This window comes from Callorhinchus milii, unplaced genomic scaffold (genome assembly GCF_018977255.1).
Source record: "Callorhinchus milii isolate IMCB2004 unplaced genomic scaffold, IMCB_Cmil_1.0 Scaffold2, whole genome shotgun sequence".
NCBI lineage: Eukaryota > Metazoa > Chordata > Chondrichthyes > Chimaeriformes > Callorhinchidae > Callorhinchus > Callorhinchus milii.
Genome location: NW_024704743.1, coordinates 111,308,722 through 111,452,900, shown reverse-complemented (window position 1 = coordinate 111,452,900; position 144,179 = coordinate 111,308,722). Strand labels below are relative to the sequence as shown.

Here is a 144,179-nt window from a genome sequence, read left to right as displayed (position 1 = left end):
CATAAACAGCTATGAAACGAATGACCAATTTTATTTTAAATAGTGATAATCGTAATTTACATAGTATTATGTTTTGATCTACCAGCGCCTTGGGACGTCCTCCCGACGTGAAAGGCACTCTATAAATGGAATCTTGTTGTTGTTGTACCAATAGATTTATGCTTTCTGGGACGCTACCCTGTGTGAGGAGCGCTATATAAATGCAAGTTGTTGTTGGATGTCTATTACTGAGGTGAACTAGTATGTCAAAATGCAACCAACTTTTAACACATAAGATGAGATTTTACAATTAACAGTAAATCAATGACATCCAATAAATAAAACCCATGCATTTATCCCCGGGCAAAGGGTTGAAAGTGCCTTAGCTCAGTCAGCAGAGCTAACTGTGTAAAATGTTGCTGTGAGGCAAAGCAGCCCTTTAAATTGACTTATACCATCACATAACTCACCAAAAAAAGTCACAAATCCTAGTATGGGGCTTGGACAGACACACAAAAGAACACCAGAACACAAGAGAGATGCTATACAGGCAAGTCACGTGGTACTTCCTAGTTAAATAAGGCTATATTTTCCAAACGTTTGTCTAACTAAATGAGTAATTATTGAGTTCTAATATTTCCCCTGCTCCATTATTGGATTATTTTGCAGTGTTGCCCTCAAGGGATCTGAGAAGTGATGACCCTCTCAGCAGCTTCTGTCAGAGCACATGTGGTCATTCCTGATTTAATCAAAGTCCCTGTCACAGGCACTCAGATGGGGGGAGTTCTCCACTTGAAGGTACATTTACTGACCATTAAGGGTTCCTAGATTTAAACACGCATTTATGGTGGGGGGTATTCCCCCAGAGGTTTTACCAGCTGAGAGTAAGCTTTGATTGAAGGAATTTATGTTAGCTTTAACTAGTAAAACAACATTTTGCATTTATGTTAGCTTTAACTACTAATAGCAACATTTTGCATTTATATCACGCCTTTCATGTCACAAAAGCATATCATAGTGCTTAGCTTCACACAGCCGACTGGGCACCCGAGCTGATGTGAAGTGCTGGTGGGGAGGAGTGTGTGTGGATGTGGGTGTGTGTTGGGGGGGGGTGTTGGAGACAAAAAGCACAATAAAAAAAAATAGGTCTTAAGCTGGGTTTTAAGGTGTGGAGGGAAGTCAGGGATGAGATGGAGGCAGATTCCATTGTAGTATTCAAGAGGGAAGTAGATAAGTATATGACAGGGATATGGAAATAAAGTGGGGCAGCAGGATTGAAACAAATCCTTGCTTTCTGAGAAGGTGCAGGCATGATGGGTCTTATGGCCTCCATCTGGGCTGTAGATTTCTATGTTTCTTCGTTTCTATAACTCCAGGATGGAGATCCAGACAGTGGGGTCTGAATGGCTGAAAGTTTGCTCACTGATGAGGAGCTTCAGGCAGGTGTAGGGGGAGGAGTGTGGGGGTTGGGCGTGAAGCTGGCCAGAGTTTGGTGATTCAAACTAATAGTGTTAGTTTGTTAGATGAACAAAACCAGGACTCATGAGTGCTGCTGGACTGGGCAGATTTGATGTTTGCATTGAAATGATATGTATTTGCCCAGGGCATGAGAGCAATGTTTAATTATAGACACAGCGCCCTGCAGAAAGAATACAGTATTATTTTCATTCTGTAGACTATATTCTGTAGTGTATGTGAGCCGAACTAAATTAGTGTCACTTAGTGCTGGATTCAGGCCAGCTCTGTATTGTGCGCTCCGCTGGGAGCTGGATTTTGATTGCCAGATTCACTCTGTTTATAACCTCCAGTTATCAGCTGTTAACTCACCTCCTATTTCCCTTCTGTTACATTCAGATTCTGGTACCAGAGGTGGAAGAATAGAGACCAAATTCTAATCAGTCCACATGTCCAAAATACTGGAACATTTAATTACATCTGTTGCAGCCCACATTGGTTCTGTTTAGTAAGCGATTCAGATCTGTGGATTTCAGTGCAAGCCTGGCCCAGCTAGACAAAAGGATACGGACAGCTGAAAAATCTGCTCCACACTGAATTCACCTAGAAGCCATGTAGCTGTGTGAATAGAATTTCACGAGACAGAGCAATCAATTTACAGACCTCATTTTTGCCCGTGAAAAGTATACTGGCACTGAAAAATCTCCACTGCATATTGTGTTGATTTTTTGCACATATCGTAAACATTATAGCAATAATTATAGTAGTAACAATAGACCTTGCATTTGATATAGCATCTCGTTCACATCATCGAAACATCTCCTAGTGCTTCACAGCATTTTACTGTGAAGTGTAGTGACTGTGTATTTTGTAGGGGAACACAGAAGACAGTGCTTCACAGCATTTTACTGTGAAGTGTAGTGACTGTGTATTTTGTAGGGGAACACAGTTCAACAGTGCCCCACAAATACACATTATAAGTGAATGACCAATTGTATTTGGGGTGGGGGGATTTTTGGCCTGGACATCAAGCGAAAACGTGAACAGCGCTATACCAAATGCAAAGATTATTATTATTGTAGAAACTTCTCTTTTCAAGTAGTGACGTGCAAACTTGAACATCCACCTGAACAGGCAGGCAGGCTGGAGTTATTAAGACATTCTTCTAAAGTGAAAGGCACTATATCAAAGGTAAGGATTATTATCAGTTAGTTAGTAGTTGGTAAATTTACCCTCATTGGCAAAGGAGCGTAGTGTCAAAAAAGTTCATCCATGTCCTCTGCTAGTTCAGCCAGTCTGACATGCAAACAGATGGTTTGACATTTTGTTGAGTAATCAGAGAGTGTTTTATTTTCCTTAAGTGAACCTTTGCATCAGTGAGCATACCTCAGCGACATGGGATTCATTTGTATAATAGAGTTTAGCTACCATCTTCCACATCTATTGACAGAGACAAATACTAAATGCTACATTTGTGGTTAGTTGACAGTTGATAAGATGTTAATTGTAACTGTTTTAGCACCAGATTGCATCAAATACTATTGACAGTGTACAGTATATATATAGGATGTAGTACCTGGCATTGTTATGTCTCGGTGTTAAATTTGTTTAGTTACCAAACATTTACTGTCAAAAGTACTTAAATGCAAATGGGTGAGATTGTATTCCTTTGTTTTAGCATTAATTTTCTCAGCAGGAACCAATCTATAAAAATTATTGTGGTGACGCTGTCATTACAATTAAATCATACTTCCCTCAGTTCAGATTTTATTTTGTTCAATGTTTGGCAAAATGAAGTCCGTAGAGCATATTGTTCAACACAAGATAACATTATTTTTGGCCAGAATAACAGGCAATTATATGCCTAACGTTCACAATTAAGCTGCAATCATGTGCCAACTTACAATGCAAGGACAACCGAACGGGTTTGGTTTGAGATCTATTACAGCCATTTAGAGGATAATTGTTTTTTACTTTATAACCACGGTTACAGTTGAATTGTTTTCAATTTGGATATTAATCATACATCCATTTGCATGACATGATAAGTCAAATTGTCTCTTTGTTTGAAATTCTGTACAAATTAACATAATTGTTTGGTATGATTATTGAACAGTGGTTAAATTGGGATCTTTGCTACCTTTGTGATGGCACAGAAACCCTTTGATATGTAAAATACCAATCTAACAACCAATTGGCAAAAATGTAACCAATTCACAGATCTATTCAGTCATTGAACAACACAGTGTTAGATGAACACTATATAGTGTATCTTAACATGACCTGAGTAAACATTGTATTGAGCTGTGTGGTTGGCACTTTGGTGCTCCTCCCGACGTGAAAGGCACTATTACAAATGTAGGTTGTTGTTGTTCATTGCTTACCTACAGAATAGTTTGGTGCTACAAATATCAATCATTCAGGCCAATAACTTTTAGTTTCTGCTCCTGTGACTAAGTGCCATAATACACCTGTCCTGGTGTCTGTAAGTCCTGTAGGATTCCTTGGCAAGACTAGACCACCTCTGGTGTCAATCAACTTGTTTAAATCTTAACAAAATAGAAATTAATGTATTGGGACATTTTCAGATCATTGTTAATCTGTATTGCTAATCTGATGGAAATGGTTCTGCCATTCGCCATTTCTCTGCTATTTCTAGCCTTTTTTTGGTGCAACCACTGCACCTAACCCATATATTAATATTTTCAAATAATATGTATTAGTAATTATTATTTTCCATAATAAAAATACAGTCAATCCACTCTGAAGTATATTCTGTGAAGAGCATTGAGACACCTGAACTATGCTACTACTACTAATAACAATAATCCTTGCATTTGATATAGCGCCTTATCACGTCTTCGAGACATATCAAAGCGCTTCACAGAATATACTGCAAAATGAATTAAAAATATATTTTGTGAGTGAAATGCATTAACAATTGTGTATTGTATAGTACAGTATTCCACAAACAGTTATGGACATAGACCAAATTATTACTTGGCTTCGGACTGCTCCGTGTTCCCCTCTCTGGCCCCCACCCCACTACCCCTACCCTTTGGAACTCTATCCTGCAATCCCTTTGCCTCCCTCCCTCCCTTGCCTTCTTCAAGCCACATCTTTGACCGTGCCTTGACATCCACGTGAACAGGCAAATGGTTTAACATATCAACTGAAGAATGGCATCTTTGACAATACCCAACACTCCCCAAATTGGCACCTGAAGCAGCCACAAATCCCCAAATTTGTCATATCTATCTTAAAAGCCTAGCCGCACATGGGAATCTTATATTTTTATAAATCTTAAGCACGATAGCTTTCTGCTATGAAGTGTAAGTTAACTCAGTTCTCTTTCCAAAATGTAAATATACCTCAAACTATACGAAGCCCCCCTCCCCACCGCCTACCCAAAAAGCTATTATATACAGTCACTTTTTTGTTTTCAAATGTAGCTCAAAAAACTATTAAAATTAAACTGCCTTCAGAGACCCTATCTCGAATGAAGGCCCTATGTAAATGCAAGTTGTTAATGTTGTCGTTGTTGATAATAAGCCTTACGTTTGGCACAGTGCCTTTCATGTCAGGACAACATCTCAAAGTGCTTCACAGGATATACTGTGTCTTTTGTACACAAACTACAACAAATCAATTTGGTTTGGATGAGTACTCCTGAGAGCCTACAAGCTCTTCCCTGCTATCATTGGAGGAGATACAGGAGGGTGTCTTGATGCAAAGGCATGGGGTAAGACTGGCTACTCCCGGCTACTCTTGGACTCAGCCTTTACTGATGTATTAAGGTGCGTCCTTTACACGATAAGATGGAGTCGTGCCCTGAAGTCAACTGTGCAGCTGATTGGGTGTCAGTGCAGTTTGTTAGGAAATGTGCCATTGATTGCAGAGAATGCCTGAGGCATTGCCCGAGTATACTTAGCAACAGACAATTGATTAAGCGTTTAAAATTGTTAATTGATAAATACGAGTGGGGAAGTGACCGTAGAGTCTTGAGGTAGATAAATGTTTTTGTTTCCCAATTGCACTGTAAGGTAAGCTTTGGTCTTGTGCAGTCATAGGATAAATGCCAGATTACATAGCACAGTACACTTTATCCTATGTATATTTACCAGAGGAGAGGCTAACATCAAAGGGCTACAGATGTATCACATTATCAGAATAAACGGTATAAAGCTCCATTCGTCTTTCTTTGATCTGCTTGTTTGAATAATCATCCTGGCTGCGAGCATAAATTTCGATGTAAGAATTTAAATAGTAATTCTGAACTTTCATACAGAAGCTGGATTAAAAAAAAGATTTTGCCGTTCTCAGAAAAGCTAAATTGAAATTCAAACTGCAACTTGCCAAATTTGATATTTAATACATGAACCTCATGTGTCGTATTAATTCATTGTCCATTTTCTCAATAACAGTGACTTTGCAGAAGCCCTTCATTAGAGCTTACAATGAGGCTTCTTTCATTTAACAAAAACGATATTGTCTGGTGATTAAAACAAAGTACAATAATGAACGTTTCACTTTTAAGGAATAATGAGCTAGGAAATGTGGATTAATACAAGGAATTATTGTAACCCAGGATTAGCCCTGATCTAAGGTGCTTGTGGAGTCCATTTAGAACCTATAATTGCCTATCGTGTGCACCTTCAAATCATTATAATGCCTTTGATCATGCACATCAATAGCAATAAATAATGTTTAATAATACAGTGTGCCATTAGTCCATTGCTGCACACTTTTACTAGCCAATCTCATCCAGAAAGCCATCATTTTCCATGAGATGTTCTTCCATTGCTACTAATCAAACTCCCCCATGCAAGACATATACGACTACTTAGAATTATGGCTGTAGTCAGGACTATATAAATAATCTACGTAAAATATATACAGCATTAACAGGAATTGGCAATTCCATGCTACAGGTATAACAATTGCTGCACATTTATCAGGAACCAAAATGTAAAGTTAAGTCTCATGTGTTACAATGGCATTTCTGAAATGTGTGCAAGGAATTGCTTTGTTGGAGGGAATATGCTATTGCATAATTTTATCACAACAAGCAGTGTTTAAAAGAATGAAATGTCTAGTTGGAGTGCTTTCTAATCAACGTGATTGAAAAGTAATGGATATAAATATATCCACCACCCGATATTCAATATCACACCTTCTCCAGCTTGATGGCAACCTGGCAAAGGGAGTTTCTCCCGGTGTCCTGGCCATCAATCCCCCCAAATAAAAAAATAGATCATTCACTTCATGGCTGTTTGTGTCACATTGCAATGTGCTCCGTTACATTTACCTACAAAAACACAGTCACCACACATTAGTTAAACTCCAGTATTAACCAAACACATGCTCTTGGGTCCCACGTCTCTGCTCTTGACAGCCATGTACTCTGTAGAATTAGATACGAAAGTTGCGTCCTTCCAGGGAGACAGTGTATATTCCATTCCATGGGGAAAAATCCATTTGGAGGTGGCGAACATATGTGAAATTCTCAGTTTGGTTTAGATACTCTTATGTATGGTGATGGGTTTCTGCATGTGTCTGACACCTAGCTGACAACCCTCTCCCCCAACCCCTCCCACTCACACACATTTTTATAAAATACAAACACATAGTTACTACACTCGACAAAAAGTACCTGTGAAATGCTTCAAGATGTTTAAAGGCATTGTGTTATTGAGTTGTGAAATGGTTAAGCTCTCATGATGGTCTTGCACTAATCCAACGTTATTTTTAAAAATAATAATAATAATCCTTCCATTTGATATAGTGGCTTACCGCGTCGTTGAGACATCTCAAAGCGCTTCACAGCATATCTTGTAAAGCAAACTCACTGTATTTTTTCTAGACTATATTTTGTGAGTGAAAAAAAAAGAAAACAAAATAGAAGATATACTGTATTACCAATTGCAAAAAGTAGGTAACCTTCGTGCAAGGTAAAGAAACGATCAATCTGGGATATGTAGTGCAAGCCCAGATAAGAAGCATTGTAATGACTCCACTCTTCATTTTACAAGGGTAAGCTAGTCAGATCCAGAGTCAGTTCCTGTCACATTTTGTTCTGTTTACTCAATGGATAAAGAGATCATTTTCCTTGTTATCCAGGTGCTCCCCTTCAGAGGCTATTGTATATTCCAAGAAACTGCCTTCATTGTATTAATGCTTTGCAAAATGATTGACACACGCTAAGACATGTTATACTCTGCCTCATTGCTGAAGATCAATAGCATTCTGCTTTTCTTCTAAGTACAAGGTTCTAGTTCAATTAAAGTCTTCTTCCCATTTCCTTTTTCATTAGGGCAATCTCATGACTCTGATTAACAATATTTTGCCACACATTCCAGGCCCCGAGCTGCAATCTCAATATCTCATTATGGCCGCAAGCTAGAAATATAATTGTGAACCAATATCATTTTAATTGTTTCTCTTATATCTTTTTTTAAATGATTCAGCAGTCATCAAAAAGATATGTGTTCTTGTACCCTGTAGGCTTAATCTGGGAGGACATTGGAAGGCGATGTAACAGAGGCTCACGGTAATGAAACCTTATGCACAGGGTAATGACAAAGCACTTATATTTCTCAAAAGATAAATGAAAACAGTAGATCTTCTTTCCTCCTGATTTTGACCATCATCTTGCTTCCCATTCCGATCGTAAGTCCATAGTAAAAGCGATTATTTTAAGAGCTGTGCTCATAAGGTGCTCTGAATTTCACCATAGATTTGACCCCCTCCCTAGCCATGAATGATGATGTGAACAAACTGCAAAAAAGTCCCCTTATTCATGAACTAAATTAAAAAAAAGCCTATTAAATTATTCCTAATCTCACCAGATAATTACAAGTAAAAACGTTCTTTTATATCTGCAATCTGCGCTTGTAATTCTGTCGGTTTCAAACAGGAATTTATTAAGCAAACAGCAGGTTGCAGTTTGGAGTTTACTGGTATTCCAATCTTCCACATACACAACACAAACAGCGTTGCTTAATGACATTAATTAAAGAAATAACTGCCCATTAAAGATTTGTGGGCTAGAATTACAGCACTTTGGGAACTCTGTGATTCAAGGCAGGCAATGTACCATGTGTGAATTGTGCTAACAGCAGCTGGTAGGCTGATGTGTCACACGTGTAATTTGTAACTGGTGCCTGGTTACTAATATACATTTTCACTAAATGTTATACTAAAACAAACCACAACAGCCTTCTTTATGTTAGTTTCAATGAATCTGAGGCTATTTACCACATAGCTCATTTCTTTTTTGCCCCTCAAGCCTTCTGTGCCTGCCTGAGCACTGACATCAATTGACTGCAATCCCACACAAAGGCAGTCTGTACAAAGCTAGGCTTTCGACCTTTGTGATATGATGGATGAGACCACCTCCGTCTATCAGCAGTAAGTAAAAATGAACCACTGACAAGCTGGATTGAATTTCTGGCGAAAAGCGCAGGTCACCGCTTTGCCTGTGAAATGTCACCTGGGAAGTGTAGCACTATATAACATGTTTCTGCGGCGATCGGTGTCTGACTGTGTGTTTCCAAATTGGTGGGGGAGGGGGGATGCGGTGGAAGGTAAAGCAAATAAGCCAGAGAATTCTGGCTCTAGGGCTGTCTAGAAGAAAATCGCATCTTAAAACATCCCGTGTTTCAGCAACGGAGGTAAACATTGTTTTCTTTGCTGATCGACATTTTGAAGATGGTTGTTGTTTTTCTGGAGGGAAGTGTGCAGTGGTGTCACCCAGGGGTCGGTATTGGGGCCGCTGCTGTTTTTGATCTATGTAAATGACCTGGACTTGGGACTAGGGAGTACAATTTTCAAGTTTACAGATTATATTAAACTCAGAAAAGTAGTAAACAGTGAGGAGGATAATAGCAGGCTGCAAGAGGACATAGACAGACTGGTAAAATAGGCAGACACGTGGCAGATGAAGTTTAATGCGGAGTGATGCATTTTGAGAGGAAGAATGAGGAGAGGCAATATAAGCTGATGGTACAATCTTAAAGGAGGTGAAGAAACAGAGAGACCTGGGCGTTCATATAAGTAAATCTTTCAATGTGGCAGGACAGGTAGATAAAGCTGTTCAAAAAGCATACAGGATACTAGGCGTCCTCCCGACGTGAAAAGCGCTATATCAAATGCAAGGATTATTATTATTATGAACCTTTAGAAAACACTGTTTAGGCCTCAGCTGGAGTACTGTGTTCAGTTCTGGGCACCACACTTTAGGAAGGTTGTCGGCATTGGAGAGGGTGCAAAGGAGATTTACCAGGCTACTATAATAATAATAATAATAATCATAATAATAATCATTGCATTTGAAATAGCACTTTTCACGTCTTCTAGAGATCTCAAAGCGCTTCACAGAATATGCTGTAAAGTGAATTGACTGTATATTTCTGGGCAAAACGTGGCAGCCAATTGCCCACAGCAATGTCCCACAAACAGTCGTGGATTGAAAATGATCAATTTATTATTGTTTATTACTACCAGGAATGAGGCACTTCATTTATCAGGAGAGGCTGGAGAAGCTAGGATTATTCTCCTTGGAGCAGAGAAGGTTAAGAGGAGACTTAATAGAAGTTTTCAACACAATGAGGAGATTCGATAGGGTGAACAAGGAGAAACTATTTCCACTGGTGGGTGGGTCGGTAGCCCAAGGACACCCTTTTAAAATAGTTGTTAAAAGAAACAGAGGGGAGGTGAGGAGAATTTTTTTCACACAGCAAGTTGTTCGGATCTGGAATGCATTGCCTGAAAGGGTGGTGGAAACCGATTCGGTAACAACTTTTAAGAGAAAAGTAGACAATTATTTGCAGAGGACAAGTTTGCAGCGCTATGGGGAGAGCACGGGGGAGTGGCATTGATTTAGATAGCTCTTTTCAAAGAGCCGGCACAGGCACGATGGGCCAAATGACCTCCTTCTGTGCTGTATAATTGTATGATTCAATGATGCATAGAATGTGACTTAACCAGCCGATGGGCTAGAAAACTCACCCGGGTTGAGATTTACTCTATTTATGTAGCATTTCAGAGCATCCTGAATTTGGCAAATTCTTAAACAAAGCCTTAATTTTGAAGCCTGTTTTCTCTAAGCTTCTGTTAAGAAACAGTTATAGATAACTATCTTCAAAGCTGAGACTGAATTCAAAAATTTGCCAAATTCCAGAAAATGACACCTAAATAGAGTGAACTTAGGTATGGTTGGAATTCATCCTTTGGATGAGACATTAAACCGAGGTCCTGTCTGCCTTTTCAGATGGATGATAAAGTGCACAAATTGGCTGTGGCATTCTGTGAAATGTCTTGAGGTGTCTCAATGATATGGAGTCCTGCAACATATTGGTTAGAGCACTCACCTCGCAAGCAGGGGACCCGGGTTCAATTCCCAGGTAGGGCGAAACCTTAGGCAAGTTTCCTTACTGCCTATGCCCACTAGCCGCAAGTAGGAACCCAATTGTTAATCGATTGGCGGATCACTTTTCCATGGGTAATAATTCCTTCCAAAATAAATACATAAATAATTTGGTCATTCAATCCATGACTGTTTGTGGGCATTGCTACGCGCAATGTGTTCTGTGAAATGCTTTGAGATGTCCCAACGATGTGATAAGGCACTATGTCAAATGCAAGGAATTTGTATCAAATGCAAATATTTTTATTATTATTATTATCATAAGCCCTGTCTTTATAGTGTCTGCTGCACACCGTCAAAATCGCAACTGTCAGTCAAGATGTGGAGTGCACCCTCTGAAAGGCTTGGGGGTTAGAAAGTAAAGCAATTCCATCTCCATCTGTAATCACGTTTTTAAAAATTTCAGAATTATAAATCTGTCACACCTCGTAGCAAAATTAGGCGTGAAATTTATATACCCACACTGAGGCATTCACTGCTACGCAATGCTAACCCAAACACAAATCAATGTGATCTCGATATTTCAACGTGAAATGACTTGGTTTCATGAGCTCACCATTCAATCTACTTGAAATAACAGGACATGGTACCCCATGTGCTAAATTAAGACTATATTTTGTGCCATAGAAATGCCATTGACTTGTAAGCAAAATTTCACCCTCCTCCCCAGAAGCAGGAAGTCTTTAAAATGACGTATGTAATCTATCCTCATCCTTTAGAGCTTGGACTTTTGAAAGGCTATAAGACTGTAGTTGTAAAACTAGCCTTGGGAATTCTCTCATAGTGTCATCAAGAAGGAATCCATCACTCAAGTAAAGATTAGAAGGCATTTGTGTACGGAAATCTGATGATACTCAATGGCTTGCAGTCCCTTCACCTCACAAGAAACGTAAAAAAAACAGAGAGGCTCTGTCGTTGAGTCCTGTAGCTCAGTGGTTAGAGCATTCGTTTTACAAGTGAGTGAGAGACCTAGACCAGAGAACAGAAACACATCTTGAGTGGATTTCAGACACTTTTAGAAGGTACTTACCTGGTCATTTCTCTCTTCCACCATAACAGACTAACTTTGCTGGTTAATAAATTTTATCTGCAGAGAATTAAGGTAACAAATGATATAATGGCACCAATGATCATAGTTAAACGTCACAATGAGCTAGAAATATAAAAACATAAGAAATAGGAGCAGAAGTAGGCCATTCGGCCCCTCGAGCCTGCCCCGCCATTTAATAAGGTCAAGACTGATCTTCTAACCTAATTCTATTTACCCGCCCTATCCCCATATCCCTTAATCCCTTTACTTTTTAAAAATCTATCGATCTCAGAATATGTTCCATGACTGAACATCCACAGCCTTCTGGGGTAAATATCCTTGACATCAAAGCGTCTCTTGAAGTCACTTTATTGAGCATGGATATCGCAACACTACACAGCTGGAATGAAATTGGTCATTCACTTCCATAGTTGCTTTTACAACATTGTTGTGTACAAATTTGCTGCCCCAATTGCTTACAAATACACAGTCACTATATTTTACGGTAAATCTTACAAAGTGCTTTGAGATTCCTCAATGACATGATGAAGGCTATAATCTACCGCTCCTGATTATATATTGTTGTAATTATTACCTGAATGATTAAATGTTGAATAAATTGATTTCTGATTCACTTATTCCTTCTGTGTGTCGATATAGGTAATCTCACTTTCTGAAAGAGACCGAGCTATCGAAGGAAGGACCGATCCTGAATCGTGTTAATTTTTCCCAGTTGGATTGCTAGGACAGTGGAAGCTTTTTAATAATAAAGATGGTTTTACCGTTTGTAAGCAAAGGGAATTTGAGTCTGCTGTGATGACATATTGTTGTTGGTGATTCACAGGATGACAAAAAGTATTTTCCAAAATAATAATTAGAAGTAGCCACAGTGAGAGAGAAAGTAATTCCTCAACCCATTCACATCCAAGAAGGTGCTTTGAATGAGATGTTAAACTGAGGACCTGACTGCCTGTTTAAGTGGACATCAAAGTTCCCAAGGCACTGTTTAAAAAGAGAAGTGAGTTGCTCCCAATGTCCTGGTCAACAATCCCCTAGATAAATTCATCATTTATTTCATGGCAGTTTGTAGGCACTAGTTTGCTGTGTACAAATTGGCTGCTGCATTTGCCCACAAAATACACAGGTACTGTGATATACAGTTTTCAGCAATTAGTTCTGAAGCGCTTTGACACATTTTGACATTAAAGGGGTTATATAAAATGCAATGATCATTTTGTAGCAGAATATATCAGAAGAATCGAGAAGCAGAGTCACAGTGATCAAATCTCTGTTCCAAGGGGAATGTTAGTGTACAATTTATTACATTTGCAAATCAGATTAATATATGATCATTAGGAATTATTTGCCTTATTAATTACTTTCAATTAACAGTGAAAGTTGCCTAACTTGTGATACTCACAAAACAGCTAATTGGCATTTCTGAAAACCAGCAAAGTGTGAAAAAGACAAGAGATCAATATGGTGCAACTGAGCGTTACTTTACTCTCCCTTGTGCATTTTGACAGCTAGAAAAAATTTAAATTAACCTTTTTACAAATATTGCAAATTAGACAACTTCAAATGTTTACGAACAAGATATAATTTTGTGACTTTTTCAGTGAAGAATGTAAAATGAACAGAGCTATGAGCAGAGCCTCTGTTTCGAGGTGAAAATCGCAGTTATCGATTTTTTTTAAAAAATAGTTTGAGGACTGCAGAGAAATGACTTCCAAATTAAGACTGAATTTTGGAAATTTCCAAAAATTCTATGCAATCTTAAATTTGAAGATAATGATCTTTAGGATAATATTATAACACTAATAATCCTTGCACTTGATATTGCGCCTCATCACATCTTTGAGACGTCTCTAAGCGCTTTACAGAGTATACTGTAAACTGAATTGACTGTATATTTTGTAGACAAATTGCAGCAGCCAATTGCACACAGCAGTGTCTCACAAACAGTCATAGATTGGGTGACCAAATTATTATTCTTTATTTAATTATTTTTAGAAGGCTTTATTATCCCCGGAAAAGTGATCTGCCAATCGACCAACCTACTTACTGCTAGGTAAACCGAAGCGTGTGGAGTAAGGAGACTTGCCTAACATTTCGCACTGCCTGAGAATCAAAACTAGCTCCTCTTGCTTCCAAGGCGAGTGCTCTAACTACTACGCTAAGGATTCCATAAAGAAATGTGTGAGACAGAATGAGAATGAGTAACCATGAGAAATTCTGAGGCTCAGCTGCTTCAGCAAGCTAGTGACTGCTGACTGCCAATACTCAGGTTATCCTGTGATACAATACAGTGCAAATTTATATTTATAAAGCTCCTGTCACGTCGGGTGAAAGGTTGCCCCCAAAGAGCTTAACATGCTGGGATGGGAACTGATGGTGGGGGGTGTGGGGAAGAGAAAGATGATCGAAAGCGCGGTCAAAGAGATAAGTTTTGAGACGTCCTTGAATAAGGTGGGGGAAGGAGCGAGTCGGAGGGACTCTAGAGTGAATAACTATTGCCACCAGATCACATTAATTTCTGGCTGCCGAAACTATTGCCATGTGCATGCCTAGCATCCTATGAAGCTCTCTCCCATAAGCCAAGAGTTTTCAATCAATTATACTCCTTTAATCGTCGGTGCTTCACTACAGTTACTAGTTGTCACAATGGAAAAAAGATGAAAATGCGGGCGATTATATTTTCTCTCACTTCACTGAGTGTGCAGCAAGCAGCTCCACACAGAACTGAGCCACTGCTCCATTTGGGGATCACAGTGCAACATCTCCACACACTGAGCTGCCAGCAGACTGCCGCAATGCTAACTCCCCACAGAATGGAGCCTTTATGATGTCTCAGTCTCTGCAACATCATTTAAATAAACTTAGAATATCAGTCAACCTTGATGTAAAGGGGAGATACTGTCACATTCTGAATGCCATAAACTAATATGAACTGTGTTGGGGGAAAATAAACATCTTTACTTAGAGCAAAATAAAGCGCAAACAAACAGTCTCTCCGGTGGGAAACGCTATGATGTAGTGGAGTAACATTGCTGTTTCAAACCTAATTCTCTGTACTCTTGGCCTGGATGTTGGTGAGCTGTCACTCACTACTCGACTCAGACCGAATTGACTTCCGCAAAACCTTTTAATCAGGTACATGTTTTAGACGGATGCGAGCCTCAGACAATCGTGTGGTTGTCTACTATTGATCCACATCATGCAATATATGTACTAAACCAGCAGCCACCAAGCGAATGTGCACGATTCCCAAGATTCCACTGCTTCCAGTTTCACTTGGTGATACACAATCATATACAACAAATAAATGCGTTCTCCACAGATCCGTTATTACTCCACCAAAGTCATTCCACAAGTGGTGCCAATATCCTTCTCTGCTAGAAACAGTATGTTTATTAAAAAGGTTAAAAAGTGGTATAAATAACAATAATCTTTATATTTGATATTGCACCTTATCACATTGTGGGGTCATCTCAAGATGTTTCATAAGATTTTACTGTGAAGTGTAGTGACTGTGTATTTGTAAGCAAACACGGCAGTCAATTTGTGCACGTTAGTAGTATTCATAGTGAGACATTCCCTTTAAGCCCTTACAGCTGTCTAAAAGCCATTTTCTGTTGAATATTTTACTTTGAGTAAACAATGTGTTGTTAACATGTAAATAGAGCACTTCTGACATTCATTATTGTACTGCTCACTGACCTCTTCACAAACAGTTCAAAACCAAACCCTGTACTAAACCTGTATTATTTTCTATAATAACACAATTTAGCCATTTGTGGACTAAAACCCAAATTGATATACACAGTGCAATATTGTGGTAAGAATACAGTACTATCCTCGGATGAAGCACTAGCTGTAGCCCTAAATCGTTCTGTAAGAAAGCGCAGTATTAAGTAGTCCCCACCAAAGCACTCTGACAACAGTAATAATAATCCTTGCATTTGATTAGAGAGTTGCGTGCATAGCTATTTAAACACGTTGTAAAGTAAGCTTGTTTTATAAAACATTCTCTGATCGGGCTTTTCGAATATTGAATTGAAATAGTCACCCAAATTCATACTCGTCTGAATAATTAAATCAATTCAATGTGATGCATATTTTTTGAGTGACAATTTAACAATGTAAATTTGTATATTAAATGCACAATTCCCATGAACTATTTTCCATGTATTTAAATGAATATAACTTGCACTCCATGATGTCTCTACTCTCGTCATATGTAAATGCATGTCAGTTAAATACATGCAAATTGCAATTGCAACTGAAAAAGATGCTTCCAAATAAATGTTTCGGAGGAAATTCTGTGACTTGTTTCATTTTTCGACATTTGTGGCTCACACAGTTGTTCATGTGACTCAGTACAAATTTGGGTTCGACAACACTGCCCCAGACCACACATCCCATTACAGCATGCTCCCGGATCACATTAACATACACTGAATAGGGTTCATCGCACAGCCCAAGAGATCCCTCTCATTCCTGCATGTCTGGGTGGCATGTTATTTGCAATGAGATTGGTTGAAATACAAGCTCTTCACCTTGGTGTATCTCACACTTTATTTTACTGCCCTATATGCTCAGGGAATGACTGGAAGATAGTAAAGGCTGTTTAAAAAGCAGCTAGATACTGTGATGAGAGGACAGTGGGGTGGTTGTTCCAGGGGGGATGAGATCACATGGGCTGAAGAGCCTTCTTCATCCAGACCAATCTTGTTATTTTGTGAACCCCTCACGCTTCCCTCCTAATAGTATGTTTCTTATGACCATCTGCCTTCAGGAAACTTTAGGCAGTTAGAGACTTCAGTGAAAACAGAAACATTATTAATGACACAAATCCATCCTTTGGATGAGAAGTTAAACCAAGGTGCTGTCTGCCTGTATTTGAAAACATGGAGGCAATCACCTCTAGCAACTTCATTGTATAGTTGAGCCCAAAGTCATCAGTAGATTGTTCCTGATTTTCCAAAAGCAACATTAACCCAGGTCCTCGCATTCAAATTGACTCTCTTCTATTCCAGAATAAAGCGAACTGGAAGGTACCTAATAATAATAATGAGACAGTGCTATAATGTCATGACTATCTTAAAGAGCTTCACAAACTTTTTGTGAAGCGTAGTGACTGTGTATTTGTAAGTGAACCATAATAAGTAATGCCAAAGACCAAGCCTGGATGGAGCCAGTATTGTGGGTGAGTGTATTTGTTACCAACAATTTCAGTTATGTTGTGGGTGTATATTTGTTACCAACAATTTCAGTAATTTTTAATGGGTTATTGACAAATTCCAGGACTGAATTTGTCAATAACCAGCTAAAATTGAAACATAGGTCTTTTTAATTCTTTGATCGGCATCAGATGAGCAAATAAATAAATCACAAGCATTTTTATGGCTCTTTAATAAGTCAATACATCTCAAAGCACCTCGAAAATAATTACCTCCAAGTGTAGTGACTGTTTTTTGTATGTGCACAGGGCAGCTGCTTGCGAACAGCAAGGTCCCACAAATACCCATGAGGTGAGGTGATTACCAATTAATTCAGAGGATTGTCAGCCAGAACACCAGGGAAACTTCCTCCTTGTTTCCCAGCAGGGCCTGTGGGATCTCAATGTCCACCTGAAGATCAAGCAGATGACACCTCGGTTTAACGGCTCAACTGAAGGACGGATTCCGGTGATTAATAATGCCTGTGTTTCCTTTGAAGTATCTAACAAGGAACAAGCCACAAGAGTGTGGGAGGTAGGCGTTGGATGAGAAAGGTATCACGGAGGACAAGAGAACCCAGCGCACATCTCATCAGCTAAACATGAGAATGTGCTTGAGTACAAAATCACAATCTGTTTGCCACAGGCTATGTTCCAGTGCTGCGTGTAATATGCTGTGCACGCATTTTTCATCCTTCTACTGAAAATTAAATGAGCTGCTCCCAACCAACACCTTGGTGCGGTTGTCATCATTGCCCAAACATTAGGCTCCGAGTCCTTGATGTTTCTGAGAGAATATGTAAAGGAGGAGGTTGTCTATGTCACATTTAAATTTAGCTTATTTACTGATATACTTGGAGTACGCTCCCTTTAATGTTACCCACAGGTGGGAATGAAGTACATGAATTTAAACTGACAGCCAAATCTGAAATGTCAAATATTAGCGTGAGCTCTTCCTTGCAACCAAAGCCCAGAGAAAACATATTCTATATCCTACCCCACCTCTCCACTTCCACCCCCCCACACACACATGCATACGCACACCACTCGCAAACTCACATACACACATCCCCATATGTATACACACACAAACACTTGCAAATACACACGCACACCATTTATCCTTCACCGCCCCTCCCCCACGCGTGTGCACACACACAGTCGCAAACTCACACACACAAACATCCCCACATGCAAACACACACGCACAAATACACTCACGCAAACATACACATGCAAACACATCCAGACAAACACACACAAACACCCTACTCACAAACACACTCACACAAACACACCCTAAACACACACACAAAGATTCCACTCACAAAGTCACACATACCCCAGGTGCAAACATACACAAAACCACACACACATACACACATACATATACACAAACATATGCATGCAAACATACACACACAAATAATCCTCCTCCATACACACACAAGCCCATACAATGCAGACACGCACAATGCACCTCTTTCACACCACCCCTCCACACACACACACACAAACAAACACAGTAGTTTAGGTGATCTGTAAAGCAAAAAGCCTCACAGTTTTTATAACTCTGTATGTTGTACATAGGTCAGTGAGTCTGCAGGGTTATTAATTCTGCACCAGACTACATTCTCTTTTGAAAAAAATTTTTTAGAATAAAATCCTAATTTAATACCACTGATGGTTTCCGAATTGTGGATCAGCTCAGTCTTGGGGGCGGGGCAACACGTTTGCTTTAAAAATAAATATTTTGCTCTCTGGCGAGGAGCCAGAAAACAGGAACCCATTTACACATGACAGCTTAGTTGTTAATTAATACATCACAATATGCCATTTGTCACCCCTTCAATTCTTCACTGGAGAGCACAGAGGCATTGGTCCTTGAGCCTATATAAGTGAGAAGATGCTGTTCTCCATGAGGATGAGATGTGTCCAAGCTAAAGTTTCAGTTTACACCATTTCTTACTTGCTCCCTCCCGCCCTCCCCTCTTTTTGTTCCCTTCCTTTCCCACAAAATATACAGTCAATTCACTTTACAGTATATTCGTGGAGTCCTGTAACTCAGTGGCTAGAGCACTCGCCTCGCATGCGAGAGACCTGGGTTTGATTCCCGGCAGGCAAAACGTTGGGCAAGTTTCCTCACTCCGCACCCCTCTGTTTACCTAGCAGTAAGTAGGAACCCGGCTGTTAGTTTTTCAAAAAAAAATTGGTCACTAAATTCATGACTGTTTGGGACACTGCTGTGTGCAACTGGCTGCCTCGTTTTGCTCACAAAATATACAATCAATTCACTTTACAGTATATTCCGTGAAGCGCTTTGAGACGTCTCGAAGACATGAAAAGCGCTATATCAAATGCAAGGATTATTATTATTATTTTCAAGGCACTTCTCGATACACACCTCTTTGACTGTACTTTTGGTCATCTTTCCCCCTCCTGACACACCCCCAGCTCCCATGCTCAGCTCCTTTTTTGGGGGTTACCCAGGTGTCTGACACATCACCTTACCTAAGAGTATCCAAACCAAACTGAGAATTCATCCCACCAATACATAGAGATCCCAGGGATAGATTGTCAAAATGGAATGTGGACTCTCTCCCTCAGTTCAGCTCTCTACTACCCAACCAGAATGGCAGGTGACCGTAAGCATGAGCGGAAATTAAGGTTTTCAGGCAGGAATTAAAAAATAGCAGGGTGGAGACAAGGCGGAGGGATTGAGGGAGAATGCTCCACAGTTTCAGGGCAACCTCTAATGGTGGAGTAGAGGGTTCGAGGGACAACTAGGAGGCCGGTGCCAGTCGAATGTAGGTGCGGGGTAGTGGATTGGGAAATGAGAAGTGAGGAGGTTGGTGAATGGATTTGAACCCGAGTGTGAGGACCTCGAAGTCGATTCATTCAGTGATGGGGAGCCAGTGGAGGCTGGCCAGAACTGTTGAGATGGGGGTACAGAGTTTGGTCCGGGTGCTTTGGGAGGTTGTTGTAGGGATTATGGCCAGGACACTGAATCAATGCACAGTTCTTTGTTGAGTTAAGATATTATTCCAAGAAATGTACTGCATTGGCAATCTCCACAGTCAGTAACAACAACAACAAGATTTCATTTATAGAGCGCCTTTCACGTCGGGAGGACATCCCAAGGCGCTGGACAGTTGGGTCAGGACCCGAGCAGGGGGAAATGGTCAGGTTGAGGGGAGGAAAGGGAGGGAGCGAGGAAGGGGTAGAGAGTCGAGAGGGGAGCTGAAGGCACGGTCAAAGAGAAAGGTCTTGAGACTGGCCTTGAAGGAGGAAAGGGAGGAAGCAAGGCGAAGGCACTGGGGAATGGAGTTCCAGAGAGACTGAGAGGCTGAAGGCCCGGCCACTGATGGTAGGGCGGTTGGGGCGGGGATGTGGAGCAGACCGGAGCCAAAGGAACTGTGGGTACGGGTAGGTACGTAGGGGGATAGAAGGTCGGAGAGGTAGGAGGGAGCAAGGCCGTGAATGACCTTGTAGGTGAGGATGAGGATCTTGAATTCGATCCTCTGGGGGATGGGGAGCCAGTGGAGGTGAGCGAGGGTGGGAGTGATGTGGTCCCGAAGCCTGGTGCGGGACAGTACACGAGCTGCAGAGTTCTGAATGACCTGCAGCTTGTGGAGGGAGGTGCCAGGAAGGCCGGCGAGGAGAGAGTTCCCATAGTCCAGCCTTGAGGTGATAAAGGCGTGGACCAGAGTTTCAGCAGCGTGAGGGGTGAGGTAGTGCCATAGTCTGGCGATGTTTCGGAGGTGATGGAAGGCGGTGCCAGTTGTGGCGCGGATATGGGGAAGAAAGGACAGCTCAGGGTCGAACAGAACGCTGAGGTTCCTGACTGACTTTGAGAGGTGGAGAGTGCAGCCTTGGATGCTGATGCTGTCAGCGCCTGAGGTGCGGAGGCGCTGACGCGAGCCAATCAGGAGGGCCTCAGTTTTGCGCACGTTGAGCTGAAGAAAGTTATAACTCCACAGCTGGGCATGAACTGGCTTCATATCCAACCATTATGTTTCAGTTGTGTGGATGAGAGTGGGGGTGAATGAAGCCACACCAAGGGTCAGTCTTGCTGTCACCTGGGTTCATTCACATCTTCTATTGATGATGTGATGATTATCACTGTATTAATCCCTGTTTGCTGTGCATGTGTGGGTGCCTGATATTATTTTACATTCTAGAATGAAAGTTTCCACTAAAGCAACAAGGACAACTTGTATTTATAGAGCGCCTTTCCCTTGGGATAACAACTCGCCCAGCTTCACAGGGGCGCTATTAGATGCCGAGCAAAGGAGAAAGAAGGGAACATGAGGGATAAAGCAAGTGATTGGTAACTGAGAATACTGTTCTTTTTACAGGCTGTATGTTTATCCCGTTGTGGTTTTGAGATCTGCACATGATCCAGCACTAGTTTAGCGTGTTCATGGTAGATTCTATTCGTTTAGTGGCTTATACTTGTCGAAATGATGGTTTTGTCCAGTGGTCTAATAGGGAAGGCAAGCTCATCTGTACCTTTGAGATTTATTAGGGGATGTCTCTGAGTCTCTGATGGTCGATTATATATCTGAGTTCTCTGGCAGCCTAGGGAGCCTCTTAGCTATTAATACACTGGTCGTTAATTGCATTAATCTGAATTCAACCCTCTGGGGTGATTCAGTGATTGTTGGTAAATTTACCAATTTCAGTTGGTAAGCTTATAATAGGATTTTCTTGTTTGTGTCAGCCTGGCTCAGTTGGTGGCACTCTTATCTCTGAGTCAGAAGGTTGTGGGTTCAAGCCCCACGTCAGCATTTTGAGGTCTCGCTGATACTCCAGTGCAGTGGGGGTGTTCTGCATTGTTTGGATGAGACTTTTATCCAGGTACTCTCAAGTGGATATTAAACATCCTGTATCACTATTTAAAATGTGAAAGGAGTTTTACTGGGTGCCCTGGCCACCATTCACCCAAATAAAATTAATCATTCACTTCATGGCTGTTTGTGTTACATTGCTGTGAGTATTGGCTGTTGCATTCTCCTACAAAATACAATCATTAAGCTACACTCAGAAAAGCCTGTGAAGCGCTTCGAGATGGCCTCTCGACATGAAAAAAAAGATAATTATTATTATTATGAATAAAAGTGACTACTGGTCTTTCAGATCTCCAATCCTTGTCACCTACACAGTATGAGGAACTTAGTTTGTCCGGTTCTTGAGAAACACAATTTTTATTTTTTTAAAAAAAAGGAACAGCATAATCCAGGGTGTCAAGATTCAGGCCACAATTGACCACTCATACATGCCATTGAGTTGGTACCATTAGAAGATCAAGAACTTCACTGCAGAGAGAGAGAGAGAGTGAGAGAGAGAAACAGAAAAAATAGAGGGGCATTTCCCCTCAGGCCCCGCTCATCTAACTAAAAACATTTTGATGTTAAAATGGGGCTGAGACAAAACAGATGCCCTCAGTATGGTAGAGCAGTGTGTGTTGCCTATTAGTATCATAGTGAAGGAAGCCATACTGTGAGCTCATCATGCACTCGCTGAATTAAATCTCGGTCTTGGGCAGGAATAGCTGTCATCAGCCTATAAGGAACTGTCCATCCTTGAGAATCTAGGTCACTGCAGAGAAAGTGGCCCACACTTCAAAAGAAAATAATTGTAATCATTACAGGACAAATAATCTTGGGTGCTGGAACAATTACACTCCTGCGAAGGGCACAGATATTTGGGTGGGTGGGGGGTGGGGTGGAAATGCTCAGTGTCTATCTGTAGATACAAAACTATGAATATTAGAGCTCAGTAGAACACAAGCCCCAGCCCCCTGCTCTTGCCATTTACATCACCTTCTAACTAGTGCCAGGGATTTTCTTCCAGAGCCTTATTGAAGACTTAAAACATCCCTACAAAGCCAGACCTCTTAAGTAACCCAAACCCAAATGTACTGCAAACCAATTATTTTGTTTGAAATAAATTACCTTAAAAAGACGGTATTCATTTTCAACACACACAACAACTGAATTCTGTGCTGTAGCATTCTATGATTCTATAATTTATCAGAATGTGTCTCAGTGTCAGATGGTAGGAGAAGGGAAGGCCATTCATCCCAACAAGCTCATTCTGTCACTTTATTGGATGATGCTAGATCTTTTAATGCCCTTTACTTGACAGCTATAAAAACTTAAACTTTGCCTACAAGCAAAACAGCCCCGTTCATCATTCAAATAAACCTCGTCTCAGCAGGCATGTGGCCATTTAAATATATAAATGGCTGCATCACAGCACAGAGCTGTTGTTTCTTAGCCCCCTTAATCATGGGCTTCCTTCTGCAGCACTGACAAAGCTGTCAGAGTATCTCGCAGTGCCTCTGCAGCTCCCTGGCAAGTCATCTCTGAGAGAAGAAGGAACGAAGAGTTACAGCTCGTTCATAACCCTTAATCTGCTAGCAATATACAGCAATAGCTGGCAGCTTTCGTGCTCATAATACCCTAATGTACAAGTGGTAAAGGTTATTGAGAGTGCGCACAATGATACCAAACTCAGACCTCCATTTACCAGGGATATTTACAAACTCTTTATAACCATTTTATTGGGATTCTACTATTAAAGTCTCGATTGCACACTGAGAACCAGCCCTTATCTTTACAGTCTGCTGGGAGGCTAAGATTTTAAAGTCTGAACAGGATAATCATTATCGATTGACACAGGCCAGTCAGGTAAGCTTTCAATGATGGTGATGACCCACACTTTTTGTCAAGGACTCCAGTCTAGATGCAAAGCTGACCGTGACTTTTCTGTTCATGAAATTTTTCACTTCAGGATACTTGGAGAGTTTGTTCACTATTGTGGAGTAGAAATAATCTATCTCACAACAACAACAACAATAACGACAAAATTACATTTATAGAGCACCTTTCACATCGGGAGGATGTCCCAGGTATATGAACTGGGAAAGATCTGTGACTGTAATGAATTTTTAACAACATATAATATTAATATTTATTTGAGATGTCTCAACAATGTAATAATGCGTTATATCAAATGCAAGGATTATTATTATTTGAAATATAAATGTAGTCATTTATTTCATGGCTGTTTGTAGGACAAATCGTTTGCCTACAGATACAGTCACTGCACTTCACAGTAAAATCCTACAAAGTCTTGACTGTGTGACGAGTTGCTATATCAAATGCAAGGATTATTATTATTATATATCTGCAGCGATTGGAGACAATAGAGAGAAGAGTGACATGACTGATCCCGAGAAGAGGTGTTAGTTCCAAGGAAAAACTAATGTTTAAGCATGAGATAAGTAAAGGAGAGGAAGAATTTAGTCTACTGTATGTTGTATTGCTCTCTTTAAATGGATCTGAGGTTTTCTGGCAGGAATCCAGGGCTTCCCTTGGTAAAGTAGAGTGAAATACACAGACATGAAGAGGAGGAACTTTGAAGCAGACTGGGAGGGAGAGAGAGAAGAGTTTGATGAGGTGGCTCATGTGGAAAGAAAAACATCAGTGCAGACTTAATAGACCAAATGGCCTGTTACTGTGTGGTAATGGTTTATGAATCCCATTAATGCTGCTTATTCTAAATTTAATCCAGAGAAGAGACCTCTGTAAGCCTCAAGGAAAACACAATATATACAATTTATACAGCACCTTTCACGTCAGGAGGATGTCTCAAAGCACTTTATATAGAGTCTGGGCATTTGAGCCGAGGGATGGGAGCTGGAGGAGATGGAGAGGGGGAAAGAGGTAAGTCTTGATTTGGACTTTAAGAATGGGGAGGGAGGAAGGGAGCGAGGGTAAATAATCCTCTTTACTGTGGCAGGAATGTAGACCTCTAGGTTGCACCTCAGGGAGACCCTAACCCCAGGTTCAGACTTCACCAGTGTTAGACTTCCCACAAATACCAGGGAGGAACAGATGGATTGAAGTCATACCAGTGTTACAACACTTAAAACAATCGTTTCTTGAAACAGCCTTGAGAGCAGCAACAGGAAAAAAATCAATTCAAGGGAATGGGCAACATGCTCTTATAGACTCTTATTGATATTTCTTACACCATGTTGTCTTTATTGAATGTGGGTTCACCCGATGATTGAATCAGTTGATCCATGATAAACTGAGGAGGCTGAATGTCCGGAATTAATGTCATAGTCACTTTAACCAGTTCAGACAAAGTTAAAATGCTTTATATAAAAGGTTAACAGGAAATCATTGACCAGGTTTCTACAGAAAACATCAACGTGCATTTTGGTTGTGATAACTAATGGTTGACGACCACATTCAATTCTTGGGAGAAGTAAGTAAATTTGTTTCGTTTCTCAGCTGTTTTAAACTGCTTTTAGTTTGCAGTATTTAGCAACCGAGCATTTTAGGGTTGTCATGTGGCTGTATATGAAACACTAAACAATAGGATGCTGTGTGCAATGTGACTGAAATCCAGTGAGCGCTGGAAATTTTGAAACACGCCAATGATTTTTTTTCACATGCCAAATGCATTCTCATTGGCCTCAAATGTCAGTGTGTCTCAGCTGCTATAAAGGTTAAATAGTGCATTAATTTTCTAATTGCCTTTGAATTGTCAGTTCAGTGAGCTTTAGCTCATCGCATTCTTGCTGACTGGAATTAAGAGCTGAAATAAATAATGCCTGGCCACAGCTTCTCTGAAATATCCGCTTCTTAAGGAAAGCCCTTAAATTATGCAATGTGCATTTATTTAAATTAGCTAATTAAAATTGTATTTCCACTTTAATTGAAATAATTTTTTCGCCCATTAGTTGGCAGATATGAAAATAAAGGTTTTTTAACATAATTGAAGAAAAATAACAATCACCAAAAGATATTTCTGGTCATACACACTCCATAGACAACACAGAGGTGTGTTACTAGGAGAGTCCACAGACCATGTCTCAATACAGAGTTGTGTCAGAATACTCAGAGTATTATCGCATGCTTTGAAATGCGTAGTTCAAAGGTGAGTTTAGCAGTGGTCGTCACGTGGCTAGCCCTTGTGCAACAAAGGAATATTACAATTCAGAAGAGGGATAACTAGCAAATTGTGAAAGTTTTTGGTGGCTAAGATATTGATGATAAAAAACATAAAAGGGAAAAAGGGTTACATATTACAGCTTGTCAATTTTACCATAGTTGATGAAATATATTCTTGTTAATAATCATGGGTTTAGGAAAGGGCAGCAAAATATAAGGGTATCTTCAATGAGACTATAACAACATATACAGAATTACAGGCAATATTACAGCAAGCAGGCAGTTCAGCACAACTGGTCCATCAGTGTTTGTAATTGACACAAGCCTCCTCTCCTCCTATCCAACCTCTTGTTTTAACCCTCTATTCCCATTTTCCTCATTTACAGTTTCCTGTTAAATATGAGACAGAAGATATCAGTTTATTGGGGGGGGGGGTTTATTGGATCACACAGAAGCCAGAGCTCAATGTGAAGCGAAGAGATTGGGAGCAATACACTCGTGCAGTTGTATTTAAATGTGTATTTTTCATTCCAGTTTCAATTAAAGTTTTAATTTTAAAATAAAAAATAATCCTTGCATCTTATTACGCGTTCAAATGTGTCAAAGTAACATACCACAATAAAAGTAATGCAATAAAAAAAAATGCTTGCATTTGATACGGCGCCTTTCATTCGGGAGGATGTCTCAAAGCGCTTCATAGGGCTTACTGTAAAGTGTAGTGATTGTTTATTTGTGCAACCAATTTGCACACAGCAGTGTCCCACAAAAGCCATGAAGTGAATGACCAGTTCTATTTGGGGGATTGTTGGCCAGGACATTGGGTGAAACGTTTACAAATTGAGCCTTCTTATCCTAGGTATTGATCTTGTAGGTAGGGATATGGAGCAAGTATTATTCCATCACAATTACCTTTATTATTCTTTACTTTCCTAATGTTAGTGTCTACCGAGCCAGACACCATGTGCCATCATTAAGAAACATCAGCGGAAGCTCACTGTACCCATTGTTATTTATCCCACGTAAACCCATCAAGAATTTCTTATTAAATGTAAATTCGCAAATCAGATTATTTGCACAGTGCAATAGCGCACCCTCGTGGTGATAATTTACTTTGTTATTCAGTGCTGAAACCGAATGTAGACCAGGTCTGCTCACAGCGTTATAATAAAAGCTTACTCTCTGCACCATCTTTAATTAAATCTAATATGAATAATACCAGATCACTGGGCGTATGTAACACCGGGTGAAGTATGCAGTTATTCAGCATGTTGTGAGCTAGCAACGTTTCAATAGTTTAACCTTTAGACAACTGCAGGTTTTTCTCTATCACCAGTTTTATACATTTTCAACACATACTGTAACACTCATAATCACACCAATCACTGTGATAATGACCATATACATACAGAACTCAAAGTACAATTAATTAATTTAAATAAAAAGTAAATATTAATTTTGTTGGCTCAACCATCATTTTTTCAATCTTTTTGCTCCATTCGTGTGTGTTGACGTACTGCTAGAGTTAAACCACCTAATACCACATAGCTTGCTATTGAGAGCATACCTGGCAACCCTCCTGCTGCTTGTCCAACTGGGACCACCCTACCTGGTCGGACTTTGGATTAACTGTAATCTTGTTGTTGTTGTTGCAGGGTTAAAAGGAGCCCAGGCTGGTGTCACCAATAGTGTGTTGGGACTCGCCTGGCTCAGAAAGCAGTCAACCGGGACCACCGCAGATGATTAACTTGATTCTGATAGTCCATTGATACCTTTGAGCCAGCTCAACCTAAGGAGACCCTGCTTATCTCCCCGCCCCCTCAAGAAGGATGGGCACAAGTTGGTAATCAGGCACCGGACAAGACTAGGTATGATGCTATGCCAGGTTACCGCCCTCCCTAACATTACAAGGCTGGGTGTGAAACTCAGTAATGTGGTATTAACAGGGCCCAGTGATGAATAACGTGGTATTAACAGGGCACAGAGATGGGTGGGGCTTGTTTTTTCCTGGTCACAAGCAAACATTATTGAATGATTAAATCCTTGAGAAGGTTTCTCAGCGGGACTCTGCTTGTTTGCTAACTTTCTAATTTAGTGCAGATGTCGAGAAAACAAAGAGAGATGGAGTTAATTGGATGCCTGCAATTTAAGAATATGTTTGTATAGTTTAATGGGATACTTAACCTCAAGATTTTCTCGGTCAAGTTGCCTGCAGTTGTGATAAAGGGTTATTGTGTTTGCTGTCGCACGATTCAAAGTTACTGTGATGTTTGTTTGGGCAGTTGGGTGTCGGACACATGAGGAAACCCATCACTATGCTTAAAGTATCCAAACTAGACCATGGAGGGAATGCTCCGCTGCTTACCTAATTCCGGAGTGTATTAGGCTCACACTGGCAAGAGACGAGGACTGAGATCCCCAGAGTGTACGTTGGAGTAACTGTTGGAGTTTAACCAGCCAAAACCACTTGGCTTGCCATTGAGAGCGCTGTCTTGCAAGCTTCTCGCTGTCCTAAGGATACCCTGTCTGATAGGGCTTTGACTTACAGAATTAACAGGAGCCGGGGTGGGAAGGATCCCTGCCCCCAATGAAAGTCACCGTTAAAGACATGTAACTAAAAGTAAAGCGGGTAAGGCAAAAAGAGCAAAACAAATACGGGGAAGAAAACACAGAAAACAACAGAAGTTTTGGATGATTTGCTGGATATGTATCTGCAGAGCAGGGACTGACGTTGAAGGAGAGGCCAAGTGACAAATCCAACGTTAAAGATATGGCAATTAAAGCAGCAACGTCCCAGCACACCAACCTGCCACGCTGGCAAGATGAAGAGACTGGTCTGCTTCTGTGCATCAGTCAGCCTGCCATGTGATCAGAGAGACTGCTCCGGTTTTATATTTGTATCATCCAACTTTTAGAAAGAATGTTAAAAACATGCAAATCATTTCTTTCTATACTGTTGGACTTTTACTTCATAAAGCGGGTAACGAAAAAGTAATTGGACCTCCCCCCACCACCCCCACAAACATACACCCATTTTTTTGTCCTTAACAGCTGTGTGGAATTGGCTGTTGCATTTCACTCACAAAATATACAGTCAATTCCCTTTATAGTATATTCTGTGAAGCGCTTTGAGACGTCTCGAAGACTTGGTAAGGCACTATATCAAATGCAAGGATTATTTATTATTTATTAATCATGTCAAAGTCTCCGAGAGCTTCACCATAATTCCTGTCAATAACAGTGACTTATTTTGTGGGCAAATGTGGCAGGCATTTTGTACATAACATGATCCCACCAGAACCAAAAGGGAAGTTGTATCAACTTTCATGCTTAAATAATAATAATAATCCTTGCATTTGATATAGCACCTTATCACAACGTTGAGACGTCTCAAAGTGCTTCACAGGATACACTGTAAAGTTAGGTCTATAGTACAGGTATATTCAGTTGCAAGTTTGCAATGTCTCAAAAACAGCCATGAAGTGAGTACCCAAGTTTATTTGGGGGATTTTATGACCAAGACACTGGGAGAAACTTCCTTCTCTTTTCAGATAGGACTGTGGGAGAATAAATCTTGTTTCAGATCTCCAGCATTTGCATTTTTTTTATTTCTGCCTCAAAGCAAATCATCAATTTCTTTAGTTGGTGAGTGACAATTAACTAATCCTTGAATGGCCTACTTTGCCTTGTACACTGAAGGTACCTGCCTACCCCACTCTACTCCAGCAATTGGAGGATAGAAACCACTTCTGCAGTCCACAGAAATACTGCATCTGAATGAGGCAGAGCGGTGATGGGTGAATCTGCCAAGGAACTCAGCTCAAACCTTGGCACTAACTTTATGAGGAATTGCCACTGTCAACAGATCTCAACACAAGCTATTACAGGAAGATCCCGCCTAGGATATCTGTCATGGCAGAGCTGAAGCAGTTCTAAATTAGTGTGGCAGTGGGAAAGACAGGCAACCCAGGCACAATCTGCTTTTCATCAAAACATTGTGAGACAATGTGATGATCTGCTTTCAGAAAATAATTGCTGTTTTGTCCCTTTGGGGTAAATATTCAGAGAGGGATAAAGAGTGCTTTGCCTCTAAAGGGACATTTTCTACATTATTATAACTGTCTGTTATTATACACAACACATACCCATCACGGCCCTTAATATAATTCTAATATTACTGCGATCTGGTTCACATCTGTATAATTAAAATGAAAATTTAATCTCTCAGGTTATTTTGTATTGACTTTCTTCAAAAATGCTCGATTTCTGCGGGTTGCTGGCATTTGCAGCTTGTAACAGTAATGCAGTCCATTTCTTTAATTATTCAGAGCCCCATTTGATACTTCCAGCTGGCTTCCATAAGCATCCCCTCATCACTATCTTGTGTGGGGATGTGTCGCTTAGCAAAACGATGTAATAGATGAATTGCAATGTTTTACAATAATTCTTTGACATTTGATTGTATGATGAATATTAATTCTACATAGATCTCCACATGGCTTGATTGCATTATAATATTAACAAAAGTTTTTTTTTCTATTTTGAATTTATTGTGCTCTTCCCAGCATACTCGAGCAAGAGACAATGAAGGAACACTGTGATTTACGCCTTGGTAGATATATATTAACCAATGGTTTAAATCAAAATCTTAGGTTTTGACACAAATGCAATATAAAACCTGTAATAATAATCAAGACACGGATTGTAAATTGATCTGCACTGTTCTGTCTCTTCGGACATAGGGAGGAACAAAATGAAAAAGAAAGAGAATAAGATAAAAATTGGATATCAGAAGCATGTTTTTTTTAATTGTTCAGGAGAATAGTGGATTATGGTATCATTATGTAAAATAAGATCGCATTTGCAGTAATGTAAAGCTATAAAATTGTATTTTTCTGCAAATAGCAAAGACACTACAATAATTATATCTTGTTAGTGTCTGCTTCCGTCTAGTTTTGATTTATGCACTGCTGCACAGATGACAAGTAAGCATGAAAAATTGACATACTGAGTGCTAATAAATGTGTCTAATACTGGAATCTGCCTGAAAATACCTTACACTCCAAAGTTAAATCAAAGCATTCATCACATTGGTTGTATAGTGCCACATATTTCAGTTTGAAATGGAAAGTGATTTGTTTTTCCAAAGTAAAAACCACAGTACAAAGGAAGTATTACTTTCTTTACTGAGCTGAATCGGCTAATGATAAGATTTCATTCCTCAGTAGAAGAGGTAGTTATCTCACAGTCTGCCTGCATGCCAAAATTATTACGGAAGGGTGAAGTGAAGGAAAATTATGTAATTCTTTGTAAAAAAAACTATTCTCAATAGTAATGTTTACTTTAGCTTGATTTATTCATTTATTAATTTTCTTATCATTTCTTATCTGGGTTTCATTAATAAAGGTGCAGAGGGTATTATATTCTCCTTCCTGACAAGATTTCTTCACCCCCCCACCCCCACCCCCACTGTCTACCTCTCCTTCCCCCACACAATCCTCTAACAGGTTTAAGCCTGAGTTGGTGGTGACACAGCTTTGCCACCAACCAATTCAAAGCACACTTTGCAGGACACGTTGGTTCTGGACAGTTCTGACAGCTAAGGTAAGAAAATGACAATTATCTTCCATCGAGCATAGCCTGCCAATGGATTCGTATTCAGACCCTCTAGATGGAAATATTGGAACTTCTATAATAAACCAGTCTGTGATAATATAATTAGGATATCTGTCTTATACAACATTCAGCATTAACCAAGCTACAGATACGGTCCTCAGAATGACCATATGGATGGCATTTCTCTTTAAAATTTTAATATTGTAAAGCAGTCTGGACAACCAGCTTCACCATTTGGCCAGAACCTATTTGTAAACACTGCAGACCTTACTGAGAAAGAGCAATTTTAAGGGGTGAGACCGTGTGTGCTTTGAGAAATTATATTTTTAATGGGAAAACCACATTAAATCTACATACCACAGTAGTAAAGTGCACTAAAAATAGAGAACGTCACCCAATGAAAATTAGAAATATGAGTGTTGAAAGTGAGTTGAGTGTTAGCCTCAAGTTAAATTGGTATAGAAGATTTCATTAACATTAAATGCAACATAAAATGTTGTCCCTTTTAAAGTCACTACAAAATATAAAACCACCATACACCATGGAAATATCTTGCTTTCCCTCCTGAAGGAGGTACTGTTTTGCTGCATCGTTTTCCTTTTCTAAGCATCAAACCCAACGTTTGGCTGTCCAAGATCCTCAAAGGAATTTGTAATCCTGATAGACTATCTACATTCAGTGCCAATCCCTTTCCTTATGCGTTACTCTCTGAGTCAATTCTAATCCAATACCAATTCACAATTCTATAGTGTCTTTCAATTTGGGAGGACAACCCAAAGCGCTTAACAGTACTGGCTGGGCAACCGAGCTGGTGGTGTGAGTGGGAGCCGAGTGGTGGGGAGGGGATAGATAACCAAATCAAAGCGGTAGGTCTTGAGATAGACAATCCACTATGTACGTATCCCTTGCATGTACTCAGTCCATATTCTGTACCTGACCTTACGTGTGAGTAGCTGACTGTAATATGCAACATGATTCAACCGGAGCCATGTGTTGATCTGGTTCTGATTAAAAAGAAAATTTACATTCAGAATATGCAGCATTACGATATTTGAAAAAAACTTTTATTCTGAAACCAATATTTATTTAATGTTACAATTCACATTTTCTTAACATCACTTTGCGGTCATATACATTTCATAACATTCTCACATGTGCCACTCACAAGATCACAAGACTGGTTCAGATGAAAAAAGCCCTCTGGCCCATCTGATCTCATCCCTCCAGAACACCCGCCCTCCCATCCATCAAGCTGTTTATTAAATGACTCCAGTATCCTAGTCCTAGTCTCAACCTCCCTTTCCTACCTTTCCCGTAATCACTGGAAAGATAATCAAGAAATGACCAAGTCATTTACAGCTAATCCAGCTAATAGCATTGATAACCATCTGACATGATCACGCCCTGTGCTCAACCAGAATATCAAGTTTTTTCTCCAGTATAATGTTACACTCATCACACCAACAAACGGACAAAAAGAGGCCTTGAAAGGGTATTGCAAGTCTGCTCTAATTGTGTGGGGGGTGGGTAAAGATAATCTTTTGATATGTAAAACACTTGAGAGTCATCTCCACCTGAAGAACCAGGAAAATGAGTTCTCAACCTTCAACATTGCAGTATTGCAGTATCAATTTCTTCAATATTGCACTGGTGTCAGTCTAACCCTTTGGGACTTTAATCCACAACCATCTGACCCAGAGGCATGAGTCCTATCAATTTGGTGGTGGTAAAAGACATTGATGCATCCACTAGTGACTCAGGGGAAGTCATCCTGGGCTACTCTTGTACAGCAAAATCAATTTGCATTTATAGCTCACCTTTCACGTCAGCAGGTCGTCTCAAAGCACTGCACCCAACAAGCTGGGAGACCGAACTGCGGGGGAGGAAGGGGGAGCCGAGGAGGGTTGGGGGCTAAAAGTTGCTCTAAAAAGCGTTCAAAAGGATAGGTCTTGTACACCTACAGGCAGACAAAAAGAGATACAAGCAGGTCTTGAGGGGGTATGCCTACTCAAATGGTGAGGGAGAGAATAATCCTTTGATACAAAAAACATTTCAATCTTCTCCATGTGCTGTAGTATCGCAGTGACAGAACTGTAACAAAATGAGCTCTAGTGTTCTATTCTGATGACAGATATAATAAACAATAGAATCTCATAAATAAGTCTAATATTTTAGATATTGCCTCCATATGGATGTTTGGAGACCTGGTTAATGTCAAGCACAAAGATCTCATACATTCCTCATTTAGATTTTCATGGCAGATCAGAAAGTATTACGCCTGTGGCTATTAACCCTTTACATCAAGGGGTTTAGCATTATAAGTGGGACCTGCCAGCTTTAAATTTATGAAATAAGCATTATTGTCATTCGTTTTATGCTGTTTTTAGTTAAATCTGAATATCTTTACGATGATAGCATGAAATAAAGTACAAACTATAACAATTCAATTATCTAAAAGCGTTGCGATGAGTTAGAATTCCTATTTATATATTATGTATCGGCTAATATAACCATAACATGATTTTGGAGGGCATTATGGTCATTACTGGCCCTGAGGGGATTATTACAGGCCTGAGTGAAGCAGAGATCGGTCATAAGAACCTCAGGCCGTGTATTGTGCAAATGCCTAAATACTTAATATCAATCTATGTACATTTTCTTTCCATTCACTAGGTTCGGTTCATTATTTTCTGTGCTCTCTAAGAACTTTCTTTATAAAGATCTTTCAATCATCCCGGGCTGTGATAGCAACTGCTATATTTTCATGGCATCTATTACTGCCTCGCTGAACCTCATCATGATCAGACATGTAGACCCACAGAGGTTCAACTGGCTGATTTAACCATGGTTTAAATCATTAGCCACAATTCTTCTTCCAATGCCAACTTAGATAAACAACAAACATTTGAGAAAAAATTGACATAAGCCCATCTCATTCAAATCCACGCTGGGGTCGAGTCAGTACATACTACGACATGCTTCAGAAAGCAATGCCTGTGAAAATGAGCTACCTTTCCAAGTCCATTATCTTCTATTTTACTTCACTCATCCATGTTATACTGTGTTCTTCAAAATCATCTAGCTTGGCCAGAACCAGGGGAGCCAACAGTGTCCAGATGTAGAGAGAAACACAGATCCAGCTGCAGGCAATCTTCACCCACACTGCAGTCCAAGTGCTGGATACGGTCTGAAAATCGGGACCATGACTGTGTGTGTAACGCAAGACATCTATTGTTAATCATCCCAAATCTGCTTGGTATTTGATCATAAAGTAAAAGGATTTTTATGATTCAACACATTCAAATCAAGAGTTTACAGTTCCCGTAACTTCCTTACAAGGTATTTTTTTCTGCAAACTTGAAAATAGTTGGGAGGAAAGAAATATTACCAGTTTTGGAATATGCCCACAGTGCAAGTGTGTAAGTACACAGCTTTTGCATTGTGCATACCCAGCCCATAAATAGCTTAACAATTTTCATTTCTAACTTTATAAAGGCAACATTAGACTGGGTGTCTGACAATTAGTGGCGTGAGCCATGCCTTAATGATAATAATAATAGCAATAATAATCCATACATTTGATACAGTGCCTTTCAGAGGACATCTCAAAAACAGGATATATTGTAAAGTGCAGTGACTGTGTAGTTTGTAGGCAAACACAGCAGTCAATTTGCACACATCAATGTGCCACAAACAGCCATGATGTGAATGATCAATTTCATTGTGGAAGGGGGATTGTTCGACCAGAAGCACTGAAACTCCCTTTTCTTTTCAAATGGAGACATGAGATCTTTAACATCCAAGTGAACAGGCAGACAGGGCCTCAGTTTAACGTCTCATCCAAAGGCCGGGGAATGCATATTCCTCTCCTCGTCACTGTTTACCTTCATCGCTGTCTGGAAATTCTGTTGAAGTTGTTGCAACATTTTTACTGGATAGTGGGTAAAATATAATAGTATTCAATACTAAAAACATTGATCAGCATTGTTAGGATAACTTCAGAAAGCCAGAAAGCCCTGTGTATTGCTTCCTTTTTTTTACTCTACACAACTACAAAATAATGTCTCTTGAGATTTTATAACTCATCACAATGAAGCTCACCCACAAGTTAATTGACACTGTTGTGACCACAAGGAAACCTGCAAAAAAAATGATCCACAATAAAGAAGAATCCCATTATCTTTTATTGAGTCCTCTGGCCCTGAACCTCACTTTTTATGGAACGTAGGACTGCACCAGCGGTAACAGATCATTGCATCGATCAAGCCGTGCCCAAACATCGGCAAAATATCATCTAATACTTTGTTTCCATATCCCTTTTTATTCCTTCTTTTGCCAAACAGATTAATCCTTTGCCATCTTAAACTTGCCATCATTCTCCAACTCCACCATTTCCTGGCAGTCTGTTCCATTATTCTCTGTAAATCAACATATATGCCTGTAAACTCTTGCTTGTAGTTTTTGTGAAAGCATGCATAACCAGTGAGCCTCAGATGTATTGTAGTCTATGCTCAGCTAGTTCAGTTCTGACTTTCATGGCTTTTAGCTTCCAAGCAGAGTTGCAGAGAGTGAACCGTGACACAACTGGGATTTGTTAGTTCTGAGTCCTTTTACAACTTCATAACAACAACTTGCATTCAAACGAGTAGCATCTCGGAGTTGTCTCCCACTGTCACAATCTATGATCAAAAGAACATGAAAAGAGAGGCAACTACCAAATCGTTTTTGATTGTGTAAGATATCCGCTCAGTCATTTCTCTGGTCAACATCACTGAGCATTGACTATGTCTCAGCATGGCTCTTGGGCCAGAAAGAAATGTGCTAACTGGATCAATCATAGATTTGCCTCTGATTCACTCAATCCAGTTTTGTTCACGACGTTATGAATTAATGGGATATGTGATAGTGTTCAGATAGACATAATAATAATAATAATAATAATATGTAAAGCACATGTAAACCAAAGCTCGAATAATATCTTCGATGTGGATTTTTGTAAAGATTTGCTGCGTATTTGATCTTGTGATTTTCCAAACCCTACATTTTGACTCCAGGTTTATTGGAAGAAAGTCTAAATCTGATGCCTTGACATTTGGGGGTTTGATTGGGAAGATTTGGAGGTACTCTCAGTTCTAGTTTCTAGTTTCCAGGTGTTGGCAAATCGAGATTCTCACATTAAATAATTTAACTGAGAACAAGCAAAGGGACAATAATCGGAAAGAGCTGCCTTATTGCAAATTGCAAAATCCAACTTTCTTTGCAAAGAAAAATAGTTTGGCAATTTAAAACACCTGGAATCCATTTACGAACACAAAATGTCAACTACGGAGGAATTTGAGACCTGTGTAAATAACCAAGGAGCACCTGGAGGCAGAGCCATGCAAGTTAATTACAACTTGCAAACCTCTATATAGTTGTCAGTGAGAAATGAAAGTCTGTCAATCATCAGTGATCAATACCTGAGCTTGCTTGGTGGTGATGTGAACATATTCAAGTCAGTCAGAGTTCATTCAATGAAAGCATACAAATGAACATTGTAAAATAGAGATTATAAAAATGCAAAGGAAAGTGTTTATATTAATATTTTTAAGGTCAGGTTATGCCTCAAGAAGGTTCTGTAAAAAATATTGGGGTGATTTTCCTCCCATCAATAACATTTAGACAGGACGGAAAACATAGTTTCAGCAGTGTGAACATTTCATCCATTTATATGCATTTATAAGTTGAAATTTTCCACTCAGTCCTTCCAGCTACAAATAGAGGTTACTAAATGCACAATGAAAAATAACAATTAAAGTGTGAAACTGATGCTGGATGTTAATTAAAGCAGGAAATCTACAAATGTCATGATATCTGAGGCTGTGCTAACATGGGGGTAACTATTTAATAATAATCTGAATGGGTAGTAATAAATAATAATAATAATAATCATCCTTACATCCGATGTAGCATCTTACACGTCGGGAGGATGTCTCAAAGCAATATACAGAATTTTACTGTAAAGTGTAGTGATGCAGTGCAAAATGAACCCAAGGCAAACACGATAGCCAATTTGTGCACAGCAGTGGCCCATAAACCATGAAGTGAATGACCAATTTTATTTGGGGAATTGTTTGGCCAGGACTCTGGAAAAAAATCTAGCACTCCCTCCAGCACTGCATTTGGAGTGTCAGCCTAGAGAGGGTGAGTTCAAAGTCCTGATGTGTAAATCATAAGACAAGCACTGTTTGTGTGTGAGTTTTTATTTACTGGGTACTGCAGGAATTCAGATTATTGATCTTTTGTTTTGATACAGATGATATTGAACATCAGAGCAAGGGTTTGGGGGCCTCGGCACCTGGGTTTCTCTTTCCAAACTTCATTTAGTGTCACATCTACAATTGTTATGCCAGATTCTTTACGATACCTTTTTTTAAACAAAATGCACGCTCCGTGAAAACAACATTCGTCTCTGTTTAAAAGCCTTTTCCAGAATATTGTCTTCCTACCTGGAAACATTTAGTTTAAAGCATACCCCAATAAACATATTGTGAAGCCAATGTGAGGCCGTAGAGTCCTGTAGCTCAGTGGTTAGAGCACTCGCCTCGCAAGCGAGAGGACCTGGGTTTGATTCTTGGCAGAGCGAAATGTTGGGCAAGTTTCTGTATTAGACACGCCTGTTTACCTAGCAGTAAGTAGGAACCCAGTTGTTAGTCGATTGGCAGATTGCTTTTCCAGCGGTATATTTCCTTAAAAAAGAATTGGTCATTTCAATCCAAGACCGTTTGTGGGACACTGCTGTGCGTAATTGGCTGCCACGTTTCACCCACAAAATATACAGTCAATTCACTTGCAGTATATTCTGTGAAGCGCTTTGAGATGTCTCGAAGACGTGATAAGGTGCTATATCAAATGCAAGGATTATTATTATTAAATTATGTATATTGCTGTTTGCTGGTTGTTATTTGATTGTATGAACTTCACAAAGCACAAAGCTGCTTAGAAAAAAACTTAAGCTCCATATCAGGACTTTGAACTCATAGTCTAGCTTGACATTTGCAGTGCTGGGGTGTACTGGATTGTTGGGGATGTTATCCTTTGGATTAAATGTTAACCCGAGACCCTCTCTGCCTGTTTAGGTGGATGTTAAAGATCTCATGGCATTATACAAAAAGAGAAGGGAGTTTCTCCTGGTGGCCTGGCCAGCAATTTCCCAAATAAAATTTATCACTCATTTTAGTGCTGTTTGTGGGACATTATTGGGCACAAATTGACTGCAATGTGTGCTTACAAATACAGTCACTGCACTTCACAGTAAATACCTGTAGTGCTCTTTGAGACGTCTTGATGATGTGATAAAGTGCTATGCCAAATGGAAGGGTTATTATTATAACCAGATTAATATCCCTCTCCCCAAATGTCTGCCTCTTACCTCTGCCAGTTGGTTAGTGTCATCAGAACATACAGGGAAGCCAGACACAATATGAAGTGAAAAAAGCAGTAGCTGTAATGAACCCCTTGCTTTTCGGTGTCCTGAAAGCGATGCACTTCTTCACAGCCTTCCTCTATTGATGTGCTGTCCAGAGAGCTGGCATCCAGGGCAGTGATGGACTGGCTCTGCTTGTGTGTGTATTGAGGCTTCCTAATGCTGAGCAAAACACACGGCAGAAACTAATTGAAAAAGTTAAAGTGCTAAAACAAGGTTAGGAGTATACTGACTGCACGGAAGATGCGTAACAGGCTTGTGTGAGCTGAGCGGAGGATACAATATATAAATTGCTTACTTTAGAAGTTTCATATTTGCACAGGACAAATATCATCAGCAGACTATTGTTTTTATTTTGTAAAATGACATGCAACAGCAAACAGTTGTGATTTACCTTAAGTATAACACACAGGTAAGGAAAAAGGGCAAAGCAACAACACTTAGACTTTCCCACTGCAGCCGTGAGCCTGAGATCTCAGGTATGTTCACAGTACTGTTGTTGAAGTCAGCGCTAGGAAATGTCTGATCAAAAACGTTTATGTTGGGATTGCACTCAGCGTCTGAAAGAAAAATCTCAATTAAGGTTTGCTAATTTCTTTAATTTATTGTACAATAAATTGCAACTCGGTCGTTCACTTCATAGCTGTTTGTGATTGACTGCTGTGCGCAAATTGGCTCCTGCATTCACCATCAAACTACGCAGTCACTGCAATTTACAGTACATTATTATTATTACATCCTCCTGACACAAAAGACGCTATGTTAAACTCGTGTTTCGTTCTTTAAATGCTTTTTTTCACAAACTTTCCTGTGAGCATGAATTTAATATGAAAGTTGTGCTGTAGTGAGGTGCATTTCCTGAATAAACTCTCCATTCTAGAAGCACAGCAAAATAATCTGACATTAATTTATATTCTGGCTCTGCAGCCAATTACGTGTAAAATACTCCTTCTAACAGCGAAGAAAGGATTTTTCAGTCTGCTGTTAACTTGCCTACATAAACTGTTTAGAATCACTGCAATTATCTTTTTTTTTAAAAATCCTTACATTTAGCACCTTTCACATCTCAAAAGAGCTTCACAGGATTTACTGTAACGTGTAATGACCGGTGTATTTGAGGACAAATGCAGCAGTTGGTTGGCAAACAGTAATATTGCACAAACAGCCATGAAGTGAATGTCCAATTTTAATGTAAATTTCACTGAACTCTCCCCTTTCCCTCTATTAGGACCAGTTAAGAGTGGAGTGCTGGGGCTGGGGGGAAATCAGTGCTACGGCGAGAGAGGATGATTTATTCGGAATGCAGAGCTGTTGTTTAGAATACTCCTTTACTTAGCCCCTTTAAGGTCAAATGAACTTTACCTATTAAGAGCAGTTAATGTGTAGCCATGAGAGATGATTGGATCCATCTGGTGTATTTTTCATGAAAGGGCAGCAGCAGGAGTTTACTCGGTGGGATGCTGAACACAAAGTTAAAAGGGTATTGTCAAGCAGAGGTGGTTCTTAAACCTCTGCTGAGAGTGCACAGTACTGATACCAGGGATTGTTTGCATTGAAAACAATCTTGCTGTAAAGTGCTGTGACTTTGACTATGTGCATTTATAAACATAGTTAATTAATAATAAAGGTTGTATTGTGAGGCCACATTGTGTTGCTACACTTGCCAGGAAGAGGAACCTTTCTCTTCTTTCTACTTGCATAGCTCACAAACAGCCGTGAAGTAAATTACTAAATTGGCTGCCGCTTTCACCCACAAAATACAAATAGCCACATCACTTTACTGTATGTGAAGAGTTTTGCAACGTTTCGATAACATAAGGCAATATATCAAAATGCAAGGATTAGTATTATTATTCTACCTTTTGCAGTAAATTTTCTTCAGTTTATTTTTCTCTCTCGCTATTTTCTCCCTCTCCCATTCAATTCCTTTCCCCTTCTATTGGGACACAATTCCACAACCTCTTGTTTTCCCTATCACTGATGTGTCAGTCTTCACACTGAGTGTTGGCAAAGTATTCAACCACAGGAGGGCATCGTGTTTGTGCTTTGATCCTTTTGTTCTTTTTGCATTCTAATAATAATAACAATCCTTACATTTGATATTGGACCTTTCATTTTGGGAGAGTGTCTCAAAGCATTTCACATGATATATTGTAAAATACACTGATTGTATATTTTTTAAGTTGAACGTGACAGCAAATTTGCACACAGCAATTCTCTGAAGTACTCTGAAGTGGCTGAACCCCCAGGTACTCTGAGACCCTCCTGGGGTATTGAAAGGTCTTTCAAGGTTTCAGAACAGGTAATGCATCTGACCAGTTAAAAGGGTGTAAAATAATACTTGAAGTTAATCCAGCACCTTATCGTTTCTCAAAGTGCTTTACACAACGAGTTACTTATTGTATACAAAGAGTAATAAATTGGTCACTTCAATCCATGACTGTTTGTGGAATGCTGCTGTGCGCAATTAGCTGCCACGTTTCGCCCACAAAATATACAGTCAATTCACTTTACAGTATATTCTGTGAAGCGATTTGAGACGTCTCGAAGACATGATAAGGCGCTATATCAAATGAAAGGATTAATTTGTTGTTGTTGTAGACAAATGGGGCAGCTAATCTGTGCTAGCCATGACAATCATCATTAAACCGGTGTTTTTGAATGCGAGAATATTAGCCACAGAACTTATGCGAGTTTTACTGTAGTTCATCATCCATCTCACAACAAAGTGAATGACAAAATTTATTTGGGAGATTGACCAGGGCACAAGCAGAAAGTCCCTTCTCTTTTCGAGTAGTGGCATGAGATATTTAACGTCCAGCTGAACTTGGGATTTAAGAACACCTGGGCTCTCAAAAGAGGTGAACATGTAACTAGTAGACTGCAATAGGCATAAGCTAAAGAAATTCTTGTTTTAAGGCTACATGCTTTCCTGATGCTTAGAATTCTATCCAATGAGGAGGAAGACTAAATTGAATTAAAACTGTGTTTGGGGTTAATTCTTCAACATGCACTGGAGTAAAGCAAAGTTTGGGTGTTAACATCAATGGTATGAAGCGCGTTATCATCACACATCACACCAGTGCTCCCAAAAGAGGTGATGGGCTGGTGAAACAACACTCACACACTGAAGGGAAGGTGCTTACCTGGCTCATTGCTTATTGCTGACCAGGTGAGGTACATAATATACAGCGTGATGATTGATGACTGGAGACCAGTGCAAGAATTACCTTCCTGAAATGATAACAAGCAGCCACAAACAGATATTCCTTATCAATGAACAATTATTTGATTATTCTTCTATATATTTATACGAGTACAGTATATACACGCACAAGATGAAAATAAGTTTGAATTAAGTCTTAGAAAGCAATTTATTTATGTGGTGTGCTTGATATTTAAAAAAAAATTGGGGGTCAGCAAGGGTGTGCAACATGTGCGGAAACCCATCACCATGCTCAAGCTGAGGTTTCCATGCATCCCATCTACACATGAAAATCTCAGAGATAGATTGTTGGAATGGAATGCACACTCTCTCCCTAGAGGAACGCATTCTGCTTACCTAATTCTGGAAAGTATTAGGTGCAGGTTGGCAAGAGCCAAGGCTTGGGGACCCCAGATGTGCGTAGGAGTACTACTGGAGTCTATCCAGCTAAAACCGCATAGTTTACCATTGATATTGCTGTCCAGGAAGTTTTCCCACTGCTTGTCCAGCAGGGATCACCCTAACCATTAGGGCTTTGGCTTGCAGGGTTAACAGGAACTGAGTGGGATGACTTCCTGCCTCAGTGACTTGTCTGCCCAGGTCTAGCCGATGAGGCTGGCTGTGTGGTAATCAGCAGTGCCCTGGAACACTGCAGACCCACCTGGCTCAGGTAAGGGAATACCGAGACTGCCACAGAGGGCTGGCTCGATTTCAACATTGCATTGCCAGACATGTCACCTTGGAGCCAGTTCGGGTCTCCAAGGAGACCCCACTTTTACGTGTGCTTGATCATGTATTCAACAACAATAACTTGCATCTGAATGGCACCCTATTCGTGGGGAAATGACTCTGGAGTAGTTTTCAATGACGGGGTCATTGTTGAGCAGGGGAGAGAGAAGGTGGAGGTGGCCATAGTTACATTCAAAGAGGGAATGATTTAAAGACCGATACAGACAGACAAACAGACAGACAAACAGAGGGAGGAAGGGAAATCTAGAGGTTAGAGGTGCAGGAACTGAAAGCTCAGCCACTGACAGTGGTGCAGAGAGGATGGGTGGACACACAGAAAGCCTGAGTTTGCCGAGCAGATAGGATGATCAGACGCATGGAGAGGTTTAGGATTAGGAGGTGCTGGGGCATAGAGGGATTTATTACTCTTTAAATATACTAAATACAGTCTTTGTGAATGGATAAGGTCATATAAAGAATGACCATACCCAGTTTTGCCCACACCTTAGATGCATGTGTTTGTATGTAATGTTTCTATCTTTGTAATTAACATCTTCTAAATAAAGTGAATAATAATAATCCTTACATTTGATATAGCACCTTATCACCTCGTCTTATCTCAAAGCGCTTCACAGGATACACTGTAAAGTGTAGTGACTGTATATGTTGTGGGTGAAACGCGGCAGCCAATTGTGCACAGCAGTGTCCCACAAATGTGGTTTTAGCTGGTTAAACTCCAGCATTACCCCAATGCACACTCTGGGTCCCCGAGCCTCGATTCTTGCCAACCTGCGCCTAATACTCTCCAAAATCAGGTGAACAGAATGTGTCCTTTCAGGCAGTGAGAGCACATTGCATTCCAGACACAGGGCATTCTCCATGTGTAGGTGACATACAGATGTGGAACTCTCAATCTGGTTTGGATACTCTTAAGCATGGTAATGGATTTCTGCATATTTCAGACACCTGGCTGATCAAAAATAAATAAATAAATTATATTTCAACAAAATTCTCCATAGCTGCGTGACATCAGGACTTTTCTTGCTCGAAGGACCATTGCGGAAATAAACCATCAATCTAAGTCAGCTCTTAAATATTCCCAGTGAACTCTCAGAAAAGATTAAAACATTGCTTGCAGCACTTTACTTAATTTCCTACAAAAATTGAATTGCTCTTCCCCCGAACTCCCTCCAAAGCTACAGTCTTGATGGAGATCACAGGGGAAATACAAACTTTGTAATCTGTAATCAGTTTACATCAAAATGCACTCAATCCACATCTACTGACGCACAGGTTGAAGAATGTTCAAACAAAATAACCACCAGAAAAAAAATGCTTAGCACTGAAAACTGAGTACTCTGGGGGAGTGAACATTGTGCCAGTTCATGAGACTAACATACAGCATCTTCCCTGCTGAACACCCAGTTTGTTTTGAGGCACTTTACTGGTGTTCACTCTGTTCCAGCATTAGCTTCCTGGTCTGCTGTGGTTTGTCCATCCCTCAAAGTGTATCTCTCAGTTTCTGGTATTTGCTAAAACGTTCCAACAATCTCTCAACCTGATCCTTGACCGAGAGGACAAAGCAGCTTTGCTTCAAGATACTCTAGGGTGTGTGAAATGTGGAACAGGCTTTGTGAACAGAATGCCTTGGGCAGTAAAACTTAATACAATACAAATTTACATTTAAGTGGCCCAAGGCACCTAACAATCTTAGTTTGGCACCTGAGCTGGGGGTGGGAGCTGGGGGTGGGAGCCAGGGGGACGGGGGATCCGAGGGGGACATGGGAGGGGAGGGGGAAGCCAAGGGGAGCAGGTGGGGAGCTGAGGGGAGGGGGGAAGAGCTGAAGAGAGGGGGTGGGAAGAAAGATGACCAAAAGCATTCCCCACTACCAACACCCAACCACCTCAAGAGCATTAAAATTACACCATTCAAGCGGGTTTGTTTTTAGCAAAATATCATCTAAGTACTTCACTCTCATGTGGATGGGCTGTTCATCACCGAGAAAAATCTGGATCAAGTGTGAGGCCCTCTCGGCGTTACTGGCCAGGTCTGGCCTTTGACCAGGAACAACGTCACTGCAGTCACCAGAGAAATTTTCCAGCTGATCTGAGGGTCAAAGATGGATCGCGTCCGCAGAGATACGATGCACAAAACCGCGGAAATGGGGGGGTGGAAAGGGGTCCCTAACGTAGCCCTGATCCTCATTGCCACCTTTGTGTGTAACTGCCTGAGGCTGTGCCTGGAGCCGCACTACACCAGGAACAAATGCTGCTACGTTCTGGGTTTCTACCTGTACCCAGTGCTAAAGGTAGGTCTGGCAGAACAGCCTCGAAACATTCCACACAGTTGAGCGTGCCCCGAATTACCTATCCTATGTTGAGAAATTCCTGAAGATCACCATCCCAGATCCCTGTGCAAATTACTGAGTGGTCCTCACGACAGGTAGTCCAAACAGTTTGAAAGGGGAACAGGGCACACCTGGTTGGGAGGTACCCTGCGAGAACAGACAGCTACATACAGCAACAACTTGGATTTATATAGCACCCTCCACGCCGGACGGGGTCTCAGAGAGCTTCACAGTAACGGATCCCGGGACCGAGCCAGGGGGATGGGGAGGAAGGTGACCAAAGTTGCGGTCAAAGAGAAAGGTCTTCAGCAGAGACCTGAAAATAGGAAGAGAGAGAGTGAGAAAGGGAATTCCAGAGCCTCGGGGCATAGTGGCTGAACGCACAGCCGCCGAGGGTGAAGTGGAGGACTCGAGGGACGAGGAGGAGGCCAGACCTGGAGGAACGAAGGCAACGGATACTGTTTTGAGGAAAGAGGAGGTCAGAGAGGTAGTGGGGTGCAGAGGAATGGAGGGATTTGAATACAAGGGTGAGGATCTTGAAGTTGATACATCTGCCAAAATGCCTCGTCACTGGCCCTGACCAACAATCATCAGGACATGGCTTGGCTGGCGATAAAAGGGGTCTCCCCCTCAGGGCTTTCATGCATGGTTGAGATCTAGGCCAGTCAGCACCTTGCCCTCAGGCCGGCTGCAGAGGCCAGGAGACCCTGGACCACCTCTTCCTGGAGTGTTGTTTCGCAAAGGCGGTTTGGAAAAAGATGGAATGGATTCTCTCGTGGTTCGTCCCTGGAGCCCCGCTGTCACAGCACTCGGTGCTGTATGGCCTGTTCCTGGGCACTCAGAGCGAAAACCACATTGAGTGTGCCTGGAGGATCATAAACTCGGTAAAGGAAGCCCTTTGGCACTCCCGAAACCAGGTGTTGTTCTGGCACAACGAGGGGACGTTGAGGGCCTGGCAGGATCAGGGACTATATACTGAGGGACAAGCTGAAGTTTGGTTCAACCACGGCAAAGGCCGGTTGGGGCCTGACCCCGGCAGGAGCCGCTCCGGCACAACCCACTCAGGGCGCACCCATCGGGCTCCCCACGAGCGCACCCAAAACTGACTGAAGGGTACAGAAAGACGCTCGAGATGTACCCGAAGAGTGTTCCAAAAATGTATGTACTGTAAACATGTGCGCGAACGGTGCACATCGGGCCGCCTTCCGAAAGCGGCAAGCGCGTCTTATCAGGATGTGCACGGGCGCACACATGGATGTGGTGAACACGGGGTGACTCCCGACTGTGTTAAAGGGAGCGTTCCAAAAAACGCGTGCAGAATCTAAGCGCGGTGAAGGAATGGACCGTAAACAATGGAATGCTTTTTGTATCAGGAGAAAAGGAAAAGATTGTAACAGAAGACGTTGTGTTTGTTGTGGATTTCTGTTGTACTAAATATTATATTTACAAATAAATATATCTTTTCCAAAGAAAAAGGACACGGGCTGTTCTGGTAAGAAACTGACTCTTATCCACATGGTGGTCGTTAAATGTTATCCGGTGCATCTGACATACAACTACCCTTATCTGTAAAGTGCACTAGAACTGCATCCTCCTGAGTCAACATCCCTTTGAACACAGTTGCTGCTTCAACTTCTAAAGGCGCAATCGGCTTCTTTTGTACTGTAAATTTCATATCATACCGTTATTCCAAACAGTAGGTTGATGTGTCAACAAAAGAGCCTCTGAGCTGCAGCTGCCAGGGCTCCCTCGCTGCACATTATCTACACTTGGAATATTGAGTCCCCAACAGGGAGTAAGAATGAGCTTCTACTTTTGCTTCTGGGGCCCTGTAAAGTTCAACAATCCTGACCGGAGCTGAGAACGATTGACCTTTCCAAACTGAGCATCTCGCAGAAGATTCGGGTGGTGGAAATGGAGATCTGGATAGGTCAACAATAATAGTAACACCAATATGTTCAACATTGAGTCACGAATCACATGCATAGCAGGAAAGGTGAAATTCAAAACCAAATCTATCTTGGTATTAAACTCATTAAAAAGCCCTTGAACATGAGGAAGATTTAAAGAACTTCCTTTTGGATCGTGCTTACGGTCGCCTCCCACTTCCTCACCCCCCCGGCTCGATGTCAGACTCCGCCAATGTCAAGCGCTCCAGGTCGTGAAGGGTGCTATATAAATCCAAGTTGTTGTTGTTGTCAAACCCTGCATCAGGACTTTGAGCTCATTGTGCAGACTGATGCCAATTTAGTGCTGGCAGAGTTCTGCATTGTATGAGGTGCCGCCCTTCAGGTGAGACATTAAACTAAAGTTTCAAGATTTCATGGCACTGTTCAAAAAAGAAGCAAGTTTCTCCCAATGTCCTGACCAACAAGCCCCAGAAAAAAAATAGTCACTTCATGGCTGTTTGTGGGATATTGCTGTATGTAAATTGGCTGCAGTGTTTGACAACAAATACGCAGTTATTATAGTTTACAGTATATCCTGTGAAGCGCTTTGAGGGCCTTGACGACGTGAGAAGATCCTACATCAAATGCAAGGATTATTATCATTTCCTGCCTGATCTTATCTTTAGTTCAAGATAATTTTGGCATTGTGCAAGGATAATTGACATTATTATTCTGTTAATAACAACAACAACTTGGATTTATGTAGCGCCTCCATGCCGGACGGCATCTCAGAGCGCTTCACAGTAACGGATCCTGGGGCCGAGCCAGGGGGAGGGGGAGGAAGGTGACCAAAGGGGCGGTCGAAAAGAAAGGTCTTCAGCCGAGACCTGAAAATAGGAAGAGGGGGAGAAGCGAAGGGAGTGAGGAAGGGAGTTCCAGAGCCTCGGGGCATAGTGGCTGAAAGCACGGCTGCCGAGGGTGGAGCGGAGGACTCGGGGGACAAGGAGGAGGCCAGACCTGGTGGAATGAAAGCAACGGGCACTGTTGTGAGGAGAGAGGAGGTCAGAGAGGTAGGAGGGTGCAGAGGAGTGGAGGGATTTGAAGACAAGGGTGAGGATCTTGAAGTCGATCCTCTCTGGGACAGGCAGACAGTGCAGTCTGGCAAGGACTGGGGTAATCGGGGAGCGGAGTTTGGTGAGGGTAAGAATGCAGGCGGCAGAGTTTTGTATGACCTGGATTTTATGGATGGTAGTGGAGAGGAGACCAGCGAGGAGGGCATTTGAATAGTCCACCAAGAGGTGACAAAGGCATGGACCAGGGTTTCAGCGGCTTTTGGAGTGAGGTATTGGCGGAGACGGGCGATGCGTCGGAGGTGGAAGAAAGCGGTGCTGGTGAGGGACCGGATGTGGGGGAGGAAGGATAATTGGGCGTTGAACTTGACGTCTAGGTTGCCTTTAGGTTCAAAGAGTTTTAGGGGAGGTCGGGTAGCTGGTGTGATTTTAGACAATTATTGAGGATTATTGTCATTATTCTGTTAATAATACAGATGACTCAGATATTGAAGAGACACCTGCCGCCATTGCTCATTGCCCTCTCCCGTAATCATTAATATCCATTATTAAACAAACATAGCAGGCAGCAAAAGTACTTGCCCATCTGAAACTAAAATGAATTACATTATAATTATTGTAATATTGTGAACGGTTTTAACAAGAGATATTACAAGATTTGTTTCGGTCATGCAATAAAAGCAACATAATAACTTGCTTACCTGGATTTTTGGAAGAGTTGATATTAAAGAAGCTAAAACACACAGCAGGATGTTGAAGCTGATGAAACATTTATTCTCAATGCAGCCGTCAGCCGTGGTGTAGAACACATAACAGGAGATTGCAATGGTTAATGACGTTCCATAATTCAGGCCTGTAACTGACAGCAGTGCTGTAAAAACACAAGAAATTGAGCTGTTGCTAGACTATTTCTTTAATCATCACTCCATCTTTTCTGCAGCCATCCTTAAAGCAAACCCTTATTAATTGACAAAATTCACAGCTATGAGCTAAATTCAGAATATACCCCTCAAAGCTATCCCAATCACTAGAAAAAAACTTGTATTTTTATTTAAGTTAAATTAACAGAGATGATTTAAGTACTGTAAGTTTGTAAGAAGTTACTTAGCTACGATGGGAGCAAATTGGGATTACAGACATTTTATATTTGAAGAGAAATGGGGAAAGAGCAAAGATTTGGGCTTGGAGTAGTTTGTCAGAGTGGAGGAGAAGCACCAGCACAGGGTTGATGGGCTCAGTGGATTCTTTCTGTGCCAGAATTTCTATGATCATCACTTTCAATGAGATCTTAAAGTAGAGTGCCCTGGCCAACAATCCCCCAGATAAAATTGGCCATAGCTGCTTGGGGACATTGCTGCATCCAAATTGGCTGTCGTGATCACCTATAAATACAGACACTACATTTCACAGTAAATCCTGTGAAGCACTTTGAGACATTCTTCTGACATGAAAGAAACTGTAGCAAATGCAAGGAGCATTTTTATTTTCTCACTAATTTTATGCCATTTCATTATCATTCCCAAAACAGCAGCACTCAATCAGTTTGAAATCTGTCCTTCATATTAAAGTAAGCAGATCTCTCACACGGAAGTACCTTGGGACATCCTCCGGACATGAAAGGCACTATATAAATGTAAATTTGTATTGTAATTTATTAAGAACAATTATCAAGAAAAATGTTTCAGTGCTGTAACAATCTATATAATTCTATTTACAGTTTATGTCGGTCGATCTCCAGGCGATATCTGTAAAGGACAGTGTTTTACACTTTACAATAAATCCTGTGATGCACTTTGGGACATTCTCCTGATGTGAAAGGCATAAAGTATTATTATTATTAGTTCATGTAAGTCTATGTAATTCTATGTCTCATCTATGTCCAGTCTTTATTCAGTCTGTGTAATACCATTATATATAAAATATGGTGTTTGCCTATTTTAAAGTATCTGAATGTAACCAAGGTCAACAAACCAATGTACTGGAATTTATGACAGATTTGCAAAAGGACTCCACAAATTTTGATCAGAAGATGAATGACATGATCCAGAGTTTATGGCATATCTTTTGTGGTGCTAATAGTCCCCAGTTTTCGTTTATATGCTGAACGTTGTGTGGGGTCATCTAGTGGCAATCAGTAGTAAGACAGCAGGTGAGAATCTTAATCTTAAAACAGTCTGGTTTTGTTTAGAGAATCTTAAAACAGTCTGGTTTTGTTAACCCTTATTGAGTAGATAGGTACCTTGCTCAGTTGGCAACACTGTCACCTCTGAGTCAGAATCATTGTGGGCTCAAGGCCCACTTTGAACCCATATATCTAAACTCACACTCCAATGCAGTGCTGGGGGGTGTTGTATTACGAGGGGTGAAACGTACATTGGATGAGACGTAACAGTAAATCCCATGACGTACTTTGAAACATTGCCCTGACATGAAAAGTACTATGTCAATGGGTAACTTTAGACCAGTTAGCCTGACATCGGTGGTAGGGAAAATTCTAGTGTCTGTAATTGGGGACGTCGTCGTGGGGCACTAAGAAAGTAATAATATGATTAGGCAGAGTCAACACGGTTTTATGAAAGGGAAATCGTGCTTTACAAATCTTTTAGAGTTTTTTGAAGATGTAACTAGCAGGTTAAATGGGGGGAACCAGTGGATATAGTGTACTTGGATTTTAGAAGGTATTCAACAAGGTGCCACATAAAAGGTTGTTACATAAGGTTAGGGCTCATGGAATTAAGGGTAATATATTAACATGGATCGAAGAGTGGTTAACAGGCAGAAAACAGAGAGTAGGGAAAAATGGGTCCTTCTCAGATTGGCAGGTTGTGACAAGTGGAGTGCCGTGAGGATCAGTACTTGGGCCTCAACTGTTTACAGTCTACATCAATGACTTAGATGAGGACGTAGAGCTTAATGTATCTAAACTCGCAGACGATACAAAGCTAGGTGGGAAAGTAAGCTGTGAGGAGGACACAAGGAGGATGCAAAGGGATATAGACAGGTTAAGTGAGTGGCAGATAGAGTATAATGTGGGGAAGTGTGAAGTTATTCACCTAGGTAGAAAAAATAGAAAAGCAGATTATTTTCTAGAGGGGAAGAGACTAGATCGTGTTAATATTCAGAGGGATTTAGGTGTTCTTGTTCACCAATCACAGAAAGTTAGTATGCAGGTACAGCAAGCAATTAGGAAGGCTAATAGCATGTTAGTATTTCTTGCAAAGGGGTTAGAGTACAAGAATAGCGAAGTCTTGCTGCAATTGTATAGGGCCTTTGTGAGACCTGGAACCGCACCTGGAATATTGTATGCAGTTTTGGTCTCCTTATCTAAGAAAGGATATACTCGCCTTAGAGGGGATGCAATATAGGTTCACTCGGTTGGTTCCTGGGATAAGGAGGTTGACCTATGAGGAGAGGTTGAGTAGACTACAACAACAAGATTACATTTGTATAGCACTTTTCACGTCGGGAGGACGTCCCAAGGCGCTGGACAGAGTACAGCATTTCAGACCCGAACTGGGGTCAGGGCATGAGAAGAGAGGGGAGGGGAAGGAGGTGGCCAATGGAATGGTCGAAAAGGAGGGTCTTGAGGTGGGATTTGAAGGAGGCTAAGGTGGGGGCGAGGCGGAGTGATTGGGGGATGGAATTCCAGACTTTGGGGGCAGAGTGGCTAAAGGCTCTCCCGCCAGTGGTGGGGCGGGTGGGTCGGGGGACGTAGAGCAGGCCAGAGCCGGCTGAGTGGAGGGAATGGGCAGGTTGGTAGGGGGTTAGGAGGTCGCAGAGGTAGGGTGGGGCAAGGCCATGGAGGGCTTTGTAGGTGAGGACCAGTGTCTTGAACTGGATCCTCTGAAAGATAGGGAGCCAATGGAGTCGGGCGAGAATGGGGGAGATGGGGTCACGGAGTTTGGTGCGGAAGAGGACACAGGCTGCAGAGTTCTGGATTATCTGCAGCCTGTGGATAGAGGAGTTGGGAAGATCGACAAGCAGGGCATTTGCATAGTCGAGCCTGGAGGTGATAAAGGCATGAACAAGAGTTTTAGACTAGGCTTATATTCTCTAGAATATAGAAGAATTAGAGGTGATCTTATAGAAACTTTCAGATTCTTAAGGGTCTTGACAGGCTAAATATTGTAAGACTGTTTCCCCTGGTTGGAGAATCTAAAACTAGGGGTCACAGTCTCAGGATTAAAGGTCAGCCCTTTAGAACTGAGTAGAGAAAACATTTCTTCACTAGTGAATTTATGGAATTCTCTACCCCAGAAGGCTGTGGATGCTCAGTCATTTAACATATTTAATACTGAGATCGATAGATTTTTAAAAACTAAAGGGATTAAGGGATATGGGGATAGGGTGGGTAAATGGAATTAGGTTACCCATGACTTATTAAATGGTGGGGCAGGCTTGAGGGGCCGAATAGCCTACGCCTGCTACTATTTCTTAAGTTCTTATGTTCTTATGATCAACAGGACTGCTCTCGCGAGTATTTCCAGCAGCTGATGCACAGAGATTATTGGCGCCAAATTCAGCAAGTCCTGAGGGAACACATTGTCCATGGGTTATACTTAAACCCACAGAGCTGCACCAAACCTGTACGCAATCAGAATTATTGACAGAATAAATTCTGAGTCTTTGGTTCAACCAGGACAAAAAAAAGGAGGAAATTTCTCACTGTGTTTATTTGAAAGTGCTGCTGAGATGCATGCAGCACCCTTATACTGCATATATACTTAAGTTGTTCTTGTTGTTGAAATGGTAAACGACTTTCACAAAGTGTTCTGAAATATTTGGTGTCAATTCATGAACACCAGCATTGGGATCTTTATTTCACCACAAGGTGGTGCTCAGCCCCACCTGTGACTTTGAAAGTACTTTAAATCTTAAAATACTGGGTAATCTAGGTTTCATCTATTTTCTTTTTCTGGTCAGCGGGGTGTCTGACACATGCAAAGACCCATCACCATGTTTACGAGTATCCAAACTAGACTGAGAGTTCCAAATTTGTATACCACCAAAACATGAGAATTTTCCTGCGCCTGAAATGGAATATGTACTCTCTCCCTGAAATGTCGGACCCTTCTTACCTAATTCCACAGAGTATTAGACTGGGTGATACTGTGGGTGATAGTGCAGATATGTCATCTCATATCTGCTTAGATTCAAAACCAGCCAAGTCAACCAAATGATATGTCTCTCTTTGCCAGTTATCAGGAACCCACAGGAATATAATAACAATCCTTGCATTTGATATAGCGGCTGAGCACGTTATCAAGACATATTAAAGCACTTCACAAGATGTACTGTATTAGAGTATAAGTATCAGTAGTAGCTAGGAGCATGAGAATATTAGCTTCATCTTCACACTGTAAGCAAATGCTAGAAATATTCACGTACCCCAGTACCAAACCCGGGATCCTCCTTCCTGTGACCTTCTCACCCAGGATTCATTCCAAGAATTGCCAAAGTCAACCAGCAGCACCAGCTCCGTGAGGAGGAAACAAAAGGCACCCACTGAACCAATCCCGAACGAGGCTGAAAAGAAGACAGTTTCTATGGGGTTTCTTAGGTTTATTCTCATCCCTCAACCCCTCCGCTCCACCATCGGCAGCTGTGCCATCAGCCCCTATGCCCTGAACCTCTGGAACTCCCTGCCTCAATCCTTCCGCCTAACCCCCTCTTTACCCATCTTTAAATCACACCTTTAAAAGACTTTACTCTTCAAACTGGAGTCCTGTAGCTCAGTGGTTAGAGCACTCGCCTTGCAAGCGAGACACCTGGGTTCAATTCCAGGCAGGGCGAAACCTTGGGCAAGTTTCCTTACTCCACAAGCCTAATAATAATCGATCCAAAAAAACAAAACAATAATAAATTGGTCATTTTCAATCCACGACTGTTTGTGGGACACTGCTGTGCACAATTGGCTGCCACGTTTCACCCACAAATATACGGTCAATTCACTTTACAGTCTATTCTGTGAAGCGCTTTGAGACATCGAGAAGACGTGAAAAGTGCTATATCAAATGCAAGGATTATTATTATTATTATAACTGTGCCTATGGTCACCTTCCCTTTCTTCCCAGCTCGACACCAAATTCTGCTGTTGTTCAGCGCTGCAAGACACTATCTCGCGTGAAGGGTATAAATGAAAGTCGTTGTTGTGTGAAACGAGAGTGAGAACACATCTTGTGTGACAGCAGTGTGCAGTGAGTCAATCAGTCAGTCAATCAGGATTTATTTTTGTGGCTCAGGTATCAGAACGCTGAATAAGATTAACTTATTTCTGAAATCTCTTTGGTAGGTTTGAGCAGCAAGGCTCCAGGAAGCAAGATTTTTAAGGAGGAACCAATTAGTGAAAGTTAAAGCTTTGTGACCTCTTTCATTGGCATATACAATTAACCATCATATTTAGTGTGTCTGGGACAGAAAGAATTTTAAGCTTGTCTTTTCTCCTGAATGTGGCTATAATTATGGCAATTGTAAAGAGGGCTAAGCTAAATAAGATACTAATGAGGGCTGGGTGACCCTGTGGGTGACAATGTAGTTCATCCTATATCTGCTTAGATTCAAAATCAACCAAGTCAATTGAATAAAAGGACTCCCTTTGCCAGTTATCAAGAACCTACATGAATATAATAATAATCCTTGCATTTGATATAGCGCCTTATCACATCATTGAGATGTCTCAAAGTGCTTCACAGGAAAGTGGTTTGACTGTATATCTGTATATTTTGTGGACAAAACGCTGGGCATTGTTGTGCACAGCAGTGTCTCACAATCAAGAGCTCGGTTTAATCTCTTCTCCGAAGGAAGGCAATGCAACACCCCATCCCCCAGCACTGCATTGGAGTATTAACTTAGACTGTGTGATTCCAAGTCCTGACGTGGGATTCAAACCCACAACCTTCTGACTCAGGTGAGAATGATACCACTGAGCCAAACTTAAAAATCTCAGTCCAGTTATAAGTTGGCACATTGCTTATAGAACTCTCCATAGTTTGGCATTGGCATTCTCTTGCAGGACGCAGTTTTCTTCTGCCCATATTTCTACAGTGTTTTCAATGCCCATAATAAGGAATCTAAGTTGCATATTAAATGGCACATCCTTCCAGTCCCTGGAGGTAAGCCATGCCAACCCACAGGATAACTCAGCTATGATGTAATAATAATAATTATAATTATAATAATCCTTGCATTTTGATATAGCACCTTATCACATCTTCGAGACATCTCAAAGCGCATCACAGAATATACTGTAATGTGAATTGATTGTGTATTTTGTGGGCGAAACGCGGCAGCCAACTACGTACAGCAGCATCCCACAAACAGTTGTGGATTGAGTGACTAAATATATTTTTTTTTGAAGAAATAATTATCCCTGGAAAAGCAATCCGCTAATTGACTAACAGCCAGGTTCCCTACTTACTGTGAGGTAAACCGAGGCATGTGGAGTAAGGAAACTTACCCAATGTTTTGCCTTGCTTGGAATTGAAATCTGGTCCTCTTGCTTGCGAGATGAGCGCTCTAATCACTGAGCTACAGGACAACAGTATATGAGCTGCCTAAAGCCTTAGGAGTCTATGGGAATTCCAATAAGATTCCTTATTGAATCCCTCAAATTGGACACTACCACATTTTAAATACATAAATATAAAAAATTAAGATTAATTGAAATATAAATCACTCTTAATTTTTCACAACTGGGACTTTGAGCTCACAGTACTGGCTGACACACCAATACACTCCGCTGCATTGTCAGAGTTGCCAACACCTCTGAGGAGATGTTAATTCTTCTGGCTGTTCAGGTAGACATTAAAGATCCATGACAATACTTGACAAGGGAAGGTAGTTTCTTGTGGTGTCCTGCTCAACAATCTTCCAGATCAAATTGGTCATTCACTTCATCGCTGTTTGTGAGACATTGCTGTGTGCAAATTGCCTGCCCTATTTGTCTGCAAACTAAACAGTCACTACACTTTACAGTAAATCTTGTGAAGCATTTGAAATGTCCTCCCAAAGTGAAAGGCACAATATCAAAGGCAACGATTTTTATCATGATGCTGTTGTAATTATAAAGACTCCTTTATGTCTGTGAAATATCAATTTCCAGTTATTGTAATGTAGACTCCATAGTACAAGTTTAGATATGTGATAGCATATCAATGTAAAACTATGTAGAATAGCATAGGTCACTAATTGAATGCTCATTTCTTTCCATTTGCACTCAGTGTTAAAACAGATCTGGTAATCTGAGAACACGCTATATTCCTTTCCAGCTCACATCAACATTTGTATTTAGCACATTCACTGGCACTGTTATTGAAGTGTTTCGGTATCAGTAATGTGCAAATTTGCCATTAAAAAAATGTAAGCAAATGGGTAATTCTTTATGCTAGTATTTACGGCCTATGTATTTAATATGTGCTGTATAAGCATTGGTAAAAATGTCAGGTACTATCTTTACAAAGGCTTCTCAAAGTAACACTTATACTGCAGGCAGTACTATATAACTGACATTGGTGAGGGGTGTATTTTACTGTGGTGAGGAAACTCTGGAACTTTCTCCCTCAATCCCTCCACCTTGCCCCCTCCCTCCCCACCTTCAAATCCCGCCTAAAGACCTTCCTTTTTGATCGTGCTTACGGTCACGTCCCCCTACCTCTCCCCCGGCTCGTTGTCAGACTCTGCCACCGTGAAGGGCTCTGAGTTTCTACCCCGCATGAAGGGCGCTATATAAATGTAAATTGTTGTTGCTGTTATTGTTGAATGTATCTTCTCACTAACTTAAAATGCTACAGGAGCTTCTAATCCCATCAAATAGGGAAAGTGGTTTCAAGGAAACTGAAAAGCCAACCCAACCACAGTCTTAATGTACTGAAGTCCTGTCTGTAGGTTCCCACAAGATTACAAAAGGTTCAAAGGAAGCTTTTTGAACCACACACATTACGTGTGGAATTCACTTCCCTCCATATTAACTTTCCCTAAAAAATAACTGTTGGAATGGGATACCATTCATAGTGCTGGCCTGAGCAACCTTTTCAGAGTGTTTGATTTCAGAGACCGAACTCACAGACATCCAGCTCACTTACCTCGAGTGAAGTGTCCTTCAGGGATATAAAACACGCCAACCATTATAGCCACAAGTGCTACGAATTTGAAGAACCAGAAGCTTTAGAAGAGAAAGATAATACCACCATGATTTTCCTAAACGCACCAAATTAAGAGTATAAGTAGGAACTGACTTCACTATTGCCATTGATTGAAATCCTGCCTGTAGACCTAGTATCCCTACAGATAGTGTCCATCCAAAAAACACATGAAATAATCCAGCATGTAACTTACGCATATGTAAAGAAATAATTTACTGTTTCAATGTTATAGAAAACGTTATAGTTAGTAGTAAAATTAATAAACAGATTGGTAGCCATAGGATAAATAACTTCTGTTAACAGAATCAAGTTAAACACTTAAGATCCTAAGTACTGGTTTTGAAGATGATAAGTTTTAAAAATAAAGTGTAATTAAAAGTAGTGTCTTTTTTAAAACAAGAAATCTTACTAAAGAGTTCCTAAAAGTTTGGTTTTAGTTTCAGCTTCAAAATTGCTCCCATTTTCACATGGACTCTTACCTGTTATGTACCATGGCCCTGGGACATTTGCTGTTTTTCACATTGATCATAAGCAGAGCCAGCAAGAAGAAGAACAATGCCATTCCAACGCAGATACGATACACTGACTTATAGCCAACTAACACTCTGCAATTCACAGCCTCGATATCTCCAGGCAACTGCTCATTAAGGCCAACCTCGCAGAATCCTGGAATCTATAATATTACATATTACAGTAATACAGTTTCTGGAGAAAAATAAATATGTTCAATAACATATCAATGCTTTTCATCCACAAAATACACAGTCACTAGACTTTACAGTATATTCTGTGAAGCACTTTGAGACATCTCGAAGACATGATAAGGCTCTATATCAAATGCAAGGATTATTATTATTACTAAAGCCAATGCTTTCTGACTGATTCATTCATGGGTCTGCACACTGCTCTTTAACTTTCTCGACCTGGACTTGATTCAGTCCAGGTTGATACAAAATATGTGTAAGATAACCAACCACAAGAGTAAACAAAGGAGGTGTTAGAAAAAAATCTTTATGTGGAGTGTGATTGGAAATGAGGAATTCTCTGCCACAAACCACTTCAGCGCTCCGAGACGCTACCCCGTGTGAAGAGAGCTACGTAAATACCCTTGGGAGAGAGGTAGTTCGTAGGCTGTCTTTAGGATTGGATTGAAAACTGTAACATTTTTTAAGAACAACAAGAACAAGTTGCATTTATATATGGTGGGAAGTCAAGCAAGGGATGGTGATAAAAGGAAGGTTTTAAGGGAGGTCTTAAAGACAGATAGGGTTAAGGGAGCTATCTAAATGCAAGTTGTTGTTGTTGATAGGGGGGGCGTAATACAGAAAGAGGGAGGGAATTCTGAACATTAGGGACACATCAATTCTGTTATGAAATGTACCATTTTTAGGCGTAGACAACTGAACTGCTGTTAAGTTCTAGAATATACCCCTTGGAATTCATCCACTCATACCTTTTTCAACTGATCTTCCAGTGGAGGTATAAGCATGATACCAGCAACGACTGTTCCAAGCAGTAAAACAGATGAATAGATCAATCGTGTCACTACAGAATTTTTACCAGTGGGGCAATAGGAGCACATCAGGCATGGAGCACTGCTGCACAGACATGGGAGCTGGAAATACAAGAGAGAGTGAACTGTTTACTGGGTTTGAAGGAGCTTTAATGGTATTGCACACGTTTCTGCTAATTGCTGCAGCAACAAAATATTCTGAAATAAAACTAACCTCAATATTATGCTATAGGTATCAGAGGAAAGTTGTGCAACTGTTATTAAAGCCCCTAGAACTTCTGGATCCACCGCACACTCATAACAACACATGTATGTATGCTGTCAAGTTTGTTCCACTCATATTCAAATGAAGCACTAGATAATACAGAACTAGCTATCCAATCCATAACACACAGCTAGATATTCAATCTATAAAACAGAACTAGATATCTAGTTATCTAGACCGGGTGTCCAGCTCTGTGCTACAGAGATAGACACCCAGTCTATGACACAGCTCTGCATATCAACAACAACAACTATATAGCTGGGTAGCGTCTCCGAGCGCTTAACAAGCCGAGCCTGACTCCGAGCCGGATGGAGTGGGGTGTGGTGTGGGGAGGTGGCCGTAAGCACAGTCGAAGAGGAAGATTTTCAGGCAGGACTTGAAAGAGGGGAGAGAGGGGGCAAGGCGGAAGGATTAAGGGAGAGTGTTCCAGAGTTTCGGAGCACAGTGGCTGAAAGTGCGACCTCTGATGGTGGGCCAAAGGGTGCGAGGGACGAGCAGGAGGCCGGTGCCAGTCGAGCAGAGAGGTAGGGAGGTGCCAAAGAGTGAAGGGATTTGAACACGAGTGTGAGGATCTTGAAGTCGATCTGGTCGGTGATGGGGAGCCAGTGGAGTCTGGCCAGAACTGGTGAATAATGGAGCTGGGGAGACCGGTGAGAAGTGTGTTTGAATAATCCAGATGGGAGGTGACAAATGCATGCAGAAGGGTTTTGGCTGCATTTGGGGTAAGATATGGTCGGAGGCGGGAAATGTGGCGGAGGAGGAAGAAGGCGGTTCCGGTCAGGGACTAGATGTGGGGGAGGAAGGACAGCTGGGGGTCGAACCAGATGCCTAGATTGTACTCTGGTTCAGTGAGTCTGAGGGAGAGCCCAGGGAGGTTGAGGAGTTCAGATCCGCAGGAGTGAAGACATTGATGGGAGCCAAGGAGTATGGCTTCCATCTTGTCCAAATTTAGCTGCAGGAAGTTTGCACTCATCCAGGCCCTGATTTCTGCCAGACAAGCTGATAGAACATCGGCGAACCTGGAGTTGGTACCGGAGGAGGCAAAGTAGATTTGTGTGTCATCCGCATAGATATGGAAGTTTACCCCGTGTCTGCTGATTACATCACCCAGAGGGAGCATATAGATAAGGAAAAGAAGAGGGCCAAGGATGGAGCTCTGGGGTTCCCAGCAAGTGACGGGCAGGGGCGGGAGAAGAAACTGTTTGCTGAGATGAAATGGAGGCGGTTGGTTAAGTAGGACTCAAACCATGCGAGTGTGGTCCCACTAAGGTAGATGAGGGAGGAGAGGCAACGGAGGAGGATGGCATGGTTCACTGTGCGGCAGAGAGATCCAGGAGAATGCGGAGGCAGAGGGAGCCCTGGTGATAGATAGAGAGAATGTCGTTTGTGACTTTGACAAGCGCTATCTCTGTGCTGTGGGCAGGGCGAAAACCAGACTGCAGGGGCTCGAGAAGGAAGTGGAGGGAGAGGTGTGACCGAAGCTGACCTGCAACAATGCGTTTGAGGAATTTGACAAGGAAGGGTAGGTTGGAAATGGGACAGTAGTGTGTGAGATTAGAGGGATCGAGGGTCGGTTTTTTGAGGTTAACAGCGGTTTCAGGGGGAGTGGAACAGAGCCTGAGGAGAGGGACTAGTTGACCGTGTTGGCCAGCAAGAGGTAGAGAAGGGGGAGTTGAGTGACCAGCTGCTGGGTGGGGAGAAGGTCAAGGCAGCAGGTGGTGAACTTCATCCGAGTGATTGTGGTTGAGAGGGAGGAGGGAGAAATCGGGGCCAGGGAGTGTAAGGAGGGGGGAGCGGCAGGAGCCATGGCGGAGGGAGGAGGTGGTGTGGATAGTCTGGGTGGGATGGACAGGGATATGGGTGGGGAGGAGGATGCAGGCAAGCAAATATTTTTATCTTTGAGGCGAAGAAGTCTAGGACCTCTTTGCACTTGGCGTTTGATGTGAGGATAGAGGGGACTTGAGGGGATGCACGGTGGAGGTGATGGACGGTGAAAAACAGCATCTTTGGATTGTTTGCCTCCAGGATGACTTTGGAGTAAAAGTCAGTTTTGGCCTGTGAAAGGGAGAGGCGGCAGGTGCGGAGGTGCTCGAGCCACAGCTGGTGGTGAATCGTGAGGTCGGATTTCTGCCATCTGCGCTCATGCGTCCGGGTTTGTGTTTTGAGTTATAGATATCCTGTCTACAACACAGCTCTAGATATCCAGATATATATTACACAATATAATACGTCAAGATGCAATTCCCAGAGGTTTGTACACAGTTTGTATTGCTTTCCTGTATTGCTTTCATGAATATGGAAGCAGATTGGTCTGCATAAAATTGTAATTAAACCTGAGCAGCCATTGTTCCAAACTCTAAAATATTCCTGTAAACTGTGCAATACTTTTCTTTTAAAAATGTAAACATATCACTTGAGTAAAATTGAGAATAGAGCTAGCAATCTGCTCCTATTTGAATATTGTTTTGGGGGAGGGGGAAAATGGTTGCATTCAAAATGTTCCTGTGTGCTTGTCATTGCTTACTTCATTTAGTAGGGATTGAGTGCAAATGTTCTTGTGTGTATATATTGATTCAATTTCTGGTAATCTGCTGTCAAAAGGGTTTTGTGACTTTGTGGTGAATAGCCATACAGACTGACTAGTAACTAATAACCTTTCATATATTTCCATCTATTACATGCCCAAAGTATTACCTGAAATGCACTGCCTGAAAGGGTGGTGGAAGCCGATCCGATAACAACAACAACAACAAGATTTCATCTATAGAGCGCCTTTCACGTCGGGAGGACGCTGGATAGTTGGGTCAGGACCCGAGCAGGGGGAAATGGTCAGGGTGAGGGGAGGGAAGGGAGGGAGCGAGGAGGGGGTAGAGAGTCGAGAGGGGAGCTGAAGGCACTGTCAAAGAGAAAGGTCTTGAGATCGGCCTTGAAGGAGGAAAGGGAGGAGGCGGCGAAGGCACTGGGGGATAGAGTTCCAGAGCCTGGGGGCTGAGAGGCTGAAGGCCCGGCCACCGATGATAGGGCGGTTAGGGCGGGGGATGTGGAGCAGACCTGAGCCAGAGGAACGGAGGGTACGGGCAGGTAAGTAGGTAACAATTTTTAAGAGAAATAGGTTATTATTTGGGGAGGACAAGTTTGCATGGCTATCGGGAGAAAGCAGGGGAGTGGGATTGAATTGGATAGCTCTTTTCAAAGAGCCGGTACAGACCTGATGGGCTGAATGGCCTCCTTCTTGCTGTATAATTCTATGATTCTATGATTCTATGATTCTATGAAAGTAATGTTGCATTACAGACACGATGGGCTGAATGGCCTCCTTCTTGCTGTATAATTCTGTGATTCTATGAAAGTAATGTTGTATTACACTCTGGTTAATGCCAGCTGCAATAACCAGAGTGTAATACAAATGTCTAAACAGTAGCTGTTTATACCCATTATACTCCTTACAGTGATGTGCCTGCATTTTTATCATAAAAATATAATTTTCCAGCATACAGGAAGGAGCTAATCTGTCAAAATAAATCTTCCAAATGCCACTGACATGGATATTCAATTTTTCATGGAGCAATCTGATAAAGGAAGCCATCATTTGTACACTTAATCTCTTTGTATTGACCTCTGCTTCAGCTAGAAACCTCAGGAGAGTCAGCACAGAGTCAGGAAGTGTACACAGAGTGCAAATCTGAAATAACATCTACAAGCAAAACGGTAATGATTTTATAATCCAAAATGGGAAGACAAAAGACAAGCTTTGTTTTTACTGCTTTCTCCACTGGTGGAGGGGGGAAGGAGGAGGCGGGGAATGATTTTATAGCTATTTTGAAGATGTAAATTTTTTATAACCCCAAAAGATCAACATGTACCCATGAAATAGGAATAATTCGTCAGCTTGCCAAACTCCCCATACAAAGACTACAGCACTTCCTGTACTTATCGGCAATCTGTGGGGCTAAAAGTTTTGATTCCAGAAATGCTCAGCTTTAGGCAGCACTTGTTACAAGGAGGGAAGCAAGACATCATTACGTCCTCCTGACATGAAAAGCGCTATATAAATACAATTTATTGTTGTTGTTTATTTAAAACAATCATCTACATCAGTTATTAGCAGGCACAGTGAATGATAGAAATCACATTCTTGGGTATAAGCTCAACTGAATTAACACAGCATTTTAAATAATTAATTAACTGGAATCATTTTACACGCCTACCTTCTCCCCTTCCCCCCAACTATTTCCCAAATTATATTTGAGAAATTGCACACAAGCTATTGCGTTCAAAGCGCAAGGAGTGAAAGCTGAATTCTCACCCATTTGCAGACAGTAGTCGGGAAGCTCCAACCCATTCTTAATCTGGCAGAGAATGAGCTGCTCATCGTGACAGGTGGGGACAGCAGTGACCTGCTCTCTGCTGATCACTTCCCTTCCTGACGTCAGAGGTACATTTTGCTGCGGATCTTTCTACTAGACTTACAGGACCAACTCCTGGCATTTCCCTCAAACATAAAAATGTTTATGATACATAAATCGTGCAGGGATTTTGTTACTTATAAACTGAAATCTATTTTAATTGAAACATTTTGAGTATCAATAGCTCATTCTAGTTTATAAAGTTGACCTGTTTTTCTCGGCTGCCACTCTTTTTCCTGTGTTAGGCTGCTGGAAGATGACTGTGTTCTGTGACAGCGAATGGAGCAACGAGAGAAGTCACAGGACTAACATTAAATCGATCGTCTTTAAATTTAAGATCGATGGTTAAAAATTCTTACATTTTCAGTCTGAACTGTTTTCCTCACTTTTTAAGGAAACGTTTCTCAAATTCAGACTAAATTGATGCATTTTTCAAAAGGCATTTAAAAAATGCTGCTGTGGTGCAGTGAATGAAGATAAGCCTTAATTATCATGATTCAATTCAGAAATTATAGCAAATTTGCTATTTTTTCTCAAAGTGTTCCTTGTAATAATTAAGGCAAGGAACAATTAAAGAATACTGCAAATTTTATTTACCCCAATGATCATTCATTGAAGACAATGAGAAATCTCAGGCTTCCAATTCCCCCAGAAATTGATCTCTACACATTAACAATAATAATTTAAAAAATCTTGCATATGATATAGTGAGACAAGATATGCTGTAAAGTGGATTTGGCTGTGTATTTTGTGGGCAGTTGTGACAGTGAAGTATACTTGCAGAATAGCGTTAAAAAAAGTATCTTGTTAAACATTTTACTTCCTTCAAACACAGTAGGGTGCAACGGCAGATGCAAAGATGAACATAGTTACAAGATCACAAAATTAGTTAGGATGAAGAAGCCCCTTCAACCCATCTGATACTCAAAGTCATGTCATGGAGCTTGAATCCACAACCTTCTTATACAGAAGGTGAGATTGCTACCAACTGAACCAGACCAACACCGAAGTTTATTTGAATGTGAAGCTAAGTTTGGATGTGGGAAATTCAAGCCAGGATAACCGGAAGGAACACCCCCACATTTCCCAATGTACCTTATTATTCCATCTATAAAAAGCACAACCAAGTAATCAAGTACCTAAAAAGGGACATTAAAAACATAGTTACTTGCAAGCAAAAATGGTTCAAATATTGGTAACAGCATAAAAATTAATTGAACTGAATTACTTGAATTACACATGGAGCATTGAATGCCTTGTTCATAATGAAAGCTTTATAGAGTGGGCAGACCAAGAAAACCAAGATTTGATTTCCACATTAACTGCAGCAATTAGACACAACATAAAGCCATTAATTATAAGAGGGATAAGTTGCCAAAGACATGAGAAAAATTCAGAAAGAAGTCTGCACATCCTCTCTGAGGCTGCACCTATAACAGGGCAAGTTAAGGCCAGTTCAATAAGATAATAATAAAAAAAACTTTGCATTCAATACAGCTTCTTTCACGTTAAGAAGATGTTTCAAAGTGTTTCACGAGATTTATTGCAAATGTAGTGACTGTAAATTTGTAAGTAAACACAGCTGGCAGTATTTATTAGCCAAGACCCATTCTCTTTTCCAATAGAGCCAGAGTTTTTTTTTATCGTCCAGCTGAACAGACCAACAGGACCTTGGTTTAATTTCTCATCACCTTCAACAATGTAGCTTCCCCCGGCACTGATTTGGTGTGTCAGCCGAGAATATGAGTCCTAATGTGGAGATTAAACCCACAACCTTCTGACTCAGAGGTGAGAGTGTTACCAAATGAGGCAAGCTAATATGCGCAAAAACTGGGGAGAGTAAGTATTTTGTAAATAGATTGTGAAACAGATTAAGATCCTTGAACAAACGTGTAGCAGTCAACATGAAAATAACAATAGAGAGTGTTCTGAGGTAACAGGTTGTATCACAGGCAAATAGTGTCTCAAATCATCTCATGATATCAAGGATTCTCAATCATACAATACTGTAAATTGAGGACCATCTTGAACTCCAAACATGAGTCTGAGTAATACAATTACTGTTCAAAGTGTCTGCCTGTATGCAGGTGTGTTGCTGTTTGATTTGTTTATCGTGTGTAAGTGGCAGTATTCTGAGAACCCATGGCTTTGATTCACTAGCTCATTTCAGACTTCGCTAAACAATTCTATTTTTGTCTGAGCAAAACAACTGTATTTTTGGTGGAGTTAAGAATTTTAATCCTTGGTATCAGCCTTATCACTTTGTCGAAACATCTCAAAACACTTCACAGGATTTACTGTAAAGTATAGTGACTGTGTATTTTGTAGAGCAGCTAATTTGCACACAGCATTGTCCTACAAACAACCATAAAGTGAATAAACAATTTCATTTGGGAGATTATTGGCCAGAACAATGGGAGAAACTCCCTTCTCTTTTCAAGTAGTGCCATGGGATGTTTAACATTCACCTGAACAGGCTGATGGGACCTTGGTTTAAAGTTTGATCTGAAGGATGGCACCTCTAACAATATAGTTCACCTCCAGCCCAGTATTGAAGTGTCAGCCTAGAATATGAGGTCCAAGTCCTAACATGGGTTTCTTCCAGTGTTCTGATCAACAATCCTCAAAATAAAATCAATCACTTTTTTCATGGCTGTTTGCTGCGTGCAATTCGGCTGCCACATACATTAAAAATACAGTAACTCCACTCCCAGTAAATCCAGTGAAGAGCTTTGAGATGTCCTACCAACGTTAATGGTGTTACTCCAATGCAAGAATTATTATTTTATGATTATTATTAATTATATATGATTATTATTTATGGAGTCCTGTAGCGTATTGGTTAGAGCACTTGCCTCGAAAGTGACAGGACCTGGGTTTGATTCCCAGGTAAAACGAAACCTTAGGCACGTTTCCTTACACTTCTGTTTGTTAGTACGTCGATTGCCGAATCGCTTTTCTGGGGCTAATAATTCCTTAAAAAAAATCATTAGGTTATTCAATCCACCACTGTTTGTGAGACATGGCTGTGTGCAATTAGCTGCTGCATTTCACTCACAAAATATGCCGTCAATTCACTTTGCAATATATTCTGTGAAGCGCTTTGAGTCTCAAAGACATGATAAGGAACGATATCAAATGCAAGAATTATTATGATGATGATGATACTGTAGACAGATTCCGTGGATTGCAGTGTAATATTGTAGACAGGATGTGTCAGATAAGATCCTAATACAGAGGGTAGGATGCTTTTTGATCTTCACGTACATTTTTTGTAACCTTGAAATATTTTTCAGAATATTTGCTGTCCTACCACAAGATGGCAGTAATGCACACACTTAACTTTATTGCAGGTTCAATTTTCTGAGGGACACCCATATTACGTTCATTAGATCTGGAGGTTCAATTAGTCCTAACAGTGAGGACCATTTTATCTGAAAAGATTTTGTCAGAAAACATGGCGCAGGATTGTGAAAATTCTTCAGTTCCATTTTAATATAGAACGTGGTTCTTTCTTAAAAATCTAGAAAGCTGGCTTCTAGAACAACAACAACACAAATTGCATTGACATATTGTCCTTCACATGGAGTAACATCCCAGAGCATTTAATAATAATGGCTTGGTGCCTTAGTTGGGGGTGGGAGCCAAGGGATGTGGGGGAGGGGACTTAAAAATTACCTAAAGCCCAGTCAAACAGATAGATCTTGAAAAAGGTGAAGGTGGGAAACAATTGGAGACTCTGGGATGGATTTCCAGAGTGGGGACAGAGGCTGAAAGCCTGATTACTGATGGTAGGGTGGGTAGAGCGGGAGACCTGAGGCAGGTGCCCATTGAGTGAAGGGAGCAACGGAACTGCATTCATAGCCTCTGCTCTCAACAATCAGATAAAAACATCGGAGAGCACTGAAGTCAGGTGGGGCCTGACCAATAAAACAAAATGTTGAAAATAGCAATTTCACAAATTTTCAGTGGATTCGGTGGGGTGATTCTCAGATTGTCATTCCATTTAACGATGCCAGTTGACAATGAGATTTTTCCATTGTAAGATCACAACGTCAATGCCATGATCAGTGTGTTTACCAACCAATGGAGATATAGCGCCTTATCACATCATCGAAAAGTCTCAAAGTGCTTCATAGGATTTACGGAAAAGTGTAGTGACTATGCACAATATAATTTGAACAGGTAATATTTCATTTGCCTCACTCTATAATTCCATGTTGAAGATTTTAAAAAAAGTTTTTAAGATTCCTTTGACCCTCACAATAAAATTCAATTGTCCAGCTGTTCGTAAGAATGAGGCATTACAATGTGTTGCACTTTGTTCTTTCGCAATGGACTTTCATTTGAAGCTGCCAGAACCTGGCATAGGGGTTATAATACTGATACAAATCATGATGGAATCTGATTTCACTGGCTCAGCACACTGGAAGAATTACAAGCTAAAAATCAATGAGAAAATGGTGAAAGTGGAAGATCATTAATTTAGGCAACCAACATACAGATCATTGACTGTTTTCATTTGTAGAAATATTTTGTTATCGGATCATCTCAATTGTAAAGTTTCTTAAAGAGTTACAGTGTTAAATTTAAGAGATCAATGATGAATGTAAGTGACAGGGTTATTTGGCTATCAGTTTCAAACCTGGAAGCATCACGAGATGGACACACAACATAGTCACATTTCAACAATAACAACTTGTGTTATCATTGCACACATGCATACACACACACAAAATGACTGAAGTCCTAAAACAGAAACACGTGATCTTACACAAAATACAATCCAATGTAACTTACTGAAGACTTGGATTTGGTAACCAGGGTTTCATGATAGAATGCAACTGAGAATATGAAGCTTTTTACTAAAAATAATCATTGCATTAGATTGGGTGCCTTTCCCTTCAGCAGAAAGTCTCAAAGCGCTTCACAGCATTTACTTTAAAGAGCAGTGGCCATGTATTTCATAGGCAAGTGCAGCAGCCAATTTGCACACAGCCACCTTCCATAAATAGCCATGAAGTTTTTGGTTGGTCAGCAAGGGTGTCTGACATGCGGAAACCCAGTGCCTTGCTTAAGAGTATTCAAACCAAGCTGAGATTTCCATGCATCCCACCTACACATGGAAATCCCAGGGATAGTTGGAATGGAATGCCCACTTTCTCCCTGGAGGGACACATTCTGTTTACCTAATTCCTGAAAGTAGTAGGTGCAGGTTGGCGAGAGCCAAGGCTTGGTGACCCCAGAGTGTGTGTTGGGGGTACTGCTGGAATCTAATCAGCTAAAACCGCATAGCTTGCCATTGATAACGCTGCCTGGCAAGCTTTCCCGCTGCTTGTCCAGCTAGGACCACTCTACCCATTAGGGCTTTGGCTTGCAGGGTTAACAGGAGCTGAATGGGATGACTCCCTGCCCCCAGGGACTGGTCTGCCCTTGCAGGCCCTGCCCATGCGCCAGGCGCCCTGGAATACTGTGGACCCGCCTGGCTCAGGAACCGGGCTACCCTGACCACCACAGAGGGCTGGTTCGATTCCGACATTCCATTGCCAGGCGTGTCACCTTGGAGCCAGTTTAACCGGCCATGAAGTGAATGACCAGTTTTATCTGGGAGATTGTTGGCCAGGGACATGGAGCGAAACTCCCTTCTCTTGATTGGTTTTATCCTCCGCCTTGATTCCCGGTTGTTTAATTTTTTTTCCCAGATTGTCACTGTGACATAGTGAGTCCTTAATACCGACAAACACACCCCAATAATTAACGGGGTTGCCCTGCCTGTGCTGTGGTTATGACAGCTCGACCTCCAGCGGGCATTCTGCGACCAAAAGCCAGACAGGTTTCACACGGTCCATCGCAGCAGCCAGGAGACAGCAAAGCCCTCTGTCTGGGGCAATGGACAGTCTGCAGGGACTGTGAAGGGACCATCGCAGTGAGAGATCACCGAGAGAGCCAATGGATCGGGGGTGTTTCTGTGGCTGGTTTATAGAGGGCGACGTTTGCCAATGCCGAGCTCCAGTGTGTGTGTGATGGTGTAGTGTGTGGTGTAGTGCAATGCAATGTGATGCACTGACCCTGCAGCCTGGGAAGCAGTGGTTGAATCCCGCATGATGTCATGCTGAAAGGCAGCTTGCAATTGCCAAGCGCAGTTTCTCCTGTGTCGTTACCATTACAGGGCAAAAGGAGCCGCTGAGCCGCTGACTTTTTATTTGTTGGTGTCTGCAAAACATCCGCAATGCTTTAATCCCTCTGCATGTTTAACCTTTTTATAGAGAGGTAAGTGACACTGCTGTGATTTCCTATTTTCATTTTATATTTAGAAAAAAAAGCAAACCAGCCTCCCTACCTCCCCAAGCTGAATGCAAACACTTCACGTTGGGGCTGAACGCCTTTGTTCAGGGTAACGGTCACAATGTGTGTCTTCATTTAGAATTACTGTATTGCCTGTTTTGCAAAATGCAATTGTTGGAAGAAGGGAATTTGCATTTGGAAGATGTTGACGATGATGATGCTGATAAAAGGTGTGGTTTTGCAATAAAATATGTGCTAGTCAATCTGCTTTGTTTCAGATCACAAAGAGTGTCTGTGAGAACCGGTGTGGAATAATAGGTTTTAGCATGCTTTATATAGAAGGGTTTTCTAGCCATGGGGAAATTTGCATGTCACAAGCTTTTAGCTCCCACCCTTCACTGCATTGCCTTCTTATTTGCAATGCCAGCTTCATGGACTGTACACTTATCAGAATGGATAGGACCCATTTATGACTGTATTACCGGTGGTGACACTGGTATTTTGCCATCCTTGACAATAATCGAATGGAATAGCTGTGCCACAGAGGTAGGTTGTGTTTAGCAAGGCAGTCAGTAGAACAAAAGTGAAGTGTTGCAGGGCTCTAAACCATGTGTGGGGCTCAGAGCAGCCACATAGCCAGTGCTGTAACATCCTTACCAGTACTACAATTGTCAAGTCAGTATGAACTATTCCTCTTAATACCTGTCAATCCTCTTCTATTTTACATATTTCAGCATTATAAAATAATAGATTGTCATCCTAGGTCTAAGTGGTTCCTTCTGACGGTTTCTGAGCCGGGACAATGGAGTCATTTTTCTTTTAAAATAAAGCTTGATGCTGCGTTGAGAAGACAGTAGGGTGGGTGTTCTGGGAGGGATGAGATCAAATAAAATGATGGGTCTTCTTCATCCAAACTAATCTTGTGATATGCATATGAATGTGAATATGACTCCCCAAAGCTGATTAGCAGCAAAATGTTTGTTCAAAAGAGAGGTTTGGATTAAGGATACCCTTTGATCCATTTGATCCCACAAAATACACAGTCAATTCATTTTCCAATAAATTCTGTGAAGAGCTCTGAGATGACTCAATGATGTGATAAGATGCTATATCAAATACAGGGGTTATTATTATTATTGTTATTATTATTATTATCATTGTTATTATTCCAGCACCTTGGGAGGTCCTCCCGACGTGAAAGGCGCTATACAAATGTAATCTTGTTGTTGTTGTTATTATTGTATGATCCCCTCAAAATACCAACTCTACCATCTTACCATTACAGTTTCTTGCTACATTTGAAATGAATCAAGTGCCCTGGCTTGTACTACCTTTCCTAGCTCAACCAAGCTCAATTGATAGCACACTTGTCTCCAAGTAAGAAAGTTGTAAATTCAAGCCCAGACATCAGGACTTGAGCTCCTAGTCTAGAGTAACACTCCCGTGAGGTGCTGGCTAACCTTGTCAACCAAAGCTGTAATAGGTGGGGCATTCCAACTAGACAGCAGCGGTGGTTTGCCAGTGTGTGTGAAGGTAAGCTGTGCATTTATATCTGATTACACTCTAGTAGTACCCCCAATGCACACTCTGGGGTGCCCATGCCTGGGGTAGTCAGCCTCTTACCAACCCTGGGTCTTGTCTCTGGAATGCAGACTGAGCACTCTGTGCCAGACAAACAGCAACTATAATTTGGTTTGGACACTCTTGTATGGCGATGGGTTTCTGCATGTGTTAGACATTGGATCGACCAAAACTAAAGTCCCCTCTGACAAGTCTTTTTCAAGACTAAACAGGCTATAGCGTATATAGCATTTCTCCTTGCTGGTTCCTGGGGGAACCAGTCTCATTGCTTTCCGATGCAGGTTTGTGGTTGTCATAAATAATATAAATCACCAATAGGATTTCTAAATCCTCTAAAGATCAATCAATGGCCAATGCAGTTGCTTTGCACTCAACTGGTGGTCTCCTTGTGCTAGAACAGCACAGTAAGTGCACATCAAAGTATTCCTCAACTGAATAGCCAAATGAGGCTTTCAAAATAATATTGAGCTTTCTGCAACTATTAATCCTAATAGCTTTTGCATTAGGATACAGAAGATGAATGTATAAGTTTAAAGGGGGGAGAAGTGAAGGATCCATGACACTACCCACATGAAGGGTTCTATATAATTGCAAGTTTTTGTTAGGGTCTTATTACGGAATGTTCTGGATGCCCCACAGTTTACATTTTCCATGTGAAGGAGGCTACAGCAGTCATATTATTTTTTGTGTCAATCTATGACTTTCAAAGATATTATAGCAAGACTGCTAATACATTTCGTGATGACACCAAACTAATGTGGCTGGGTGAGTCTGATAAGAGAGGTTAATAGGATTTAGAAAATCATCTGCACAAATAATAATCCTTAGGTTGATACAGCAGCATGTTACCATGTAGCCGAGACATCTCAAAAGCACTTCATGGGATTTTGCTGTGAAGTGTAGTAACTGTGCATTTGTGGTAAAACGCAGCAGCCAATTTGTACAATGTCCCACAAATAGGCATGAAGTGAATTATCAATTCTATCTGGGGGATTGTTAGCCAGGCAGATGGGACTTCACTTAACATCTCATCCAAAGTACGGCGCGTCTGACAATTTGTTGCTCCCCTAACACTGTACTGGAGGGACAGTGTAGACTGTGACCTTAAATTCCTGAAGTGGGGCTTGAACTCACAACCTTCTGACTCCGAGTTATGAATCCCACCAACTGAACACCCGTGAACTGAATGGGCTCAGGAATGGTAGTTAGATTTAAAGGTGGATGAATGTAGCATTGTCCTTATTGGTAAAAGAACCTTGGAATGTATAGGTGACGAAGAGATTACCATAACAAAATGTGTAAAAGGGTTTGGTCATTAGATATTAACACAGTTCATTGATGGTGGAATCTAAAATGAGGGTTTCGCTAACTATATGCAAACCACATGTAATGAGGAGATTGCACTCACTGTTAATTGTGTAATTAGTAACCAAAGATAAGGATTTCCAAATCATTAGTTAATTACATAATTAAGGGCACCTGTAATATCCTTTGTACATATGGGTTTACACATGGTTATCAGAACGTGCAAAGGTCAACTGTTCGGGCACATGGAGTTGTTATCAGCAACACAAATCAAGTGTTGATGCATCTCAAAGGCAAACCTATTGCTATGCCAATACTTTAACTATGTACAGTATGCTTTAGCGCTTTGGAAGGCCAAGACATCTTTGTAAACCATTGTGTAGCACAGTGAAGCCCAGTTAACTTCAAAGAGATGTTGACATTTCCATTTTAGCCCAACGTAGCATTTAGCAGCTGTTGGCCAATTACTGAATAAATGATAGGGAAACCCATCCAGCACAGAAATTGAAACATCTTTGAAATTCTGTCTGTGTGCTTTGTTCTGCTAGATGGAAAAGCAATGCAGGGATAAATCTAAAAAAAATACTAGCAAGAACCTGTGCTGCAAACAAGAATTGAATCCATTTTAAATGAAAAATAACTGTGCCACATTTTTCTCACCCAGCACTTCTAGAACTGGTTATTGCAATTTAATAACCTGTGTTTTGCTTTTAAACATACATGCGTACATTGCCAAACTAGTATTCTTCGGTAACAAAACTGAAGAATGTACGTCTTCCTTGTATTGGATATATAATGACGGAGTCCTATTTAAGCTGAATAGATGATTAACATCTCTCTCTTTGATTGGCACTTTTTTGACTGGATTGTTGCTGTTCCCATACTTTTATATATTGCTGTAACTGTTGTACTTTTATTACTTATGTTTTAGCTTAGTTCATCAATAAAAGTCAAATCAATTCTCAATTGTCTGAACAAAGTCACAGTCAATGGTGACAGAGTATCAAATCTTTTAAAAGGGAATTTCCTCAATGGGGCTTTTTGTATCAACCAAGAACCTTCCTGTGTGAAAGTAATCTAAACATGCTTCTTGGCCATTGGTACTCTCAATGATTAGATTTTATTTACATTCTGTGATTGCGGAGAATCTTTCAGAAACTCTTTCCGAAACCTCTGGAGATTCCTGAGTACAAACATTTCTGGTTTGGGATTTACCAGTATATAACTACAAATGTCTGACATTCATTTTAAAGTTGAATGAGGCAGCAACAGTTGGTCAGTTGTGTAACTGAATTTCTATTTGTAATACTTTTACCATTGGGGGTGAGTACAAGATTTTACTATGAGGAAAATATCACAAGATATTTTAAGTTATTTTTGCTTGAGAACTGTTCAAGTGAATCTGAAAGACAGTCAGTCACATAAGCCTTTTGCGTTAGATTTCAAAGCAAATGGCTGTTTGTTTCAAATCTCTTTAAAGGGCAGTCCTGCAATCTCTATTCCTCCTGTTTGCACTTTTCCTGCCAGTTGAATTTCAAGCCTAACTGCCTTTGATCATCAATTGGTCAGGAAGTTGAAGTTCAAATGACTGAGTGCAAGAAACACAGAGCTTTAATTCCCCTGGTCCTGAGTTATTGTTTTTGTAACCGCAAACAGGTTGGGTCAGATATGAAGATGTTACCAACCTACCAACCTGCTCGCTTCCTCCGTTCAGCGGGCTCCAGCCTGCTCCATGTCTCCCGCCCGTCGGTGGCCGGGCTTTCAGCCACTCTGCCCCCACACTCTGGAACTCCATCCCACAGTCCCTTCGCCTCGCTTCCTCCCTTGCTTCCTTCAAGGCCGGTCTCAAGACCCTTCTCTTCGACTGTGCCTTTGGTCTCCCTCCCACCTCTCTGCCTTCCCTCACCCCTACTAAACCACCCCTCCCCCATGCTCGGGCCCCAACACCCGACTGTTCAATGCTTTGGGACGTCCTCCCGACGTGAAAGGCGCTCTATAAATGTAATTTTATTGCTGTTGTTGTTATCCATCTACAGCATAACACCACTAATATAAATAAACACCCAAAAATCCTACCATTTTCCTCCTCCTCCCTCTCAACCATCATCAACAATATGAAGCCCACTACCTGCTGCCTTGACCCCCTCCCTACCCAACTGTTGATCACTCAACTTCCTGGCCTCTACCCCTTGCAGACACAGTTAACCTGTACTTCACCTCAGGCTCCATTCCACTCCACCTCAAAACCACTGTCATTACTCCCCTCCTCAAAAAAACACAAAAATCCAAAACCCTTGATCTTCCTACCTTTGCTAACTACCGGGCCCATTGCAAATGAATTGGATGTTATGAGTGGTGGGATTTTCCTGTGCCATTTTTACGTAAGGTTGTTAGTTCAAGGCCCACTTTGGACCTTGTACTCACAGTCGAGGCAGATTCTTGAATGCAGTGCTGATGAGATGTTTAACCAAGCTCCCATGTTTCCTGTTCAGGTGGATATTAAAGATTCCATGGTACTACTTGAAAAGAGAAGGGAGTTTCTCCTGGTCTCCTGGCCAACAATCCCCCAAATTATCATTCATTTTGTGGAGTCCTGTAGCTCAGTGGTTAGAGCACTCGCTTTGAAAGCGAGAGACGTAAGTTCAATTCCAGGCAGGGCGAAACCTTGGGTAAGTTTCCTTAATCCACACGCCTAATAATAATCCCTCCAAAACCAAAAACAATAATAAATTGGTCATTTTCAATCTACGACTGTTTGTGGGACATTGCTGTGCGCAATTGGCTGCCGCGTTCGCCCACAAATATACAGTCAATTCACTTTACAGTGTGTTCTGTGAAGCGCTTTGGGATGTCCTCCCGACGTGAAAAGTGCTATATCAAATGCAAGGATTATTATTATTATTATTATTATAGACTTCTGTGGGACTTTGCTGTGTTCAAATTGGCTGCAGAATTTGTCTACAAATACATAATCACTATACTGTAAAATCCTGTAATGGGCTTTGATATATCTTGAAGACATGATAAGACCCTATATCAAATGCAAGGATTATTCTTTTTATTATTATAAAGTTAAAACATTTAATTCCAAAACTAAAAGTTAATATTAAAGATCAACATTAAAATGAATATTTTGACTCCTGGCATCAACAAAGTTGTTTTTATATTCCATGGAAATAGTAAAATAAAATCTCAAACAATTGCTTTGCTCAAATGGTTAGGTCTTTTATATTGTGCCTCTAGTGTATGTGGAGTAATGCTGTGTGTCTTGACTGGGGCTATTTTGGAAAGGTCCTGACAGTGGGACACCCACTGATATTCACATGATGAGTGAGTCATAAACTGCGCCCTCCATTTTACCAACCACTGTCTGCTCTCAATAGCAATCCAATCAAACCCAAATTACATCAAGCAGAAAAATTACAATTAGTTTACCACCAAACGTACAAAAGTAAACGAAGATTAAAGCTGCCATTCAGCAGCGAGCTCAAACCAAATCCACCAGTCTGATGACTCCAATGCTGATCAATGCCACATTTTCAACCCATATCCAATCCCCATTTTTAAATGTCTTTATGTCAATTTGTTGCTCGCTGCTAATGTTGTGATATTTGCTCCTGATCTTCTATGGATCTTTTGTTTCCTCTAAATTTGCAATCAATCCATGACTTTGGTCACTTAATCCACAACCTTTTGTGGGACATTGCTATGCGCAATTGGCTGCCAGATTTCATCTACAAATTATATAGTCAATTCACTTTACGGTATACTCTGCGAAGAACTTTTGAGATGTCTCGAAGACATGATGAGGCACTATATCAAATGCAAGGATTATTATTGTTGTAACTAACTTCTTAATTCTTCTTAATTGATAAGCAACACTTCCAGCAAAATTACAGAATAGTATCAGTATCAGTATTGCGCGCACAAAGTCTGAAGTCCTGTTAATGCTAATGTGTTCAATAAAACCAGTGGCTACAAATTTTTAAATACACTTTAAATTATGATCCTTGCATTTGATACAATGCCTGATCCCATTAAAACACTCTAAAAGTGCTTCACAGAGTAAAGTGTAATGACTGTCTCGTGAGTCAGTTGTTATTCTGGTTTTTGGTAATTTAGCTGATCTAATTATAATTAACTGCTCTAATTATTATTAATAATAATAATCTGAGGATTATTATTATGATATTTCACGGATGAGATGTTTTTCACTATGGCTGACAAAGTAAAAGAATGACCTGATAAGGGTCTTCCCCAAAGGCTATGATAGGGTAAATAGTATCTACTGGTCGGTGAGTTAAGAACTGGTTGGAGAAACTTTCCCCTGGTTGGAGAAACTAAAACCAGGGGTTACAACCTTAAAATCAGAGACCAGCCCTTTTGCACTGAATTGAGGAAGAACTTCTTCACTCAAAGAGTGGTGAATGTATGGAACTCGCTACCCCAAAGAGCTGTTGACGCTCAGTCCTTGAACATATTCAAGACTGAGAGAGATATATTTCTTATTGCAAAGGGATTAAGGGATATGGGGATAAGGCAGGGTTATGGTATTAGCTGGAGTTAGATTAGAAGATCAGCCATGATTGAATGGCGGGGCAGGCTCAAAGGGTCGAATGGTCTACTCCTGCTCCTACATGTTATGTTATGTTATATTATGTTATGTTAACTAAAGTGCACAAATTGAAGTATTCATAAAAAAGAGTTAAAGGGGATATTAGAAAACATTTCTTTACACAGAAGGTAGTTTAAATATGGAGATTTTTGCCACAAACTATCATCAATCCACAATTGTTTGTAGGACACTGCTGTGCGCAATTGGCTGCCGCATTTCGCCCACAAAAATATACAGTCAATTCACTTTACAGTATATTCTGTGAAGCGCTTTGAGACGTTTAGAAGACATGAAAAGCACTAATATCAAATGCAAGGATTATTATTATTATTATCTCAGCTGGGGTTTCCATGGCAGTGCTATCATGGGTCTTAGGGTTGCCTGGTACTAGGGAAAAGTCAACCCTGTCAGTTCCTACTTCTCTCTGCCACCCAGTGATACCCAGTGTTTGTGCGTCAGCCTAGCACAGCACTCTCGCCTATGGGTCAGAGGGTTGTTAATTGAAGCCTCATGCCAGGACTTTGAAATCATGGTCTAAATTGACATTCCATTCCAATCCTGCGAGCCTTGGATTCATCTACAAACTATACTTCAGAGTAAATCATGTGAAGTACTTTGAGACATCCTCCCGACGTGAAAGATAGTATATCAAATGCAAGGGTTACTATATTGTTAATGTACATGTGTATAAGTTAGCTCAGGTCCACTTAGCTATGATAGCCCCACAATCAACACTGCACAGTCTTTAAGCTTGCATGTAATGTAATATAGCTCCTGTGCAGAGGTAGCACTGGCTATTCAGCAGCCTGGTACCAGGGTAGATAGTCCACCCAGTAATTGTCTGGCAAACTTTCCTACTGCTTGTCCAGCTGGGACCACCCTGCCTGTTAGGGCTGTGGCTTGCAGGGTTAACAGGAGCTGAGTGGGTTGATTCCCTGCCCCCACTGATTGTCTGCCTTTCCAGGTCTTGCTGATGAGCCAGGCTGCCATCAGCACAGCCCTGCAGTACTGCTGACCCACCTGGTTTAGAAACCAGATTACCAAGACCGCCACAGAGGGTTGGCTTCATTCTGACATTTCGGTGCCAAACATGTCAGTTTGTAGCCAGTTCAGCTCCAAGGGCCCCCCCCACCAACATATGACAAGCCTTCACTAGGTGGAGGGTAGGTACCAGGAACTCTCTGTGAGCTTCCTGGTGGGCAACACAACTCAACATGAAATGTGTGAGAGCATTGCCACCATCTTCTTGTGGGTAAGGATTGAGCATTTTGGTTACCAAAGGCTTGCTATGCGCGTGGTATCAGGTGCCACTGTGAGTTTACACCAAGGGGAAGGGGGAAAGCAAATTGTATCTTTTGTTGGCTACCTCCAGTAAAGGTACAATAAAAACATCAGATTGAAAGAGACACAAATGAGGGAAGAAATCAATTGAAAATCATTTGGCAAATGGTTATGATGTGTGCTGAAAGTCATCGAGCATCAACAGTGAGCTGTAACTGTGCACTAGATTAGTCATCCTGATATCACAATGTGAGAGTAGGAAAATTGGAACATTAAGAGAATATTTTCATCACGACCTCGGTGTCTTTCAAAACACTTTACCATGTTGTTATGTCGAGATGTGTGTGTGAAACCCAGTACAATGTCACCAATTGCAGCTGATTTTGAATTATTATTTCTGTTTGGACAACTTTCAAAAATTACAACGAATCCTGGAAACCGTGTTTAAAAACAAGAATGCCAGAGATTTCTGCTCAGGTTTTGGTGCTACTAATCTAGAAATGTGCCTCAGTTGGTGGCCCTCTCGCCCCTGAGTTAGAAGATTGTGGGTTCAAGGCCCAGGACTTTGAACTTGTGTAGTCTAAGATAACATTCCATTGTAGTGCTGAGATGTGCTTCATTGCTAGTGGTGTGGTGCTTCAGATGAGCTGTTAAACTGAGATCCAGTCTGCTTTTTCAGGTGGACGTTAAAGATCCGACAGCACTAGTTGAAAAGAGAATAGAATATCTCCTGCTTTTCTAGCCTCCAGATAAAATTGGGTATTCATTTCACGGCTGTTTGTGGAATGCTACTGTGCGCAAAACTATTTGTTGCGTTCATCTACACTCCACAGGAAATCCTGTGAAGTGTTTTGAGAAGTCCTCCCAACTTGAAAGATGCTATATTAAATGCAAGGATTATTATTCTTTTTATAATCTAACGCCATGATGTACCTGGAGATTTCACAAAGCAGCGATGCTGTTTCGAGGGGTCAAGTTAGTGGGAAGCACACATTTAGAAATGTTTGAGATGTCCTGGATAACATAGTTGGTTGAGCATGGACAAGGTCGTGGGTTTAAATCCCAGTGGGACTTTTCACTCTTTCAAGGTTGATAAGACGAGCACCATGTCTAAAAATATTGTGCGTGGTGAGGGGAGGTGGGGGGTGTGGGAGGGAGTTGGCAAGCTGTCACTAATGTTGTACTGGCAGTGAGAAGATAAAGGTAGATCTATGGCAATCCAAGGTCATGGTTGACCTGCCTTGTCATCAATCAGAATAGGAGCTGTGGACACAACCTGAAGCTGCCTACTGGGTGAGGCAACCTGAGCTGAATACATCCTGTGCAGTGAAAGTCCTTTGTTTTAAAAAAGTAATCTTCTTAAACCTATATTAATTCTGAGCTGAATATAAATGAATGAGTTCTCTAAATTGCTAATCATAAGGTACCAGAAAGGAAGTCTGTATAATGTAGGAACTAGCTCAGCGAAAAGCTTTATTTGTTTATTTCCTTTATCTATTGATTGATTAATTGAGTGTAATCCTGTTGTGCAAAGTAAAGTCAGAGGTTTAATTGCTGATACCGATCTCATAGTAATGCTGAACAACCTTTAGAGAACTGTTCTTTTAAAAGTGATTTCAACTGAGCAGTGGTTTGCTTTAAAAAAATAATAACAAGAATCTTTGCATTTGATATGGTTCCTTTCACCTCAGGAAACGTACCACAGGATTTTCTATAAAGTGTAGTGACTGTCAGTAACTCTGTCTGTCCAGCGCCTTGGGACATCCTCCCGACATGAAAGGTTCTACACAAATTTAATTTTGTTGTTGTTGTTGTATATTGTAGCCAACCTGCACTCAGCAATGTACCACAAACACCCATTGTTAATTACCCTCTGAGTAAATAAATAAATTGTATTATCTGTCCTAATATTGTCTTTTACAATTCTAAACCTAGGTCTTCTTGTTCTTTTGTCTTAGTGGATCCTAAAGTATTGTTCTGGGTTTACTATTTTCAATCCCATATAATATTGTATGTGCCTCTACGGACTTGCATCTGAGTCATCTTCTCACAAGACTGAAGAGTCCTAGCTTTTTTAATCATCACTTAGATGAAAAGTAGGGCGTTCATTTATTATGTAACAAGTCTTTTCCCTCAGAGGTCCCAGTATGTCTTCCTGGGTCAAACCATTTCACGTAATGGGTGAATTTAGCTGACAACAATGGAAGATTTTTCGTCCAAATGGCCATTCCTTTAAACAGCTAAATTGTGCATTTGGTGATGAATGTGGATATTTTGAGTGAATCAGGAAGTCTATAATAGCCTGGACATCACTTGTCCACTAGATTACATGTATATATATTTCTCGAAATTAAGATTGTGCTTTTTTTTAGCAAATTCTTCAACCCAGTCTTTGTTTGAGATCCAAGTTCCCACAGTTCTTTTTGGATACGGAGGATGTTAAAGATCTCGTGGCACCATTTGAAAAGAGGAGGGATTTTCTCGCCGGTCCATAGCCACCAATCACCCAAATAAAATTGGTCATTCATTTCATGGTTGTTTTGGGGACTTTGTTGCGCATAAAATGTCTGCTGCATTTGTCCACAAAATACACAGTCACTAAACTTTCTCAATAAATCCTGTAAGACAGTAGTGGCCAACCTTTTTGGTCTTCCAACCATATAAATATTTCTTGATAGATTATTTATTTATAGCCACATCATAAACAAGCCTCAAAAATATTCTTTGTGAGTCGACTCACAGTGAGTTGATCCAGGATTCAACATGAATTAGGACAATATTCCATTCGTAATCCTCGAGGGGTCACTTTCATGCTGGCAGTTGTCAATGGCAACCTTGCTGACGTCTTTGTATATGATAATTTTTGCCAAACCAAAATGTGATGAACTATAATAATGATCCTTGCAATCGATATATCGCCTTATCAGATCGTTGAGACGTCTCAAAACGCTTCATGGGATATACTGCAAAGTCGATTGACTGTGTATTTTGTGAGCGAAACATGGCAGCCAGTTGCACACAGCATTGTCCCACAAACAACCATGGTCTGAGTGATCAATTTTGTTTTTGGGGGATTGTGGCCAGGACACTGGGACAAACTCCCTTCTCTTTTCGAAGAGTGTAATGGGATCTTTAACTTCCACCTGAACAGGCAGATGGGACCTCAGTCTAACATCTTATCCGAAGGACGGATAATCCATTGCTTTTGTTGCTATTAGATGATCGTCTCCATCTTACCGTCTCCGTTTCTAACATGATGTGCAGAACTCATTGTCTGATGCCTTGTGTTTATTATTCAATCAAAGCAACCATTGTCTTTCCGAACACCATGTTGCCAGTGTCCCCCACTGTGTTACACCATGTAAGACATGGTCTGACTGGTAGCTGCGATTCCTACAATCGCATCTGAGCAGTCAGTGAAACAAACACACTGACTCAAAGCTGGTGATTCGTCACTAGGAAAAGAAGATAGTAAAATCTGCTTAACCAGCAAGGCCTCTTCCATATCTCCTTAGCAGGCACCATCTATTCTCCTGGAATTCTTGCCTAGTTGCCTTTCAAAGTTAGGGAATAATATCCTAATATTTAAAACCAAAAACAATAATAAATTGGTCATTTTCAATCTACGACTGTTTGTGGGACATTGCTGTGCGCAATTGGCTGCCGCGTTCGCCCACAAATATACAGTCAATTCACTTTACAGTGTGTTCTGTGAAGCGCTTTGGGACGTCCTCCCGACGTGAAAAGCGCTATATCAAATGCAAGGATTATTATTATTATTATCCTATCACAAAATACACACACCCAGATAGTCTGCTAGCGTAAGCCAAGAGGATACATTCGCAGTTAGCAGAAGCCAAGGCACAACCGTACCTATTAGAATGTTACATTTCAGGCTGATGAGGAACCAAGTGAAAAGAATCCTGACCCCAATGACATGTCAACATCAACATGTGGAGTCCTGTAGCTCAGTGGTTAGAGCACTCGCCTCACAAGCGAGAGACCTGGGTTTGATTCCTGGCAGGGCGAAATGTTGGGCAAGTTTCTTTACTCCACATACCTCCGTTTACCTAGCAGTAAGTAGGAACCCAGTTGTTAGTCGATTGGTGGATCGCTTTCCCTGGGATAATAATAATAATAACCCATCAAAAAATTTTTTTTTCACTTAATCCACAACTGTTTGTGGGACACTGCTGTGCTCAATTATCCGTTGTGTTTCTCCCAGTCAGTTTACTTTATAGTATATTCTGTGAATATTTTTAGATGTCTAGAAGACGTGATAAGGCGCTATATCAAATACAAGGATTATTATTATAACATAGCACCCCCTCCCCCTATTGATACATTTCTGAAGTGGATTATAAATTGGAGAGGTTGGAAGCAATGGATAGTTGCAGATGGAACAGCATCAGCAGCAGGTATAGCTGACCAATTTGTGGCATAAATTCACATGTGCTGTCAAACATGTGATGCATTAGTCCCATTCACTAAACTGCAGGCAGGAACATATACTGCAAGCAACCATATTTATCTCGCAAGCTGAAGTTGATCACAGGTTTTTTTTGGAACTGGGATAACTTGTGACAATATGGTTACAGACGGTGAAATAAATGTTTTAAATATAGATCATGAAGAATACTTGTCAGGAACAACACTTGTCAGGTTATAATATTTATTCCATAATGAAGCAGACCTCATAAACATACCAGACTTCATAAACTTACCAGAGCTCATAACTTACCTGTGTAGTGATGACTGCAGACTTACCAGAGAGGTTATTGACCATCATGTATTCTGTGCATAGATAGTTTGGAGCTATTGTGATTCATAAAACTGTACATTTAGTGAGAATTTTTACTGTTGTTGGGAGTAGTGAGGAAGGAATTATTTGTGTTGCAGCTCAGTGTCTACAACAACAATACAACAACAAGATTACATTTGTATAGCACCTTTCATGCCGGGAGGACGTCCCAAGGCGTGGAAAGTGTGCAGCATTTCAGACCCGAGCTGGGGTCAAGGGGAGAGAGGGGTGGGGAGGGGAAGGGGTTGCCAATGGCATGGTCGAAGAGGAGGGTTTTGAGGCAGGACTTGAAGGAGGCTAAGGAGGGGGTGAAGCGGAGTGATTGGGGGATGGAATTCCAGAGGTTGGGGACAGAGTGGCTGAATGCCACAGAGGAGGTCACAGAGGTAGGGTGGGGTGAGGCCGTGGAGGACTTTGTAGGTAAGGACCAGGATCTTGAACTGGATCCTCTGAAGGATAGGGAGCCAATGGAGTCGGGTGAGAATGGGGGAGACAGGGTCATGGAATTTGGTGCAGGAGAGGACATGGGCTGCCGAGTTCTGGATTATCTGCAGCCTGGGAAGGGAGGACTTGGGAAGGCCGAGAAACAAATTAATTTGTTTGTAGTGCAGCAAAGTTACATGTTAACTATATTGCATCTGGTAGGCTGCTCACAGCACCACGATGTTACCAGTAAAATAAAATTTTCTTTTGATTTAATGTATGAACAAATTTATTGAAAATATGTTCCATCCTAAATATAGTGAAGGGAATCCCTGAAGCAAATGTCTGCAAAGTTTATATAAAAAAAGTATAATTTATTTATACATCAATGAACGTGTGATGTCCAACACATATTGATGCATAATGCAACTGGGAGACAATGCGTTTTTTTAATTTTATTCCCTTGGGTCAGTGCACTTTGAGTTGAGTTGAAAATTAATTGTGCCTGACATTTAAATGGGCTCCGAATTCTACATTAATGTGGCCTCGCTTGTGAGGCAGTCTCAAGGCTGGCACTTACAGATAAAAGTAGCAGAAAATGGTAGCGGCTATACGTCAAGTAGGGAAAGTTGATTTCAGTGAGGATTTGGAGATGGCCATTGAAGTATTGGAGAACAAGACAAAGCTTTTCATACCTGGTACACAAGGGCTATAACCCAATGGGACCTTAGAACTACTCAGAACCAGTGAGTGCTGAGATCCCATTTCTATAGACAAAAATTTCACCTGGCCACCACAACTAAGAGGAGACACAAAACCAAGTCACTGGATGACCTTGAGAGTGGAGGATGTGAACGTGACAATGAGAATTGATCAGAACAATCCCTCTGGAAAGAGTCATATTTCCAAGGTTCTTCATTTTCAGTACTTATTGATTTTCACACTGTGTCCCACAAACAGTCGTGGATTGAGTAACCAATTTTTTTTTAGGGCTTATTACCCCCAGAAAGCAATTTACCAACCGACTAATAACCAGGGTTCCCCTACTTATTGTTAGATAAACACACATGTGTTGAGTAAGGAAACTTGCCTAAGGCTTTGCTCCGCCCAGGAATTGAACACGGATCCTCTCGTTTGCGAGGCGAATGTGCTAGCCACTATGCTACGGGACTCCACAAATAATATAATAATCCTTGCATTTGATATAATGCCTCATCACATCTTCAAGACGTCTCAAAGTGCTTCACTGAATATACTGTAAAGTGAATTGACTGTATATTTTGTAGGTGAAACCCGGCAGCCAATTGCGCACAGCAGTATCCCCACAAATATTCGTGGATTGAGTGACCAAAGTCATGGATTGAGTGTCCAAAGTAGAAAATATAGAAAAAAATGATTAAAATATAAAGTATTTGAAAGCCATAGGTGTATTCAATGCATTTTGCTGCTGCTGTGAATGGTTCCAGCAGCAAAGAATTAACTGAATTGATTGTTTTCTGAGGCAGTTCCTGCAATGACTTGTGGCAATCACTGCTGTAAAGTGCACACATGGTCCTGACTGAGCAGAGCTCATCGGAACATCTGTACCACAGTGATGACACATACATTTAGCCTTCGGTTTAATTACCTTTCCTCCTCCTATTTTCTTTTTTGAATTGACTGTATATTTTGTTGGTGAAACGCGGCAGCCAATTGCGCACAGCAGTGTCCCACAAACAGTCGTGGATTGAAGTGACCAATTTATAATTGAATGTCATTACATGTATTTGCACCCTCACAACCCCTAAAGGATGTGGACAGTATCTGTATTCGCTGCTACCTCAGCCCAATACGATGTTGCCTGAATGTTGCATTGAGTTCATAAACTGGAACGCATTTTCTAACTTGACATTTTGCTACAAGAGAGACCATTGTAGATGTGGGTCTGGTCCCTGCACATGAGTTAGCTCCATGTGCACTAACAGCCGAGGCTAAAGTATTTTGGGGTTAAACAAATACGACATTTCACAACAGATTCAGTATAATTGGAGCAGTCATAGAGCAGTCATCATATGTTTCACCTCTTTAAGTGCACACAGCCAAAGTAGAATAAAATACAGTTTGGTTTTGTATAGCACATTTCACATCAGAAGGACGTCACAAAGCACTTCACACAGCTGGCTAAGCACCAGAGACGGTAGATGTAAAGTCGGCAAATGTACCAACAAAGAGAGACCAGATTCCATAACTTTTTGACAATACATTCTAGCTGTGTGGACAGTTAACTAGGTTCAGTCAATCGATTTCAAGGCTTTGGGCAAACCAACAATGATCAGCAGTGATCTGTACTTCTAAACAATGATGACTAGAGACATTACCCGAAACATGACTGAGTGGCTGATGCTCCAGTGGGTGTGTGAGAGATGGCTGTGAGTATCGCAGCCACACAAGCTGGCTCCAGTAATCAATGTGATCCCTACATCCGTGCCATGACCTGCTCTGCCTTCCCCCAGCTCTGCAACATTGCCCAGCTCCGCCATTGTCTCACACCGCAGACCGCCAAAACCCTCATACACGCATTCATAACATCCAGGCTACTTGACTATGCAAACTCCCTGCTTGCCGGCCTCCCCAACTCCTTCTTCCATAGGCTGCAGATCATCCAGAACTCTGCAGCCCGTGGCCTCTCCCGCACCAGGCTCCGTGACCCTATCATCCCCATCCTCACCCGACTGTACTGACTTACCATCACACTGAGGATACAGTTCATGATCCTGGTCCTCACCTTCAAAGCCCTCCGTGGCCTTGCTACCCCATACATCTGTGACCTCCTAACCCCCGATCAACCTGTCCACTCTCTCAGCTCAGCAGTTCTGACTTGCTTCACATCCCCCGCCTCGCCTGTCCCACCATTGGCAGGCGAGCCTTCAGCCACTCTGCCCCCACCCTCTGGAGCACCATCCTGCAGTTCCTCTGCTTCACCCCTCCCTTGCCTCCTTCAAGACCCATCTCAAGACCCCCCTCTTCGACCGTGCTTTCAATCACTCTTCTTCCTCGCCTGCCTTCCACCCTCGCCAATCCTGACCCCCAGCTCAGGTCCAAAACACTGACTATCCAGTGCCTTGGGACGTCCTCCTGACGTGAAAGGCGCTATACAAATGTAATTGTGTTCTTGTTGATACTAACACTCCAAATCTCCTGCAATATCACCCAGCTCACACAGTAACGTTAAATCTAAACCTCGGTGAGTGGTCACTGTCAGACCGATCAATAAAACTGATGTGATGTCTGTGTGCCCTGGAGGGAACGTCCCTTCTCAAATTCTTCCACCACTAGCAGCCACTGTACATTGGTTAAATCAGGAGAATGTCTGCAAACATTTTTCTGCTGTGCCTCACCACTTTATTCCACAGAGAGCAGAGATTTTAGAACGACTTTCTCACTAAAGGGTAATTCTTACTAAAGGGTAATAGGATCTGTGGTTGATTTTACATCTGCTTTTTACAAAGATGTAAAATACAACACATTGGCACACACAGAAATTTTACACCTTCGTGCAAAGCGCTTCATGATTTAGTGCATTATGAGAAAAAAAATATGCTTGTGAATCTTAAAATAATCTCCAACCCTAAAATTCTATGGCTATCTCAAAATATTTCACCCACAAAATACACAGTCGATCCACTTTACAATATATTCTGTGAAGCGTATCAATGACGTGTTAAGGCGCTACATCAAATGCAAGTATTATCATTATTAACTCAGAGCATAAATGCTTTTTTCTCCCGTTCAGATTGCATTTGATTCAGTTGGGTGAGGATGGATAGTTCTTGGTCAGACAGCTGGAAGGATGAGCTTTCCGTCTCAGGAGAGGGAAAGACTCGGACCATCTGCCTTGTCCCATGTGAGATGTGCCTGCAGCTGGCTAATCCCAGAGTGCTCTCGATGGCAATCCTTGAATAGTCAGCATTTTGCTACAGAAGGGGATGTGGTGACAAATTCTTTCAAATTTCTTCCTTGTAGAGTAATTCATTAAAATGTATATATTTGTTAACCAACACATTTGCTTATCATTTGTGCTCTTGCACAATGTTTGCTTCCTGAAGCATTAGGGTAGGTCTAAGCCAAGACTGAAGATTTGCACTCACATAATTAATTCATGGCGTCTTCCCTGAGACATTTTGGTCTCCAAGCAATGCCAGGTCAGGTATATCACAGCCAGATACAGAGTCCTTCATTTATGTATAGTATTTCCCTTGGTCAGCTGGCCTTCTTCACACCACACAGCTGTTCCAGACTGAAAGGGCAGATGTGTGACCTGTTTAAGTTCCCACCAATGCCTCATTTGGCATACACGAGAGGTCTGTATTTTATTCCTTCTCCAACTGTTTTCCTTCCCCGACCCGACCCTTTCCATGGGATAGCAGCTTCATGTCACAACCTAGCTGACATAAGGAGCTCATCCGTGCGCAAATCACTGGCTCACGTCCACAGTCTGCAGGCTGAGGCACAATGCTGGTGTACAAGCACAGAGTTACCACTATTGAATCTAGCAAACATCATATTTATATCAGATCCACAGTTTCAACAAATAGCATAAATTAAGAACTGTATCATTTCTAGATTATTATCTGTATTATTTTTATGCTAAGATTTCAACATTTCTAGGGTTTCTCCTGGTGTCCAGGCCAATAAACCCTGAAATAAAATTTATCACTCACTCCATGGCTGTTTGTGAGACATTGCTGTGTGCAAACTAGTTGCCGCATTTGCCAACAAAATACACAGTCACACCAGTTTACAGTTTATCCTATGAGGTGATTTGAGACATTAGGAGGACATGATAATTTGCTATATCAAATGCAAGGATTATTATTATCTTTGAGAATAGGAACAATTGAACTTACCATATTGGAAATACACATGAATTATGATAATAATAATCCTTGCACTTGGTACAGTGCCTTATCACGTCTCAACACGCTTCATCTATAATTTGCTAATTTCCTGAGTCCAATGATTGGAAGCTTCTGGGCTCGTCATGTGTGGAGGATTCGATGAGAAAATTTTCATTTTAAAAGACAATTTTTTTTCGTATAACAAAAATATTGAGCCCTATGTCTTGTTAAAAACTGGAGTGAAATTGTAACTTTTATTCTCGTGAGACAGGCTAACGCCAGTGCGCTGCCAGGTGATGTCTATCAGATGATGAACAAGTGTTCTGCTTTTATCTTCAAGGTGATACATTCAACCATAATAGCAAAGAGTGGTTAAAGCCAGGATGCTGGACTCATTTTACAGAAAAAGCTCGATGCTATTATGGGAAGACAGTAGGGTGGGGATTTACAGGGATGAGATCAAATGGGATGGTAGGACCTTCTTTATGAGTTTTTTTCTCCCAGCCCCTCCTCCTTAGGAAGGATGGCGGTGATATCCAGCTCAAATATTTCGCTCAAGCCATCATGGCTTGGCTGCTGGTTGAACTTTGTTCATTCACCGGGACAGTATAAAACATAATCCATTTATTCAGTACCATTTCCAGTTTGAATTCATGAAAGTAGCTACGGATTTATGTGTCAGCCTGGCTCAGTTGGTAGCACTCTTGCCTCTGAGTCAGAAACTTGTGGGCTCAAGACCCACATTGGGACTTGGAACTCATATTGTTTAAGATGACACTCCAATGTAGTGCTGGGATTGTGTTGAAATGTTGGAGATGTTGTCTATTGGATGAGATGTTCAACTGAGGTTTCATCTACTTGTTCAAGTGGATGTTAAGATGCCAACAACAACAACTTGCACTTATATAGCACCCTCAACACAAATTAACTAGCGTCTTAGAGGCTTTAACAATGGCAGAGCCTGACTCCGACCCAGTGGGGTGAGGTGGCAGTAATCACAGTCGAAGAAGAAGGTTTTCAGGCGGGACTTGAAAAAGGGGAGAGTGGGAGCAAGGCAGAGGGATTGAGGGAGAATGTTCCAGAGTTTCAGGGCGTAGTGGAGTCCTGTAGCTCAGTGGTTAGAGCACTCGCTTTGCAAGTGAGAGACCTGAGTTCAATTCCAGCAGGGCGAAACCTTGGGCAAGTTTCCCTACTCCACACGCCTAATAATAATCCCTCCAAAAAACAAAAACAATAATAAATTGGTCATTTTCAATCTACGACTGTTTGTGGGACATTGCTGTGCGCAATTGGTTGCCGCGTTCGCCCACAAATATATAGTCAATTCACTTTACAGTATATTCTGTGAAGCGCTTTGGGATGTCCTCCCTATGTGAAAAGCGCTATATCAAATGCAAGGATTATTATTATTATTATTATAGTGGCTGAAAGCGTGAACTCCGATGGTGGGGCAAAGGGTGTGAAGGGTTTGGGATGCTTTGGGACATCCTCCTGACGTGAAAGGCGCTCTATAAATGTAATTTTGTTGTTGTTGTTGTTGAGGGACAAACAGGAGGCTGGTGCCAGTCGAGCGGAGATGCCGGGTGGTGAATTGGGGAGTGAGGAGGTCAGAGAGGTAGGGAGGTGCCAGAGAATGAAGGGATTTGAACACGAGTGTGAGGATCTTGAAGTTGATCTGTTCAGTGATGGGAAGCCAGTGGAGCCTGGCCAGAACTGGTGAGATGTAGGTATGGAGTTTGGTCCGGGCCAGTATGTGGGAGTCATAGTTCTGAATGAGCTGGATCTTTTGAATAGTGGAGCTGGGGAGACCGGTGAGAAGTGTGTTTGAGTAATCCAAGCGGGAGGTGACAAACATATGCACAAGGGTTTTGGCTGCATTTGGGGTAAGGTACTGTCGGAGGCAGGCAATGTGGCGGAGGTGGAAGAAGGTGGTTCTGGTCGTGGACGAGATGTGGGGGAGGAAGGACAGCTGAGGGTCTAACCGGATGCCGAGATTGCGCACTGGTTCGGTGAGTCTGAAGGAGTTCAGATCTGCAGGAGTGAAGGCATTGACGGGAACCAAGGAGTGTGGTTTCCGTTTTGTCCACATTTAGCTGCAGGAAGTTTGCACTCATCCAGGCCCTGATGTCTGCCAGACAAGCTGATAGAACATCGGCGAACCTGGTGTTGGTACTGGAGGAGGCAAAGTAGATTTGTGTGTCATCCGCATACATGTGGAAGTTTACCCCGTGTCTGCTGATGACATCACCCAGAGGGAGCATATAGATAAGGAAAAGAAGAGGGCCAAGGATGGACCTCTGGGGTTCCCTTCAGGTGTCCGGGCGGGGACGGGAGGAAAAATCATTTGCCGAGATGAAATGGAGTTGGTTGGTTAAGTAGGACCCTTTGGATGCCCTGGCAATATCTCCCATGGTAGAAATTTAAATTAAATTGAAATTAACTACAAAATCAAACATGGGTCAGAATTTTCCTGGATGTCACTGACATTAATTTTCATTAGATGGTACTATTGAGCAGTTGAAAAGGTTTCTGTAACTCAAATGGAATGACTGAGTCACTCTGATATCACATAGATATCAGATATCCCAAGGCACTATTCAAAAAGAGAAGGGAGTTTCTCCCTGTGTCCCAGTGACAGCATCTATATAAATGCAAGTCGTTGTTGTTGATGTTCTCCTGAACAGCCAGATGGGACCTCAGTTTAACGACGTATCTGAAGTTCAGCACCTCCAACAACACTCCACTGGAGTGTCAGCATAGATTATATGAATCCCACTGTAGGGCTTGAACCCACAACCTTCTGACTTCTGACTCCTGAGCCAGCCTGACACTGCTGTTTCACATTTTCTTACAAAAAATACACAGTCATTCCACTTTCCATTATGTCCCGTGAAGTGCTCTGAGACATCCTCCCAAAGCTACATCAAATTTTTGGATTACACTGAATAAATGACAAGTAACTGCCAATGAGTTTGAGACCGTTGTTTAGTCTCTAGTTTTGCTCTTTAAAAAAAAGGAGTGCATCTTTGAACTACTATTTGTCCAGCCCTCTAATACTCTATATATAGTTAGGGGGCAGGGTTAAATGGTATCTGATTTCAGAGAAATTTTGTTTTGTTGCTATAATTACATAGCATGTGAGAATATTATCATATTTACTATTGATACCATTTACAAAACATCCATATTAGAAGGTCTGGTATTTACCAACCCCCAACACTAAAATACCTAACCAGAAAAATCAGCCTCCCGCGTGATTATGACCATGGTAGTGTATGTGTGGTTTAATTAAAGTTCTCTCATTTACAAAACACATATGCGGAAGCTGTATTCTGAAATCCAAGGAATCGTTGAGGAAGTAAAATAGGAATATGCTCTTTATAAAAAAACTGTTCCTTCACCATTTCTATGTTCCGTGAACCCACCTGAGTTGGGCATGCCTGGTTTGGCCCTGGCCACTCTGAGATGAGTGTGTCCCAGCACGCTGCACAGTGCGTGATGTTAGCCAATTATAAACAGTGACATCAGGCCATAGCTCTGCACCCTCTTTTCCTTGAGCGAAATCCTTTGGGTGCGCTGGCAGTATCTCACATTCTAGTAATTGAAATTAAAAAATGTAATTGAAATTAACTACAAAAACAAACATTCGTCAGAATCTTTCTGACTGTCACTGACATTTTTATTAAATGGTACTATTGAGTAGTTGAAAAGGTTTCTGTGAACTCAAATGGAATGACTGAGTCACTCTAATATCTCATAAAGCACTGTCAGGTCAAAGAATAGATGTACTTGGCAACACTGGAAAGGTCAAGGAACGTTTACAACGGCAGAGGAAGATATTGGATAATGCTGACTAGTTAATTATACTCACTGAAGAGGACAACTTTGTTATGGTACAACTCAGTTTATTACCACCTTGTACCAAGTGAAAGAGCTGTAGATTTTAAACAACAATTTTTGCAGGTAAGATGGGAATTTACTTGTGTCGCTCGAGATGTTTTATTACAGTGGGGAGGGAGAGAGCATGAGAGCAGCGCTTTGGGACATCCTCCCGACGTGAAAGGCCCTCTATAAATGTAATTTTGTTGTTGCTTGTTGTTGTAATAATCCTTGCATTTGATATAGCGCCTTTCATATTGAAAGGACATCCCGAAGAGCTTCACAGGATTTATTGTTAAGTGGAATGACTGTGTATTTTGCAGATGTATGAAGCAACCAGTTTGCTCACAACAATGTCCTACAAACAATCATTAAGTGAATGCCCAATTTTACCTGGGAGATTGTTAACCAGGGACATCGGAGAAACTCCCTTTTCTTTTTGAATAGTAAGCATCCACCTCAGTTGCTGGCACTCTCACCTCTGAGTCAGAAAGTTGGGGGTTCAAGCCCCGTGTCAACAACAAGATTCCATTTATAGAGCGCCTTTCACGTCGGGAGGTCGTCCCAAGGCGCTGATGTGTCGAGACTTGAGCTCATAGTCAAGGCTGATACGCCAATGCAGTGCTGGGGGTGGGGAGCGATTGTATTGTCGGAGGTGCCGTCCTTCGGATGAGACATTAAAGCAAGGTCACTCTATCTGTCACTGTACCAGCTTTGGTAAGTCATGGTGGGTAAGCAGGATCGCTAGCAAACAAAACAGCTGTTTCACTGAAAGGATGCTGGCATTTTTTCAGCTGATTTACCAAGTTAATATTTTCTGCCTCTTATTCAGCAATAGATGCCAGATTGCAAATTGATCTGGTTGTCAAACAGTGGGACCAACTGGCATGAAGTATCCGAAACAATACAATACAACATTACATATTGGATATGTGGAGCCGGTGCTTGCCTGTACTGTCAAACTGGCCAAAAACAGACCAATCCGTTTTTAGGAGGCAGCACTACTAGTATTTTTGGGCTGGATTTCACAAATTGAGTGGTATTCCTCCCAAACCCCCCACCCCATCCCTCGGCTCCCTCCCCTCTTGCCCCCACCTCCCCCCCCCCACTTATTTCCATATGCAGGAACTCTTCTGAAGACACATTAACCATAAGGTGTGTCCATGTCAGAGGGAGCAGCAATCATAAAATCATAATCCTTAAATCTGATAAAATGCCTTTTACGTCAGGAGGCTGTCTCAAAACGCTTCACAGGTTATACTGCATGACAGTATTTTTCAGGTTAGTGCGGCAGCCTACTTAGTGAAGGTAGGAAGCACAGTCGAAATGTATTTAATTCAGTTTAATATTCATCTACCAGGCGGTGCATGGCTGTAGAGTTCAAGCAGCACGACCAGTTACTGACAGCAAGAATGAAATGTTGGATACTCAAATTTATTCAGCTTTAAAAGGACCATATTTGCTGTGTGCAGCATTAGTGCATTGGAAAGCCCATCATCAACCCATGTAGGTGAGATGTGTCTGTCGTAAAAAGATTTTTCATTTATCAGTTGACGAGAACTACCCAGGGCTGACATATTGATATATTTCATTTCAAAATAACTAAAAATGAACATCATTCAATCTGTATGTATATCCGGTGGCGTTTATACATTATTCTTTATAATCCCCAAATGTCTTATGGCACAATAATCTTGTGTAACTGAGGTTGAAGTGATATTCTAAAATGGGTAATTTGTTTTGCCATTTTTATTTGCACTTAACGCATGTTTTTGTTTCAATGGATGGTATTTTGCTTTGTCTAAATGATTTAGTTGTAGAGCGAGCCAGAGGTTTATACTACGCTTTAGTAATAATTGCAGTAAGAAGCTGAGGCTTTTAGCAGGAAGGGGGTTAGGAGAAGTGCCTCCTCTATAAGATAACCATCATCATAAGATTACAGCTGACAGGGCAGTGAAAGGCGAACAGTACCTCGCTGAGCTAACTGGCTAAGTGTTTCCCTAGCCAGCTCTCCCTGCCGTGCTGCTACTAATGAGACAGAATGAAAGGTTCTCCTTTTCACCTGCTGCATAATTTCTGGAGCATCACATGGACTTGATGCTAATGGAATTTAGCAGAAACTCATATAATTATGACCTTATACCCCTTCAGCCTGATTTGAAACTGCGGGGTGAAATCAAAGAGAAACATCACATTTCTTTTTCTCTGTTGATTTTACACTGAGCTTGGTTAATGCTGTTACAGTGTGTCCTAACAGAAGGAAGGATCATCTTTGGATCTGTGCCAAAACGGACCTGATGAACTGGATTGGAATTGATTTTGTCCCAGTTGGTTGAGTGCACATTTTTACATTAGTGCAGCATTTAGGCCTGTTCAGAGTTAAGCTACATTTATTATCACAGACAATGCTGATTGGGGGGACTTTTTAACTCACTTGACTTGTAGATTTGTTTCAGGTGGCTCAAAGGGACTGAATTGACCCAGATTTAGTCAAATAAATTAGAGAGTCTCCCATCTCCAAACCTCTGTTTCCTAAATGAAGGAAAATACATAGGTTGCTGCAGTCATTAATAAACCCATTCAGGTCTAATCTTAAATTGCCCCTGTTTATCTATTTACTTGAGATGGTGCTTTATGTTCAATAGAGAGACTCTCTCCTATAATGTCATGGTCACTGTCCTCCAGATAAAATTGGTCATTCACTTCATGGCCCTTTATGGCACATTTCTGTGTGAAATTCACTGCCACATTCACCTATGAAATGCATAGTCACTACACTTTAGAGTAAATCCTGTGAAGTGCTTTTCTCAATTTCAAATGTGCTGTATCAAATGCAAGGATTACTATAATTAAAGTTATTATGATGATGATTATGTGATTACAGTTTAACTCACTCTGTAGAGGCAATTTCTAAATGTTTTTCAGTGATGGATCAGCCACACCAATAACACGGCCAAATTATATATGAACTAGCTGTACCCGTTGCAGCTTCACTTGCAACTAAAGGATCAAATATGGAATAATCCTTGTATTTGATGTAGCGCTGTTCATGTCTTCTAGAAGTCTCAAAGCGCTTCACAGAATACACTGTAAAGTGAATTGACTGTATATTTGTGGGTGAAGCGCGGCAGCCAATTGTGCACAGCAGTGTCCCACAAACAGTCGTGGATTGAAAATGACCAATTTATTATTGTTTTTTTTTGGAGGGATTATTATGATGTAGATGTTGGAATGTAGATTGACACACATTTCATTTTTATCAAGACTCATTTGGGAGGACTCCTGTGGGAGGACTCAGTGCTTTAAAAAATAAATTTTGTTGCTGTTGCCGTGTCCTTTATTTTGGTGGAGTGTGCACCATCCTTCCTTCGATCAGCGGGCTCAGGCCTGCTTCACATCCCCCGCCTTGCCCGCCCTACCATTGGTGGGAGGGCCTTCTGATACTCTGCCCACACCCTCTGGAACTCCATCCCGCAGTCCCTCCGCCTCACGCCTCCCTTGCCTCCTTCAAGACCCATCTCAAGATTCCTCTTCAACCGTGCCTTCGGTCACCCTCCTCCCCCCCACCCTGCCATCCACCCTCCCCAATCCCGACACTGATTGTCCAGCACCTTGGGACGTCCTCCCGATGTGAAAGGCACTAAACAAATGTAATTTTGTTGTTGTTGTTTTGCTCCCGCCACCTGGCTACGTGCATGCTCTGTGTTGCAGGATGCCACAGCGCCACAGGCAGCCGGCGTGGCCACCGGGTGTACCTTCAGTGTATGCGTACACACATAGATGCTCTGTACCGCACAATGCCACAGCTTCACTTTGACTTGGTGGCCACAAGGTGTAACTGCAGTGAAAAACACATAAACTGAAAATAACTCATTAAAATAGGAGATACTCAAAAACAAATATGCCCATGTCACTCCCAGAGGCACAACCTTTCTGATGAGGTATAAATCATGTCTCTATTCCAATCAGTTATTGAGATCCTTCTTGAAGCACAGACAGCCATTGTCGTTTTATTAGTATAGAGAGAGAAAGAGAGATAGGCAGGCAGGCAGAAGATAGATGTTACTTTTCTTAAAATATTTGAACTCCCTAAAAATAGTTCTCTCCCGTATCAGGTTCTGTGAGCCTATCACTTCCATCCTCACTGAACCCCACCAGCTCCCCATTCCCCCAGTGAATCTAATTCAAGATCTTCAACCTCAATTTCAAATCCCTTCACAGTCTCAGCCACATCCCAGCCTCAACCCATCTCTGTGATAATCCTGTGATACTTTAAGCACTCTGGGACGCCATCCCGTGTGAAGGCTGCTATATAAATGCAAGTTGCTGTTGTTGGCCCTGCTTCCCTAGCTGCTTCCTCTGCCTCTGGAAACTGATCCAGCTGATCTGTCCCACTATCAGTGGGTGAGCTTTTAGCCATTCTGCCCAGCTCTCTGAAACTACATCCCAGACGCCCTCCACCTCGTCACCTTCCTCCCCACCTTCAAAATCTGCCTATCTCTTTAACCAGCTACCTTCCTCTCTCCACCCCAGCTCAGGCTCAAAGCTGTTTGAAGCATTTCAAGATGTCCTTCTGACGTGAATTGTACTATATAAATGTAAATTGGTCTTGTTGTAGGATCATGAACCACTGCCTTGCTTAGAAGATGAGGAGAGAACCTGATGCAAAGCATCTATTCCTGCCACTCCATATCTGTTATGTGTTTAGGCATGTGGAACTTAATCATCACTGCATTAATTTTCGTCCATCTTCATAGAGGCAAAATAGTGTCCACTCAACAATGTGCTCTGATGGGATGACTGAGTTTGAGTCCTTGGCATATGAGAAATAATAATCCTTGCATTTGATATAGCACTTTTCACATCAGGAAGATCTCTCAAAGTACTTCACAGGATTTACTGTAAAGTGCAGTGACTGTTCATTTGTAGCTGAACATGGCAGCCCATTTACGCAAAGCAATGACACGCACATAGATATAACAACAACAACAACAAGATTCCATTTATAAAGCGCCTTTCACGTCAGGAGGACGTCCCAAGGCGCTGCACAGTTGGGTCATGAACCGAGCAGGGGGGAAATGGTCAGGGTGAGGGGAGGGAAGGGAGGGAGCGAGGAGGCGGGAAATGGTCAGGGTGAGGGAAGGGAGGGAGCAAGGAGGGGGAAATGGTCAGGGTAAGGGGAGGGAAGGGAGGGAGCGAGGAGGGGGAAGAGAGTCGAGAGGGGAGCTGAAGGCTCGGTCAAAGAGAAAGGTTTTGAGACCGGCCTTGAAGGAGGAAAGGGAGGAAAGTGAATGACCAATTTTATCTGGGGGATTGTTGGCCAGTACCCTGGGGAAACTCTCTTCTCTTTGAGTTGTGTCATGAGATCTCTAAAGTCCACTTGAGCAGGAATCATGGCTAATAGCGAATATCCAGTTGGTGCGTTAGCATAGTTTGGATGTTTGGAACACCATTTCACATAGTGTCCTACACAAAACAATGAATTTCTAAATTAGAATGATGGCAACCAAATCCAATAATGTTACCTGCTCTGTCTATGGTACCGTTATAGTCAACCATACAATTGGTGTTGTTCTAGTGGAAAAGTTGGGACTTGAAATGGAATATGATTCAGATAGAAATGATAAATATGACGTGCAGAGGAACCTTTCTGTGTTCTCAAGTGAGTTTATTGTAAACGATAAGAGTATGATTGATCCAACCTTGTCCATGTATAGTAACATGGCTTAGTTTAAACTGGGCAGACAGAGCAACAAGAACAACTAGTTACGTTTGTATAGCGCCTTTCACATCATGAGGATGTCCCAAGGCACTGGACGGTCAGGGATTTGGACCTGAGCAGGGCAAGGACATCAAGAGCAGCAGAAAATCCTCACTTCATAAACTTCAGAGCTGGAAGGAAACAATGGGCTGTAACATATGTAACAATGTCCTTGGAGAGAAGATGCCAAAGTCACTTTATGTCATGCATAGCAGACATCTGAAGCTCAAAGGTAAAACCAGCACAATTAAGACAAGTGCCTTCAGCAAGGTGCTCTCTGTGGCAGCTTGGCTGAGTTAGTAGCAGGTTTGCTTCTGGGTCAAATGGTTTATGCGTTCAAGCCCCACAATGGTTCATGAGACACAGCCTGAACTTTACTATGTAAATTGACTGCCGTGTTTGCTGACCAACACACAATCGCTACACTTTGCAGTAAAACTCTTGAATTGCTTTGAGATATCCTCTTGACATGAAAGGTGCTATCACAAATATAAGAATTATTATTATCCCTATCCACGCATCAGGGTAGTCTCATGTGAGATATTCGCAAAGGAAATTTGAAGTGCTAATTGCAACTCGTGTTTGTGAATGTTGAAAGCCAGCTAAATTACTATATTTGCAAAATGGTTAATTGTGATTTTCCGAAAGCTGATAAAGTGCGAAAAAGAAAAGATCACCTAAGTCATACATTCACACGAATCCCATTCAGTTTCCTATCAAAACCACTTAGATTTATTTTCGTTACTCATATTAATCACCTTCTACAATGCTTCCTTACACCCATTACTCCTGCACTTACTGGCTGCATTGAATCAAGGCTAGTGACCTCCTGACCTGTCAACTCACGCACATTTACTGAATACTGTATTAAATCGCGGAAATATAATTTTGATCCGTTGATGCATGCACAGAAGAATTTTATTTCCAGCGATTCAATGCGATTCCAATGCTCGTTCGTAATTGCGCATGCAGTGACGGGTCAAGACTCATTGAATCATGGGAAACATAGTCTTGACTCGCCACCACGTGCACTAACTAGCTGCACTGAATTCCACATGCGCAGTGTAGATTATTGATTAAATCGGATTTCATATGGCCTATACAATTTGCCTGACCTTGTTTAAGTCATATTAAATACTGGCTGCCATGTTTCACGGTAACTGTATTTTCATTCAGCGCTCTGTGTAGTTGCTGTGATAATGTCCACACTGACACTCGGTGCTCTCTGTAGTTACAATAACAACAACAACAAGTTACACTTTGTATAACGCTCTTCAGTTCGGAAAGATGTCCCAGGGTGTGGACAGTCGGGTTTTCGACCCGAGCTGGGATTTGGGGTCAGGAGGGGTTCAGTGCAGGGGGTTGGGGGTGGGATGGTTGCTGAAGGCATGGTCAATTAGGAAGGTCTTTAGATGGCACTTGAAGGAGGTAAGAGAGGGGTTAAGGTGGAGGGATTGCAGGATAGAGTTCCAGAGTGTGGGGGCAGAGATGCTGAATGACTGACCACCAATGGTGGGGCTGGAAGTGCAGGGCATCTGAAGCAGACAACAAGCAGAGGGAGCGGACAGGCTGATATGGGGTTAGGAGGTCGGAGAGGTGGGGGGAGCAAGACTGTGCAGGGCTTTGAAGGTGAAACCGAGGGTTTTGTACTCGATTCTCTGCGGAATGGGGAGCCAGTGAAGCTGGGCAAGAATGGGGGTGATTGGTCCACAGAGGAGTCAGGTGTAGGAGACGACACAAGCTGCAGAGTTTTGAATAATCTGCAGCTTGTGGAGGGGAAGAGTTGGGAAGTACAGTGAGTAGGGAGTTGGTGTAGTCAAGCCCAGACATGATGGAAGGGTGGATCAGGGTCTCGGCAGCCTGCGGTGAGAGGCAGGTGCGGAGGCGGGCAATGTTGCAGAGGTAGGTCACGACATGAATGTGGGGTTTGAAGGATAGCTGGGGGTCAAAAAGGACACAGAGGTTTCGTATTGGCTCGGTGAGGTGAAGAGTGCAGCCATGAATAGTTACTGTGATAAACTCCACACTAACACTCGGAGTTCTGTGTAGTTGCTGTGTGATAATGTGATAATCTCGAGTTGATTATGGTAGCAGTCAGCATGTCAACTTTAATCCCATCTGATTTACAAATCATTGCAGTCCTCCAAATAACACTTTTAATTTGGTTTGTCAAGTTTTTTTTAAGAATTAAAGACTTGATTCATTCTCTAATCCCTGCAGCACTCAGCTTTATTTGTAAAGTAATTTTCCTGAAGTGTGCAAATGTAATTACTGAGAGGATTGCACCCACTTAACTGGCAGGTGCATTTCGTTCCACAGCTTTATCCCCACCCCCCCACTCTCCCCCTTCACCAATGAATGTAATCCTAACATAGCCCTTCCTTCTGCCTGACAGTGCCAGGCATTGGGTTTCCTATACTCAGGGCACAGGACAGGGTACCATGAATGTGGTCCATTTTCTGAGTACTTTTAATGATTTTTGTCAGAAAACCACAGGTTCAGTGATGCCTCAACACTAGAACAGGCACCTGAGAACTTAAAATATCCTCCAGTGGAGAATCCTGCGTACGTCTCACTGGGAGTGAGAGCTCGGGTCTGAGGCAATCCTGGGTCACTCATGGATAAGATATCCCAGGTCAGCATTCCCCACATGTGACGTGGTATGGCATTCCCCAGGCATGATATGTGTGGCGTTCCCCACATGTGATGTATATCGTTATTCCCATGCTATAAATACAGCATATATGAGGGGCTGTAGATCTGGAGATGTATTGGGGTGGTGCATGGGGATAGAGCTGTATGAGTATGTACTTTTGTATACATCTGTATATAAGAGATATATAAGAACATAAGAACTGCTGGAAGAAAAAACAAGTTCCATCTAGTTCGCCTTCCACCATCTTGGCATGTCATGTCCCAAACTATATACTCTATCCTGAGATATTAATTACCTAACAGAAATCTATCAAATTTGTTCTTGATAGAATCAACACTTCTGCTTCCAGGATCTCCCTAGGAAGTCAATTCCATACATTTACTACTTACTCACTCAGCAGATTTGTTTTGAATTTACCCCCCCCCCCCCTTCAATCACAAGCTATGTCCTGTGGTTCTATTTTCAGTACAAGGACACACACACAGATATATGGAGTGTTGTACACCCAGTTATATAGAGTGCTGTACACAAACAGATATATTGTGTGCTGTATATTGGCTTGAGGCGTCTCTGCTCTTGCCTATCTTGTGTTGTGTAAGCAACTACTGGGTGTAAATTGGAAACACCTTTTCATCCCATGAGTCTAGCCTTATCAGATGGCTTTAATTGCAGTAAAGGATGTTTCTCTGTCTTTACAAAGTGAAGTTAAGTCCTTGTCTGTCCGCATGCAGACAGGGACAGCTGTATGAGTTGGAGACGAGGCGATGACCTTATTTAGAAACTGAAATAGAACATGAGCCAGGCGTATTGGGAACAACAAAATCATTTACAATTGCCTGGGGCTGGCTGGAGGATTTCTGGCGAGACAGCCACTAAATATGGGCTCGATTTGAAATCTTCCAGGTGGCTTGTTCAGGATCCGAGTCTCTTTATTTTAACATACAATCTGTATTTTCTTGATTGAACCATATTATTAATATATTAATCAATTTTTGTAAAAAAAAACACTGAAATAATTCACTGTTTTAAGAATATGTCTCTACTTTGACAAAATACCCCTTTGCATAAAATAATCACTTTTTTTCATGGCAGATCTTTCTTAAATCTGGCATTTATTGTAAACATTGTGCATACATACGGGCAGGTCTAGATTTACTGTATTATAATAATAATAATAATCCTTACATTTGATGTAGTACCTCTCATGTCGGGAGAATATCCCAAAGTGCTTTATCAAATCACTTCACGCCCTCACACCTCCCTATCTATCCGATTTGCTCACACCCCACTCCACCACCTGCTATCTCCTCTCAGCTGGCTCTGGCCTCCTGTTCGTTCCTCGCCCTCTCTGCTCCATGATTGGTGTCCACGCTTTCACCCACTATTCCCCGAAGCACAGGACCTCAATCCCTCTGCCTTACCCCCTCCCTCCCCACTTTCAAAACCTGCCTAACGACCTTACTTTTTGTTCCTACTTACGGTCACCTCCCCACTCCCTCTCCCCCTCGTTCTAGGTCAGACTCCGCCACTGTCAAGCTCTCCGGGACACTACCCCACGTGAAGGGCGCTATATAAATGCAAATTGATATTGTTGCTTCACAGAATATACTGTAAGGTGCAGTTACTGTGTGTTTGTGTGCGATCAAAGCAACCAATTTGCACACGAACAGGCATAAAATGAATGACCAATTTGATCATATCTAGCCTAAGAGGGTCTAGATTGACTCCGTATATGGCATTTTAGAGCATTCAGAATTTGGCAAGTTGTTGAATTCAGTTTTAACTTTGAAGTCAGTTTTCTATAGTTTTTCTGAGAAACTTACGGAAAACCAACTTAAAATATATTTAAGAAGTTGCCAAACGCTGGACACCCTCAAATAACAAAGTTACACAAATAGAATAAACCTAGACCCAGAAGAAATTTCTCCCCAGTAATTAACATTATATAAAATATTTGAAAAAATAGATATTTGGAATTAAATTTTTCCAAATATATATATATTTCCAAAAATCTCAGAGGGGGGGTGCGGGGAGGGGCAAAGCTGGTGGATTATTTTTTGTGATGATATGAAACCACTTTCTCTATGTCACAGTTCCCCATTGTGACGTTGCCTTGATGAAATACAGAAAAATTCTGAGAGGACAATTCCATTATTTGCTGTTAACTGGTATATAAACAGTCAAGTTTCACTCTGTTTTTGTGGGCAAAAAACAGGAAGCATTTAAATGTCCAAAGGACAGAACTGTAATCTGTGTTCCTCCTGCCAACACCAAGTTTGTAACCTCCTAGAAGGTAGGAGAGGTGCACAGTCCACCCCTGTTGATTCCAATTTGCAGCTCAAGCGCAAACCCAGCTCTATATAAATTAACTTTGTTGTTGTGCACAGCACTGCACTAAAGGGAACCAGGGATTGTTTACTAAAGGGTTTGTTTGATGTGCCAAATCAAATAGTCCGGAAAGACACTATACAGCATCACATCTTTTTTTTAATTTGGTGAGTGAAGTTAGGCCCCACTAAGGCTCACCCAGTAGTGTACTGGAATGCCAGCCTCTGGACTACAATCTACTCTGAATCACAGGGTCAGAGGGTTGTGGGCTCAAGCCAGGGCTTGTGGGATGACTTGGGATGTCCTCCCGACATGAATGGCGCTACACAAGTATAATTTTGTATTGTATGTTCTTAGGCAAATTGGTGAAACATTCAAAAAGAGAAGGGAGTTTCTCCTGGTGTCCTGGCCAACACTCCCCTACATAAAATTGATCATTCAACAACAACAAAATTACATTTATAGAGTGCCTTTCATGTCGGGAGGACGTCCCAAAGCACAGAACAGTCAGGTGTCGGGGCCCGAGCATAGGGGAGGGGGTGTGGTGTAGGGGTGAGGGAAGGTAGTGAGGTGGGAGGGAGACCAAAGACACGGTCAAAGAGAAGGGTCTTGAAACCGGCCTGGAAGGAGGCAAGGGAGGAAGCAAGGCAAAGGGACTGTGGGATGGAGTTCCAGAGGGTGGGGGCAGAGAGGCTGAAAGCCCGGCCACCGATGGAAGATCCGGGCCGGTGAGATGGAATTTCCAGCTAAGTTTAATTACAATCCCGGTACAGGTATCTCCCAGCTTTTTTTAAAAAATGCCGGTAAATGCAACAGATTGTAATTGTAATTGTAAATCCGCACAGGCTCACAGACAATTTTTAAACGTTTCTGTCTTGGGGCCCACTCTGGCTAGATTTAAATTGCGGATCCCCAGAGTCTGGTAAGCTGGGGATTTACTGTATATCGAGGTGATGAAGCACTTTTAAAAATGGAAGCTCATTCTTTTTGTCTTCCTGGCTCATTCAGACCATGACCACCTGAGAGAAGGGAGAAACTCACGAGGAGGGTCTAGTCCGAACGAGCAGAGCTGTGCACAGTGTGGAGTAGGTACCCAACACAAGTTCATTTCACTCCAGTGATAGTCCTATATACAATACAAATTTACATTTCTACAGTGACCTTTACAGCGCGAGGACATCCCCAGGTGCTTATCAATCCTGGCTTGGCCCCGAACTGGATTGAAAACCCGGGAGTGGGGAAGGGGAGCGGGGGGGCATGGAGGTGAAGGAAAGATGACCAAAAGCGCACTTCCAAGAGTACAGCTGGGTCTCGAGGAGGTGAGGAAGGGAGCGAGTCAGAAGGTATTTCTCAATATATGTATTTTTTAATGAAATTCTCAACAATATGGCAACAAAGACTAGCTTTCCAACACCGGAATGTTATAAGTGAAATATGTGGAGATGGGAAGCAATTGGCTGCCACATTTCGCCCACAAGAATACAGCCAATTCACTTTATAGTCTATTCTGTGAAGCGCTTTGAGATGTCTAGAAGACACGAAAAGCATTATATCAAATGCAAGGATTATTATTATTATTATATTACTGAGTTTTGTAATTCCAAAACCAGGGATTAAACCAGGCCAGTGGCTTGGATTTCTGGTGGAAATGGGGGAATTTGACAACCGTGCTCATTTCCTTCATTTCTGATTTGATACGCTTTCCATCTCAACCCTATCTGGAAGTGAACCCGCAGTCATGAAGCTGGCAATAGTATTGGTCGCACAACACACACTGAGGACTAACGTGGAACAGAAACACCAGCACAGACTGGTTGGACTAAATAGCTTGTGTCCGGGCTGTACTGTCTATGTAAACCTATTGCTGGTCAATTTATTTAAATCTATTGCTGTAGTCGATGAAAATCTACTGCTGTACAGTATATGACCTTTCATCCTCACTGCCTGTATCACTGCCAAACTCTCCCCTCACGCAGTGTCCTCTGGTGGTCAGATATGAACATCACCCATTAAGATTTCAAAATGTTTGGAACAGACCAGTTGTATTTCCTTGATTCAATTTCAATTCAGTTTTCATTCTCGTACTTTTAAAATAAATGTATTGGCAAATCAGTATATCTATTTTAACAAATGTCTCACAAGAAACTCTTAAAGTGTAAGGAAAACAGTTTATTTCCCTCAGAAGCTTTTATTAACCTGCTAATGGTTAATAAAATGGTGTTGCCTGTTCTCCGCAGATTGTCTCTTAAAAAGGAGAGCCGCCGTTATATAGTGCTGTGTGAGTAGTGATGTCTTGGGTCACAAAGTGCAAGTGCAGCTTTTTACTGTTGTCTGGTCCTTTCACAATCACAGGATCACAAGAGAATTGGATGAAAAAGGTCCCTCTTCCTATTGTTTTCAACCTTTTAAAATACCCATCTTCCCAATATAATATCACGTTGTTTCTTAAATGAGTCTCAATATACCGGATTCTGCCACCTTTCGCAATAACCCATTGCCCCCAGTGTAAAAAAAATACTTCCTGGTGTATACACTGAAATTACTGACAACCTGAGCTGTCTTGTTCTGCTGCATTGGCGTATCAAATTATTGTTCTGGATTTATTTTCTCCATCCTATTTAGAATCTTAGTCACCTCTGTAAGGTCCCCTGAGACACCTTCTTTCAGGAGAAATATCACAGGTGATGGGAGCTCTAGCTTCGAGCAGGGTGGCCACAGAAGACACTGCACCATACAATGACAGAAAGTGGGATTGTTCCGGTCTTTGGCCACTTGGTAGGTTGCCAACCTTGTGGTAGACTGATACTGACTGGTATCACAGGCTGGGGATCTTGAGCTTGGCCAGTTTTGAGAGCAGGCTGTATATTCTGCTCTCTTTCCTAATGAACACAGGCCAAACGGGAAAGTCTCAGAAAGAAAGATCCTGGGTTTAACATGATGGAAGTGGCAATGTTGTCTTCTGTAAAGAAGACTGTCTGTAGCTTCTGCCGAAGCTGAGGCAATCGACGTCTAGTTTATGGGTCCAACTTTTTAGGATTTGAATTTTTTTTAAAAAAAACTGTGAATGGTATAATTTTAATTAATGAGAACGTGTATGTAGATTTGATCAGCTGAGGACAGGTTTGGAATATGTAGCTCTGTTAACGGATGGCACCCTGAAATGTTAACCTTTATCACTGATATTTGTAGATGCGGATCATTGCGTCTGAGACATTATCCTACACGGAGGACACTATATATTCCGGGAAGCATTAGGTGCAGATTGGAACTTTGGGACATCCAGAATGTGTTTAGGGGTAACTATTGGAGTTTAAACAAATAAAATGCGCAGCTTGCCATTGAAAACGCTGTCTGGCAAGCTTCCCGCTGCTTGTCCAGATAAGATCACAGTGCCTGTTAGACCTCCCCACAGAGGATTGTTTGTACAGTGGTTCCTGGATAAAATAATCCTGAAATCCTTCAAACAATAGAAAAGGAATGACCCCCTCTGGTGGTGGTAAACTACTACTGCACCATTTCTGTTGATTCTCACCATTAAATACAGGCTTGGGCTTGTGTCGTTTGCATGATTTTTAAACACAATACACTGCTATGTTATTTTGTTTACTCTTTCTCTCTCTCTGATATGCATCTGCACAGCTGTCACAGTGACATTCTGCGCCAAATCATTTGATGAGAGACTTAAGGCTCACTGATTGGAGCATTCGACAGCTCACAAAGAGGTTACCTGCGCTTTGAGTCTTTGTTGACTAGGTCTTGCCAGTGTCCCACTAACCGGGACATGTGCCAGATTGCTCAAGCATCATCATTGAGGAGAGGATGGGTAAAGTGGAAGCTTTCGGATGAGACGGTAAACCAAGGTCTCTTCTGTGCCTGTTCAGGTGGATGTTAAAGATCTCATGACACTATTCAAAAAGAGAAGGGAGTTTCTCCTGGTGTTCTGGTCAACAATACCCCAAATAAAATTGATCATTCATTTCATGGCTGTTGTGAAACATTGTTGCGTGCAATTGTGCTGCCGGGTTTGCCTACAAATACACAAAGTCACTCCTATTTCACAATAAATTCAATGAAGCACTTTGAGACATCTCAAGGATATGGTGAGGAGCTATACCAAATGCAAGGATTATTATTATTATTATTATTATTATTTGTCTGATATCACACCTTTCACATTATCAGGAGACACCTCCAAGCTCTTCAGAGAATTTAGTGTAAAGTGACTGTAATTTGTTGGCAAACCTAACAGCCAATTTGCACACAGCAGTGGCCAACAAACAGCCATGAAGCGAATGTCTAATTTTATCTGGGGGATTGTTGACAAGAACCTCAGGAGAAACTCCCTTCTCTTTTTGAATAGTATCAGGATCTTTAACGTCCAGCTGAACAGGCACAGAGAGGACCTTGGTCTAAGGTCTCATCTGAAGGACAGTAACTCTGACAATGCACTGCTCTTTTCAGTACTGGACTGGAGTGTCAGCCTAAAGAAATGAAAATATAAATACATATGATTACAACAACAACTTGTAATAAGCAACATTAGAGGATGTGCTTGGGTCAACAGAATTTACAACCTCAGTTCCCCGTGTCTTTCATGAATATCCCAAAAGTAGGAATGCTTAGCTAACATTAAGCTTTGTTCTGTGTGTCTTTCCCCTTCCCCCAGATACTGCTATGTGGAAACCTGTCAGCAATGACTGATGTTGAAACCTCGTATGCAGACTTCATCGCTTCAGGACGGACAGGACGGAGGAATGCGCTGCATGACATCCTGGGCACTCCGTCAAATGTAAACACAAGCGACTTAACCCTTAAATTAGCAGAGCTGAATATTGATAAAAAAGGTGAGGGTGTTTAAACAGTCATTGTTTTTAACTTGCCGATGTCCGAGATAAGGGCATGGAATGTTCATTAATAAGTTAGCAGGGTGTCGGAAAGATTCAGATAAAGAAGGCCCTTCGGCCCACTTGATCTAATCCTTTGAGAATACCCATCCTACTATCTTCCCATCATAGAACCAAGCTGCTTTTCAAATAGGTTAAGTGTACAGGCTTCTCCCACCCTTCCTGGTAACTTGTTCCACCTGTTAAACACTTTCTGTGTAAGGAAATGCTTCCTGTTGCCTGCCCCGAAGTTGCTCTTCACAATCCTGCATCCTCTTTTTCAGCCTTCTTGATGTGTCTGAGTTTGGACTGAACTTGCTCGCTGTATTCCATTTAACATCAAGACAGAAAGACAGTTAAACCACTTTACCTGGCTGTTCTTTCATCAATTATGATGCAAAAAGATGAAAGGCTAAGTCAGCAAGTTGCATGCGAATAATGACTTTCAAATGTTTCTTTTCAGTAGGTGAAGGGGATGCTGAAAAGGATACACAGACTTCCACAAAGCAACCTCCTGAATCTCAGGAGGCAAAAGGAAAGACAGAAAGTTAATCTTCAGTCTGGAGCCTCTTGAACGTACGGCTGTCATTTCAACAGCATCTCCGTATTTGCTAAAGTCAACGTTCAGAAAATGGCATTACAGGTTGTGGACACTGGAAAGTTCAGCATTTGGACAATGGGTACCTTAGAGAACCGGCACTTGGTAGACATACTCTTTGCATTGTGGACTGAGTATATAGCAAAGCACATAATGGACTCAACCTCCCTCTTTCTCAATGGTTGAAGATCTGCCGAGCTGAGTTATTGAAGAAAATGTGATTTATGGGTTAGATGCATTCCCATAATTAGCTTTAGGACGAGGATAGAACAGATTAGGTATCTGCTCTAGTTTCAGTCTTCACAGTGTGTCAATAAATGTCAATGTCCAGACAGAGGAACTTGTCGTGTTTTTTAAAAAAAAAGATTTGATGATGCGCCGAGTACAGTAGATGTCATGACCAAAGGCCTCCAGCCTGAAAACCTGCTGTGGTACTTGTTGGGTTTTTCTGGAAGTGACCAGAAACAGGGCTTTATTGATGCTCATGTGCATTCAACTCTTTGCCTGGGCACAACAAACTAGAGAGCGTCTTTGGTCAGATGTAGTGGGAACGGTAGAACTTTTGTGGAGCTGTAATATAACTGACCTGCTTGGTGTTTGCGGTAGTTGTTTGTAAAGAGTTACTTTAAGTAGATGGTGTCGCCAAAATAATTTTCACTGCCATTGAATTCTCGAAAATGTCCAAATTCTGTTTGATTCACACTCAGATGTCAAGGCATTGCGTTTGGGAAAACTCAGCCTCTTGTCACTCCCATGTCCCTGTGTCTTGTCTTGTAGTTAATTTGCTCTGTGAGGTTTCTTGCTCTTTATTCAGCATAACTCTTAACTAGTTATTTTATTTATATTTAATAGGTTTGTTTTTAATCGGGCCATACCAGAGATTGTGGGGAGAAGAATGGTTGCATTAAAGCAGCCTCTCAGTGCCCCATATATTTTAGTTATAACTGATTCAGTTGTTGAACGTCCAGTGGTATTCCTGTCATGTAAAGCACTGCATGTGAATGTACAAGAAAAACCCTTTCACTGCCAATGTGGTTTCGGCTGAAAGTGTAAGGAACAGCTTAATCCTACAATTGGATTTGTGTTGCTGTGTTTCTTAATAAATAGAGGTTTATAACCGCTCCATCACATTCTGTGCATGAATGAAGACTTCCTCTACTGGGTATTTGAAGAACAAATCCCTTATTACAGTATATTGGATCCTACAAACAATACCTGCAATCAAAACTTTGTACCAAATTGTGAACAATTAAGCAGGTGGATCAGTGAAGGGGTGAAAATCAATCATTTCTGTTGAGCTACGTACAGACACATATTGTGTAAATATCTACGGCCTTTGTGACTGACTTAGCGATAAGAAGACTTGTTTGAGGATTTGAAACAAGGGATGCACTTTTGGAGCTTCGGAAACTTTTGATACATTTAATGTATTTCTTTGCATATCAGTCAGTCCGTAGTTTTTAGATCTAATTTAACAAGGCATTTGTCGCGATAATATCTGCATATTACTGTTAGGCTTGTTAGCTGTTGTTGCACTGACAGAAGATGAAACAGATCAGACACAAGGCACAGCGATATCGTTCAGTCACATTTCTGTTTGTCAGGCATTTTCAACATCCGGCACTTCCGAAGTCCCATTTTCCATAGAAAGATCAGAACTGTCGGTAAATGTAAAAATATATACAGTGGAAGCCAGTTAAGGCGGATGCATCGGGGTTGGACATTTTGTCTGACTTAAGAGGTGTCCGAGGTTAGCTGAAATACCATTCCCCCCCAGCAGAGGAGGCCTCCCACCCCCAACACCATATAATAATATATAATAATGCTGTTTCACTTGAAGCAATGTTAACAAACCGGTTAAAGTTAAAATACTCAGAATTCAGTCAAATATATTTGTTTGGCTGCAAATACAGTCCAGGACTTCCTTGAGCAGCTGAGGATCTCCCTCCCTCCCCCCCCCGTTGCCATTCCCATTGGACGGGAAGGGGACCAATTATTGGTGGCCTGAGGTGATTGACAGCCTGCAGACGCTTGTGAATGGATGAGCTCCAGCCAATCACAAGCGACTCAGCTTTGAATCAATTGTGATATTCCCTCCCTTGTTCTTCCCTGTGCCTCCGCCCCCTCATTGATTGACAGCCCAACTCCAGCCACTTGTGAATGGCTGGAGTCCACTGTCAATCGCAATTTGACTCCTCCCATCTGTTATCCCAGAGTCCCTCATGGTTGAATGAAGGCGCTGGATACCACAGAAGGCCTGAGTGAGTACATCCAGCGGCAACCAACGCAGCATTTTGCCCAGAGTAACCAGATTTTCATCTGAATTAGCAGGTACATTTAAAACAGGTAAGACTATAAATGAATTGAGGCCGGGTGTTTTGTTCGATTTACCTGACGTCTGGGGTTAACTGGGCGCCATCCGTCAAAAGCGAATTCCACTGTATATGTCCATTTTAAGAGAAGCATTTTGTCTGAAACCAGAGACAATTTATCTCTGTTGAATATTGGCCCCCTTTGTTAATACTTAAAACAAATTGCATTTGGTTCAGCACCTTTCATATCACAAGGACGTTCCAAAGCTCTTCATAGGATATATTGCAAAGTGCGTGCCTTTGGATCAAGCAGCCTTCAATGAGAAAGAAACAAGCTTAAGATAGGTGCCCTCTCAGATTAGACTGGTTCATCAATACGACTGCATTTATGTAATGTTCAGATACATTATATAGTTCTACTCAGTTAAAGTTTGGGCACATGGTTTGTACAGTATAATCCCAATGTTTCTTCATAGTTTGAAATCCCCACTTTTCTATTCCAAACACATTTTTGTTACACTAATGACAGCCAGGAAACAGGGAAAATATTTTCTAGAGGTCTTTTAAGTGGATGTGCTTTTTTTAATTCAAACTTATTTTTTAATCAAGATCAGGCCAATGTAAAGAAGTAATGAGAAGGCAACATATATGTGGCAAAGAGGACAATGATGGCTAGAAATTGTGATTTCAAATAGCAGTGAACTGCGGTTGGTCAATATGTGTTTGATATTTTCTGTGTATTTTCATGAAATAAATTTGCACTTTGTGCTTTGTAAGTGTGAAAGAATTTGCTCTTCCTTTCTGTGACACCCAATCTCCTCCCTAGCAATATATACACATAACTCGTCAGGCCTTTAGCCCATAGCCCAAGCTTGGGGTGGGGGAGATGTGGGAATTTAACTGAAGGATTGCTGAGCAGGACACCAGGAGAAATTCCCTTCTCTTTGCAAATAGTGCCATGGGAACTTTAACATCCAGCTGAACAGACATTTTGTCTCAACAGATTGGTTTTATTCGAAGGAAAGCATCTCTGACAATGTAATACTCCCCCTGCACAACACTGGACTGTCAGCCTAAATTATGATCTCAAAGTCCCCAACACATCATTATGAAGCAACAATTTTCTAAAACAGAGGCCAGATTGCTACCAACTGAGCTACACTGTCACTCAGGGCTGTTAAGGCCAGGGCACTGGAGTCTGAAACAGCTTTGGGCTGTGTGGGAGGATGTTCTGGAAGAATTAGATGAACCTGACCTAAGGGCCTTCTTTGTCCAAACCTCCCTTGTGATGATCTTGTGAAGGTTTCTTTAAATGAACACACAGGGGCAGCGTCGTCACACTTGAGTTTTATAAATGTATAATTTAAGCGTAGGCAAGGTGAATAACAACAACAACAACAACAACAACAAGATTCCATTTATAAAGCGCCTTTCACGTCAGGAGGACGTCCCAAGGCGCTGCACAGTTGGGTCATGACCCGAGCAGGGGGGAAATGGTCAGGGTGAGGGGAGGGAAGGAGGGAGGGAGGAGGGGGAGGGAGGGGGGAGGGGGGGAAATGGTCAGGGTGAGGGGAGGGGAAGCGAGGAGGGGGAAATGGTCAGGGTGAGGGGAGGGAAGGTAGGGAGCAAGGAGGGGGGAAATGGTCAGGGTGAGGGAGGGAAGGGAGGAGCGAGGAGGGGGAAGAGAGTCGAGAGGGGAGCTGAAGGCACGGTCAAAGAGAAAGGTTTTGAGACCGGCCTTGAAGGAGGAAAGGGAGGAAGCAAGGCGAAGGCACTGGGGGATGGATTTCCAGAGCCTGGGGGCTGAGAGGCTGAAGGCCCGACCACCGATGGTAGGGCGGTTGGGGCGGGGGACGTGGAGCAGACCAGAGCCAGAGGAACGGAGGGTACGGGCAGGTAGGTAGGGGGATAGTAGGTTGGAGAGGTAGGAGGGAGCAAGGCCGTGACGACAGCAAGATCACCAAATAAATACATTGCAGGTACTGGACTACGTCAATTTTTGGAATCGCAAACTAGAGTCGTGATATGTTCTTACAATTCCTTTTGCATGTACTGCAAATTAGACCCACTGACACAATAAGACTGTGTTGATATTAAAGGGCCATCATCACCCATTAAGCTGTACATCGATTGTCTGTTTGTGAAAGTATTTAATGTAATTGCATATCACACTTTGTTTCCAGAGCTTCCTGAGATGAACTGATCAACATAAAAGAGATTATTAAAATATTCAGATATTGAAATGTATAAAGAATTATATAAAAATATAGCAATAGTAATGAATAGCTTTGTTTCGTCAAAACATAGAATAGTTTAAGCCTGGGATTCATTGGTTGTTACAAACATGGATAATTATTCAGATTTGTGTCGAGTTTGGGCTCTTCTGGCATTCCATAAGCCTTTCGAAGCTGATTGAGAAGTTCTTTTTTTTTATTTTCACAAAGGAAACTGGAGCGAGCTGCATTAAGATTCTGAAAAAAAGCATCAAAAACTTAAAATTTAACAGTTTATTCTGCTTTTCTCAGACAACTAGAATATTGACACAAAATCCAATGATAATATTGACGTTTAAGTAACTTACATGTCAGTTCAGAATCTTGGTGTCCAGTTTGACCCTCAACTATCCTTTCTACCCCACATCCATGCCATGAGTCCTGTAGCTCAGTGGTTAGAGCACTCGCTTTGAAAGCGAGAGACCTGAGTTCAATTCCAGGCAGGTCAGGGCGAAACCTTGGGCAAGTTTCCTTACTCCACACAGAGCCTAATAATAATCCCTCCAAAACCAAAAACAATAATAAATTGGTCATTTTCAATCTACGACTGTTTGTGGGACATTGCTGTGCGCAATTGGCTGCCGCATTCGCCCACAAATATACAGTCAATTCACTTTACAGTGTGTTCTGTGAAGCGCTTTGGGACGTCCTCCCGACATGAAAAGCGCTAGATCAAATGCAAGGATAATTATTATTATTATTATGATCCGCTCTGCTTCCCCACCTCCGCAACATTACCCGGCTCTGCTACTGTTTCACACCGCAGACCACCGAGACCCTCATACACACATTCAGGCATCCAGGCATGACAACGCAAACTCCCTGTTTGTCAGCCTCCTTACTTCTCCCTTCATAGGCTGCAGATCATCCAGAACTCTGCTGCCTGTGTCCTCTCCCGCACCAGGCTCCGCGACCCTATCACCCCTATCCTCGCCCGACTCCACTGGTTTCCTATCACACAGAGGATACAGTTCAAGAACCTGGTCCTCACCTTCAAAGCCCTCCACGGCCATGCTCCCCATTACCTCTCTGACCTCCTAATCCCCTACCATGCTGCTCGCTCCCTCCGCTCAGCGGGCTCTGGCCTATTTCACGTCCCCTGCCTCACCTCCCCCACCATTGGCGGGCGTGCCTTTTGCCACTCTGCCCCCACCCTCTGGAATTCCATCCCTCAGTCCCTCCACCTCAGCCCCTCCCTTGCCTTCTTCAAGACCTGTCTCAAGTCCCTCCTCTTCGACCGTGCCTTCGGTCACCCTTCGTCCCCGCCTGCCCTCCACCCTCCCCGATCCCAACCCCCAGCTCGGGTCCAAAACACTGATTGTCCAGCGCCTTGGCACGTCTTCCTAATGTGAAAGACACTATACAAATGTAATTTTGTTGTTGTTGCTGAAGAATACTGCAAATTTGCTCTATTTCATCAAACAGATTTAAACAACTAACCCCACATCAAAGTGTGAGTTCAATACTAAGGAAGCAATGAGCAAAACACCAAATTAAGAATACGATCAATTAAATTCAACAGTTTCTTTAAGATACACCTGACATTGTCTTTAGGCCTTATTTCTAAGGCCTTATCTTTATTTAAAAAAAAATTCTGTGGATACATGGGTGGGTACATAGGAGCAAGAGGAGGATATTCAGCCCGGCTAGCCTGTTCCACCATTTTATTAGATTATGGCAGATTTTTTATTATGCTTTTTCCAAGTTTCCTCAATATTGCTGCATGCACCCACACATCCACCCATGCACCCACCCATCTCCACTTTCAACATCCCAATTATCTTCAAACATCCAACTACTAGCAAAAATGGTGTTTAAGAGTGACATAAAGAGTGACATTTGGTGGTCACCAACCACTATAAAATCTTTGACACAAATAACCGTGTCAAACAGTCTCTGAGCCTTCCACTCTTCTCGTCAGCACTGCTTAAAGTTAAGAGTAGTCATTGGTATGATATTGTACAAACTGGTTGTAAGATAGTGTCCTGGCTGGAGGTGCTGATCTAACCTCAGCACAGAATATATTAAGAGTTAATAGCAGACAAAGAGACACATTCCTTCCACATACCATTCTCATGAACTGCATTTCTGTGAAGTTCATGTCTTTCGCAGCCATATTATATTCAGTGTGAATCGTTGAATTGAATATCAGTGGATCATCTGTACTCAGTGAAAAGTTAGCACCATCATTCATGAATCTGTAAAATGTATAAAACATTTTTTTTGAATGAGCTTTGCTTTATATTGAAGGCTGCCAGAAAATGAACTCACTTATAAACCACTAGACGTTGATTGCACTATTTCATAAAAATAGGGTTCAACCACATAAATGGGAAGGGTATCAAAAAATAAATTTTATAGAAACCAACTGAAGCCATGGTAGCTTTAGACTCTGCTATAAACTGTTTGCAGATAGAGGGTTAGAAAAGAGCTCCTTGTAAAAGTGATACGTTTTCACTAAAAGTTCATTCATAAAACACAATAAACCCAAAGTACAATTGAGTGCAAATTGTGAAGTATTCATATCGGATGAGATGTTAAAGCAAAGTATTGTCTGCCTGTTCAGGTGGATGTTAAAAATCCTAAGGCGCTATTTGAAAAAGAGAATTGAGTTTCTTCTGGTAGCCCAGCCAGGAATTCTTAAATAAAAATTGGTCATTCACTTTGTGGAACACCACTGTACACAAATTCGCTGCAAAATTTGCCTACAAAATACAGTCACCACACTACAGTAAATCCCACTAAGCTCTTTGAGGCATCCTTCAGGTGTGAAAGGCACTGTACCAAATCCAAAAAATATTATTTATTGTTTTAATGCACTTTGAAGTGGGGGAAATTATGCACTTGAAATACTTAAGAAATGTGGACAGACTTTTCAAAGTGTTCATTACACTGAATGAAAAAAGTACATACCTGACAACTGGATGCTTTGAAAAATCAGCCTTACACGCTCCTGTGATATAACTTGAGTAAAGGCATGCCTTAAAAAATAAATAAAAAAACAGAAATTTTAAAACAGCATATCAGATAGAACCTGTCACATATATCGCCAGTTGTGTCCGTCAGACCCATATCTACCTCCAGGTGGATATCCTTTTGCAGTATTTCTTGATAGAGTTTGGCGTCTTTAATAATTGAATATCCATGACCAATTCTTTCAGCCTTCAAAATCTCCACAGCCTATAACAGCAATAAATTCACACGGAGGAGCAAGTTATCCTTTAATAAGTTTACAGTTAGAAAACATTAAGAGGCAACATTCTGAGTCCACAGAGATATTTGGGAAACTTAGTTTGTGTGCCTGTAGCCCTTGTGGATTTTTGCACAATAGAAAGGAATGAGGCGACTTTCAAAAGAACTGCAGCCATTTTATTGGTGTTGTAACAAAAGTATCTTTTAAAATCAATTGATTCAACCTCTGAAACTCCCTTCTTCTTCCAGTGTTCCAGTGATATTTTCTGGATCGCAAATTTTCCTGTTTTCAATCGGCTGCTTCACAATTCACCACTGGTACCAGGAATAATCTACATTTACTGCATTCACATAACTTCACTTTCGTTTCACAACAGCACTTTCAACTGTTCAGTGAGTCAGGAGTAAAAGGGCAGTCGGTAGCACTCTTGCCTCTGAATCAGAAGTTTGTGGGTTCAAGCCCCAAGTTGGGACTTTGAGCTCACAGTCTAGGCCAGCACTCCAATGAGGTCCTGAGGGAGTGCTGCATTGTCAGAGGTGCTTCTTCTGAGACGTTAAACCAAGATCCCATCTCCCTGTTCATTAAAGATCCCATGGTACTATTCAAAAGAGAAGGCTCAAAAGAGCCAGTGTGCTGGCTGACAATCCCCCCGATAAAATTAATCATTCACTTCATGACTTTTTGGGGACTTTGCTGTGTGCGAATTGGCTGCCACCTTCACCACACTTTACAATAAAGTACTTTGAGATATTTAGACAACATGATAAGGTGATGAATTAAATGTAAGAATTATTCACATTCTTACCTCACGAACCACTTCAGGAGGTCCGACCTCTCCCGCATGAACAGTGCGATGGATTCCGCACCTCACCGCCTCCTGGAAGTAATCAAGGAAAATTGAGAAAACCACAACAACAAAATTACATTTGTATAGCTCCTTTCACGTTGGGAGGACATGAAAGCCTTGTAGCATTCCATTTCCTAGTGTGCATTGTTAATCTATTTCCAATATCTCCAGGATAAAACAACAGAACATTTAGTTGGTTGAATTTTTGCAATACTCCAATAGGAGCTGTGAGATACCTAATGCCTTGGCTTCTGCCAACCAATTGCCTAGTAAAGGAATTGTGGCTAGGAGTACAGTTACTATTGGAGCTTCAGAGCCTTCATTTCCAACCACAAAATATACGGTCAATTCACTTTACAGTATCAAAAACAGAAGTCACAAGGAACACTCAACAGGTCAGGCAGCAACTATGGAGAAAGGAAAGTGAATTAAGGTTTCGGGTCCACGACCCTTCTTCAGAACTGGGGCATGTTGGGAGGGAGAGCTTTTAAGGGCTAACAGAAAGTGGGGAGGCAGTGCAAGGAAGACAAAGAAGAAAATAGGGAAGAGGACAGGGGATGATGGGTTAATGAGGTTTCAATGATGCAAAACAAAGGGTGGGATTGCACCAAAACAGGGGAATAGAGGTTTTCACTGTCAAACTCCCTTCTCTTTTCAAAAGATGCCCTGGGTCTACATGAACAGACCCCGGTTTAATGTCTCATCCGAAGAATGGGAAACAACTTAACGGCAGAAAATTAATTAAACCAGTTAAAGAATTGAAAGTTTTGTTCAGAATTTTCTAATGCAGATTACACGTTGGGATCCAACCTGATACGTCTGTACGTGTCCTCGAGAGGGTTCATAGTTTATCGATTCATCCCCTGCTAGGTCAAGGCCAACCACACCATCCTTTCGATATTTCTTACAGAGCTCAACAACTTCAGGAGACCACGCTGTTGATGTAGAGAGGAAAAGTCAACTTTCATATAACACACAGAAAGTCCACCTGCTCTCAGCCATTGAAGCCATTTCATCTTAAAACGTAAGATGATACAGAACTAAAAAAAACACTTCTTAAATTCAGTCTAAATTTGGAAGCCATTTTTCTACAGCTCATAAAAAACACCCACAGGGAAATGGAATAAAAAGACCCTCATGTTCTGGATATATTGTGGATCAATCCCCACATCAAGAATTGGAACTCATATTTCCTCGGCCAATGCTCCAGTGCAGTGCTGGGTGAGGGCTGTGTTGTTGGAGGTGCTGTCCTTCGGATGAAACAGTAAACTGCGGTCCCGTCTGCCTGTCTGTTCAGGTGGATGATGAAGATCCCAAGGCACTATTCAAAATGAGAATTAATTTCCCAAATAAAATTGTTTAGATAGCTTTGGTTGTTTATAGGAGATTGAAGTGTGAAAATTAGCTGCTGGGTTTGCCCACACAAAAAAAATACATGCTTTGAGACATCTTCCTGACATGAAAAGCGTTATGTCAAATGCAAGAATTATTATACATTTCTCAGAAGTTAGTAACAACAACAATTCACATTTATATAGTATCTTTTCACATTGGGAAGATGTCTCAAAGCACTTCACTCAGTTAACTGACTGATCAACAAGTTGTTGATTTTATCAGACCTGGTAGTAAAAGCGTGGAAATGTGAGGTTTTGAGCTTCTATACTAGCAAACTGATCTTGGAACTGCACTAAATGAAACTCAGGATATTAAAGCACAATCATAGAATCATAGAATATTACAGCAGAGAAGGAGGCCATTCAGTCCATCCTAGAATCATAGCATTATACAGCACAGAAGGAGGCCATTCAGCCCATTGTGTCTGTGCCGGCTCTTTGAAAAGAGTTATCCAAATCATGCCTCTGCCAGCTTTTTGAAAGAGTTACCCAATCAGTCCTACTCCCCCACTCTTTCCCCATACCCCAGCAATTTTTTTCCTTTTCAAGTACCTTTCTAATTCCGTTTTGAAAGTTGTTTTTCAATCTGTTTCCACCACCCTTTTAAGCAGTGCATTCCAGACCGTAACAACTGTGTAAAAAAAAATCTCTGCATCTCCCCTCCGGTTCTTCTGCTAATTATATTCAATCTATGTCCTCTGGTTACTGACCCATTGGCTAGTAGAAACAGTTTCTCTCTATCTACTCTATCAAAACACCTCATAATTTTGAACACCTCTATTAAATCTCCCCTTAACTTTCTCTGCTCTAAGGAGAACAATCCCAGCTTCTCTAGTCTCTCCACATAACTAAAGTCCCCCATCCCTGGTACCACAAATCACTGTTAAAACAGTTACCTTCCATGTGCCGCAAACAGCTGAGAATTGATCGTACTTTGATGCCAAAGTTACGCTGGCCTTTTTCAAAACCCTCATTAACAAGACGGACCACTTCATCTGGGCTTAGGTCACCTCTTGGGGGCAAAAATGCAGCAAATATTGAAATAACAGATGATTCAAATAATAAATATTTTAATTAAGACAAAAAATAAAGCAGACACAGTGCCTGATTTTCAAAGTGTTTGGAAGAACAATTTGAACTTTTACAGGGCCTTTCACACAGGGAGGACGTTTCGAAGCGTTTTACAAAGACTGTGCAATAGCTGCAGCAGGGAGGGAGCCTGGAGAGGCAGAAGGGAAGGCGGCCAAAAGCACAGTCAAAGAGATTGTTCTTCAGACTGGCTTTGAAAGCTGAGAGGGAAGGGCAAGTGATTCAGGGAGAGTTGTGACAAGATTAAACTAACTAAAAGATGTGATTGAAAAAGGAACTTAAGGAATAAGTTCCGCCAATTTCCGGGGCCATCGAAATATGGAATAGATGGCAGATTATGTAGCATATATGAACTAGCACCAGGACTGTGACTGTGACAGCCAACTGTGGACATGTCCAGCTATTATGCCTCACAAGGGTGGGAACTTAGATCCTAACAACCGCATTATAACAAGACTCCACTGTAACTGAGGAATATGGATTAAGGGTCCTAGATAAAAGGCCAGGAAACAGAATTAAAATATCTGCTATAATAATAAAATGGCAAACAAGGTTGAATGAGAAGAATGGCTCACTCTTATTCCTATGTTACTACAATTTGTTACCAAATTGAATTGGGTAAACCTTAGCTTTACTTTTTACTTCAAATTTTACTTCAAGTGTACAATGCAAGACGTTTTATTTAGTTCACTCATATGCCAAATTTTAACAAATGTGTTAAAATAATCCATGTGGCTACAACAAACTAGTAATTGGGTTGCACTTTCTTCCCATGTTGTAACGTAAAAACGCCACCTTTTTTTTTACACTATTTAGAAAGTATAAAAGTATTAACCAGCACTTAATGGAACAATCACATTGATTCCTGATTAGAAGATACTGGCTACTGTAGTAAATGGTACAAGAGGTGACAGAAAAGAGCAGGGAATGAGGATCAGGATGGATAGATTCTTAGAGGAGCAAACTTACACAAAATAATGGGTCAAAATTTCCTCTTATGTGTGTCAGACATTTCAATGGTTCAACAGTTAAGTTGTGAATGTAGGTCTTCAACTTACTCTGATTGCTTCCATGGAATAGGGTAAACATCACAGTTAGCCAGTAAATGAGGACTGTATCTAGCTTCAAAGTATACAATTTTTTCATTAGCTTTATCCTCCACAAGTTCATAGGCTATTTGCCTGATAGCATCTCTGTCACCTCTGTAAGGATCAAAAAAAATATTATTATTCATAATAATCTTTGCATTTGATATAACACTTTTCATGTCAGGAGTACATCTCAAAGCCCCTCACAGTATTTACTGTAAAGGAAACCCATATTTTGACCAGAGTGGCAGAACACTAAACTCTAATACCGTCCTACATTTATCACGTTCCAAGTAACATACAAATATTCACCTGAAAGATCCTTGAATAAAATCCAAGCCTAATGATTTGGCAATGGGCTTTGTCATGGATTTTACACCAAACATATTGTTATATATTAAGCTAAATAGCAACTTACATCAAAATACCATCACAAGGATGATATTTCGGTCAATCATTGAAAAGGGACTCCTGTTGGGGCGAGATATTCGTTTATAACTATTAATTTCATTATATGACAAAGGATCAGTGACAGGGGTGGAGGGCAAATCATAGTAAAGTCTGAGAGCAATGTACTTACGCAACAATAGGCATAAAATAACCAAACTTTGTTAGCATTTCAGTGAGAGTTGTTGGCCCATCGCAAGTTATAAGTTTGAGAAACTGATTGTCATTCTTTGTCGGCAGCTTGATTTTTCTTCTCCTTAAAATAAAGAAAAATCATTAAATGATTCTCTATGAAATATCAATGTCCCTGGATATCTGAATAATGGTAGTGCCCACTATGAGTTGGAAAGCCCTGGGTGCTACCATCTCTGATTCCTGCATTTGGTGGGGATTGTTTTCAATCAATGAAAACGGACTTTGTGAAAGAAGCCTAACTTGATTCCAGTTAGACCAGCATCCAGGAATAAAACCTGACAGGCTTTTTGTCATGCTCACAAATAGCAACAGAGGATTGGAAATCTTTGGGCTAAACTCGAATTAATAATAAGAAATAATCCTGACATTTGATATTGCACCTTTCGTGTCAGGAGAATGTCTTGAAGTGCTTCACAGGATTTACTGAATGGAGTTTCTCCCAGTGGTCTACCCAACAGCCGCTCAAATAAAATCAGTCTTTCACCATGGCTATTCGTGGAATGTTACTGTCTGCAAATTGATTGTTGCATACATCTAGCGCTCTGAGACGCCGTCCGGCGTGGAGGGCGCTATATAAATCCAAGCTGTTGTTGTTTGTTGTTGTAGAAATACACAATCACTACACTTCACAGTAAAATCCTGTGAGGCGCATTGAGATGTCTCAACAACGTGATAAGGTGCTATGTCAAATTTAAGGATTATTTATTATTATTAATTAGAGTTTATTAGAATTTATCAGACAACACCTATGTAGGCTATTTTCCCCCTCAATGTGAATCTGCTGTGAACACATTCAGAGAATACTTTGTGTATATGTTTATATAATTCTTAAAGTTTTTAGACTTGACATTGTTATCATTTTAACATTTCGCTCTTGTCTTTTTTTAACAATTTTAAAATTTCTTAACATTTTTGTAATGCTTTTTTAACATTTCACTTTTGTAATAAACACAGGTCAGGTCAGCTCCAAACCCCCACCCAGTGGATCTGCTTCTGATTACTGGAGGTATTCTATTACTACAGACCATCCTGATGTGTCAGCATTGACTCAGCTTCAATCACCACTTGTGGTGGCATGTTCAGCACCTTAATAATCCTTTGTAGAAGCAATTTTCAATAGCAATAATCTCAAGATTACACTCTCTTGTTGCCAATTTGACAACCATTACAAATAATCTTTCTCTGGTTGATTCTTTTAACACCTTTCAAAACACTGAACACTTATATTCCTATCCTTCTCCTCTCCAATAAATACAACCCTTGCTGTTAATAATACATAATAATTCTTACATTTGATAAAGCACCTTTCACATCAGGACATCTCAAAGTGATTCACAACATGTAATAACCATGTATTTTGCAAGCATAAATTACTGTATTTATTGGTGTTTCTTGGTGTTTCGAGAATTCAGAGAGTTCCAGTGACAATGTTACACTATTTATTTTGCATATGCTGAAATATACAAATGAGAACACTGAATGGTAAATCACTTACTTAGCAACCTCAAGAATTGTTTTAGGTCTTATGGCTCCATCCAGATGGATATGAAGTTCCACCTGTAAAAAAAATAGAAATCCTATTGATTTGTATGAAGAAGGTCCTTCTACCCATTTGACCTCATTCTTCGAAGGATTTGTCTTCCATCTTTCCAGAACACCTAACCTACCAGTTTTCTTATCACCGCATCAATGAGTGTCCTGCTCTCAACCACCCGTCCCTGCATCCTGTTGTTCAAGTTGTTAATTATCATCCTGGTTAAGAAAAACTTTCTTGTTTCTGTCCTGAAGTAGCCCTTTGCAATTCTAAGCCTATGGCCTTTTCCTCTACTGTATTGGTGCATCCTAAGTATTGTTTTTTTCCATCCCATTTAAAATGTTACATACCCCTATAAGATCTCAGAGGTATAAGATCTATATTAGTCAAATTATTTATGAAAGCAATGACAGAGGGCCTAAAGGCTTGTGATCTAGTGAAAAACGGAATCTGGTACATTCGATGGCTTATCGAGTTTGAAAACTGTCCTTTGACCTGTGAAACTTGACTTCTGATTCAAGTGCCCTCTCTGTGCACAATTAAAATGTACTGAACAGTCATCCCCATGGACTTCGAAGGAATTGTGCGCTACAAAATTTCCAGATGAAACCATACCATACTTGTAATACTGCCTTTGAGGTTAAGCTACAAAAACACACGTTTGAACAATTCAGCAGAAGGTATTTCAGCCAGAGCAGAAAAATGCGGGGATCTTGTATAAAGGATGCAGGGATTAGAAAGAAAAATAACAGGAGACACTTATATTTCATAAGCCTTCAGTATCTTTAGAACTGTTTAACACACCTTTCTTTATCTGTTACCAAACACATAGCACAATGGAAAAAATAATGACAAAATTAATCTTTATGCCATTTCTGTGTAAGTGGGATTTATGAGACAAAAAAGGATCTTCTGGCTCTTGCAACCCCCCACCCCCTCCACACACACACAGACATAGTCACAAAGACGCTGCCAATTCAAGCAGTGTCTGCATCAACTACAGGTTTTCTGACTGAAACAACATAACTACTGTAGATTGTTAAAAATAATATTTCTGAAGCTTCTAACTGAATTGCCAGTCTTTTAACGTTAGAATTTCAGCTGCGCTCAACCTTGTTACTTAATTGTTCTTAATTCTTAGGGGTCAAAATGTGGATGCTGTAGTAATAATAATAATAATGAAATATTTACATTTGTTATTGCACATAATCTCAAATAATCTTCACCTCATGAGTTACTTTTAAAGCAGACTGACAATTTAAGCAAACACAGCAGCTAATCTACTCAGAAACATTTCACAAACAGCGAGCAGATAAAGAGATATATGAAGGGATTTATGGATGAAGTATTGGATAGCACACCAGAAGAACTAACTAGGACAACTAAATCCCTGCTTTTTACACTCCTGAAAGGAGCTTTGTTTTAACGCTTCCCCTGAAGGAAGGGACCTTCAACAATGTAGCACTCCTAGGTAATGAACTTAAATTAATGAGGTGTGGTTTTGATCTGGGCCTTGAGCCAGAAACAAGGGTGCAACCATCTGAATGAAACTGAACATTTTCACTAAGAGGTCACAAGATTACAAGAATACAGATGAGAAAGGTGCTTTGGCCCATCTACTCTCATCCTCCCAGAACACCGACCCTACTATCCACCCATCACAGCATCAAGCAGCTGTTGCTTTTTAAATGAGCCCAGCGTACTGGTCTCAGCCACCCTTCCTGGTAATAAAATAATCCTTACATTTGGTATAGCGCTTTTCACATCTGGAGAAGGACTTCACAGGACATACTGTTAAGTGGAATGGCTGTGTACTTTGTGTGTGAAGTGACAGCCACTTTGAGTAGTTTCTAGCAAACAGCCATGAGTGAATGACGAATTTGATTTGGGGAGCTGCCGGGGGGGGGGGGATAGAGATCGATGGCGAGAAACTCTCTTCTCTTTTTGATTAGTGCCATAGGATCTTTAACAGCGCCTGAAGAGGCAGGCTGGACTTCAGTGTTAAATTCTCAACTGAAGGACAGTAACTCCCACGTTAGAGCACACCTACAACAATGCAGCACATTGAAATTTGGAGTCCTGTAGCTCAGTGTTTAGAGCACTCGCTTTGCAAGCGAGAGACCTGAGTTCAATTCCAGGCAGGGCGAAACCTTGGGCAAGTTTCCTTACTCCACACGTCTAATAATAATCCCTCCAAAACCAAAAACAATAATAAATTGGTCATCTTCAATCTACAACTGTTTGTGGGACATTGCTGTGCGCAATTGGCTGCCGCGTTCGCCCACAAATATACAGTCAATTCACTTTACAGTGTGTTCTGTGAAGCGCTTTGGGACGTCCTCCCGATGTGAAAAGCGCTATATCAAATGCAAGGATTATTATTATTATTAAATACTGAGATAAGAAATACTTCTTGGAATTTCGACGAAGGGTCGTGGACCCAAAACGTTGACTCGCTTTCCTTTTTTCCATAGATGCTGCCTGACCTGCTGAGTGTTCCCAGCGATTTCTGTTTTTGTTTCTGATTTCCAGCATCTGCAAGATTTTGCGTTGTTTTGTAAATGCTTCCTGGTGTCCGGTCTGAAATTGCCTTTCGTAGCCTAATTCTAAACCTATGCCCTCTTGTTCTGCTGTCTCTGTCCGTGCCCAGAATTTCAGGAGATACTGTCTGACATTTTGCAGATCAATAACTGATCCTTTTACTTTTGAAGACTTTCAGCGGATTTCGTTGTGAGGATCAGCGTTCGACCACATTACTGTTGACGGATCTCCAGGTGGGAAATCCGTCTGCCCGCCAGAGATCAGGCCAAGTGCAAGCTAATCATACAAAAAAATGACGCTCGGTGTTTGGTACCTGCTGCATTACTGCAAGGGAGATGCAACGTGAGGCCAAGGAAATAGGAAACACAAGCCCGCGTCTTGCTCTTTAAAAACCAACGCGCCTTGAGCAGCCCAACAGCAGGAGCACACAGGCAGCCAACAGAAAAGCACTGAGTCAACAACAACAACAACAACAACAACAAATTGCATTTGCATTAAGAGCCTTTCAGGTCGGAAAGACGTCCCACAGCGCTGGAACCAGTGACAAGTGCACACACAGACCCTCGATCACAGACACCCCCCCCCACCCCCCACCCCTGAAGCCCGGAGCCTCCTGTGCGAAAGGAAACCTGACCATGTGGCACAGACGGCTTTGACGCAGAGTCCGGGCGCAGCGTCGTGCGAAGCGCGCATTGCCTTGGGTTTGTCGAAGGAGAGGGCGGTCGGGGCTCCGGATCCCGCTCCATCCCGAGCTCCATCCCGAGCTCCGGCCCGAGCTCCGGGCGGGGACACGGTCCGGCAGCCGAGGGACAGCAGCCGACTGGACGTCAGGGCGAGAGCTGAGAGTCTCATCGACTCCAACAAGAAGCAGCAGCAGCAGCACAGCCGGTGCCCTCCTCCCTCGCCCCCCGCCCCCCGCCTCCCTCCCCGGGGCTGCATCGGAGATAGAACAACGCCCCCCTCTCGCTATCGCGGCTGAATTCCTTCCCGTCTGTCGCTTTGCCGCACAGAGCCTTTCACATCAGCTGCTGAGCATCGATAGGGCGCGTCTCCGGTCCGCTTAGTCCACTCACATCAGCCAAACACAGCGGCCGGAGACCGACAGCGAACACACACACACACCACAGCTCCACTCCACAACTCTCACTGACAACACTGAGCAAAGCACCTCCTCACCCCCTCACCCCCTCCCTCACCTCCTCACCTCCTCACCCCCTCACCCCCTCACCCCCTCACCCCCTCCCTCACCCCCTCACCCCCTCCCTCACCCCCTCACCCCCTCCCTCACCTCCTCACCCCCTCCCTCACCCCTCCCTCACCTCCTCACCTCACCCCCTCACCACCTCACCCCCTCACCCCCTCACCACCTCACCCCCTCACCCCTCCCTCACCCCCTCACCCCCTCCCGCACCCCCTCACCCCCTCCCTCACCCCTCCCTCACCTCCTCACCTCACCCCCTCCCTCACCTCCTCACCTCCTCACCTCACCCCTCACCCCCTCACCTCCTCCCTCACCCCCTCACCCCCTCCCTCACCACCTCACCCCCTCACCTCCTCCCTCACCCCCTCACCCCTCCCTCACCACCTCACCCCCTCACCACCTCACCACCTCACCTCCTCACCCCCTCACCTCCTCCCTCACCCCCTCACCACCTCACCCCCTCACCTCACCCCCTCCCTCCTCACCTCCTCCCTCACCCCCTCACTCACCCCCTCCCTCACCCTCTCACCCCTTCCCTCACCCCCTCACCCCTCCCTCACCCCCTCACCACTCCCTCCCTCACCACCTCACCCCCTCACCTCACCCCCTCACCTCCTCACCTCACCTCACCCCCTCACTCACTCCCTCACACCCTCCCTCACCCCTCACTCACCCCCTCCCTCACCCCTCCCCTCACCCCTCCCTCACCTCCTCACCCCCTCACCACCTCACCTCCTCACCCCCTCACCCCCTCACCTCCTCACCCCCTCACCTCCTCCCTCACCCCCTCACCCCCTCCCTCACCACCTCACCCCCTCACCTCACCCCCTCCCTCCTCACCTCCTCCCTCACCCCCTCACCCCCTCACTCACCCCCTCCCTCACCCTCTCACCCCTTCCCTCACCCCCTCACCCCTCCCTCACCCCCTCACCACTCCCTCACCGCCTCACTCACCCCCTCAACTCACCCCCTCACCTCACCTCCTCAACCCCTCACCCCCTCCCTCACCCCTCACCTCCTCCCCCTCACCCCCTCATCTCCTCACCCCCTCACCTCCTCCCCCCTCACCTCCTCACCCCCCCCTCACTCACTCACCCCCTCCCTCACTCACTCCCTCACCCCCTCACTCACTCACCCCCTCACTCACTCACTCACTCACCCCCTCCCTCACTCACTCCCTCACACCCACCCTCACTCGCTCACTCACTCCCCCCCTCACTCACTCCCCCCTCCCTCACTCACTCACTCACTCACTCCCTCACTCACTGCCATTCAGTTTTCATTTGGGATGCGCTGCATTCTCAGGAGAAATGTCTCACACATGGTTGGTAACTGTATCTGTCTTGTAATATGATGTGACACCTGTTCTGGTTATTTTCGGGGCGGGTTTACATTTCTAGATGTGTATTTATTTCACTGACACCAAAATCGTTGCAACCAAACACACCGAACTGACCCAGAATAAAGGGTCTCTCAATCTTGCCTGATACCCACCTCTACCAGGGAGGTGCCAGACAAGGGATGAAAATAAACAACACAACAACTTGCATTTATATAGCGCCCTTCACCCCGGATGGCATCTCGAAGCACTTGCGGAGGATAGGCGAGTCCTGTAGCTCAGTGGTTAGAGCACTCGCCTCGCAAGCAAAAGAGCTGGGGTTGATTCCCGGCAGAACTAAATGTTTCCTTACTTCAGTAAGCAGTTGTTAGTCAATTGGTGAATCACTTTTCCAGGGGTAATAATTTCTTCAAAAAAAATTATAAATTGGTCATTTCAATCCACTACTGTTTGTGGGACGCTGCTGTACGCAATTGTCTGCCACGTTTTGCCCACAAAGTATAGAGTCAATTCACTTTACAGTATATTCTGTGAAGCGCTTTGAGACGTCTCAAAGACGTGATAAGGCGTTATATCAAATGCAAGGATTATTAAACCGCAAAGGTCAAAGAACAATAATAATAATTCTTGTATTTGGTATAGCGCCTTTCACATTGGGAGAATGTCACAAAGCACTTCACAATATATAAAGTGTCGAGTGTGTGCATTTTGTAGGCAAATGGAGGAAATCAAGTGATGGCGTTTGGTTAAGTGGGATTCAAACAAGGCAAGTGAGATTGAACCTGGTGAATTGGTAGTCTGTCTTGCAGAGGTCTGTTCTGGAACTCCTTGTTGGAAATCAACTTCACTCATACCTCTCCCTCCACTCCCTTAGTTGAGCCCCTCCAGTCCTGCCCACAGCACAGACACAGCGCCAGTCAGTCAAAGTCACTAATGACATCTCTCTCTCTCTATGACCAGGGCTCCCTCAGCCTCCTTATCCTCCTGGACCTCTCCATTACATTCAACACAGTCGATCATGCTATCCTCCTCTACCACCTCTCCTTCCTCATCCACCTCAGTGGGACTGCACTCGCCTGGTTCAAGTCCAACTTAACCAATCGCCACCACTTCATCTCCACAAACATTTTTTCCCCGACCTTCACCTGTGGTATACCCCAAGCCTCCAGTCTTGGCCATTCCTTTTCCTAATTTACATGCTACCTTGAGGCAGTGTCATCCAAAGACATGGGATAAGCTTGCACATGTATGCAGATGACAGCTAGATTTCTGTTAGGAAATAATATCTCGGGATATTATTTCCTAACAGAAATAATACTCTTCATACTAAGGCGTCTTCAGAGGGGACCTTATGTAGAGGCGTGCAAGGTTTTACAGGGGATTGAAAGTGTAAATCCAGAACAATAGTTTTGCACACAATACAAAGGGAAAACTCCCATCAGCCCATATATTGGAAGTCAGAAAGATGTGGGTTTGTTGTGTCTGTTGAAGTGGTTTCAGTTCCCATGAATCAGGAGCTGATGTGCACTGTGGGAACAAGAAGAGAGTAGGGCTAGGTTAGATTGCTCGTATACAGAATATACACCACTGCTGACTTAATGGGCTGAATTATCCTGTTCCTGTGCTGTAACTATGATGTGCAATGTATTTTAGATACAATAGGTCATTCTCTTAATGGCTGTTTTGTGGAACATTGCTGTGCTCAAATTGGCTATCACATTCACCGACAAAATACAGTCGCTACATTTTAAAGTAAATCATGTGAATCACTTTGAGACATCCTCCAGATGTGAAAGGCTATATATCAAATGCAAGGACAAAAGGCTTATTGTAATTTATTCAGTAAGTTCAGCAATAAGTGGATAATTGGCTGCCGTTTCGTCCACAAATATACGGTGAATTCACTTTATAGCATATTCTGTGAAGCCCTTTGAGACGTCTAGAAGACATGAAAAGCGCTATATCAAATGCAAGGATTATTATTATTATTAGAGGTAAGCCACAGGTTGCTCTCTCCAGAGACTTATTGTGGGGATGAGCACAGGTCACAGATCACAGAGTGAATGTTGATAGCTCCAGGGGATGATGTTATTCTTCTGGGTGATGTATATGGTGAATTTTGATAAACATTTTTCCACTGATGATGATGCTTCTTCTAATGTGTAGATTAAGTGAAGGGTTTCTGTTTTTATTAGGGTGAGAGATTAGGGTGTATACACTGCTGAATGTGGATAATATCTGCTATTAGCGTTTGTGAGTTTGTAAAGAGAACAACACAGGATTTTATTGTGTTTGTGGGCAATTGGTTTTAACACAGAAGATTGTAAAGGTTAGGAAAATGCCATATTGCTGTCAAAGCTGAATATGTAGTATATATAATATAATAATCCTTGTGTTTGATGTAGCGCTTTTCACGTCTTCTCGACATCTCAAAGCACTTCACAGAATAGATTGTAAAGTGACTTGACTGTATGTTTGTACATTTAAAAGAGGACTGGGGTAAACACGATCATGTAGTAACTAGAACTGCATCTTACTGACCAGGAGGTCTGCTGATACCTTGGATCTGTACCCAAGCAAGAGTCAAGAACTTTAGGAGATAAAGAGGGAAGGAAGAAATTTGTTGGATCAAAAACAATTGGATCAAAAACGCATTGAAGATATACAGTTTATTGTATTATCTACCATAGATAAGTGTTGTTTATCATAGATAAATGCCTTCATTCCTCCGGGTCTGGCCTCCTCCTCGTCCCCCAAGTCCTCCGCTCCACCCTCGGCGGCCGTGCCTTCAGCTATGCCCTAAGGCTCTGGAACTGCCTTCCTCACTCCCTTCATCTTGCTCCCTCCCTTCCCATTTTCAGGTCTCTGCTGAAGACCTTTCTTTTCAACCGTGCCTTTGGTCACCTTTCTTCCCCTCCCCCGGCTCGGTCCCGGGATCCGTTACTGTAAAGCGCTCTGAGATGCCGTCCGGGGTGGAGCGCGGTATATAAATCCAAGTTGTTGTTTCATCAATGCTCGGTTTTGCTTCCTATCATGTCTTTCTCTGTCTGCCATTGAATTAATGTTTAGTCTTTGTGCGCTTTCTGATCTCAGTGCAGCCCTTGAACCACTGGTATTAAATCCTGGTTAAGTTCTCATCTTTCCCTGGTCACCATTATTTCTTCACTCTGCCCAGCTATTGGCTAACCTCGGATTGTTTGGTACCACGTTAGCTGTAATATTGTCATGTTTCCAGTCACCATTTCCTTGGTTCCACTCCCTAAATTGAAAGGGAGAAAGATAGACTCAGAAAGCAAGAGAGAACTGTAAATTACCTAACATCGCAGAAAGTCTTACAGTGGACTTTGTGTTAAACACTGCTGTGGTGTGCAGGGCATAAAAAGATGATGTCTTTTTATACATACATGATGCTTGTATGATATAATATAATAATAATAATAATAATAATCCTTGCATTTGATATAGCGCTTTTCACGTCGGGAGGACGTCCCAAAGTGCTTCACAGAACACAATGTAAAGTGAATTGACTGTATATTTGTGGGCGAACGCGGCAGCCAATTGCGCACAGCAAGCCTTAAGATTAAGCCTTTCACTGTATGATACGTGTTGCTATGTCTAACTTCAACAGCTGTTTAGGAGCTCCTGCAATGATTGATGTACCACTTAGTACATCATTGAATTATATAAACCAGAAAGTTACAGCCCATTTTCTCTCTTCCTTTCTCATGGATGTTATTTTCATGATGCTGCTGTAATACCATAGCCATCATTAAGACTAGCAGAATTATCAATAAAATATACAAGTTTGATATAAAGTAGTCACATGCTATGACTGTGTGTGAATGTATTGCCAAGGGGGCTGTCTTTAGTACCACAGGTACCAAATTCCATTGCCAAATTCAATTGGCCAGTGATTTAATGAAAGAGTACTTGTACACTTGATTCTACAAACCAGAATGTATATCAGAGCTTCCAAGTTGTCACAATACAATACAAAATTACGTTTGTAATTTTACGTTTGAACAGTCAGGGATTAGGACCTGAGGGTAGGTGGGGATGGGATCAGGGAGGATGGAGGGCGGGGAGGGTGGGAGTAGGAGGGTGGCCGAAGGCACTGTCGAGGAGGAGGGTCTTGAGGCGTGCCTTCAAGGGCCAAGGGAGAGAGCAAGGTGAAGGGGATGTGGGATGGAGTTCCAGAGGGTGAGGGCAGAGAAGCTGAAGGCCCAACCGCCGATGGTGGGGCAAGCCGGCCGGGGGAAAGCAAGCGACGTTCAGACAAGAAAGCATGTTCGCTCAGAAACTGCCCCTGTGGAACCCACATGCCACGTCTTGTTATTTCAATGCCAGCCTTGCTCCAGCACCACAATTCAGTGCAGAGCAAGAGCCTAATGAATAACAGGGAGGCAGCTGAAGTGCTGCCCAGTGTTGTGCAGATGCAGCAGGTGAGAGTCATTGGGATTTGTGTAACCATGGGAACCGTGAGTCCTGTGGGCTGCAAGTCAGCTGCACAACCTCAATTATTGTATGTCACTTGAGGGACATTTTTAGGTTGTCGCAGCAGAAAGGCTAAACAACATGTCTGCTCGCAGGCTGCCCCAAGCCAGCATTTCTAAGACGTACAACAGGAAGACAAGGTGATTGTAGCCTTGCAGGCCGTGTAAGAAGTGTGACGGAATCCGAAATGCAGCAGCAGTGCATTGAAACAACCGCACAAGTGTAATAATCATAATAATCCTAGCATTTGATATAGCGCCTTATCCCATCTTCGAGACGTCTCAAAGCACTTCACAGAATATGCTGTAAAGTGAATTGACTGTATATGTTGTGGGCAAAACATGTAAACAGGCACTCACAGTCATTTCCAAGGCACAACACCTTTTTGGCTCAAAGATTCAGCCCAGTCTTTGGAAAAGGTTTGGATAAGCCAGGATTGCAAATACTATGCTTTACAAACCTTCAGGAGCAGGATAGAAGCTTTGTCTGTCCTGGTCAACAGCCATCGCAAACAGTGGGGAGCACCAGTTACCTTTGCTGCCACTGATAATACCCTTCAGCTCTTGGGATGAGATTATAGACACACTGCAAACTGTTTCCAAAGATAATGATATTGTTTTATACCCTATTGCAGCACTTTGATAAAAAAAAGGCGTGACATGAACAGATATCTCTTTTGTGGAGTCCCGAAGCTTAGTGGTTAGAGCATTCACCTCGCAAGCAAGAGGCCCTGGGTTCGATTCCCTGGCAGGGCGAAAAATTAGGGAAGTTTCCTTACTCCACACGCCTGTTTATTTAGCAGTAAGTAGGAACTCGGTTGTTTGTCGATTGATGGTTCGCTTTTCCGGGTGTAATAAACCCTTCAAAAAAAATGTAATTGAAAAAAAATTTGGTCACTCAATGTTTGTGGGACACTACTGCGGCCAATTGAATACTGTGTTTCACCCACAAAATATACAGTCAATTTACTTTACAGTATATTATTGCAAAGATTATAATTATTATTAATAATAACCCTTGCAATTAGAAAGCAACATTTTGCATTTTTATTGTGCCTTTCACACATACATTAACGTCTTAGAGCACTTCATTTATTTGAAAATGTAGTGATGGTGTATTTTGTAGGTGGAGGTAAAATTTCAAATAATGAAACAATTTAGTAAGGCTGTAGGTCGCTTTAAAGATTTTTTTTGTGATGGTACACTTTTATTTTTTTTAAAAATCACATACCTCCCCCACGCCTTAAAATATCATTGTGAAGAAAAAACATATAACTATCTGTTAATAACTTAGACAAATAACGTTAATGCTTCAATGGTATTTATAGTGTTTACTCTGTACACAAATTTTGGGTAATTTTAGTACTTTTTAAGGCTATTTTCATGGGACCTTTCCATTATATCTAATGATTCTCACAACCATAAACTGAGGAAAAGAGACTTGTACAATAAACCAGGGATCAGACTGGCAAGCTAGGGCTCTTCAGTCTTGAATGGAAGCTGTCTCAGAAGGGACCTTATAGAATTTGTAAATGGGTTTCAAAAAGTAAACCCATAAAAATACTTTGAGATGCAGCAAGACAGTAAAACAAGAGGACACAAGTTTAGAGTTGAAAGAACAATTTCAAGCCAGACACCAAAAAAGTATTTCTTTATCCAGTGAGTTATCAATGACTGGAACAGGGTTATCAGAAACACTGATTAAGTCCAGGACACTGGACTCATTTAAAAAGCAGCTGGATGCTGTGATGGGAAGGCGATGGAGTGGGTATTCTGGAAGAATGAGATCAAATGGGCTGAAGGGCCTTCTTCATCCAACCCAACCTTATGATCTTGTGTAGTATCTTAATTTTTCAGCAAATTAGAACTGAGAGAATCGAAAATAACAGCAGAAAAGTTAGCATTTTAATTCCAGTGTCATACATTCTATATTGAATGTATAACACCAGGGTTGATATTTTAAGACAAAGGTACTGTTATGTCAGCCTGGCTCAGTTGGTAGCACACTCGCCTTTTAAGTCAGAAGGTTGTGGGCTCAAGCCCCACATTGGGACTTGGAATCACATAGTCATAGTTGTAGTTTTCAGAAGTGTGCGCGCAACAAAAAAAAAAAAAATCCTCTGCGCCCCCCCCAGGGCTCACATCAGGGCCCACCATGGTCCTGTTAGGTTGGCTGCCCCAGCCCATGGGATAATGTGTCCATCCACCTGACCGCTCGCTCCCGGTCCCCGCGTGCGCGATATGGCTGCCGCTATGACCCGAGGCCCCTCACCCCCTCTCTCCCTCCTCTCTACCCCCACAACCCTCCCCCCTCTGCATCTCGCCCGCTCTTTCCTCCTCTCTCTCCGTCCCTCTCGCCTTCTATCCCCACTTGACCCTCCCACAACCTCCCTCTGCTCCAGCCTGGGAATCCTCCGCCGGGCTCACCGTGGCACTCGGCGTTGGCTGTCCAGCAGCAGCCACACCGACTGCCCCATTCCCCACCACACTCGCCAGCCACCCCGGACACAGACCCGGGGAGCCAACCTCTCCTCCCTTATCCCCATTTCCCCCACCCCTGCCTCACAACCTGGACCCCCCTCCCTCCCCACACACCCTTCTGTCAACCGCTCCATCCACATCGGACTACAAAACGTCCGCTCCCTCTGTAACAAGGCCCTGGTCATCAACGATCTCATCCTTGATGAGAACGTTGATATCATGGCCTTAACAGAAACCTGGCTCACCCCAGGCGACACCTTCCCCCTCACGGAGGCCACACCACCCGGCTACACCTCCCACCACATCCCTCGCCCCAACCGCCGTGGCGGTGGTGTTGCCCTTATCTCAAGGACACCACTTGCCCTATCCCCCTACTCCTCTTGCTCTTTCCCCTCTTTTGAGCACCTCACCCTCTCCCACCCCTCTTTCCTCTCACTTAAAATCCTCCTCCTCTACCGGCCTCCTAAAACCTTTCCCACCTTTAACTCTGATATCTCAACACTTCTCACATCTCTCTGCCTCTGCTCTGATCGCCTCATCATCCTGGGCGACTTTAACCTGCACTTCACCCCCTCCTGCTCAATCTCCTCAGATTTCTCTTCCCTGCTCTCCTCACTCAACCTCTCCCTCCACATCAACTCCCCCACTCACAGTCACGGCCACCCACTCGACTTGGTGATCACCCGGGGCCTCAGTGTCTCGGATGTCACAATCACCGACAAGGCCGTCTCCGACCACCACTTCATCTCCTTCACCACCTCCACCCCCCTCCCCACCTCCACCAGACCCACCACCATCTTCTACCGCCCCTGGAAGAAGTTACCCCCTCAATCCCTAACCTCTGCCTTGGAGTCCTCTGAACTCCTCTCCCTCTGGCCTTCAACCCTCACTGACCCCTCTTCTGCTCTCACCCTCCTCCACAACACCCTCTCCTCCACACTTGACACTCTTGCCCCTATCACCTCCCGTACTGTCTCCTACTCTCGCTCCTCCCCCTGGTTCACCACCCACCTCCGCTCACTGAAGAGCCAGGTGCGGGCCGCTGAACGCACCTGGGTCAAATCTGGCCTAACGGTCCACCGACAAATCTGGCTGGACCTCCTCAAAATCTACCGCTCCACTCTAGCCTCGGCCAAATCGTCCTTCTACTCCAGGATAATCCTGGAGGCGAAGGACAACCCCAGGCTACTGTTCTCACCACATCCCAACTCCTCCGTCCCCCCCGCCACCCCGCGCAGGTCATCTCCTCCAACCTTCACTGCGAGGAGATGCTGGATTTCCTTGAATCCAAGATCAAGGGAATTCGCTCCGCGGTCACTTCCCCTCCAACATCCACCCACCCCTTCCCTCCCACACTCCGACTCCTACCCATCCTCCCCTACACACCTTCGTACCCGTTTCCCCACCCTCTGTCACCAAACTCATCCTATCCCTGAAACCCACCACCTGCTCCCTTGACCCCATCCCCACTCCACTCCTTATCTCCCAGCTCCACCTCCTTGCCCCACATATCACAGACATCGTCAACCTGTCCCTCTCCTCTGGCTCTATTCCCATTCCCTTAAAAACTGCCACCATCACTCCCACCTTAAAAAACCCTCCCTTGATGCGTCGCAGCTATCAAGCTACCGGCCCATCTCTAACCTCCCCTTCCTGTCCAAGGTCCTGGAACGAGTTGTCACCTCCCAGCTGCGCTATTCGAACCCCTTCAGTCGGGTTTCCGTGCTGCCCATAGCACAGAAACTGCCCTGGTCAAGCTGACCATCTGTGACCAGGGCTCCCTCTGCCTCCTCGTCCTCCTCGACCTATCGGCAGCATTCGATATGGTCGACCATGCTATCCTCCTCCACCGCTTGTCCTCCCACCAAAACCTTCAAGGCCCTGTCCTTGAGTGGTTTAGGTCGTACCTCTCCCACCGTCTTCACTTTGTCTCCACAAATGGTTTTTCCTCCGCCCCCGCACTGTCTCATGTGGTGTCCCTCAGGGCTCTGTCCTCGGTCCCCTCCTCTTCACCCTCTATATGCTCCCCCTTGGTGACATCATCCGCAGACATGGGGTTAACTTCCACATGTATGCGGATGACACCCAACTCTACCTTTCCTCCTCTACCCTCAACTCCACGACCACCGATGTCCTGACAGCTGCCTGTCCGACATCGAGTCCTGGACGAGAGATAACTTTCTCCAGCTCAACGTGCGCAAAACTGAGGCCCTCCTGATTGGCTCACGTCAGCGCCTCCGCACCTCAGGCGCTGACAGCATCAGCATCCAAGGCTGCACTCTCCACCTCTCAAAGCCAGTCAGGAACCTCGGGTTCTGTTCGACCCTGAGCTGTCCTTTCTCCCTCATATCCGCGCCACAACTGGCACCGCCTTCCATCACCTCCGGAATGTCGCCAGACTACGGCACTACCTCACCCCTCACGCTGCTGAAACTCTGGTCCACGCCTTTATCACCTCAAGGCTGGACTATGGGAACTCTCTCCTCGCCGGCCTTCCCGGCACCTCCCTCCACAAGCTGCAGGTCATTCAGAACTCTGCAGCTCGTGTACTGTCCCGCACCAGGCTTCGGACCACATCACTCCCACCCTCGCTCGCCTCCACTGGCTCCCCATCCCCCAGAGGATCGAATTCAAGATCCTCATCCTCACCTACAAGGCCATTCACGGCCTTGCTCCCTCCTACCTCTCCGACCTACTATCCCCCTACCTACCTGCCCGTACCCTCCGTTCCTCTGGCTCCGGTCTGCTCCACATCCCCCGCCCCAACCGCCCTACCATCGGTGGTCGGGCCTTCAGCCTCTCAGCCCCTAGGCTCTGGAACTCTATCCCCCAGTGCCTTCGCCTTGCTTCCTCCCTTTCCTCCTTCAAGGCCGGTCTCAAGACCTTTCTCTTTGACCGTGCCTTCAGCTCCCCTCTCGACTCTCTACCCCCTCCTCGCTCCCTCCCTTCCCTCCCCTCACCCTGACCATTTCCCCCCTCCTCGCTCCCTCCCTTCCCTCCCCTCACCCTGACCATTTCCCCCCTGCTCGGGTCCTGACCCAACTGTACAGCGCCTTGGGACGTCCTCCCGACGTGAAAGGCGCTCTATAAATGGAATCTTGTTGTTGTTGTTGTTGTTGTCTTACAGCAGGTGATTTTACACAGCCCGTGACCATTTCCACCATTCCAACTTCCACTCCCTCCCTCCCTGGTGAGCGTCCTCCCAGGGCAGTGGCAGGAGCTGGCAGTTGGGAGGACGAAGGACACAGAGCCTTTACTGCAGTCTGTTAGGAAGCCAAGTGCGTCTCTTACCAACCGCAGCCTTAGCAACCAATTCCCGGCTCCTGCTACTGCAGATAGTGTCCCACGCTTGGGGAAGAGATTGGGAGAGAGAGGGATTGAGACGGGGAGGGGGAGAGAGATAAAGGATTGGGAACGGAAGGGGAGAGAGGCAGGGGAGAGAGAGAGAGAGGTGGGGTGATGGGGGGGTGGGGGGAGAGAGAGAGAGATAGAGAGAGATAGAGAGATTGGAGAGAGAAGTGGGGAAGGAAGGGGGAGAGAAGAGGGAGAGAGATGAGGGGAGAGAGAGGAGGTGGGGGGGGAGAGGGAGAGGAGGTGGGGGGGAGAGGGAGAGGAGGTGGGGGGGGGAGAGGAGAGAGTGTATGTGTGTGAGAGGTAAGAAAGGATGAGTAAGAGAGAGAGACTGTGAGAGAGTATTGAAAGAGGGAGAGCAGAGAGTTTGAGAGAGTGTGTGAGAGGGGGAGAGAGTATAAGAGGGTGGGGAGTGTGTGAGATGGGAGGGACTGAATGTGAGGGGGAGAAAAAGAAACAGAGAATGGGGAGATTGAGAGAGGATGATTGAGAGAGAGTTTGGGAGGGGGTGTGAGAGAGAGAAAGGGGGAGGAGAGAAGAAGAGGGGTGAGAGAGTGATTGAGAGGGGGGAGGTGGAGTGTGAGAGGGAAGAGAAAATGTGTGAGAAGGGGAGTGAGAGAGAGAAGGGAGTCCTGGCCAACAATCCCCCAAATAAAATTGGTCACTCACTCCATTTGTGGGACATTGCTGTGCACAATTGGTTGCCACATTTTGCCCACAAAATGCAAAGTGAAACTTTACATTATATCCTGTGAAGCACTTTTAGATGTCTAGATGACGTGATAAGGCACTATATCAAATGCAAGGCTTATTATTTATAAGTATAGATGAAACTTTATTCTAATTAACTGGCAGCAGAAAATGAAAATGTGTTCTTTCTAAAGTTGTGTTACGAATTGAGACAATGTGGTTATCAGTGCATAGATAAGCAGACAGCCAACAACTTCACAGAACTACAGTTCTGCATTCTCAACATTCACAGCTATTTCTTTCCTGGGCCAAACTACCCTACAAGGCCAGAAATTTCACCTGGTCTAAGCCTTAAAACTTAAGATCGCACACAAATGTTCAAAAATTCTTAATCAGGCTTAATTTGGAAACTGGTAGTTATGTTTGTTAATAACTGCAGAAAAACAGCTTCCAAGTTACGAATGAGTCGATGAACAGTTCTGTATGGTCTTACATTTTTACAAAGTGATCTTGCAGTTTATTTCCATTAGAGGGAATTTCAGGTCTTAGGATTCTAAAGATAAACCAACAACAACTTGCACTTATATAGCTCCGTCCACGCAGGGTAGCGTCTCAGAGCGCTTAACAGTGGCGGAGTCTGACTCCGAGCCGGGGCGGGAGGGGAGGTGACCGTAAGCACAGTTCAAGAGGAAAGTTTTCAGACGGGACTTGAAAAAGGGAAGAGAGGGGGCAAGGTGGAGGGATTGAGAGAAAGTGTTCAGGAGTTTCGGGGTGTAGTGGCTGAAAGTACGACCTCCGATGGTGGGGCGGAGAGTGCGAGGGACGAGCAGGAAGCTAGTGCCAGTCGAGTGGAGGCGCCAGGTGGTGGATTGGGAGTGAGGAGGTCAGAGAGGTAGGGAGGTGCAAGAAAGTAATGGGATTTGAACACGAGTGTGAGGATCTTGAAGTCGATCTGGTCGGTGATGGGGAGCCAGTGGAGCCTGGGCAGAACTGGTGAGATGTGGGTGCGGAGTTTGGTCCGGGCCAATATGTGGGCAGCAGAGTTCTGAATGAGCTGGATCTTTTGAATAGTGCAGCTGGGGAGACTGGCGGGAGTGTGTTGGGAGTAATCCAGGCGGGAGGTGACAAACGCAATCACAAGGGTTTTGGCTGCATTTGGGGTAAGGTACAGTGGGAGGCGGGCAATGTGGAATAGGGGGAAGAAGTCGGTCCTGGTCAGGGGCCGGATGTGGGGGAGGAAGCACAGCTGGGGGTCGAACCGGATGCCTAGATTGTGCACTGGTTCAGTGAGTCTGAGGCAGAGCCCAGGGAGGTTGAGGAGTTCAGATCCGCAGAAGTGAAGACATTGACGGGAACCAAAGAGTTTGGCTTCTGTCTTGTCCGCATTCAGCTGCAGGAAGTTTGCACTCATCCAGGCCCTGATGTCTACCAGACAAGCTGATAGAACATCAGCGGACCTGAAGTTGATACTGGAGGAGGCAAAGTAGATTTGTGTGGAATTTTACAACAGAACGAACAGTGCCTGTTAGTTAGCAATGAAAAGTTCCAGTATACCTGCCATAAATTCAAAATATTGCTATTTTGTGCAAACATAGGAACCAAAATTCAGGTGGTAAACAACTATCATACAACAAAAGCGATGGCATGTACTAAATGTAGACAGAGATACAGTATCAGCGAAAGATACTGGAGATACAGCCTGCTATTTGTGCTCCTGTTATATGGCACTGTGTTCGTCAATGATTTATTTCCCATAATCTACAGTTCGTGCTGAGCAGTAGAGAGGAATCCTATTTCTATTTCAACCTGAAATGTTTTTAAAAATCAGGCCTAATAAGCAGAACATTGAATTTACACATTGTAGGATTCCTGTAATATGGAGAAGAAGCTAATATGTATATTACAGTATATCCTTGTGACATGCTTTGTGCCGGCCTCCTACTGAGAATGGAGCTAGATCAGATGTAAGGATTATTATTGTTATTATTATTTATTTCAACATATCCAGGTCTTGTTGATGTGCCATTGCAGTAAACAATGCTTCAGATTATTAGGCTTACCAAATATGTTTCTTTGGAATCAGTTCAGCCCCAGGGAGATTCCAGTTTTCTCTGTTCCATGGAGGCCATTTTTTTCCATTCATTTATCAGCCTCAGAAAGGGAAGAGTGAGCAGGAAGGTCTGATCCCACACTTGGATTAAACCAACTGAGTTAGCCAGGATTCTTCCAATCCAACAACATTATTGCTTGATGAGGCACACTCCTGGTTGCTATAGAAGTCCAGGAATCATGTGCCACTTTCTCTTCTGGGTTTCTGTGTGTGTCGGACATCCTGCTGACCAAAAGAAAATTCTCATGTTACCACAAGGCCAGGTTTAGCTAAAGACATTAGCATGAGGCAATGAAGGAAAATAATCATCTTTGCATTTGTCATCGAGATGGCTCAAAGGGGGTCACTGGAATTACTGAAGTAATGATAACAACAATCCTTGCTTTTGATATAGTGCCTTATCACCTCTTCGAGACATCTCAAAGCGCTTCACAGATTATACTTAAAGTGTGGTGATTGTATATTTGTGGGTGAAACGTGGCAACTAATTGCACACTGCAGTGTCCCACAACCAGTTGTGGATTGAGTGACCAAATTATTATTATTATTTTTGGGGGGAGGGATTATTACCCTCGGAAAGCGATCTGCCAAGTGACTAACAACCAGGTTCCTACTGGTTTATGCACACAGCAATGTCCCCAAAAACAATCATGAAGTAAATGACCGATTTTATCTGGTTTGACACATATTCCAGCTATCATCCAGCTGAGTACTTAGCAAAGAATGTTACAAAAAATACTTTTGAAGAAGAATAATAAAATCCGTACTTTTGATATAGTGCCTTTCACATCGGGAGAGCGTAGCAAAGTGCTTCACAGGGTTACTGTAAAGTGCAGTGACTGCCAAATTGTGCGCAGCGATGTCCCATGAAGTGAACGACCAATTTTATCTGGGGGATTGTTGGCCAGGGACACGGGGGGAGTGAAACTCCCTTCTCTTTTCGAATGAGCTCTTTCACATTGACCTGAACAGTCAAGAGGGGACGTCGGTTTAACGTCTCCTACGAAGGGCGACACCAACTGACAACGTGGCTCTCCCCCAGCAACGCACCGGAGCCTCCGCCTCGACTGCGAGCTCAAAACCCTGGACGTCAAACCCACAACCGTCCGACTCGGAGGCGGCGGGGGGGGGGGGGGGGTGGCTACTGGCCGCGTGACCCGGGCCGACACGCGAATAAGCAGAGTCACTTTTCAAATCAGTCGAAAGTTGCTTGGAAGCGTAGTCAAAAAATAAATCAATCAATCAATCAATAAAGAAATCAATCAATCAATCAATCCATCAAAAACGAAATAAATAATATTTAAAACTGAGAAAACAAAATCCCCCCCAAACAAAAGATTTGCTCCAGGTTTAGATGGGGGGAGTCAGGGAGGGGCGTTTCGCCCCCTGGCGGCGGCGCTGCGCCTCTGCAGGTTCGGCCCAGAGTCTGGAGCCAATCGTCGCTGCTTTGGCGCTGCTTTGTGTTGGACGCAGGACCGCGTTGCTAACGAGAGGAAGATGGACGATGTGTGGGGTAAGAGTGCGGCGCTCTGTGGGTGTCAGTGCTATCCGTCTGCTCACCAGCTCTCCAGTGTGCTGAGGGGCACAGGTACACTGAGAGGGAGAGAGAGAGACTGAGGGAGAGAGAGAAAGGGGGACATATAGAGAGAGAGACTGAGGGAGAGAGAGAAAGGGGGACATATAGAGAGAGAGACTGAGGGAGAGAGAGAGAGAGAAAGGGAAACATAGAGAGAGAGAGACTGAGCGAGAGAGAGAAAGGGAGACATATAGAGAGAGAGACTGAGGGAGAGAGAGAAAGGGAGACATATATAGAGAGAGACTGAGGGAGAGAGAGAAAGGGAGACATATAGAGAGAGAGACTGAGAGAGAGAGAGAAAGGGAGACATATGGAGAGAGAGAGACTGAGAGAGAGAGAGAGAGAGAGAGAGAGAAAGGGAGACATATATAGAGAGAGACTGAGGGAGAGAGAGAAAGGGGGACATATAGAGAGAGAGACTGAGGGAGAGAGAGAAAGGGAGACATATAGAGAGAGAGACTGAGGGAGAGAGAGAAAGGGAGACATATATAGAGAGAGACTGAGGGAGAGAGAGAAAGGGAGACATATAGAGAGAGAGACTGAGAGAGAGAGAGAAAGGGAGACATATGGAGAGAGAGAGACAGAGAGAGAGAGAGAGAGAAAGGGAGACATATATAGAGAGAGACTGAGGGAGAGAGAGAAAGGGAGACATATAGAGAGAGATAGACAGAGAGAGAGAGAGAGAAAGGGAGACATATAGAGAGAGAGACTGAGGGAGATTGAGAAAGGGAGACATATAGAGAGAGAGACTGAGAGAGAGAGAAAGGGAGACATATGGAGAGAGACTGAGAGAGAGAGAGAGAGAGAGAGAAAGGGAGACATATAGAGAGAGAGGCTGAGATATGACGAGAAAGAAAAGGAGAAACACAGTGAGGGAGAGATACAGAGGGAGAGAGGTTGGGACGCAGGGAAAGGGACTGAGGTACGGACAGAGGGAGGGAAAGACACAGGGAGAGAGATGGAGATACAGAGAGAGAGGGAGAGACACAGAGAGAGAAAAGGGGAGAGGGATGTAGAGAAAAACT

The 144,179-nt window shown here is 42.4% G+C and overlaps 4 protein-coding genes across 8 annotated transcripts in view; 2 read left to right on the top strand and 2 right to left on the bottom strand.

Moving 5' to 3' along the window:
* Window positions 1–23,399: 23,399 nt before the first annotated feature.
* Window positions 23,400–83,580, bottom strand: LOC103180774 (serine incorporator 1-like). The gene is made up of 9 exons (XM_007896811.1): window positions 83,536–83,580; window positions 58,997–59,158; window positions 58,023–58,216; window positions 57,484–57,563; window positions 53,792–53,929; window positions 49,105–49,274; window positions 42,309–42,396; window positions 39,657–39,722; window positions 23,400–23,482 (listed from the first exon to the last, which is right to left on the bottom strand). Exons 1-9 carry the CDS (start codon window positions 83,578–83,580, stop codon window positions 23,400–23,402), a joined length of 1,026 nt encoding a protein of 341 aa, XP_007895002.1.
* Window positions 69,899–108,955, top strand: pkia (cAMP-dependent protein kinase inhibitor alpha). 2 transcript variants are annotated; one of them, XM_042332399.1, is made up of 3 exons: window positions 69,899–69,997; window positions 108,186–108,363; window positions 108,866–108,955. In XM_042332399.1, exons 2-3 carry the CDS (start codon window positions 108,213–108,215, stop codon window positions 108,952–108,954), a joined length of 240 nt encoding a protein of 79 aa, XP_042188333.1. In that variant the 5' UTR covers window positions 69,899–69,997; window positions 108,186–108,212; the 3' UTR covers window position 108,955. The 2 variants fall into 2 exon arrangements, with proteins under 2 accessions (XP_042188333.1, XP_042188332.1); XM_042332398.1 differs by lacking the exon at window positions 69,899–69,997 and adding an exon at window positions 92,726–92,858.
* Window positions 108,956–110,629: 1,674 nt separating this feature from the next.
* Window positions 110,630–126,820, bottom strand: LOC103180762 (adenosine deaminase). Of its 4 annotated transcripts, none has more exons than XM_007896798.2 (11): window positions 123,506–123,785; window positions 123,334–123,395; window positions 121,777–121,899; window positions 121,167–121,310; window positions 119,916–120,031; window positions 118,436–118,560; window positions 117,584–117,655; window positions 116,664–116,765; window positions 116,499–116,566; window positions 111,392–111,471; window positions 110,630–110,658 (listed from the first exon to the last, which is right to left on the bottom strand). In XM_007896798.2, exons 1-10 carry the CDS (start codon window positions 123,704–123,706, stop codon window positions 111,423–111,425), a joined length of 1,062 nt encoding a protein of 353 aa, XP_007894989.1. In that variant the 5' UTR covers window positions 123,707–123,785; the 3' UTR covers window positions 110,630–110,658; window positions 111,392–111,422. The 4 variants fall into 4 exon arrangements, with proteins under 4 accessions (XP_007894989.1, XP_007894988.1, XP_007894987.2 ...); XM_007896796.2 differs by lacking the exons at window positions 110,630–110,658; window positions 111,392–111,471; window positions 123,506–123,785 and adding exons at window positions 113,446–113,783; window positions 115,654–115,783; window positions 126,610–126,820; XM_007896795.2 differs by lacking the exons at window positions 110,630–110,658; window positions 111,392–111,471 and adding exons at window positions 113,446–113,783; window positions 115,654–115,783 and having other exon boundaries at window positions 123,506–123,784.
* Window positions 126,821–143,012: 16,192 nt separating this feature from the next.
* Window positions 143,013–144,179, top strand: part of zc2hc1a (zinc finger, C2HC-type containing 1A) — a 17,104-nt gene continuing 15,937 nt past the window's right edge. Inside the window, exon 1 of the mRNA XM_007896794.2 lies at window positions 143,013–143,091. Coding sequence (XP_007894985.1) covers window positions 143,076–143,091 — 16 coding nt within the window. The 5' untranslated portion in view covers window positions 143,013–143,075. The remainder of the gene's footprint in view (window positions 143,092–144,179) is intronic.

Coding starts and splice junctions, on each gene's coding strand:
- LOC103180774 (XM_007896811.1), bottom strand. CDS start 83,580: ATGGTCAATAACCTCTCTGGTAAGTCTGCAGTCATCACTACACAG. Junction 59,159..83,535: donor CTGCAGTCATCACTACACAG/GTAAGTTATGAG, acceptor TTGTATTTCCAG/CTCCCATGTCTGTGCAGCAG. Junction 58,217..58,996: donor TGGAAGATCAGTTGAAAAAG/GTATGAGTGGAT, acceptor GTAATATTATAG/ATTCCAGGATTCTGCGAGGT.
- pkia (XM_042332399.1), top strand. CDS start 108,213: ATGACTGATGTTGAAACCTCGTATGCAGACTTCATCGCTTCAGGACGG. Junction 108,364..108,865: donor GCTGAATATTGATAAAAAAG/GTGAGGGTGTTT, acceptor GTTTCTTTTCAG/TAGGTGAAGGGGATGCTGAA.
- LOC103180762 (XM_007896795.2), bottom strand. CDS start 123,706: ATGGGATGGAAAAAAACAATACTTAGGATGCACCAATACAGTAGAGGA. Junction 120,032..121,166: donor ATTCCATGGAAGCAATCAGA/GTAAGTTGAAGA, acceptor TTTGCCCCCAAG/AGGTGACCTAAGCCCAGATG. Junction 115,784..116,498: donor TCAAAGCATCCAGTTGTCAG/GTATGTACTTTT, acceptor TACATTTTACAG/ATTCATGAATGATGGTGCTA.